The 135,006-nt window shown below is 54.6% G+C and overlaps 4 protein-coding genes across 9 annotated transcripts; 3 read left to right on the forward strand and 1 right to left on the reverse strand.

Annotated features, from left to right (window-relative positions):
• Positions 1-15,798: 15,798 nt before the first annotated feature.
• LOC142497965 (interferon-inducible GTPase 5-like) lies at positions 15,799-24,611 on the reverse strand. 3 transcript variants are annotated; one of them, XM_075606447.1, is made up of 3 exons: positions 24,052-24,601; positions 20,254-20,912; positions 15,799-17,585 (listed from the first exon to the last, which is right to left on the reverse strand). In XM_075606447.1, exons 2-3 carry the CDS (start codon positions 20,907-20,909, stop codon positions 16,460-16,462), a joined length of 1,782 nt encoding a protein of 593 aa, XP_075462562.1. In that variant the 5' UTR covers positions 20,910-20,912; positions 24,052-24,601; the 3' UTR covers positions 15,799-16,459. The 3 variants fall into 3 exon arrangements, 2 of the variants coding, with proteins under 2 accessions (XP_075462562.1, XP_075462561.1); XM_075606446.1 differs by having other exon boundaries at positions 24,039-24,598; XR_012802362.1 differs by having other exon boundaries at positions 17,470-17,585; positions 20,801-20,912; positions 24,039-24,611.
• LOC142497966 (uncharacterized) lies at positions 24,198-28,924 on the forward strand. Its single transcript, XM_075606448.1, has 3 exons — positions 24,198-24,579; positions 24,978-25,684; positions 26,817-28,924. The coding sequence occupies exons 2-3, from the start codon at positions 24,987-24,989 to the stop codon at positions 27,853-27,855; spliced, it is 1,737 nt and encodes a 578-aa protein (XP_075462563.1). The 5' UTR covers positions 24,198-24,579; positions 24,978-24,986; the 3' UTR covers positions 27,856-28,924.
• A 14,427-nt stretch (positions 28,925-43,351) lies between these two features.
• LOC142497967 (uncharacterized) lies at positions 43,352-87,492 on the forward strand. 4 transcript variants are annotated; one of them, XM_075606449.1, is made up of 3 exons: positions 43,352-43,490; positions 81,619-81,727; positions 85,807-87,490. In XM_075606449.1, exons 2-3 carry the CDS (start codon positions 81,652-81,654, stop codon positions 86,784-86,786), a joined length of 1,056 nt encoding a protein of 351 aa, XP_075462564.1. In that variant the 5' UTR covers positions 43,352-43,490; positions 81,619-81,651; the 3' UTR covers positions 86,787-87,490. The 4 variants fall into 4 exon arrangements, with proteins under 4 accessions (XP_075462564.1, XP_075462565.1, XP_075462566.1 ...); XM_075606450.1 differs by lacking the exon at positions 43,352-43,490 and adding an exon at positions 43,498-43,579 and having other exon boundaries at positions 85,807-87,492; XM_075606451.1 differs by lacking the exon at positions 43,352-43,490 and adding an exon at positions 43,618-43,897 and having other exon boundaries at positions 85,807-87,492.
• Positions 87,493-89,644: 2,152 nt separating this feature from the next.
• On the forward strand, positions 89,645-99,347 carry ZNF576 (zinc finger protein 576). Its single transcript, XM_075606453.1, has 4 exons — positions 89,645-89,762; positions 95,440-95,485; positions 97,151-97,197; positions 98,330-99,347. The coding sequence occupies exons 3-4, from the start codon at positions 97,155-97,157 to the stop codon at positions 98,899-98,901; spliced, it is 615 nt and encodes a 204-aa protein (XP_075462568.1). The 5' UTR covers positions 89,645-89,762; positions 95,440-95,485; positions 97,151-97,154; the 3' UTR covers positions 98,902-99,347.
• The last annotated feature ends 35,659 nt before the right edge of the window (positions 99,348-135,006 follow it).

The raw sequence follows: 135,006 nt of genomic DNA on the forward strand, positions 1-135,006 counted from the left end.
TCCGTGTGAGCTCTATAACCTCCGTCCCCTCTCTGTAACATGTCCGTGTGACCTCTATAACCTCCGTCCCCTCTCTGTAACATGTCAGTGTGACCTCTATAACCTCCGCCCCCTCTCTGTAACATGTCAGTGTGACCTCTATAACCTCCGCCCCCTCTCTGTAACATGTCCGTGTGACCTCTATAACCTCCGTCCCTCTCTGTAACATGTCCGTGTGACCTCTATAACCTCCGTCCCCTCTGTAACATGTCCGTGTGACCTCTATAACCTCCGTCCCTCTCTGTAACATGTCCGTGTGACCTCTATAACCTCTGCCCCCTCTCTGTAACATGTCAGTGTGACCTCTATAACCTCCGCCCCCTCTCTGTAACATGTCAGTGTGACCTCTATAACCTCCGCCCCCTCTCTGTAACATGTCCGTGTGACCTCTGTAACCTCCGTCCCTCTCTGTAACACGTCCGTGTGACCTCTATAACCTCCGTCCCCTCTCTGTAACACGTCCGTGTGACCTCTATAACCTCCGTCCCCTCTCTGTAACATGTCCGTGTGACCTCTATAACCTCCGTCCCCTCTCTGTAACATGTGTGTGTGACCTCTATAACCTCCATCCCTCTCTGTAACATGTCCGTGTGACCTCTATAACCTCCGTCCCTCTCTGTAACATGTCCGTGTGACCTCTATAACCTCCGTCCCCTCTCTGTAACATGTCCGTGTGAGCTCTATAACCTCCGTCCCCTCTCTGTAACATGTCCGTGTGACCTCTATAACCTCCGTCCCCTCTCTGTAACATGTCCGTGTGACCTCTATAACCTCCGTCCCTCTCTGTAACATGTCCGTGTGACCTCTGTAACCTCCGCCCCCTCTCTGTAACATGTCCGTGTGACCTCTATAACCTCCGTTCCCTCTGTAACATGTCCGTGTGACCTCTATAACCTCCGCCCCCTCTCTGTAACATGTCCGTGTGACCTCTATAACCTCCGCCCCTCTCTGTAACATGTCCGTGTGACCTCTGTAACCTCCGCCCCCTCTCTGTAACATGTCCGTGTGACCTCTGTAACCTCCGCCCCCTCTCTGTAACATGTCCGTGTGACCTCTATAACCTCCGTCCCCTCTGTAACATGTCCGTGTGACCTCTATAACCTCCGCCCCCTCTCTGTAACATGTCCGTGTGACCTCTATAACCTCCGCCCCCTCTCTGTAACATGTCCGTGTGACCTCTATAACCTCCGTCCCCTCTCTGTAACATGTCCGTGTGACCTCTGTAACCTCCGCCCCCTCTCTGTAACATGTCCGTGTGACCTCTATAACCTCCGTCCCCTCTCTGTAACATGTCCGTGTGACCTCTATAACCTCCGTCCCTCTCTGTAACATGTCCGTGTGACCTCTATAACCTCCGTCCCCTCTGTAACATGTCCGTGTGACCTCTATAACCTCCGTCCCCTCTCTGTAACATGTCCGTGTGACCTCTATAACCTCCGTCCCTCTCTGTAACATGTCCGTGTGACCTCTATAACCTCTGCCCCCTCTCTGTAACATGTCAGTGTGACCTCTATAACCTCCGCCCCCTCTCTGTAACATGTCAGTGTGACCTCTATAACCTCCGCCCCCTCTCTGTAACATGTCCGTGTGACCTCTATAACCTCCGTCCCTCTCTGTAACATGTCCGTGTGACCTCTATAACCTCCGTCCCCTCTGTAACATGTCCGTGTGACCTCTATAACCTCCGTCCCTCTCTGTAACATGTCCGTGTGACCTCTATAACCTCTGCCCCCTCTCTGTAACATGTCAGTGTGACCTCTATAACCTCCGCCCCCTCTCTGTAACATGTCAGTGTGACCTCTATAACCTCCGCCCCCTCTCTGTAACATGTCCGTGTGACCTCTATAACCTCCGTCCCCTCTCTGTAACATGTCCGTGTGACCTCTGTAACCTCCGTCCCCTCTCTGTAACATGTCCGTGTGACCTCTATAACCTCTGTCCCTCTCTGTAACATGTCCGTGTGACCTCTGTAACCTCCGTCCCCTCTCTGTAACATGTCCGTGTGATCTCTATAACCTCCGTCCCCTCTCTGTAACATGTCTGTGTGACCTCTATAACCTCTGTCCCCTCTCTGTAACATGTCCGTGTGACCTCAATAACCTCCGTCCCCTCTCTGTAACATGTCCGTGTGACCTCTATAACCTCCGTCCCTCTCTGTAACATGTCCGTGTGACCTCTATAACCTCCTGCTCCTCTCTGTAACATGTCCGTGTGACCTATAACCTCCGTCCCCTCTCTGTAACATGTCCGTGTGACCTCTATAACCTCCGTCCCCTCTCTGTAACATGTCCGTGTGACCTCTATAACCTCCGCCCCCTCTCTGTAACACGTCCGTGTGACCTCTATAACCTCCGTCCCTCTCTGTAACATGTCCGTGTGACCTCTGTAACCTCCGTCCCCTCTCTGTAACATGTCCGTGTGACCTCTATAACCTCCGTCCCTCTCTGTAACATGTCCGTGTGACCTCTATAACCTCCGTCCCCTCTCTGTAACATGTCCGTGTGATCTCTATAACCTCCGTCCCCTCTCTGTAACATGTCCGTGTGACCTATAACCTCCGTCCCCTCTCTGTAACATGTCCGTGTGACCTCTATAACCTCCATCCCTCTCTGTAACATGTCCGTGTGACCTCTGTAACCTCCGTCCCCTCTCTGTAACATGTCCGTGTGATCTCTATAACCTCCGTCCCCTCTCTGTAATATGTCCGTGTGACCTCTATAACCTCCGTCCCCTCTCTGTAACATGTGCGTGACCTCTATAACCTCCGTCCCCTCTCTGTAACATGTCCGTGTGACCTCTATAACCTCCGTCCCCTCTGTAACATGTCCGTGTGACCTCTATAACCTCCGCCCCTCTCTGTAACATGTCCGTGTGACCTCTATAACCTCCGCCTCCTCTGTAACATGTCCGTGTGACCTCTATAACCTCCGTCCCCTCTCTGTAACATGTCCGTGTGACCTCTATAACCTCCGTCCCCTCTCTGTAACATGTCCGTGTGACCTCTATAACCTCCGTCCCCTCTCTGTAACATGTCCGTGTGACCTCTATGACCTCCGTCCCCTCTCTGTAACATGTCCGTGTGACCTCTATAACCTCCGTCCCCTCTCTGTAACATGTCCGTGTGACCTCTATAACCTCCGTCCCCTCTCTGTAACATGTCCGTGTGACCTCTATAACCTCCGTCCCTCTCTGTAACATGTCCGTGTGACCTCTATAACCTCTCCCCCTCTCTGTAACATGTCCGTGTGACCTCTATAACCTCCGCCCCCTCTCTGTAACATGTCCGTGTGACCTCTATAACCTCCGTCCCTCTCTGTAACATGTCCGTGTGACCTCTATAACCTCCGCCCCCTCTCTGTAACATGTCCGTGTGACCTCTATAACCTCCGTCCCTCTCTGTAACATGTCCGTGTGACCTCTGTAACCTCAGTCTCCTCTGTAACATGTCCGTGTGACCTCTATAACCTCCGCCCCCTCTGTAACATGTCCGTGTGACCTCTATAACCTCCGCCCCCTCTGTAACATGTCCGTGTGACCTCTATAACCTCTGTCCCTCTCTGTAACATGTCCGTGTGACCTCTATAACCTCCATCCCCTCTCTGTAACACGTCCGTGTGACCTCTATAACCTCCGTCCCCTCTCTGTAACATGTCCGTGTGACCTCTATAACCTCCGCCCCCTCTCTGTAACATGTCCGTGTGACCTCTGTAACCTCAGTCTCCTCTGTAACATGTCCGTGTGACCTCTATAACCTCTGTCCCCTCTCTGTAACATGTCCGTGTGACCTCTATAACCTCCGTCCCCTCTCTGTAACATGTCCGTGTGACCTCTATAACCTCCGTCCCCTCTCTGTAACATGTCCGTGTGACCTCTATAACCTCCGTCCCCTCTCTGTAACATGTGCGTGACCTCTATAACCTCTGTCCCCTCTCTGTAACATGTCCGTGTGACCTCTATAACCTCCGTCCCCTCTCTGTAACATGTCCGTGTGACCTCTATAACCTCCGTCCCCTCTCTGTAACACGTCCGTGTGACCTCTGTAACCTCCGTCCCCTCTCTGTAACATGTCCGTGTGACCTCAATAACCTCCGTCCCTCTCTGTAACATGTCCGTGTGACCTCTATAACCTCCGTCCCCTCTCTGTAACATGTCCGTGTGACCTCTGTAACCTCCGTCCCCTCTCTGTAACATGTCCATGTGACCTCTATAACCTCCGTGCCCTCTCTGTAACATGTCCGTGTGACCTCTATAACCTCCGTCCCTCTCTGTAACATGTCCGTGTGACCTCTATAACCTCCGTCCCCTCTCTGTAACATGTCCGTGTGACCTCTATAACCTCCGCCTCCTCTGTAACATGTCCGTGTGACCTCTGTAACCTCCGCCTCCTCTGTAACATGTCCGTGTGACCTCTGTAACCTCCGTACCCTCTCTGTAACATGTCCGTGTGACCTCTGTAACCTCCGTCCCCTCTCTGTAACATGTCCGTGTGACCTCTGTAAACTCCGTCCCCTCTGTAACATGTTCGTGTGACCTCTGTAACCTCCGTCCCTCTCTGTAACATGTCCGTGTGACCTCTGTAACCTCCGTCCCTCTCTGTAACATGTCCGTGTGACCTCTATAACCTCCGTCCCTCTCTGTAACATGTCCGTGTGACCTCTATAACCTCCGCCCCCTCTGTAACATGTCCGTGTGACCTCTATAACCTCCGTCCCCTCTCTGTAACACGTCCGTGTGACCTCTGTAACCTCTGTCCCCTCTCTGTAACATGTCCGTGTGACCTCTGTAACCTCTGTCCCCTCTCTGTAACACGTCCGTGTGACCTCTCTAACCTCTGTCCCCTCTCTGTAACATGTCCGTGTGACCTCTATAACCTCCGTCCCCTCTCTGTAACATGTCCGTGTGACCTCTATAACCTCCGCCCCCTCTGTAACATGTCCGTGTGACCTCTATAACCTCCATCCCCTCTCTGTAACATGTCCGTGTGACCTCTATAACCTCCGCCCCCTCTCTGTAACATGTCCGTGTGACCTCTGTAACCTCAGTCTCCTCTGTAACATGTCCGTGTGACCTCTATAACCTCTGTCCCCTCTCTGTAACATGTCCGTGTGACCTCTATAACCTCCGTCCCCTCTCTGTAACATGTCCGTGTGACCTCTATAACCTCCGTCCCCTCTCTGTAACATGTCCGTGTGACCTCTATAACCTCCGTCCCCTCTGTAACATGTGCGTGACCTCTATAACCTCCGTCCCCTCTCTGTAACATGTCCGTGTGACCTCAATAACCTCCGTCCCCTCTCTGTAACATGTCCGTGTGACCTCAATAACCTCCGTCCCTCTCTGTAACATGTGCGTGACCTCTATAACCTCCGTCCCCTCTCTGTAACATGTGCGTGACCTCTATAACCTCTGTCCCCTCTCTGTAACATGTCCGTGTGACCTCTATAACCTCCGTCCCCTCTCTGTAACATGTCCGTGTGACCTCAATAACCTCCGTCCCCTCTCTGTAACATGTCCGTGTGACCTCTATAACCTCCGTCCCCTCTCTGTAACATGTCCGTGTGACCTCTATAACCTCCGTCCCCTCTCTGTAACATGTCCGTGTGACCTCTTTAACCTCCGTCCCTCTCTGTAACATGTCCGTGTGACCTCAATAACCCCGTCCCCTCTCTGTAACATGTCCATGTGACCTATAACCTCTCCCCCTCTCTGTAACATGTCCGTGTGACCTCTATAACCTCCGTCCCCTCTCTGTAACATGTCCGTGTGACCTCTGTAACCTCCGTCCCCTCTCTGTAACATGTCCGTGTGACCTCTGTAACCTCCGTCCCCTCTCTGTAACATGTCCGTGTGACCTCTGTAACCTCCGTCCCCTCTCTGTAACATGTCCGTGTGACCTCTGTAACCTCCGTCCCCTCTCTGTAACACGTCCGTGTGACCTCTATAACCTCCGCCTCCTCTGTAACATGTCCGTGTGACCTCTGTAACCTCCGCCTCCTCTGTAACATGTCCGTGTGACCTCTGTAACCTCCGTCCCCTCTCTGTAACATGTCCGTGTGACCTCTGTAACCTCCGTCCCCTCTCTGTAACATGTCCGTGTGACCTCTGTAAACTCCGTCCCCTCTGTAACATGTTCGTGTGACCTCTATAACCTCCGTCCCCTCTCTGTAACATGTCCGTGTGACCTCTATAACCTCCGTCCCCTCTCTGTAACACGTCCGTGTGACCTCTGTAACCTCTCTGTAACATGTCCGTGTGACCTCTATAACCTCCTAACCTCCGTCCCCTCTCTGTAACATGTCCGTGTGACCTCTATAACCTCCGTCCCCTCTCTGTAACACGTCCGTGTGACCTCTGTAACCTCTCTGTAACATGTCCGTGTGACCTCTATAACCTCCTAACCTCCGTCCCCTCTCTGTAACATGTCCGTGTGCTCTCACTGTAAGGAAAGGTCTCTACCTGCTGTCAGTGTGCTCTCACTGTAAGAGAAGGAGGCTTGTACTTGCTGTCAGTGTGCTCTCACTGTAAGGAAAGGAGGTGTGTACCTGCTGTCAGTGTGCTCTCACTGTAAGGAAAGGAGGTGTGTACCTGCTGTCAGTGTGCTCTCACTGTAAGGGAAAGGAGGTGTGTACCTGCTGTCAGTGTGCTCTCACTGTAAGGAAAGGAGGTGTGTACCTGCTGTCAGTGTGCTCTCACTGTAAGGAAAGGAGGTGTGTACCTGCTGTCAGTATGCTCTCACTGTATGGGAAAGGTGTGTACCTGCTGTCAGTGTGCTCTCACTGTAAGGGAAAGGTCTGTACCTGCTGTCAGTATGCTCTCACTGTAAGGGAAAGGTGTGTACCTGCTGTCAGTATGCTCTCACTGTAAGGGAAAGGTGTGTACCTGCTGTCAGTGTGTTCTCACTGTAAGGGAAAGGAGGTGTGTACCTGCTGTCAGTGTGCACTCACTGTAAGGAAAGGAGGTGTGTACCTGCTGTCAGTGTGCTCTCACTGTAAGGAAAGGAGGTGTGTACCTGCTGTCAGTGTGCTCTCACTGTAAGGGAAAGGTGGTGTGTACCTGCTGTCAGTGTGCTCTCACTGTAAAGGAAAGGTGGTGTGTACCTGCTGTCAGTGTGCTCTCACTGTAAGGGAAAGGTGTGTACCTGCTGTCAGTGTGCTCTCACTGTAAGGAAAGGAGGTGGGTACCTGCTGTCAGTGTGCTCTCACTGTAAGGGAAAGGAGGTGTGTAACTGCTGTCAGTGTGCTCTCACTGTAAGGGAAAGGTCTGTACCTGCTGTCAGTGTGCTCTCACTGTAAGGAAAGGAGGTGGGTACCTGCTGTCAGTGTGCTCTCACTGTAAGGGAAAGGAGGTGTGTACCTGCTGTCAGTATGCTCTCACTGTAAGGAAAGGAGGTGGGTACCTGCTGTCAGTGTGCTCTCACTGTAAGGGAAAGGAGGTGTGTACCTGCTGTCAGTGTTCTCTCACTGTAAGGAAAGGTGTGTACCTGCTGTCAGTGTGCTCTCACTGTAAGGGAAAGGTGGTGTGCCCTCATTGTAAGGGAAAGGTGGTGTGTACCTGCTGTCAGTGTGCTCTCACTGTAAGGGAAAGGTGGTGTGCCCTCATTGTAAGGGAAAGGTGGTGTGTACCTGCTGTCAGTGTGCTCTCACTGTAAGGGAAAGGTCTGTACCTGCTGTCAGTGTGCTCTCACTGTAAGGAAAGGTGGTGTGTACCTGCTGTCAGTGTGCTCTCACTGTAAGGAAAGGTGTGTACCTGCTTTCAGTGTGCTCTCACTGTAAGGAAAGGAGGTGGGTACCTGCTGTCAGTGTGCTCTCACTGTAAGGGAAAGGTGTGTACCTGCTTTCAGTGTGCTCTCACTGTAAGGAAAGGAGGTGGGTACCTGCTGTCAGTGTGCTCTCACTGTAAGGAAAGGAGGTGGGTACCTGCTGTCAGTGTTCTCTCACTGTAAGGGAAAGGTGTGTACCTGCTTTCAGTGTGCTCTCACTGTAAGGAAAGGAGGTGGGTACCTGCTGTCAGTGTGCTCTCACTGTAAGGAAAGGAGGTGTGTACCTGCTGTCAGTGTGCTCTCACTGTAAGGAAAGGAGGTGTGTACCTGCTGTCAGTGTGCTCTCACTGTAAGGAAAGGAGGTGTGTACCTGCTGTCAGTGTGCTCTCACTGTAAGGGAAAGGAGGTGTGTACCTGCTGTCAGTGTGCTCTCACTGTAAGGAAAGGAGGTGTGTACCTGCTGTCAGTGTGCTCTCACTGTAAGGAAAGGAGGTGTGTACCTGCTGTCAGTGTGCTCTCACTGTAAGGAAAGGAGGTGTGTACCTGCTGTCAGTGTGCTCTCACTGTAAGGAAAGGAGGTGTGTACCTGCTGTCAGTGTGCTCTCACTGTATGGGAAAGGTGTGTACCTGCTGTCAGTATGCTCTCACTGTATGGGAAAGGTGTGTACCTGCTGTCAGTGTGCTCTCACTGTAAGGGAAAGGTCTGTACCTGCTGTCAGTATGCTCTCACTGTAAGGGAAAGGTGTGTACCTGCTGTCAGTGTGCTCTCACTGTAAGGGAAAGGTGTGTACCTGCTGTCAGTGTGCTCTCACTGTAAGGGAAAGGAGGTGTGTACCTGCTGTCAGTGTGCACTCACTGTAAGGAAAGGAGGTGTGTACCTGCTGTCAGTGTGCTCTCACTGTAAGGAAAGGAGGTGTGTACCTGCTGTCAGTGTGCTCTCACTGTAAGGGAAAGGTGGTGTGTACCTGCTGTCAGTGTGCTCTCACTGTAAAGGAAAGGTGGTGTGTTCCTGCTGTCAGTGTGCTCTCACTGTAAGGGAAAGGTGTGTACCTGCTGTCAGTGTGCTCTCACTGTAAGGAAAGGAGGTGGGTACCTGCTGTCAGTGTGCTCTCACTGTAAGGGAAAGGAGGTGTGTAACTGCTGTCAGTGTGCTCTCACTGTAAGGGAAAGGTCTGTACCTGCTGTCAGTGTGCTCTCACTGTAAGGAAAGGAGGTGGGTACCTGCTGTCAGTGTGCTCTCACTGTAAGGGAAAGGAGGTGTGTACCTGCTGTCAGTATGCTCTCACTGTAAGGAAAGGAGGTGGGTACCTGCTGTCAGTGTGCTCTCACTGTAAGGGAAAGGAGGTGTGTACCTGCTGTCAGTGTTCTCTCACTGTAAGGGAAAGGAGACGTGTACCTGCTGTCAGTGTGCTCTCACTGTAAGGAAAGGTGTGTACCTGCTGTCAGTGTGCTCTCACTGTAAGGGAAAGGTGGTGTGCCCTCATTGTAAGGGAAAGGTGGTGTGTACCTGCTGTCAGTGTGCTCTCACTGTAAGGGAAAGGTGGTGTGCCCTCATTGTAAGGGAAAGGTGGTGTGTACCTGCTGTCAGTGTGCTCTCACTGTAAGGGAAAGGTCTGTACCTGCTGTCAGTGTGCTCTCACTGTAAGGAAAGGTGGTGTGTACCTGCTGTCAGTGTGCTCTCACTGTAAGGAAAGGTGTGTACCTGCTTTCAGTGTGCTCTCACTGTAAGGAAAGGAGGTGGGTACCTGCTGTCAGTGTGCTCTCACTGTAAGGGAAAGGTGTGTACCTGCTTTCAGTGTGCTCTCACTGTAAGGAAAGGAGGTGGGTACCTGCTGTCAGTGTGCTCTCACTGTAAGGAAAGGAGGTGGGTACCTGCTGTCAGTGTTCTCTCACTGTAAGGGAAAGGTGTGTACCTGCTTTCAGTGTGCTCTCACTGTAAGGAAAGGAGGTGGGTACCTGCTGTCAGTGTGCTCTCACTGTAAGGAAAGGAGGTGTGTACCTGCTGTCAGTGTGCTCTCACTGTAAGGAAAGGAGGTGTGTACCTGCTGTCAGTGTGCTCTCACTGTAAGGAAAGGAGGTGGGTACCTGCTGTCAGTGTGCTCTCACTGTAAGGAAAGGAGGCGTGTTCCTGCTGTCAGTGTGCTCTCACTGTAAGGAAAAGGTGGTGTGTACCTGCTGTCAGTGTGCTCTCCTTTCCCTTATCACACATTGTTAGTTCCTTCCCGGAGTGAGTCACAGAGACAGCTAACAAGCTCAGATGTGAGAGAGACCGGGGAGGTGCAGAGTAGGGAGGCGCGGAGTAGGGAGGCAACCCCAAAATCTGATACCGAAACTGTTACTCATATAGACCATAACATCCAGAGTGGTGTGTACTGTATGTGTAACACGCCGGGTGTATCAGCAGATAGAGGAGGTGCACTTGTACTGCAGAACTATAGCCAATACAGATTAGATGCTTTGAGGCAATTATCTGATGTGACTTGTTATTCTAAACTAGACTGTGACCCTACACAAGGTTATCAACTAGAGATTAAAGGCATATTACAATTAGGCCTTAACAATCTTTGGTTAAATGAAAAAGAGGTTGATTTTTGTTTTAAGTATGAAAAATCCGAGAAGACCGGTTTTATATTTGTTACCAAAAATTCCCAGATCCCTCCATAACCCCCGTCCAGACCAATCGTTTCTGCTGCGCATTCTGTTAATCAGCCTTTTGCAGTATATGTCCACACGTTCCTCCAATCAGTGGCTTTGAAAGGACAGTCATACATCAAAGATACATTTGACTTTCTCACTAAGGTTAGAGCAACTCCAATTATTGATAAAGATATTCTTCTTGTCACAACGGATGTTACAAACCTTTACACTATTCTCCCCATGAGGAAGGTTTGGATGTAATTAGGAGAAAACTTGAGTTCACACCCTCCTGTGGATTTCATCAAGTTGTTGTTGCAATTTATCCTATATAAAAATTATTTTAAGTTTGATAACGTGTTCTTCATACAGACTGCAGGTACAGCGATGAGGAGCAAGGGTTCTCCATCCTACGCTAATCTTTCTATGACAGAGTTTGACGAGAGATTCATTTTTCCCACACTTTATTATAGAAAGATGTTTTGTTATTCCAGATATATAGATGATGTTTTTTTATGGAGTGGCACACCGGAAGAATTGACACTATCTTTTGAGTACATTGACGGTCTGCCAACAAAGGTACGTTTTACAAAGAGCTGGAGCAGTGAGCAAAACCACTTTTTAGATGTTTTACTTACCAAAAATGAAGGTAAACTGTCCACTGATTTGTATAGAAAAGCTACGGATAGGAATGCTGCGTTGCATGCCAACAGCTTCCACCCGACATCACTTAAGTACAATGTTACCATATTCTCAAAGAATAAGAGCAGCGAGAATAGTGGACAGAAAACAACAATTGGATACAACATTGGAAGAAATAGAGACACGCTTCTTAGAAAGAGGGCACACAAAGGAAGGTATACAAAATGCTTTCAATCAGGCACCTAAGATTCGCACATTGGCTAAAGACAATGACAGAATGACTATTGTCACAAAATTCACAACATCCAGCAATGTTATCAAGAAAAGTATTAATCAACACTGGAAAGGTCTTAAGAATGATGAGATATTGGGGAAATTATGTCAATCTCAGCCTAGGTTTGCTAACCGCAGAGGCCACAATGTAACAAATATGTTGATTAAGGCTGACTCAAAACAGCATTATATCAATTCACATTTCTTAAGCAATCCTAAATGGGGATACTTTAATTGCCATAATTGCAGTGTCTGTAATACTTTTAATCACTGGTGAGCAGTTTTTTCATCCTTGGAGTGGCAACAAATATATAGTTAAAGATAGGGTAACGTGCACTACAAACAATGTAATTTATATGATAAAATGTCCGTGCGGACTCTCTTACAGTATGTGGTAAAACAAACAGAATGCTAAAGACTAGATACATCGAGCACAAGGGCAAGATTACACATTCCACCGAAGGAACTACTCAGCACACACTGTAGGGACTTGAAACATCCCATCTCTTCTCTCCGAGTGAAGGGAATAGAATATGTGTCACAGGCAAACTCAGGGTTGGATAAGGATACTTTTTTGCTCCAAAGAGAATCATATTGGACCTTCACCCTTAATACAGTACTGTACATCCGAGCGGGCTGAATGATTACATCTCATTCAGTTCTTTATTGACCGGAAGATAATGTTTTCCACATTGATCTTAACTTAACTTATTGATAGGTTGCTATGCTAGCCATACAGGAAGAGGACTGACACGTAAGGTTTTCATTTGCTTTATTGATTGGACATGCTTAGGCTAAGGCCCCGCTCCCTCCGTCAGCGCTCCCGCACTGCAGACAGGCGGGGCGCTGACATACACAGACCGCGATATGCGGTCTGTAGGGAGCGGGAGGTGGGCGGGAGTGGGAGGTTTGAGCGGGAGGGGGGGGCGTGGCTTGAGCGGAGGGACCCACTACTCTCCCCCCCCCCCCCCCCCTCCACGGGCTCGGGCAGCTGCTGATTGAAGTAATCACAAGACACACACACACGCAGGCACTCTCTCTCTCTCTCACACACACACACACACACACACACACACACACACACACACACACACACACACACACACACACACAGAGGCAGGCACTCCACACTCCTCCCCGCTCCCCGAAGCCTCTCCTCCTCCCGAAGCCTCCCCTCCTCATTGGCTCACAGCCACACCACGTGACGCATCGAAGCTAGGGATCACAATTCTCTTGTATCCCCTAGCGGCTGACGCGTCACAGCGTGTAGCGAGCTGTGTAGCCAGGGGGGACCGGGACCGGCTCTGGAGGATTCCCCTGCTGGTGGGGAAAGCCCGTGCAGCCGCCCGCGCCGCCGGGCGCAGCGGGTCCCAGCCCTTATGTACGTTCTGCCTCGTAACTACCAAGAGAGGCATGCTTGTCTAAGCACTATACTTCCATTTAAAAAATGTATTGTTTTATAGTCACCACTAGTCACTTGTGCTATGAGCTCTATTGACACTGCTCACATGCTATTTCTCTCTTTCTTACATATATATATGCTGGAAAGTTGTGTTTCTCCTGCTGGACTTCAATGACTCTCCTATCAAATAAAACTGTCTGTAGCTGTCGCATGGGACTGACATCTGCGTATCTTTGGGATGTGAAAATGATTCGAACAAGCTTAATGTTCTGCGCATGCGCCGTATTGGATTTCGTTGAAGATTTCTTCAAGGACATTACCAACATGGCGCCCGTGGTCTCAGCGTTGTTTGCCAGGCAACGCACGGAACGCACTGAAACAAGGACATGGAACAAGACGTAATGACGTCACGCAGATGGCGTCAGGAACGAACCAATAGGAGTGTGAGGTCGCGTCATTACCTAGCAACGCACGAACCACGTCGATGGAGCCCAGGGAAACGGAACTCAGGATTCATGAGGGTACGCAGATGGCGTCTTGAACTTTTTGATGGGATCACAGGACAGTTTCGTCGTCTTGCAAGGTATGGATTATGCCAATGGAACAAATACATTTTTCAATGCAGCCTTCAGTGACGCCATTAAAATGGCGCCAGGCACTATACGCACTTTACCTTGACAACCAAGAAGCCTTATGGGATGACGTGGGACATATTGGGTCACATGCACATAGCAGCAATTCGTATTGGACAATGTGAAAGTTGCAACCCTTTTCCAGCTGCAGTATTGAGAAGTAATGAGTATCTAGCACATCACGTGTCAGTTATTATCATTAACGCGCATTGTGGGGATGTATACAGGTATATAAGACTCTATGAGACACTTTAGTTTGAGCCACCCACCACTTGTAAAAGACCGCTTTGGGCGAAACGTCGCTAAGGTTTTGGCTCATTAAATAGCATTTATAAAACCCGCAGTGCCGTGTGTTATTCTTTCATTTCTGCAGGACTTGGATTTCCAGCGGGACTTCTTGCAAACCACGAGTGCACCGGTGAAGATGTGTCATTCTTTATTATAGGTGTGCCGCAGTAATCCCTTTCCTTACTCATATACACCATAACATCCAGAGCGGTGTGTACAGTATGTGTAACACGCTGTGTGCATCTGTAACACGCTGTGTGCATCTGTAACACGCTGTGTGCATCTGTAACACGCTGTGTGCATCTGTATCTGTAACACGCTGTGTGCATCTGTATCTGTAACACGCTGTGTGCATCTGTATCTGTAACACGCTGTGTGCATCTGTAACACGCAGAGCGGTGTGTCTCATATTACTATTTGTTTTTGTGCTGCGTCCCCGTGATTGACAGCTTACATTAAATCACACGCATGTAAATACCAAGCAGGTTTATTTTCTATAATAAAAACATCAAATAAATACACAGAAAGCATATTTTACCAGCGAGGGGGCGGGCAGAGGTGGGCTCCGTCCTGTTATGTGCGCTGATAGGATTCAGGTCACCAGCCAAACTCAGGAGTTACGTGCTCGGAAAGCAGGCGTCTGCTCAGAGCGTCGTGAGCAGCAAAACGCGTTGGGTTCCACCAAATGTTAAATATTTCTCAATCAATGTGTTTCTTTTGATGCTGAGTTTTATCCAGACACGTGTGGTGTGTTTGCAGGTAAAAGTGTGAGAGCCACGTGCCAAATTCCCTCATAACAAGTCCTGGATCTCCCATCCTCCTATACTCCCGGCGTGCTGTCACAGGGCAGGAGGGTTATTTATCCGCGTCTGCTGCCGGGAAATCGCGCCAGATTTATCCCAGAGAAACACACCACAGGCGGAACTTTCTAATGTCTGTATATTTCCATTTATATAAATGCCAACAATGTGCACAGTGATTTACAGAACAGACAGTACAGAGAATTGTAGCAGATGAGTGGAGACCCTGGAAGGTAAGGAGGGGAACTTGGTGGGAGATCCCAAACTCGATGGGAAGCCAGGAGCGGGGTTAAGGAGGAGAGGGGTTAAGGAGGAGAGGAGCAGAGACTATTCTGGGAGAACGTGAAGCTATTCCAGCAGCAGAATTTTGGATACATTGCAGGGGAGAGAGTTGTGAGGCAGGGAGCCTGCCTGTTAGCAGCATGTTACAGTAATCCAGACGGGAGAGGAGACGGTGTAAGCAGTACAGGCAGTCCTCGTTTTACAACGCTTCGTTTAACAACGAATGGCTTATCCAGGGCGGTGCAATGCATACCTATATTAATTTTTACAATGCCAAAACGGCTTATCCGACGCTTTGCAACGTTGTGTGTGTGTGTGTGTGTGTGTGTGTGTGTGTGTGTGTGTATATATATATATATATATATATATATATATATATATATATATATATATATATACACACACACACATACACACACACACACACACACAATGTTGCAAAGCGTCGTAAGAGTATATATATATATATATATATATAATATATTATATATTATGTTATATTATATATATATATATATATATATAATACAGTATATACACGATATAAATTATGTGTGTGCTGCATATCTTATTGCCTGCATAAAATATTTTGTGTTAAAAATGCCTTCAGGAACGGAACCTTTCATTTAAACAGTGTTCCTATGGGAAAACGCGTTTCGCTTTACAATGTTTCGCTATCCAACGCCACTTTGAGAAACGCGTTGTGTCGGATAACCGAGGACTGCCTGTAGAGTGGCAGAGGAAAGTGTGGGTCTCAGCAATGGTTATGGAGGAAGAAACTACAATTGTGGCCAGAGCATGAATGGAGAAGGTGAAGTCCAATGTCACCCCAAGGCACTGTGCTTTGGTGACAGGATAAAGCAGGGCTGGGCAACTCCAGTCCTCAAGCGCCACCAACAGCTCAGGTTTTCAGGCAATCCCTGTTTCAGCACATGTGGTGCAGTCAAAAACCTGACCTGTTGGTGTCCCTGGAGGACGGACGTTGCTCACCCCTGGGACAGATGGTGATTCTGTTACTGTGATGGAGAAAGGGGATATTAGGCCGGATTAAGGGGGAAATATGAGGAGCTCAGCTTTAGACAGTTGACGTAGAAGGTGGCGGAGATCCATCGACGAGGATATACCCAGGAGTCAACCCGCAACCCAGGCCTGGATTTGAGCTGTGAGGTCACGGGGTTAATACAGATATCTGCGTAGGGGTGATACATAAAGACAACAGAGTTGATTAGGTCACCAAGGGATGGTGGGCAGAGCGAGACGTCCCAGAACAGAGCAGCAGTGCCCGGGTAGGATTAGTAGGGATACATGACTTTGGGCTTGGATGGGCTGTACGAAAGCCAGACTGCAAGGGGTGCAGGAGGGCGTGGGACGTGACAAAGAGGATTGTGTTGGAGAAGATGAGATTTTTCCCAGTCTGGAGGGAGAAAGGGCAGCAGTGAGTAAGAGATACAGGCCAGGATTCAGGGGATCGCACCTCCATGCAACGTCACCCGCCGGTCACTTGAATGGGCGTGAGAGAGAGAGACCACCATAGGAGACTGCAGACTTAACAGCAGTAGTGGTGAGAGAGCCAGGTATGGCTAAGAGCAGGGGTGAGGGGGGTAGAAGATGCGTCAGCGGGGTGGGGGGTAGAGGATGTTGTGGGGGGGTAGTGTTTAGCAGCATTATTTATTGGGGGCTACAGTAATCTTGGATGTATGTCCAGGGCCTAAACAGAAGTCAGTGTCCTCTCCAGCACCCGCTGGGCGTCCTCCGACATCCCCTCTAGGCAGCGGCTCAGAATGGCATAGTTGGCATGAAAAGCGATGCCACCCATGGCCAAAGGGCCCAGGAGAGGCAAGCGGTGCAGGAAAACCCCGGCTATCTCGAGCCCCAGGCCAGTAGCAGACCCCAGCATCTTCCCCACCAGCTTCCGGCTCACCCCCTTCCCCGCAGGGCTATGGACCTCTGACATCAGGGTTGCTATTGGGACGCCTGAACCCTCGGCCAGGTGGGCCAACGAGCTGGCGTCCAGGCCCAGCTCTTGGCGGTAAGTGTCTAGGCGGGCGGTTAGCACGGAAAGGTCGCAGGCCATAGCCACCCCGGGGACAGGCATGGTAGCGGCAAGGCTGGAGAGCAGGGCCACCTTCCAGATCTCTTGGGCCAGCGCCTCTTTCTTCTTCCGAATGACCTCGGCAGAGAGGTTTGGGAGGGAGAGCATGAATGTGCGGGCTTTCTGGCTGGACAGCTCCTTCTCCAGGCTGCCCAACAGCCTGTGGAATTCGGGCCCTGGGAGATGAGAGGGGGATAGAACAAAAACCTCGTTATCTTCATCCTTCTCTTCTTGTGAGACCCCGTCTACCTCACCCTCACTGTCCTGGATGAAGAAGACCTTCCTCCCTTTCTTTCTGAGCTCAAGAGCTAGCAATCTGGCGTTGCTTGTGTCCTCCTGCTTGGGCATCACAAGGAGGAACGTGAGGTCATAGCGGTTGATGTGGATCCTCTCTAGGTAACTCTGCGGCTGGAAGTTTGGGCTCTCCAGCCCAGGCAAGTCCCACAGACTAGCCTTGGGGTATTTAAGGCTTGGGTACTCGGTTGGGGTTTCTTGGTCTTCCCCATGGGCTGCTCCCTCCTCCGTGTCCCTCAGTCCACGCAGAGCATTTAGGAGGGAGTGACGGACACCTGGGTTTCCACCCACCAGGGCGAGGTCGATGCGGGTGTCAAGCAGTGAGTCCAAGCTGCTCTGGATAAAGCTGACCACCTCTGGGATTCCCCCCCTCTCCAGCGCAGACTGCAACTCCGCAATCTCCTGATCCCCAATCACCTCGTACCCCTGCTGTGCAAGAGAGAAGGGCCTGGGGAGAAAGAGGAGAGAGAGAATAAGTGAGGGGGTGAGAGAGAGGAGGGAGAAATGATTGGAGACGGAGGGTGAAGGGGAGGAGAAAACCGGAAGAAAGTATCAGGAAAAGAAGGGGAAGGAGATGGAGGCAGAATGGGGAGGAGAGGAGAATGGAGAGGGGGGAGGTGAGAATGGGGAGGAGAGGAGGATGGAGAAAGAGGAAAGGATAGAGCGAGTGTAACCGGGAGAGAGATTGAAGGACGGAGAAATCTGGAGAATGGAGAGGGGGGGAGGTGGGGGGGGGGGGGGGAGAATGGGGAGGAGAGGAGGATGGAGAAAGAGGAGAGGGTAGAGCGAGTGTAACCGGGAGGGAGATTGAAGGATGGAGAAATCGGGGAGAATGGAGAGGGGGGGGGGGAGGATACTGCCTGGCAGAAAGGTGTGGGGGGAGGGGAGCACATCGCCTGGCAAAGAGGGGAGGGGGGGGAAGGTGGGAATGGAAGATTTTTGCATAGGAATGTTAGAGTAAGAGATCTTGCTGAATCTAGAGGAAGGGTCCGTGAAGGAGTACTTATTCACTGAAAAGGTAGTGGATACGTGGAACAGCCTCCAAGCAGAGGAAGTGATATTTTCTTCCATCCTCCGGATAGACACAAGGGGAAAAAAGGAAGCTGACAAGAGTCTAAGGCGAGGTCCCCAGTGCCCGCGACGGTGTGCGCGGCACACATACTGCAGGGCCCGCTATGGCCTGCGCGTCCCGCCACGATGCGCCACCACGTTTTTGCAAAGACAAGGATTTTGCCTTTTCTTGTGGCGATTCCCGAAACATCTTCCCGGGGCTCACCACAGAAAATGTGTACAGGCCGCTCCCAGGCAGCACAGCGGGGTCCTGAGCCCGTGGGGGGACAGGACCCAAACTGCACCTCGGTCTGAGTTTTATACCGGTCACAGCAGGAGCTTCCAAGGTCACTCCCCACAATGCTTTGCAACCACAGCAGCAAGGCATTGTGGGGCAGTGAGTGACAGATACACCCCCCACGCTGCCTGCACACAGTGAGGTGCAGTTTGGGGGGATTATTAAGTATGTGTCCTCCCCACGGGCTCAGGACCCTTTACTGCCTGGGATCGGTCACACAGGGGTGTTTGCGGTCAGTCCGATGGGTCAGCAATGAGATTTATTCATTACGAGGTTCGCGGAATAAATATTTGTTAGCAGGGGGAGCGCAGTGTAATAACGGACGGGAACCGCTGGCCTAGGGGGATACGTTAGAGGGAATGTGCGAACAAGCTGGGGCACGGGAGTCTGTCCTGGTAACGGTTCCTTCACAATAAGGATAAAGGTCCTAATAAACTTCCATTACAAAAATGATCATGTTCTGTAAAATAGGCAATGCCTGACCCCTGAGTCTCCATCCCTCTGACCTCTGAGTCCACGTCCCTCTGACCCCTGAGTCCCCATCCCTCTGACCACTGAGTCTCCATCCCTCTGCCCCGTCATAATGTTCCTGGCCCCTGAATTCCCATCCCTCTGACCCGAGTCTCCATCCCTGTGACCCCTGAGTCCCCGTCCCTGTGACCCCTGAGTCCCCGTAACCCCGGAGTCCCTGTGACCCGAGTCCCCATCCCTCTGACATCTGAGTCCCCGTCATCTGACCAGAGTCCCTGTCCCTCTGACCCCTGAGTCCCCGTCCCTCTGACCTCTGAGTCCCCGTCCCTCTGACCTCTGAGTCCCCGTCCCTCTGACCTCTGAGTCCCCGTCCCTCTGACCCGAGTCCCCGTCCCTCTGACCCCCGAGTCCCCGTCCCTATGACCTCTGAGTCCCCGTCCCTCTGACCCGAGTCCCGGTCCCTCTGACCCCTGAGTCCCCGTCCCTCTGACCCCTGAGTCCCCGTCCCTCTGACCCCTGAGTCCCCGTCCCTCTGAACTCTGAGTCCCCGTCCCTCTGACCCCTGAGTCCCCGTCCCTCTGACCCCTGAGTTCCTGTCCCTCTGACCCCTGAGTCTCCATCCCTCTGCCCCGTCATAACGTCCCTGGCCCCTAAATTCCCGTCCCTCTGACCCGAGTCTCCATCCCTGAGTCCCCGTGACCCCTGAGTCCCCGTCCCTGTGACCCCTGAGTCCCCGTCCCTGTGACCCGAGTCCCCGTCCCTCTGACCTCTGAGTCCCCATCCCTCTGACCTCTGAGTCCCCGTTCCTCTGACCCCTGAGTCCAAGGCCTTCTGACCCCTGAGTCCCCGTCCCTCTGACCCCTGAGTCCCCGTCCCTCTGACACCTGAGTCCTTGTCCCTGTGACCCCTGAGTCCCCGTCCCTGTGACCCCTGAGTCCCCGTCCCTGTGACCCCTGAGTCCCTGTGACCCCTGAGTCCCCGTCCCTCTGACCCGAATCCCCCTCCCTCTGACCCGAGTCCCCATCCCTGTGAGTCCCCGTCCCTGTGACCCCTGAATCCCTGTCCCTCTGACCCCTGAGTCCCCATCCCTGTGACCCGTCACAACTTCCCTGGCCCCTGAATTCCCATCTTTCTGACCCCTGTGACCACCTCCCATGACACCTGTGACCACCTCCCCTGGACCCAGAGTCTCTGTCCCTCTGACCCCTGTGACCAACTCCTCTTACCCGAGTCACCATCCCTCTGACCCCTTTGATCGCCTCCCCTGACCACACAGATGGTCACACAGACCCCTCACCTCCCGTGCTCTCTGGCCACCTCTTCTACCTCTGCCCTCAGCCCGGGTATGTCCAGCTCAGCGGGCTCATAGCCGGACACCAGGAAGAGCGGCGGAGCCTCCATCTCCCCCAGGTCCCCGACTGGCAGCACGGTAACCCTGCGCAATGACAGCAGCACCTCCTCCCGCCTGTACCCCTCCTTCATCCTCCTCTTCAGGGTGTGAAGGTCACAGTCCACCTTACTGCGCACCAAGCACACCCTCTTCCCCTGGCTGAGCGCACTCCGGGCCAGCGCGGTGTGCGCGGGTGAGAACTGCGCGTCGGTGACCAGCAGCAGGAGGTCGGCCTCGGAGATCCACTTCTCGGGGTATCCGTCTTCCAACGGCAGCTCCCAGAGGGTCAGACCGGGGTGGGAGGGGTGCAAGTAAAGTAAAGGACCCCCAGGCCTGGTGGGATGCAGGGAGGCCGCTCCCGAGAGCCGGTCAGTCTCCGTCAGACCCAGGAGGGCCCGGATCAGGACTGTTTTACCAACACTGGGACCCCCTGCAACCGCGACAGAAAACTCACGGAAGTCCTCAGCAATCGGGAGTGTGGGTTCGTCGCTGCCCGGCCCCACATCTTCCACTTCAACTGGAGGGTCACACGGAGACAGGCTTAATTCACTGAAAGTATCCATAACCTGGGACAGGAGAGAAAAGGAGTGTAAAAACAAGGAATAAAACAGGACGGGTGCAGGGTGTATAAGGAATAAGACAGGATGGGGTGCAGGGTGTATAAGGAATAAGACAGGACGGGGTGCAGGGTGTATAAGGAATAAGACAGGACGGGGTGCAGGGTGTATAAGGAATAAGACAGGACAGGGTGCAGGGTGTATAAGGAATAAGACAGGACGGGGCGCAGGGTGTATAAGGAATAAGACAGGACGGGGTGCAGGGTGTATAAGGAATAAGACAGGACGGGGTGCAGGGTGTATAAGGAATAAAACAGGACGGGTGCAGGGTGTATAAGGAATAAGACAGGACGGGGCGCAGGGTGTATAAGGAATAAGACAGGACGGGGTGCAGGGTGTATAAGGAATGACAGGACGGGGTGCAGGGTGTATAAGGAATAAGACAGGACGGGGTGCAGGGTGTATAAGGAATAAGACAGGACGGGGCGCAGGGTGTATAAGGAATAAGACAGGACGGGGCGCAGGGTGTATAAGGAATAAGACAGGACGGGGCGCAGGGTGTATAAGGAATGAGACAGGACGGGGCGCAGGGTGTATAAGGAATAAGACAGGACGGGGCGCAGGGTGTATAAGGAATAAGACAGGACGGGGTGCAGGGTGTATAAGGAATAAGAGAGGACGGGGTGCAGGGTGTATAAGGAATAAGACAGGACGGGTGCAGGGTGTATAAGGAATAAGACAGGACGGGGTGCAGGGTGTATAAGGAATAAGACAGGACGGGGTGCAGGGTGTATAAGGAATAAGACAGGACGGGGTGCAGGGTGTATAAGGAATAAGACAGGACGGGGTGCGGGTGTATAAGGAATAAGACAGGACGGGGTGCAGGGTGTATAAGGAATAAGACAGGACGGGGTGCAGGGTGTATAAGGAATAAGACAGGACGGGGTGCAGGGTGTATAAGGAATAAGACAGGACGGGGTGCAGGGTGTATAAGGAATAAGACAGGACGGGGTGCAGGGTGTATAAGGAATAAGACAGGACGGGGTGCAGGGCGTATAAGGAATAAGACAGGACGGGGTGCAGGGTGTATAAGGAATAAGACAGGACGGGGTGCAGGGTGTATAAGGAATAAGACAGGACGGGGTGCAGGGTGTATAAGGAATAAGACAGGACGGGGTGCAGGGTGTATAAGGAATAAGACAGGACGGGGTGCAGGGTGTATAAGGAATAAGACAGGACGGGTGCAGGGTGTATAAGGAATAAGACAGGACGGGGTGCAGGGTGTATAAGGAATAAGACGGGACGGGGTGCAGGGCGTATAAGGAATAAGACAGGACGGGGTGCAGGGTTTATAAGGAATAAGACAGGACGGGATGCAGGGTGTATAAGGAATAAGACAGGACGGGGTGCAGGGTGTATAAGGAATAAGACAGGACTGGGTGCAGGGTGTATAAGGAATAAGACAGGACAGGGGTGCAGGGTGTATAAGGAATAAGACAGGACGGGGTGCAGGGTGTATAAGGAATAAGACAGGACGGGGCGCAGGGTGTATAAGGAATAAGACAGGACTGGGTGCAGGGTGTATAAGGAATAAGACAGGACGGGCAGGGTGTATAAGGCATAAGACAGGACGGGGCGCAGGGTGTATAAGGAATAAGGCAGGACGGGGTGCAGGGTGTATAAGGAATAAGACAGGACGGGCAGGGTGTATAAGGAATAAGACAGGACGGGGCGCAGGGTGTATAAGGAATAAGGCAGGACGGGGTGCAGGGTGTATAAGGAATAAGACAGGACGGGGTGCAGGGTGTATAAGGAATAAGACAGGACGGGGTGCAGGGTGTATAAGGAATAAGACAGGACGGGGTGCAGGGTGTATAAGGAATAAGACAGGACGGGGTGCAGGGTGTATAAGGAATAAGACAGGACGGGGTGCAGGGTGTATAAGGAATAAGACAGGACTGGGTGCAGGGTGTATAAGGAATAAGACAGGACGGGGCGCAGGGTGTATAAGGAATAAGACAGGACGGGGTGCAGGGTGTATAAGGAATAAGACAGGACGGGGCGCAGGGTGTATAAGGAATAAGACAGGACGGGTGCAGGATGTATAAGGAATAAGACAGGACGGGGTGCAGGGTGTATAAGGAATAAGACAGGACGGGGCGCAGGGTGTATAAGGAATAAGACAGGACGGGGTGCAGTGTGTATAAGGAATAAGACAGGACGGGGTGCAGGATGTATAAGGAATAAGACAGGACGGGGTGCAGGGTGTATAAGGAATAAGACAGGACGGGGCGCAGGGAGTATAAGGAATAAGACAGGACGGGGTGCAGGGTGTATAAGGAATAAGACAGGACGGGGCGCAGGGAGTATAAGGAATAAGACAGGACGGGGTGCAGGGTGTATAAGGAATAAGACAGGACGGGGCGCAGGGAGTATAAGGAATAAGACAGGACGGGGTGCAGGGTGTATAAGGAATAAGACAGGATGGGGCGCAGGGTGTATAAGGAATAAGACAGGACAGGTGCAGGGTGTATAAGGAATAAGACAGGATGGGGTGCAGGGTGTATAAGGAATAAGACAGGACGGGGTGCGGGGTGTATAAGGAATAAGACAGGATGGGGTGCAGGGTGTATAAGGAATAAGACAGGACGGGGTGCAGGGTGTATAAGGAATAAGACAGGACGGGGTGCAGGGTGTATAAGGAATCAGACAGGACGGGGTGCAGGGTGTATAAGGAATAAGACAGGACAGGTGCAGGGTGTATAAGGAATAAGACAGGACGGGGCGCAGGGTGTATAAGGAATAAGACAGGACGGGGCACAGGGTGTATAAGGAATAAGACAGGACGGGTGCAGGGTGTATAAGGGATAAGACAGGACGGGTGCAGGGTGTATAAGGGATAAGACAGGACGGGTGCGGGGTGTATAAGGGATAAGACAGGACGGGGCGCAGGGTGTATAAGGAATAAGACAGGACGGGGCGCAGGGTGTATAAGGAATAAGACAGGACGGGGTGCAGGGTGTATAAGGAATAAGACAGGACGAGGTGCAGGGTGTATAAGGGATAAGACAGGACGGGTGCGGGGTGTATAAGGGATATAATAGGTCAGTGTCTCCCTGTTATTCCCCCTCTTACCATAGGATCTCACCGCAGTGTTGCAGAAGGTGCTATCTGGATGTGGGGTTACTGTGGGTGTCTCTCTCTCTCTCTGTCTCTCTCTGTCTCTCTCCTAGCTCTTGTTTTGCTGTCTTTTCTCCGCCTCTCGCTGACGTATAATTGTTCCTTTCTCTGCTGTGTCACCGGCTCTCCTCCCCGCAGCTGCTCACACACACGCACACACACACACACACACACGCACACACACACACACAAACCTGACAGTCTGAGACAGGAGGAGTATACACACAGCGTACATATTGCGCACACACTATACACCGTCACACACACACTATACACCGGCACACACAGAGCACACACACTATACACCGTCACACACAGAGCACACACACTATACACCGGCACACACAGAGCACACACACTATACACCGGCACACACAGAGCACACACACTATACACCGGCACACACAGAGCACACACACTATACACCGTCACAGACCCACAGCCCTGTATACACGGTCATTCCTTCTATCTATAACATCTGCACACTGCAGAGAAGGTAAATATCTCTCTATATACACCCTGCTCTCTCTCTCTGTATATATACCCCCTGCTCTCTCTCTCTCTATATATATATATATACCCCCTGCTCTCTCTCTATATATATATATATAAATATATACCTCCTGCTCTCTCTCTCTCTCTCTTTATACCCCCTGCTCTCTCTCTCTGTGTATATATATATATATATATATATATATATATATATATATATATATATATATACCTCCTGCTCTCTCTCTCTCTTTATACCCCCTGCTCTCTCTCTCTGTATATCCCCTGCTCTCTCTCTCTCTCTGTATACCCCCTGCGCGCTCTCTCTGTATACCCCCTGCACGCTCTCTCTCTCTCTCTGTATACCCCCTGCGTTCTGATAACACATATATTGTATCACAGGTTACAGACATGGCAGACACGCAGCCCCCTGCAGGCACGCAGCCCCCTGCAGACACGCAGCCCCCTGCAGGCACGCAGCCCCCTGCAGGCACGCAGCCCCCTGCAGACACGCAGCCCCCTGCAGACGGATCCTCCGGACCCCCAGACTCCCTGAATATCAGCATCGCTATCATTGGCCCCCAGGGCTCCGGGAAGAGCACCCTGATCCAAGCCCTGAGGGGCCACACAGAGCACTCCGGCCCTAGGTCCCTGGACTCATACTTCAGGGGCGAGGAGGGACCCTCTGAGGTCCCCAACCATCCCTACCCCCCTCTGCCCAACGTGACCCTCTGTGAGTACCCTGCGTACAAGCCATGTGACTCCCCCTCTCTCTACCTGGGGGGCATTAAGCAGGACGCCCTGCAGTGCCTGGTGCTGACTGTGGGGGAGTCTGTGTCTGACGCTGATCTGCAGCTTCTGGGGGTCCTCAGACACTCGGGGAAGCCCCACTTTGTGGTGCAGACTCACACTGACCTCACGCTTCACACAGAGAAGCGTCGGCAGGGGAAGGGTTACTGGAGAGGGCGCACCCTGCAGGAGATGAGGGCGAGGCTGGCAGAGCGGCTGCAGGGGGGCACCGCGTTCCTGGTGTCCGGGCTGGAGCCCGCCAAGTTTGACTTTCCCAGGATGGTGGATTATCTGGAGGGAGAGATCCTTCAGTGGAAGAGGTGAGAGCCCGTAACCCACGTCATGTATAATACCACGGATAGACCACGCACTCTGCCCCTCGCCCCACCCAGCACAGTCACCCTACACACGTCACCCTGCGCCCCTTACCCTGCGCCCCTCACCCTGCACCCCACCCAACACAGTCACCCTACACACGTCACCCTGCGCCCCTCACCCTGCACACCTCACCCTGCGCCCATCACCCTACGCCCCTTACCCTGCACACCTTACCCTGCGCCCATCACCCTGCGCTCCTCACCCTGCACTCTGCCCCTCACCCTGCACCCCACCCAACACAGTCACCCTACACACCTTGCCCTGCGCCCCTCTCCCTGCGCCCCTCACCCTGCACTCTGCCCCTCACCCTGCACACCTTACCCTGCACCCTGCACTCTGCCCCTCACCCTGCACCCTCACCCCACCCAGCATAGTCACCCTACACACGTCACCCTGCGACACCTTACCCTGCGCCCCTCACCCTGCACACCTTACCCTGCGCCCATCACCCTCCGCCCCTCACCCTGCACTCTGCCCCTCACCCCACCTCGCATAGTGAGAAAATGACAGAGACATGTACAGATGTCACCGGTTAAGGACTTAAATCAGAGTGAGAACGCCCTCTGTAGAGTGAGACCGTCCTCCATAGAGTGAGACCGCCCTCCATGAAACGAGACCGCTCTCCATAAAGCGAGACCGCCCTCCATAGAGCGAGACCGCCCTCCATAGGGGGCTGGGGTGGAGGATGCAGCCGCTCTACTTCTTGCTGTGTCCCTCAGGCAGTCAGTTTCAGGCGTCCCATCACCAATCTACTCCCCCATACGCCCTCCCCCCACCCCCATGCCCCCCCCACGCTTCCCCTGCCCCTCATGCTGTAAATGGAGAGATCCCCTCACTCAGGCAAAGCCAAGGATGAGATAGCCACTGAACTACTGAGGCACCTGTGCTGAAGCAGGGAGATCCTGATAACCTGACCTGTTGGTGGGACTGGAGTTGCCCACTATCACTTTTTCCCATCCAGTCGGCCCTGCCCACCACAGGGTGACACGGACATTAATACAGAGCAGACCACCGGGGGGGGGGGGGGTTCCCTGTCTCACTGACCCTTGTACTGACCCCTCTCTCTGTTTGCAGGTCGGTCAGTGACCTCCCTGACCCCCAGTGCCAGGAGCTGGTCGCTGTTTTCCAGGCGCCCTGTGATCAGGGGGGGCTGGCAGAGTTGCCCCCTTTCCTCAGCGGTCTCCTGGACTGCCCTCCTCCTGTGCCCGCTGTGGTTGGCGTGACGGGCAGCAATAAAGAAGATGTTCTCCGCGCCCTCTCCGAGCCCATCTCCGGCCTGCTCCTGAGACCCCTCCCCGGGCCGGGGACCTCCCCTCCGGATCAGTACCTGCAGAACCTGCTACTGGAGCCCTGCGACGTGTACCTCATTTTGGGCTACGGGTTGGACCCCAACGCCCGCACGGCACTAGTGGAGGCCTTGGTAGCAGCTGGCAAACACTGCATGCTGATAGGTGGAGCAGGAGAGCAGGGCAACGGGGAGGATGCCAGGGGGCAGATAGAGGCAGGGAAGGGGGCAAACCATGCAGGCATTGACTTGCCGGGGCTAAAGGTGGCATTAGAGAATGGAGCCCCCCAGATGGTGAGAGAGAGGTTGCTGCACTCCCTCCCCTCCATCATCTCACAGCTGGTGAGGAGAGAGCGCCGGAGGCTTATGATGGGGGTGTATGATCTTTGCCACAACGCCTGCACCATGGCGTCGGCAGGGCACGGCCCGCAGGCGCTGTCCTTGCTGCTCTCCTCGCTCTCCTCCTTCCGCGCCCGCTACGGCCTGGACGATGACTCCTTGGAGCGCACGGCTCAGGTGACCGGCTGCCCCGCTGAGGATCTGCGCGCTGAGGTCAGCAGCCCCCTGGCGCGGGGCCCGAGCGTCGAGCAGCTGCAGCAGATGGCGTGCCCGCCTCTCCCCTTCTCGGCGCTGGTCTGGAGCTACGTCCCGCGCTGGGGGGGAGAGGAGACGGCGAGCCCCGGCCTCTGCCCGCAACGCACCCACAGGCTGCTGGTGGAGGGTGTTTGGGGGATGGCAGAGGACGCGGAGAGAGTGCTGCTCCGGGGGTGCGCCAAGCAAAAGGGGGGCAGGGAGGGACCGATGACCTGTCACTGGCCCTGTGTGTGACCCCTCTGCCCCTTGTCGGCACAGGCTGCGGAATACTAGAGCAGGAGTGGTCAACTCCAGTTCTCAAGGGCCACCAACAGGTCAGGGTTTCAGGATATCCGTGCTTCAGCAGTCAAAGACAGAGCCACTGATTGAGCCACCTGTGCTGAAGCAGGGAATATCCTGAAACCCTGACCTGATGGTGGCCCTTGAAGACTGGAGTTGGCCAGTCGACAACTGAGCCACCTGTGCTGAAGCAGGGATATCCTTAAAATCTGACCTGTTGGTGGCCCCTGTGGATTAGAGTTGGCCCCCCCTGTACTAGAGGTCCAAGCTTGAAAGCATTATACTTTGGGCATGGGAGGTGGCACGCTAAGGTGCCACGTATAGTGCACTATGTACCCAGCTCCGGACACCACAACTGCAAACAGAAAACGCGCACTGACGCTAACGCTTCGCAAATAGCTGCGCGCAGGATTTAGACCCTGGAAGTGCTCGGCAGGCTTTCCCGCAGAAATGACGGTTAGAAGGTGTTTCCGCATATGGCTTGTGTTTGAATATAAGGCTCCCCTCCCACTGCGCTCCCGTGCACCTGTGAATATTTCCATGCATATATGTATATACCTGTGCTGAAGCAGGGATATCCATAAAAGCCGGCTTGCTGGTGGCCCCTGAGGACTGAGTTGGAGACCCCTGAGTCTAAGTAGTACGTGGAGACTATTTACAGAGCTCCTGTATATAATAAGCCTACCCCCCTGCTACTAAACTCAACCAGAAGTATAGAAACACAACCGCCCCCCAAAAAAAGGTGGAGTGCCCCCCAATGTGGACATCTCACTGTCCTAACCAGAGTGAAACCAGAGTATGCAGGAAACTGCACGCTTTGCTCAGGACCTTCAGACAAATACCCGCTGAAGCAGCTATACCAGCCGCCAGTGTACGGCCCGGGAAACCCAACACCTGGGAGGTGGAAGGTGTGCGCGGCTGTGCGGTGTCCGGGGTACAGCAGCGCCGGCACGTGGCTGTTTATATGAATAATGTATGTTGCACGTGGCTCACTGCTCAATAAACCAGCTGCTGGTGGACCTGACACGACCGCGTCGTTTGCACTTTGTCCGGCGGTTCCGCCTCGCACGTCTCGTTTGTATCGTTACGGTATCTAACCCTCTCGCGCATGGCGACGCGAGCTGAGCACGCAGCGTACAGGCGCGGGAACACGTGTTATTTACTGTATGCAACGGTCGGGGTTTTTCCCATTAAATCAGGAGTATTTGGGGATTTACAGAAAAGTGGGGGTGAGAAATTGACTATAATTTGCTGATCATTTATTAGCTGATGGAGAAACGCTGAAGTCCTGAATCTGACCGTCCAACTCCGTCCGCAAGCTGAAGACCGTCCTGAATCTGGGTGGCCAACGCCCGTCCTCAAAGGCCACGAACAGATCAGGTTGTTGGGATATCCCTGCTTCAGCACAGGTGCAGTCATTGACTGAGCCACTGATTGCGCTACCATAGCTGAAGCAGGGATATCCTGAAAACCTGTCCTGTTGCATATCCCTGCATCAGCACAGGTGGCTCAATCAGTGGTCAATCTTTGACTGGGCCACTGATTGAGCCACCTGTGCTGAAGCAGGGATATCCTGAAAACCCGTTGATGGCCCTTGAAGAGTTGTCCACCCGTGCTCCAACAGTACCGGCAACCTGGTTTTGTTTTGGCAAGTTATCTCGTTAATTATGTTTCAAAAGCCTCGTAGTCAATGTATTATTTTTAATTTACATATTTATAGTCATATTAATCAAACAAAATAAAAATTGCATTCTGTCCAGCTCACGGAAACATGATTTTCCTGATTAAATGTACCAATCAACGCAAAATAGAGGTGAGCCCCCCCCCCCCCCCCCGGTCATCGTGCACATTTTGACCAATTTAGGGATGTCCATCTTGCTGTTGAATACATCTGCAGTCCTTTGCCACAGTATTTTTAATGTGACACATATGAATCAATTTAGATAATTCTTTAGTATTGCCACAGCAGGAGAGCGGAGGCCACGGATTCGGGCATTGCACTGGAGATAAACGGGACAGGGAAGGGTAGAAAATAATACATCTCTGTACAGAACGGTGCACAACAAATAGAAACATCACTTACTGTATGAGCCCATCCACGTGTTCCAGACAGGCCACGCCTGGTGAGAGACAGTATTGCAGACGTGTCTGGGACGTGTGGCTGTGGTCACACATGATATTTGGATTTGCTGTACACTGTACGGTTTTTGTCACTTTTTTTACCCAACATAAATAATGTACAGAATGGTGAGAAACAGCGCGAAACGACGACAGAATACGAGTATGAAGGTCTCTTCCTCTGCTGAGGGCACGGACTTCATACAAGCTTCATGTAAAGGGGTAAAGCGTGAGCACGGTGCTCGTGATTCCTCCGGTTTCTATGGCGGTGTGAATAACGCGAGAGCACTTCTGCTATGTACTTTGGGAAGATGTGCCTGTCTGTTTGGACAGCTCTTAAAATATCGTAACCACATTTTGAATGAAGGTTCCTGAGATGAAGGAGCAGGTTTTTGTCTGTTTGGATACCGTTCGCAAATGACATCACTGATGACATCACAAATACCATGATCCCATCACACAACACTCAAGCTACCACTTAATCTTGGTCACTGAAAAGTCCATTTGCAACATTAGCAAAAATACCGGAGCAGCCAAAGTTCTTCCAGAGAGGAAATCAGTGTTTGGGACGAGAGGACAATGTCCCCCACACACGCAGCGTAGAGGCTCTCGCTCGAACACTTCGGGGCCTCGGAGGCAATGAAACTATTATGGGTGGAGTTGTTGGTGTTTTAGCCGGGGATTTCTCATCAAGAAACTAAACAATAAAATGATCCATTTCTAAATCTCAGTATTTTTTGGTTTCTCAAGGCGCGTCCATGATGAGTGTGTGCGTGGCGTCACGCGCGCCTGTAGCTGAAGCGATTTGTGGCCATGGGGTAGATGCGACGGGGAGGCGTGTTGGGGGGTGTGGCTGTGATGTCACGAAGCTGGTTCGCCCTCATTGGGTGAACCGCTCACGTGACAAGGCCGTCGCGCGACAGAAACACATGCATTTGTCTGCTCATGGATCGCGTGTGGTCGCGCGCTCTATGGGCCGACCTCGTGGAGGCACAGCATTTTGATCGCGCCGTGCGCCGTCAAACTCGCCATGGATGCAGCCTTAGAATTCCCGAGCTACTTAAAACTAGTACTGTATGGGTACGTCCAAGCACAGGTCAAATGGTGACCTGAACAAGGGTTTAACCCAGGAGTGCCCGTCACGGGAGACCAGGTTATTTACACCTTTTTACCGGGATCATTCATTGAGCAAAACAAGGTAGAGAAATAAATTGTAATTTATTTGGCAGAAATTCGCTTACACAAAATACAGACAAAAAGACACACTTACTTTGGGACTGGGGTCGAAAACTAGACTTTCCTAGGTGCAGGGAACCCTATGGGAGACTTTTACCCTGACCGGGACTTAGCCCAGAATCTCCTGGAACCCAAATCGGCATAAAGTTCCACACGCCACCACTACGTTCTCTTCTGAGAACTTGGTCCCTCCTGACCATGAGTCAGCCCAAATCTCCTGCGACTCAAATCGGCATAAAATCCCCGCCACGTCCGCTACATTAGTTTCTGAGAACTTGGGTGTAAAAGTCGGGACTTAGTCTCTGGCGGGCGGCTTTTCAGCCTTGAAACCGAAGCCGGTTTCTCTGCTATTACAAACAAAGCATCTTTGAAAAGCCGCCCGCGCTCTTTCAGCTCAGACCCAAGGGGAACACACGATCTGATTGGCTCAGGGCTTCTTATAGTATTCTCTGATTAATTCATAAAATAGAAGAGCGGACAGCCAATCAGCGCGTGGGAACTTTCCCAAGCAGCCAATCGGAGCCGAGCCAGCGGGAAATCTGAAACTACTAAGGGGCATGCGCAAGCCTGCTACATACCCCCAAAGCCATCCCAATGCCACCCGCTGAGTAGGCGCCCCTAAGTCTGGCAGAACAAGCGGCATCACAGAGGACTGCCATTGATCTCCGGACCTAGTACTCTGCTTTTCCCGCTAACCAAATGCCGTTCACACCTCTGGACATCCTCTGGCTGCTTTGAACTCCGATGTCCAGCAGACTTACCGGCGCCTATGGGTTTGCACAGGCTGCCTGTTTGGACATCGGTTCCGAATGTTTAAACATATTACAATGCATTAAAGTATATATTTCATACACTTCTGAGTCTCTGGGTACAGGGAACAGAAAAGGAAAAATGTTGTCCTTTTATTTCTATCTGCCTTATTTCCCACACACTTTCCCTGTGACTCAGTTTGGACTCGCAAAGCCCCCTCCCCCCCCCCCCACCTTATATACAGTTGGGGCACCCACAAACCTATACTTTTTGTGGGTCACCTTGGCACTAGCTGGGGTACCCCCCTTAACCTAGGGATTCCCTCAGCTACAGGAATACATGTTTTATCCCTGTGCCTCATTCTCCTTTCTGAGCTGTGCTGAAGCAGGGTGCCCTAGCGGTGAGTCGCGCTTGCGTTTTCACAGGGAGATATTGCCGGGACAATGTGCCTACATGTATCTGAGAATCAGGACCCCAACCTCTTAGGCACATTCTGTCAACAGTTTCTCCGCAAAAAAAACCCTCGAAACTCATACCCTAGCAATCCCTGCTTGATGGCAGGCCCGGAAAGGGAACAACACAAAAAATGGTTTTATTGCAGACAGAATAATGCAGTAATACAATGTTACTGCGCCCAAGAGCTGACTCTCTTGGACCCTTATACACGGAGCAGGGGTAACCAAAACGGGCTTGATCTTTATTATAGAGCCTGGTTACCCCCTCCCGCCACAGTGCCCAACTCCAGTCCTGAAGGACCACCACCATCAGGTCAAATTTTCAGGATATCCCTGCTTCAGCACAGGTGGTGCAGTCGTTGAGTGAGCCACTGATTGAAGCAGGGATATCCTGAAAACCTGACTTGTTGGTGGCCCTTTAGGAGTGGAGTTGGCCACCCCTGGTTTAAGCTCACCAAACTCTGATGAGTATCTGGGCCGACCCACCTAATCCTGTCATTAATGCTGCAGTGAAAGCAGAAGTCCTTTTTAAGGATGTGTCTTGCGGCACAACTTGCCATTCAAAGTTAATTGCAGCTTTAATTAGCTGGTTTCCAGACAGTGAGGTAGCCAAACGACATGAACGTTCACACAAAAAGGCGAGGCGCCTAATTCAGGGTAATGGGGAGAGAAAGTATTAATTAAGCCAGAAAGCAACTGCTGGCAGAATTTAGAGAAGAAACATGGTGGTATCCTGTCCCTGGGCACTGATGGAATTAATGACCATGGTGGTATCCTGTCCCTGGGCACTGATGGAATTAATGACCATGGTGGTATCCTGCCCCTGGGCAATAATGGAAGTTCTGACCATGGTGGTATCCTGTCCCTGGGCAATGATGGAAGTTCTGACCATGGTGGTATCCTGTCCCTGGGCAATGATGGAAGTTCTGACCATGGTGGTATCCTGTCCCAGGGCACTGATGGAAGATCTGACCATGGTGGTATCCTGTCCCTGGGCACTGATGGAAGTTCTGACCATGGTGGTATCCTGTCCCTGGGCAATGATGGAAGTTCTGACCATGGTGGTATCCTGTCCCTGGGCAATGATGGAAGTTCTGACCATGGTGGTATCCTGTCCCTGGGCAATGATGGAAGTTCTGACCATGGTGGTATCCTGTCCCTGGGCACTGATGGAAGATCTGACCATGGTGGTATCCTGCCCCTGGGCACTGATGGAATTAATGACCATGGTGGTATCCTGCCCCCTGGGCACTGATGGAAGTAATGACCATGGTGGTGTCCTGTCCCTGGGCACTGATGGAATTAATGACCATGGTGGTATCCTGTCCCTGGGCACTGATGGAAGTAATGACCATGGTGGTATCCTGTCCCTGGGCACTGATGGAATTAATGACCATGGTGGTATCCTGTCCCTGGGCACTGATGGAAGTTCTGACCATGGTGGTATCCTGTCCCTGGGCACTGATGGAAGTTCTGACCATAGTGGTATCCTGTCCCTGGGCACTGATGAAATTAATGACCATGGTGGTATCCTGTCCCTGGGCACTGATGGAAGTTCTGACCATGGTGGTATCCTGTCCCTGGGCAATGATGGAAGTTCTGACCATGGTGGTATCCTGTCCCTGGGCAATGATGGAAGTTCTGACCATGGTGGTATTCTGTCCCTGGGCAATGATCGAAGTTCTGACCATGGTGGTATCCTGTCCCTGGGCACTGATGGAAGATCTGACCATGGTGGTATCCTGCCCCTGGGCACTGATGGAATTAATGACCATGGTGGTATCCTGCCCCCTGGGCACTGATGGAAGTAATGACCATGGTGGTGTCCTGTCCCTGGGCACTGATGGAATTAATGACCATGGTGGTATCCTGTCCCTGGGCACTGATGGAAGTAATGACCATGGTGGTATCCTGTCCCTGGGCACTGATGGAATTAATGACCATGGTGGTATCCTGTCCCTGGGCACTGATGGAAGTTCTGACCATGGTGGTATCCTGTCCCTGGGCACTGATGGAAGTTCTGACCATAGTGGTATCCTGTCCCTGGGCACTGATGAAATTAATGACCATGGTGGTATCCTGTCCCTGGGCACTGATGGAAGTAATGACCATGGTGGTATCCTGTCCCTGGGCACTGATGGAATTAATGACCATGGTGGTATCCTGTCCCTGGGCACTGATGGAAGTAATGACCATGGTGGTATCCTGTCCCTGGGCACTGATGGAAGTAATGACCATGGTGGTATCCTGTCCCTGGGCACTGATGGAAGTAATGACCATGGTGGTATCCTGTCCCTGGGCACTGATGGAAGATCTGACCATGGTGGTATCCTGCCCCTGGGCACTGATGGAAGTAATGACCATGGTGGTGTCCTGTCCCTGGGCACTGATGGAATTAATGACCATGGTGGTATCCTGCCCCCTGGGCACTGATGGAAGTAATGACCATGGTGGTGTCCTGTCCCTGGGCACTGATGGAATTAATGACCATGGTGGTATCCTGTCCCTGGGCACTGATGGAAGTAATGACCATGGTGGTGTCCTGTCCCTGGGCACTGATGGAAGTAATGGCCATGGTGGTGTCCTGTCCCTGGGCACTGATGGAAGTAATGACCATGGTGGTATCCTGTCCCTGGGCACTGATGGAAGTAATGACCATGGTGGTATCCTGTCCCTGGGCACTGATGGAAGTAATGACCATGGTGGTATCCTGTCCCTGGGCACTGATGGAATTAATGACCATGGTGGTATCCTGTCCCTGGGCACTGATGGAAGTTCTGACCATGGTGGTATCCTGTCCCTGGGCACTGATGGAAGTTCTGACCATGGTGGTATCCTGTCCCTGGGCACTGATGGAAGTAATGACCATGGTGGTATCCTGTCCCTGGGCACTGATGGAATTAATGACCATGGTGGTATCCTGTCCCTGGGCACTGATGGAATTAATGACCATGGTGGTATCCTGTCCCTGGGCACTGATGGAATTAATGACCATGGTGGTATCCTGTCCCTGGGCACTGATGGAAGTAATGACCATGGTGGTATCCTGTCCCTGGGCACTGATGAAATGAATGACCATGGTGGTATCCTGTCCCTGGGCATTGATGAAATGAATGACCATGGTGGTATCCTGTCCCTGGGCACTGATGAAATTAATGACCATGGTGGTATCCTGCCCCTGGGCACTGATGGAAGTTCGGACTATGGTGGTATCCTGTCCCTGGACACTGATGGAAGTTCTGACCATGGTGGTAAATACTTCATAATTCGGGTTACCTCAGAAGATCCAGACAGGTTCATTAGGGCACGATTCCTCAACATGCTCTGTCACGTACATGCACGCATGCTGCGTTCCTCCACTCGCTCCTCTGAATGCCTCTGGAGGAAATCTCATATGCTCGCAGACTTCCTTCACTACAAATATATGCTGTCCTGTTTCAACTCTGCCCTCTCTCAGGCTAAACAAACCTACTTTTCATCACTAATCAACACGCACAGGTCTAACCCACGTCGACTCTTTTCTGTCTTTGACTCTACTCAGAACACCCTCGGCTGCCTCCTCTTCTTCCTCCATCTCACCTCAGGACTTTGCTGACTTTTTTAAGGAAAAGGTGGAATCCATACGTCAGAACATCCCATCTGTTGCCTCCTCCCATCCCACACCACCGCTTCCTAACTCTCCTCCTACCTTTCTTGACTCTTTTTCCGCTATCTCGGAGGAGGATGTGTCACTGCTGATCTCCTCTTCTCCCTCTACCACCTGCCCTCTTGATCCCATTCCTTCCCATCTCCTAAAACCTCTTGCTCCTTCTATAATCCCTACAGTATACTCACACAGATATTTAACTCTTCCCTCTACTCTGATACTTTTCCATCCTCCTTCAAGCATGGAACCGTGATACCATTGCTCAAAAACAGCAAGCTTGACCCTACCTGTCCTAACTATCGACCTGTCTCCCTCCTGCCTTTTGCCTCCAAACTCCTTGAACGTCTTGTATTCTCTCGATTGCTACACTTTCTCAACACCTATTCTCTTCTAGACCCTCTACAATCTGGCTTCCGCACTGCTCACTCTACTGAAACAGCCCTCACTAAAATAACCGACGACCTCCATGCTGCCAAAGACAGAGGTCATTACACTCTGCTCATATTACTCGACCTCTCTGCAGCATTTGACACCGTGGACCACCCTCTTCTCCTCCACATTCTCCATACTCTTGGTATAAATAACAAAGCTCTATCCTAGATCTCCTCTTACCTCTCCCATCGTACTTCCAGTGTCTCTCTTGCTAACACCTCCCCCCCCCCTCTATTGATCTCTCTGTGGGGGTACCCCAGGGCTCTGTCCTGGGACCCCTTCTCTTTTCTCTTTACACACTCTCTCTCTAGGTGACCTAATCACATCTTTTGGGTTTAATTATCACCTCTATGCTGACGACACACAAATTTACCTTTCAACCCCTGACCTTACACCTGCTACACAGACCAAAGTTTCTGAATGTCTCTCTGGAATATCATCCTGGATGGCCATCCGCCGACTGAAACTTAACATGGCAAAAACAGAGCTCCTTATACTTCGTCCCATTCACCCAGTAGCCCAAGCACGCTGCCTAGGGGTCACACTCGATTCCTCTCTCACATTCTCCTCTCACATTCAAAACGTTTCTAAAACTTGTTGCTTTTTCCTCCGCAATATCACAAAGATACGCCCTTTCCTCTGTTACTCATCTGCTAAAACTCTGACTCAGGCCCTCTTTCTCTCCCGTCTCGATTACTGCAACCTCCTGCTGTCCGGCCTTCCTGCCTCTCACTTGTCTCCCTTACAATCTATCCTAAACGCTGCTGCCAGAATCACTCTACTCTTTCCTAAATCTGTCTCCGCGTCTCCCCTCCTGAAATCCCTCTCCTGGCTTCCGATCAAATCCCGCATCTCACACTCAATTCTCCTCCTCACTTTTAAAGCTTTACATTCCTCTGCCCCTCCTTACATCTCAGCTCTAATTTCTCGCTATGCACCATCCCAACTCTTGCGTTCTTCTCAAGGATGTCTTCTTTCTACCCCCTTTGTATCTAAAGCTCTCTCCCGCCTTAAACCTTTCTCACTGACTGCCCCGTACCTCTGGAATGACCTTCCCCTCAATACCCGACTAGCACCCTCTCTATCCACCTTTAAGACCCACCTTAAGACACATTTGCTTAAAGAAGCATATGAATAGCACTGGATAATCCTGGACACATGATACATAAAGCTTGGCCCCCTGTAGACACACTTACTAGAATTCCCTCCTACTGTTCCCCTACCTACCAATTAGATTGTAAGCTCCTCGGAGCAGGGACGCCTCTTCCTTAATGTTACTTTTATGTCTGAAGCACTTATTCCCATGACCTGTTATTTATATTATTTGTTATTTATATGATTACAACATGTATTACTACTGTGAAGCGCTATGTATATTTATGGCGCTATATAAATAAAGACATACAATACAATACAATGTACACCCCACCTTTGAGCACGTGACCTGCATACAGGACAAGGGTCAATATTCTGCTGGCAAGCGATCCCACTTTTCACCTCTGCAAAGGTCCCTCAAATGTTCAAGATCTCCTCTATGGGACAAGGGTTAATTCGCAGCTCGCACCACCCGGGAAATGCAAATAAAATATAACATTAATATTTGCCAGGGCCCCAGATACACGTTTATTATAGAAAAACTATACACTTTAACACACCAAAAATCCATTGTAGCAAAATGTGTCGGAAAATGTAAGTACGCTCTCCAGAGTGTGCAACAGTTCATTCAGAGCCCAAAGTATTACTTATTAAATGTTTTAATATATATAAAAATACAGAGCATACAATTACAATAAATGCAGAACAGTTTCCCAAAACAAAAAGGATAAACCACAAAAGAAAACCTTATACATTACCATATGTCATATGTTTTCTCCCAGAGAGGTCACTGGTATGGAAGTGAAACTCACGTGTTTGGTCCAAACACACATCTGTTGAAATCTGAAAATCTAATACATTGCCCAGACTTAAATATTATTTTTCCCATGGAAACCACAGAAGCCCACCCCGCTGTCGTAAATCATCTGCCAAATTGACGGTTTTACAGAAGGAAAAAAACTCCTTCCAAACAAAGTTTGACTCTGCCTCAGGATATACCCGCACTCATAACTTCTCTTCTGTAATACTTACACACTCGTGAGCTACATTAATACATTCAGGCGCTTGTGGCGGATGCTACAAGACTAAACATGCCGTCTTACCACTAAACATGAGTGACAAATGAATAACTGTCCCCCAGTTCCTGTTAAACATAACATGCCCCTCTGAGACACGATTACAGATGTGTAACTCTTATTATACAGAGGAGAGGACATCACATGATATTTTCATTTTTAATAAAGACACTCTTTGGTTTAATACTTTGTTAGCCACGCCCCCTCAACCATGCAGAACCCTCCAGAGAATGCATTTGAAGCTGGCTCTAAAAGTACCATGTTTAGAAAGTTGTCACATGGGCCATATTTTATTTACACTTCTGGCAGACAACTGCCCTTATCCCTAGACTATCAGCAATATACAACCCATCTGGCACTTTTAAGTGGGCCATACAGGATAAGCCACGAGTTAAGTTCTGTTTGAAACCCAGCACTCACCCATGACAAGCCCGGACCTGTCATAAACCTAATATATGTATATTGTATTTTTAACTTCTAACTGTAGCTCATTAACCCGATGCACCAGGTTCACCAAAATGCATCATATCTCATGAAATTATCATGACATGCTCTCAATAAATTAAGCAGATGCAAACAGCTTTTCCTTGGTTTGTGTGCAGTATTTGTATCAGCCAATGCATCAGTCACGGTGGGCAAGCATAGAGGCGCTCTCAAAACCCATAGAGATCTATGGGATTGGTTGTTTTTGTCATTATGTGCACCTTGCTGCAAAATAGGAAGCTAAAGCTTTGCCATTTATCCACAAGACTTTGTAGTGGATATTTTTTTGACCATTTTAACAAAAGTAAGAAACAGAAGGAATTGCAGAAAGAAGATATGGTTAAGTGTGTCTCGTACACTGGGGAAAGTCCTGGAGATTTGGGATGGGCTATGGTGCTATTTCCTGACCCACTGCGATGAAGACACTAAGGAACCTGTTTCATCTAAACTGCAGCGGACAAACGGAGGACAAGGCCGTGTCTCTGGAGCCGGAGAGAGAAGACTGGTAAAGGTCTTCAAGAAAGCAGTCTACACATTGTTCTTAAAACATTTACTATTTCACTTCAACGTGAAGATCCCATAATTCACAGACTACACCCAGCTGTGCTGGAGCTTTACCGAGAGATACTAGGACGCTTGGTGAAACCTTCTACGGCCATGGAAAGCAGAGATGACCTACGTCTTGTCAATGTCTCTGAAGATGTGTAGAGGTCTGATGCAGCAGATTTGTGCGATTGGGTTTCTGGAGCTGATTAGGAAAGAGATTGCTTTGGCGATTCGCAGTGCTGAGGATCTCATGAGAAGGCTCTGCAGGACCTGAGACTAACGCTCCCTCTGAATGACCCTGAAAGCCGCTGTTGTGTTTGATCTCAAAACTGGAGAGACGTCCAACTCTTCTATGGTCTAAGTATTGCTGGAAATATGTCCGGATGTTTCTCCTCCAAACAAGCCTGACCACCTGCTCATGGAGTTCATGTCTCATCAAAGCTCCACTAACCTACCCAACTTCCCTCCTGAAAGAGACATTCCCCCAGAAAAATTGGGTTTAATATATACAGCCTTTGATTGCATTCATTGAAAACTAATTATCTAAGCTGCCGATCGATTCGTTCTCCCTTGATTGATCAGCAAAGATCCTGCTTCCCAGGGCTCACTAAATGGCCGCTTTTCAGTTTCAATCAATCCAGCATTCAGTGTAACTCAGCAGCTACAATGTATCCCGATATTACTAAGGTAACATTTATCTATTGTTACGGTTTGCCGGGCAAAACTGCTGGCAACAAATTATCTATCACAAACAGGAAAGTGTTACAAAGATCTTGCACTGCTGGGGAGATGGGCTAACCCTGATATAGAAATCAAAGGATGCTCATTATATTAAAGCTCATTAAAAATGGCATTAAGTTGAATAAAAAAAATGCATTAAGTATTATTTAATACTACAGAACGGATTAAAAAACACGCGTGTAGGATTGTAGGATATTGCCGGAAGTGACTGTGGAGGAGGACAGATTGATACATTCTGGAAGGCTGTTTCACAGCTGGCAGAACCAGCCATTGGGCGACCCCAAGTCAGATTGCAATCACAATTGGCTAAATATGTCCTGCTCACTCCACATAGCGATGCTTTCTGTGAAAGTATATTTAGCATGGTCAGATATAAACACAACACTCAGAAACACGCGGGCATTAGGAATAACCCGTGTGCAGCTACGGGCAATGTATTCAAAAACACACCGTGCGTCATCAAGTGATCAGGTAACGCCGGGCAACGTCTGCAATTTACAGGAGGTCAGCATCAACGTAGATTGTAAGCTCTTCGGGGCAGGGACTCCTTTTCCTAATGTTACTGTCCTAGCTGACGCGTTTATTCCCATTATGTGTTATATGATTATGTCAGCTGTGACACGCTATGTGCATAAATGGCGCTATATACATAAAAATATACATAGAAGAACGCAGAATTACCCTCCAGGTGTCTGTGTTCTGTGTGTCCACATGCGGAGCACGCCTCTTTCATACATTATTGTGTACTATTGGTTACCTGAGAATAGAAAAATAGTGTCGCTTTTGCCTTTAGTTTTCATTCCCAGTTACATGGTTTTTTTCCTTACTCGCTTTAAGGTGAATAAAAGTCGGTGGTATTAAGAGTATTGAACATCTCCCCAATTATTGCAGGTAACTGATCTCGTGATCGTCGCTCCGGAATGCAATTGTTTGGAATCTATGATTCACAAAGAATCATTCCTCAAATTGAATAAAATTAGTTGCATGTAATACCGATGATGTTAGTAACAAATGATTCACCCTGGCTTTATTCTTGTTACCTGTGTGTAAAGCGTCCGCCATCTTTTTTTCCTCTGGCAGAAAAATACATTTTTTTTATGCTGCAACAGGAAACTACTAGTAAACATTATAGAAATCAAAAGCACTTGTTAATTGTGTACTCTGGTATTTGAGGGGACTTTTGCTTTAACATCACACACGGAGTAGTAATATGTGTACCTATTTTGTCAGAGGGTATGCTGAAGAAATGTAATGCGTAATTCATTTACAGGGAAACAAAAGAACCCAAGTCTTTGCATTTAGCACCGTTATATTTGATACATGACACCAGTTAAAGTGGTTTAGAAAGTTCCTTTGGGTTGGCGATGTGGGTCCTTTAACGCTGTGTTTGTATGAGGGGCGAGGGATGCACAGCTATGTATTAAATATGAATGGTTGAAACTTGTGGGTTTAGGGCGCAGAATGATATTATTGATAGTGAGAGTGTGACCCTGTGCCATCAAACAACTTGTCCTCTCACTCCAAGGACAAAACCCCACACAGATCAACAGCCTGCCGAAAAAAGAAATCAACTCAATCTCCAGCGAAATGAAGAAGCAGTATGTGACAAGGTGGGAAAATGATATCCAGCGCTCAAAGAAGCTGGAGACCTACCACAGCCTACAGAGAGAATACACTCTGGCACCCTACCTACTGAAGGTAAAAGACCCAAAACAGAGACAGACCCTGGGCCAGTACAGAATGAGCGCCCACAGCCTAGAAATAGAAACAGGCAGGCACAGACAGAACTGGAAGCCCCGGGAGATGAGACTGTGCCAAAGATGTGAGCTAGGAGAGGTGTGTGAGAGACACAGGCAGACACAGACAGAACTGGAAGCCCCGGGAGATGAGACTGTGCCAAAGATGTGAGCTAGGAGAGGTAGAAGATGAAACACACTTCCTGTTGCGTTGCACACAATACTCTGAAGTGAGGAGTGCCCACCTAGAGAAACTCACTGCTGTTATCCAGAACTTTAATAATATAGAGGAGAACCAACAAATAGCGATCCTCCTGGGAGAAGATGAAACATGCGCAGAACTGGCTGCACACTATATCAGCACCTGCCACAGGCTGAGAGACGTCCACTAACCCCCACATCCCTGTGTGAAACTGTTACCCATATACCGGGCAAGCATTATACCCTACCCCCTAGTATTCGTGTAATTATTGTCCCCCACCCCTTACTATTCACGCTTTGGCATACTGAAATGTTCTTTCGTCATGCCAATAAAGCTAATTTGATTTGATTTGTGATTGATTAGTGATATTGATAGCCAACTAAAAATCCGCTCGCGCGCACCCGCCACCATAAAACGGGCCTAAAGGTGACGCGCAACGCCGGTCGCTCGCTTGCACACGCAGCAGCGAGGACTATATAATAAGCCTCGAGCTGGAGGTTCTGCGCTTCATGCAATGGGAGGGGGAGGGGGGGGGAGAGAGGGGGAGGAGAGGGGGGGAGGAGAGGGGGGGAGGAGAGGGGAGGAGAGGGGGGGAAGAGGGGGTGGGGGAGAGGGGGAGGAGAGTGGGAGAGAGGGGGGAGAGGGGGAGAGAGAGGGGGAGAGAGAGGGGGAGAGAGAGGGGGAGAGAGAGGGGGAGAGAGAGGGGGAGAGAGAGGGGGAGAGAGAGGGGGAGAGAGAGGGGGAGAGAGAGGGGGAGAGAGAGGGGGAGGGAGAGGGGGAGGGAGAGGGGGGGGGAGAGGGGGTTACTTCCCGACATTCCCAGAAGACATAGCAATCTGCTCTCGCTTCACCTTCCCCAACCAAGATGGCCGCCGTGTTCTGTCAGTGGGACAGTCACGTGACCCCAATGTGGGGCGGCCGAACGGTCGTTTATGTTACGTCAACACGCCAGCGCGCGACGCGTCCGGGAGGCCCCGCCCACATCTGAGACACCTGGCTGACTCCGTTGTGATGGAAACGGCGCCGAGTCCCTGACCTCTGACCCCTGACCCCGGAGACCCGCGGGAGGACAAGGTGAGAGGACGTCAAGTGACGTCAGCTGGAGGTGTGATGTCAGCAAGAAGCGAAATAGGGAGCCCCCCAATCACGTGATATATGTGGGGGTGAGGAGCCCCCCATAATTATATATATATATGGAGGGAATAGGACCCCCTTATATCACATCTGGGGGTGATGACCCCCCTTATATCACATCTGGGGGTGAGGACACCCCTTATATCACATCTGGGGGTGAGGAGGCCCTCTAAGTCACACGATGTCTGTGGGTGTGGGGGGCGTGAGGGTGAGGAGCCCCCTTAATACATTAAGCCTGGGGATCAGAAGCCCCCTAAATCACAACTGGGGTATGGTATGAGGACCCCACTTTAACACATGATGTCTTGGGGGGGAGGAGTCCCCTAAATCACAGGATATTGGACGAGGTGAGGAGACCCCTAAATAAGTATGGGGGGGGAGGGGTGAGGAGCACCTAAACCACAGGATAATGGGGCTAATGGGCTGGAGGGATGAGGAGCCCCTTAATCACAGGATTTTGGGGGAGGGGTGAGGAGACCCCTAAATCACAGCATATTGGTGTGTGGGGGGGACGACTCCTAAATCGCAGGATATCGGGGAGGTGAGGAGCCCTTGAATCACATGATATTACTCGTGCATTATTAGCGGGTTCGGTGTATACGCGGGGTCGTGATTTCACAATTGATGATAACGGGCGACATTATGATAGATCCGTGTGCTGACTGTCCGCATTTTATATCGATGGGGTATGCGCGTTTCTGGGTTCTGGCTCCAGTAGACGGAGGATTGTTCTTGGTGACGGGTGCGGGTGACGGTTTCTCTGCTCCCCCTAATGTCATGTACAGAGGCTCAGATATCCTGGGGTCAGGAACTCGGACGCTTTACAACTTGGTTATAACATACGTGTTGTTCATCTGTCTTACACGTCCTCCCTTTCTGTCTCTTATCCGCTCCTTTATGGGAATGTCTGATTAATATTATTCTATGTGAAATACAGGCATACCCCGCTTTAAGGACACTCACTTTAAGTACACTCGCGAGTACGGACATATCGCCTATAGGCAAATGGCAGCTTGCGCATGCGTCTGTCAGCACGTCCTGAACAGCAATACCGGCTCCCTACCTGTAGCGAAGCTGTGCGCAAGCGGGGAGACTATAGAGCCTGTTACACATGCGTTATTTACATCAGTTATGCACGTATATGACGTTTGCAGTACAGTACATGCATCTACTGTAAGTGGGGGAAAAGGTAGTGCTTCACTTTAAGTACATTTTCGCTTTACATACATGCTCTGGACCCATTGCGTACGTTAATGCGGGGTATGCCTGTACATCCAATTGTGACATAATATGTCCAAAGAGGATCAGAGCTCTGAATTAGAGACCCATGTTATTACAGCAAAATTCACCTCTTGTCGGTTTACCGATGATCCGCCCTGCTCCCAATCATCCCCCCCCACCCCTCAATCATTCCCCCCCCACCCCTCAATCATCCCCCCCCACCCCTCAATCATTCCCCCCCCACCCCTCAATCATTCCCCCCCCACCCCTCAATCATTCCCCCCCACCCCTCAATCATTCCCCCCCCACCCCTCAATCATTCCCCCCCCCACCCCTCAATCATTCCCCCCCACCCCTCAATCATTCCCCCCCACCCTCAATCATCCCCACCCCTCAATCATTCCCCCCCCACCCCTCAATCATTCCCCCCACCCCTCAATCATCCCCCCCACCCTCAATCATCCCCCCCACCCCTCAATCATTCCGCCCCCACCCCTCAATCATTCCCCCCCACCCCTCAATCATTCCCCCCCACCCCATCAATCCCCCCTCATCATCCCCCACCCCTCAATCATTCCCCCCCACCCCTCAATCATTCCCCCCTCAATCATTCCCCCCCACCCCTCAATCATTCCCACCCACAATCATTCCCACCCCTCAATCATTCCCCCCCCACCCCTCAATCATCCCACCCCCTCAATCATTCCCCCCCACCCCTCAATCATTCCCCCCCACCCCTCAATCATTCCCCCCCACCCCTCAATCATTCCCCCCCCACCCCTCAATCATTCCCCCCCCCACCCCTCAATCATTCCCCCCCCACCCTCAATCATTCCCCCCCCCCCACCCCTCAATCATTCCCCCCCCCCCCACCCCTCAATCATTCCCCCCCCACCCCTCAATCATTCCCCCCCCCACCCTCAATCATTCCCCCCCACCCCTCAATCATTCCCCCCCACCCCTCAATCATTCCCCCCCACCCCTCAATCATTCCCCCCCTCAATCATTCCCCCCCACCCCTCAATCATTCCCCCCACCCCTCAATCATTCCCCCCACCCCTCAATCATTCCCCCCCTCAATCATTCCCCCCCTCAATCATTCCCCCCCCCACCCCTCAATCATTTCCCCCCCACCCCTCAATCATTCCCCCCCCACCCCTCAATCATTCCCCCCCCCCACCCCCCCCTCAATCATTCCCCCCACCCCTCAATCATTCCCCCCCACCCCTCAATCCCCCCCCACCCCTCAATCATTCCCCCCCCCCACCCCTCAATCATTCCCCCCCCACCCCTCAATCATTCCCCCCACCCCTCAATCATTCCCCCCCACCCCTCAATCATTCCCCCCCCACCCCTCAATCATTCCCCCCCACCCCTCAAACATTCCCCCCACCCCTCAATCATTCCCCCCCCCCTCAATCATTCCCCCCCCACCCTCAATCATTCCCCCCCACCCCTCAATCATTCCCCCCCACCCCTCAATCATTCCCCCCCCACCCCTCAATCATTCCCCCCACCCTCAATCCCCCCCCACCCCTCATCATTTCCCCCCCCACCCCCTCAATCATTTCCCCCCCCACCCCTCAATCATTTCCCCCCCCCCACCCCTCAATCATTCCCCCCCCCCACCCCTCAATCATTCCACCCCTCAATCTTTCCCCCCTCAATCATTCCCCCCACCCCTCAATCATTCCCCCCCACCCTCAATCATTCCCCCCCCATCCCTCAATCATTCCCCCCCACCATCCCTCAATCATTCCCCCCCACCATCCCTCAATCATTCCCCTCCACCCCTCGATCATTCCCCCCCCCACCCCTCAATCATTCCCCCCCACCCCTCAATCATTCCCCCCCCACCCCTCAATCATTCCCCCCACCCCTCAATCATTCCCCCCCACCCCTCAATCATTCCCCCCCACCCCTCAATCATTCCCCCCCCACCCTCAATCATTCCCTCCCCACCCCTCAATCATTCCCCCCCACCCCTCAATCATTTCCCCCCCCACCCCTCAATCATTCCACCCCTCAATCATTCCCACCCCTCAATCATTCCCACCCCTCAATCATTCCCACCCCTCAATCTTTCCCCCCCTCAATCATTCCCCCCACCCCTCAATCATTCCCCCCACCCCTCAATCATTCCCCCCCACCCCTCAATCATTCCCCCCCATCCCTCAATCATTCCCCCCCATCCCTCAATCATACCCCCCATCCCTCAATCATCCCCCCCTCCCTCAATCATTCCCCCCCCCCCTCCCTAATGATTTCTGCCTTGCGTAAAACCCACACACATTGGTAGTGTCACGGCACATCACACAGCTGTGTAATAATAGGCCCACGCAGTACCTTCCGTCACATAGCAGGGTACTTATAGTATGCGCCCTGAGATGCATTTACAGAGTACTGTGTGGGTCTGGAGATACAAAGTAATATCAGAATCAGCAATGATATGTATACTTGGATGAGGAACGAATGCAGCCACCTCAGGGGTGGAATCCTTGGTTGCAGGTCGGCAGCCACAGAGACGAGTGGCATTAATTGGACAATTATATTCCTATTACCCAATAAAATCCAGTGTAATTCAGGCACAGGGAGATGAAGGACTTACCCTGAGGACATAGACAGACGAGCTGTCGGCATGAAGATGAGATCTCTGAACATCGGTAACCACACTACCTGTATTACCCCCAACAGGCGGATACGTATCCTATAATTAAGTAATAATCCCCGAAGAACAGGGCATTACTGGCCAATAATGCCCTGGCTGGAAGAGTTGAAGGCCCGTGGCGAAGCCGAGAGACTTTAACCCAGCCAAGGCATTATTGGCCAGTAATGCCCTGTTCTGAGGGGATTATTACTATTACAGGCTAAATGTAGCTTTTTCATAAATAAGACACTTTTGTATAGTTATATAGATTTTTTTTTATTCAAATAAAATGGTGAATACACACACAGCACCTCTACACACACACAGCACCTCTGCACACACAACAGCACACCACACACAACACACAACACATCACCTCTACACACACACACACACACACACACACACACACACACACACACACACACACACAACACACACACACACACACACACACAGCAGCTCTATACACACACACACACACACACACACCACAGCAGCTCTATACACACACACACACACACACACACACACCACAGCAGCTCTATACACACACACACACACACACCACAGCAGCTCTATACACACACACACCACAACAGCTCTACACACACACACACACACACACCACAGCAGCTCTACACACACAAAATCTGCTGCTACACACATGCTGCACCCATAAACACTGCTGCTGACACACACACACAGCAGCTCTATACACACACACAGCAGCTCTATACACACACACATAAGCTCTACACACAAACTACTGCTACACAACACACACTGCTGCTGCTATACGCATAAACACTACTACTGACACACACACACAATAAAAAATGCAGCCACTTACTACACTTTGCAGACTCTCTCACTCTCTCACCCTCTCCCCCTCCCCCAATTCAACTGAATCTGCTTAGAAAATCTGTCAGCTCGGGAGGGGGAGGAGTCAAACCGTTACTTCCTGACCAATCCCCTGCCCTGTCTCAGAGCTGTTACTTAATTCTGACCAATCCCCTGCCCTGTCTCGGCTGTTCTGAAAGCTGATTGGCAGGAAATATGCACATTGACAATTACACATTGCAAGCTGCTTACATTCCGGGCATTACTGATTGGATAATGCCCGGAATGTTAACCAACCAGAGAGCAGGGTTTTCAATAATGCCCGGGATTTTACTGCTTTAGCCTATAATTAAAATTACAGTATATTAATCCGGAGGAAGGCAAACAGATAACCCCAGTAACACATTATCCCATAAGGGGAAAATAAATTCCTTCCTGACTCCAAATATTGGCGATCAGATTACTCCCTGGGTCAGCATCCTTCCCATGTATACTTATTTGCTATATCCCTGTATACCTTTCCCATCTAAAAAGATGTCCAACCTTTTTTTGAACAAATCTATTGTATCTGCCATCACAGTCTCCATGGGTAATGAATCCCACACTGTAACTGCCCTTACTGTAAAGAACCCTTTCCTTTGTTGCTGGTGAAATCTCCTTTCCTCCAACCTTAAGGGATGGCCCGAGTCCTTAGTACTGCCCGTGGGATGAATAGTTCTTTTGAAAGCTCCTTGTATTGTCCCTGAATATATTTGTATATAGTCATCATATCCCCTCTTAGACGCCTCTTTTCTAATTTAAATAAATCTAATTTAGCTAGCCTCTCCTCATAAGTTAGATTGTCCATCCCCTTTTTTCATTTGGTGGTTCTTCTCTGCACTCTAGTCTTTTCTAAGGAGTGGTGCCCAAAATTGTACTCCATATTCAAGGTGTGGTCTTACTAATGCTTTTTAAAGGGGCATAATTATGTTTACTTCCCTTCCATCCATTGCCCGTTTAATGCCAGATAAGATTTTGTTTGCCTTTGCAGCTACTGCATGACATTGGGCACTATTGCTAAGCCTGCTGTCTACAAGCACTTCTAAATCCTTCTCCATCAAGGATTCCCCCAATTTATTATTATTTAATTTGTAAGGGGGCTGTTTATTCTTATTTCACATATGCATAGCCTTACATTTCTCTCCCTGCATCTCATCATGCCCTCCCTGTTTGCTGTTTTCTCACTCCTTTTGTAAACTTTTCTGTTCTCTCCAACTTCCCCACTCCCCGCCTATCCACATTTCTTCCTCTCTCCTCCCCTCCCCTTATGCCGGTGACCACACAATGCACTTCTATTTACACACCTCCTTCCCAACAACTTCTACACGCCTCAATAAAAAGCGCCCCCACAAATCCTCTATTCACCCCCTCTTTCTCTCTGCTCTTCCTCCTTGCTGCTGGGGATCTCTCTCCTAATCCTGCACCCAGCCATATACACACCTGCTCTCTCCCCTCCTCCCTGCCACCTCTTCCCACCCGTGCCTCCCTGTCACCTCTTCCCACCCGCGCCTCCCTGTCACCTCTTCCCACCCGCGCCTCCCTGCCACCTCTTCCCACCCGCGCCTCCCTGCCACCTCTTCCCACCCGCGCCTCCCTGCCACCTCTTCCCACCCGCGCCTCCCTGCCACCTCTTCCCACCCGCGCCTCCCTGCCACCTCTTCCCACCCGCGCCTCCCTGCCACCTCTTCCCACCCGCGCCTCCCTGCCACCTCTTCCCACCCGCGCCTCCCTGCCACCTCTTCCCACCCGCGCCTCCCTGCCACCTCTTCCCACCCGCGCCTCCCTGCCACCTCTTCCCACCCGCGCCTCCCTGCCACCTCTTCCCACCCGCGCCTCCCTGCCACCTCTTCCCACCCGCGCCTCCCTGCCACCTCTTCCCACCCGCGCCTCCCTGCCACCTCTTCCCACCCGCGCCTCCCTGCCACCTCTTCCCACCCGCGCCTCCCTGCCACCTCTTCCCACCCGCGCCTCCCTGCCACCTCTTCCCACCCGCGCCTCCCTTCCACCTCTTCCCACCCGCGCCTCCCTGCCACCTCTTCCCACCCGCACCTCCCTGCCACCTCTTCCCACCCGCGCCTCCCTGCCACCTCTTCCCACCCGCGCCTCCCTGCCACCTCTTCCCTCCCGCGCCTCCCTGCCACCTCTTCCCACCCGCGCCTCCCTGCCACCTCTTCCCACCCGCGCCTCCCTGCCACCTCTTCCCACCCGCGCCTCCCTGCCACCTCTTCCCACCCGCGCCTCCCTGCCACCTCTTCCCACCCGCGCCTCCCTGCCACCTCTTCCCTCCCGCGCCTCCCTGCCACCTCTTCCCTCCCGCGCCTCCCTGCCACCTCTTCCCTCCCGCGCCTCCCTGCCACCTCTTCCCACCCGCGCCTCCCTGCCACCTCTTCCCACCCGCGCCTCCCTGCCACCTCTTCCCACCCGCGCCTCCCTGCCACCTCTTCCCACCCGCGCCTCCCTGCCACCTCTTCCCACCCGCGCCTCCCTGCCACCTCTTCCCACCCGCGCCTCCCTGCCACCTCTTCCCACCCGCGCCTCCCTGCCACCTCTTCCCACCCGCGCCTCCCTGCCACCTCTTCCCACCCGCGCCTCCCTGCCACCTCTTCCCACCCGCACCACCCTGCTACCTCTTCCCACCCGTGCCTCCCTGCCACCTCTTCCCACCCACGCCTCCCTGCCACCTCTTCCCACCCGCGCCTCCCTGCCACCTCTTCCCACCCGCGCCTCCCTGCCACCTCTTCCCACCCGCGCCTCCCTGCCACCTCTTCCCACCCGCGCCTCCCTGCCACCTCTTCACTCCCGCGCCTCCCTGCCACCTCTTCCCACCCGCGCCTCCCTGCCACCTCTTCCCACCCGCGCCTCCCTGCCACCTCTTCCCTCCCGCGCCTCCCTGCCACCTCTTCCCTCCCGCGCCTCCCTGCCACCTCAGACCCACCCGCGCCTCCCTGCCACCTCTTCCCACCCGCGCCTCCCTGCCACCTCTTCCCACCCGCGCTTCCCTGCCACCTCTTCCCACCCGCTCCTCCCTGCCACCTCTTCCCACCCGCGCCTCCCTGCCACCTCTTCCCACCCGCGCCTCCCTGCCACCTCTTCCCACCCGCGCCTCCCTGCCACCTCTTCCCACCCGCGCCTCCCTGCCACCTCTTCCCACCCGCGCCTCCCTGCCACCTCTTCCCTCCCGCGCCTCCCTGCCACCTCTTCCCACCCGCGCCTCCCTGCCACCTCTTCCCACCCGCGCTTCCCTGCCACCTCTTCCCACCCGCTCCTCCCTGCCACCTCTTCCCACCCGCGCCTCCCTGCCACCTCTTCCCACCCGCGCCTCCCTGCCACCTCTTCCCACCCGCGCCTCCCTGCCACCTCTTCCCACCCGCGCCTCCCTGCCACCTCTTCCCACCCGCGCCTCCCTGCCACCTCTTCCCTCCCGCGCCTCCCTGCCACCTCTTCCCACCCGCGCCTCCCTGCCACCTCTTCCCACCCGCGCCTCCCTGCCACCTCTTCGCACGCGCGCTTCCCTGCCAACTCTTCCCACCCGCGCCTCCCTGCCACCTCTTCCCACCCGCGCCTCCCTGCCACCTCTTCCCACCCGCGCCTCCCTGCCACCTCTTCCCACCCGCGCCTCCCTGCCACCTCTTCCCACCCGCGCCTCCCTGCCACCTCTTCCCTCCCGCGCCTCCCTGCCACCTCTTCCCACCCGCGCCTCCCTGCCACCTCTTCCCACCCGCGCCTCCCTGCCACCTCTTCCCTTCCTGCCACCTCTTCCCACCCGCGCCTCCCTGCCACCTCTTCCCACCCGCGCCTCCCTGCCACCTCTTCCCACCCGCGCCTCCCTGCCACCTCTTCCCACCCGCGCCTCCCTGCCACCTCTTCCCACCCGTGCCTCCCTGCCACCTCTTCCCACCCGCGCCTCCCTGCCACCTCTTCCCACCCGCGCCTCCCTGCCACCTCTTCCCACCCGCGCCTCCCTGCCACCTCTTCCCACCCGCGCCTCCCTGCCACCTCTTCCTTCCCGCGCCTCCCTGCCACCTCTTCCCTCCCGCGCCTCCCTGCCACCTCTTCCCACCCACGCCTCCCTGCCACCTCTTCCCACCCGCGCCTCCCTGCCACCTCTTCCCTCCCGCGCCTCCCTGCCACCTCTTCCCACCCGCGCCTCCCTGCCACCTCTTCCCACCCGCGCCTCCCTGCCACCTCTTCCCACCCGCGCCTCCCTGCCACCTCTTCCCTCCCGCGCCTCCCTGCCACCTCTTCCCACCCGCGCCTCCCTGCCACCTCTTCCCACCCGCGCCTCCCTGCCACCTCTTCACTCCCGCGCCTCCCTGCCACCTCTTCCCACCCGCGCCTCCCTGCCACCTCTTCCCACCCGCGCCTCCCTGCCACCTCTTCCCACCCGCGCCTCCCTGCCACCTCTTCCCACCCGCGCCTCCCTGCCACCTCTTCCCTCCCGCGCCTCCCTGCCACCTCTTCCCACCCGCGCCTCCCTGCCACCTCTTCCCACCCGCGCCTCCCTGCCACCTCTTCCCACCCGCGCCTCCCTGCCACCTCTTCCCACCCGCGCCTCCCTGCCACCTCTTCCCACCCGCGCCTCCCTGCCACCTCTTCCCACCCGCGCCTCCCTGCCACCTCTTCCCACCCGCGCCTCCCTGCCACCTCTTCCCACCCGCGCCTCCCTGCCACCTCTTCACTCCCGCGCCTCCCTGCCACCTCTTCCCACCCGCGCCTCCCTGCCACCTCTTCCCACCCGCGCCTCCCTGCCACCTCTTCACTCCCGCGCCTCCCTGCCACCTCTTCCCACCCGCGCCTCCCTGCCACCTCTTCCCACCCGCGCCTCCCTGCCACCTCTTCCCACCCGCGCCTCCCTGCCACATCTTCCCACCCGCGCATCCCTGCCACCTCTTCCCACCCGCGCCTCCCTGCCACCTCTTCCCACCCGCGCCTCCCTGCCACCTCTTCCCACCCGCGCCTCCCTGCCACCTCTTCCCACCCGCGCCTCCCTGCCACCTCTTCCCACCCGCGCCTCCCTGCCACCTCTTCCCACCCGCGCCTCCCTGCCACCTCTTCCCACCCGCGCCTCCCTGCCACCTCTTCCCACCCGCGCCTCCCTGCCACCTCTTCCCACCCGCGCCTCCCTGCCACCTCTTCCCACCCGCGCCTCCCTGCCACCTCTTCCCACCCGCGCCTCCCTGCCACCTCTTCCCACTCGCGCCTCCCTGCCACCTCTTCCCACCCGCGCCTCCCTGCCACCTCTTCCCACCCGCGCCTCCCTGCCACCTCTTCCCACCCGCGCCTCCCTGCCACCTCTTCCCACCCGCGCCTCCCTGCCACCTCTTCCCACCCGCGCCTCCCTGCCACCTCTTCCCACCCGCGCCTCCCTGCCACCTCTTCTCACCCGCGCCTCCCTGCCACCTCTTCCCACCCGCGCCTCCCTGCCACCTCTTCCCACCCGCGCCTCCCTGCCACCTCTTCCCACCCGCGCCTCCCTGCCACCTCTTCCCACCCGCGCCTCCCTGCCACCTCTTCCCACCCGCGCCTCCCTGCCACCTCTTCCCACCCGCGCCTCCCTGCCACCTCTTCCCACCCTGCCACCTCTTCCCACCCGCGCCTCCCTGCCACCTCTTCCCACCCGCGCCTCCCTGCCATCTCTTCCCACCCGCGCCTCCCTGCCACCTCTTCCCACCCGCGCCTCCCTGCCACCTCTTCCCACCCTGCCACCTCTTCCCACCCGCGCTTCCCTGCCACCTCTTCCCACCCGCGCCTCCCTGCCACCTCTTCCCACCCGCGCCTCCCTGCCACCGTTTCCCTCCCGCGCCTCCCTGCCACCTCTTCCCACCCTGCCACCTCTTCCCACCCGCGCCTCCCTGCCACCTCTTCCCTCCCGCGCCTCCCTGCCACCTCTTCCCACCCGCGCCTCCCTGCCACCTCTTCCCACCCGCGCCTCCCTGCCACCTTTTCCCACCCGCGCCTCCCTGCCACCTCAGACCCACCCGCGCCTCCCTGCCACCTCTTCCCACCCGCGCCTCCCTGCCACCTCTTCCCACCCGCGCCTCCCTGCCACCTCTTCCCACCCGCGCCTCCCTGCCACCTCTTCCCACCCGCGCCTCCCTGCCACCTTTTCCCACCCGCGCCTCCCTGCCACCTCAGACCCACCCGCGCCTCCCTGCCACCTCTTCCCACCCGCGCCTCCCTGCCACCTCTTCCCACCCGCGCCTCCCTGCCACCTCTTCCCACCCGCTCCTCCCTGCCACCTCTTCCCACCCGCGCCTCCCTGCCACCTCTTCCCACCCGCGCCTCCCTGCCATCTCTTCCCACCCGTGCCTCCCTGCCATCTCTTCCCACCCGCGCCTCCCTGCCATCTCTTCCCACCCGCGCCTCCCTGCCACCTCTTCCCACCTGCGCCTCCCTGCCACCTCTTCCCACCCGCGCCTCCCTGCCACCTCTTCCCACCCGCGCCTCCCTGCCACCTCTTCCCACCCGCGCCTCCCTGCCACCTCTTCCCACCCACGCCTCCCTGCCACCTCTTCCCACCCGCGCCTCCCTGCCACCTCTTCCCACCCGCTCCTCCCTGCCACCTCTTCCCACCCGCGCCTCCCTGCCACCTCTTCCCACCCGCGCCTCCCTGCCATCTCTTCCCACCCGTGCCTCCCTGCCACCTCTTCCCACCCGCGCCTCCCTGCCATCTCTTCCCACCCGCGCCTCCCTGCCACCTCTTCCCACCTGCGCCTCCCTGCCACCTCTTCCCACCCGCGCCTCCCTGCCACCTCTTCCCACCCGCGCCTCCCTGCCACCTCTTCCCACCCGCGCCTCCCTGCCACCTCTTCCCACCCACGCCTCCCTGCCACCTCTTCCCACCCGCGCCTCCCTGCCACCTCTTCCCACCCGCGCCTCCCTGCCACCTCTTCCCACCCGCGCCTCCCTGCCACCTCTTCCCACCCGCGCCTCCCTGCCACCTCTTCGCACCCGCGCCTCCCTGCCACCTCTTCCCACCCGCGCCTCCCTGCCACCTCTTCCCACCCGCGCCTCCCTGCCACCTCTTCCCACCCGCTCCTCCCTGCCACCTCTTCCCACCCGCGCCTCCCTGCCACCTCTTCCCACCCGCGCCTCCCTGCCACCTCTTCCCACCCGCGCCTCCCTGCCACCTCTTCCCACCCGCGCCTCCCTGCCACCTCTTCCCACCCGCGCCTCCCTGCCACCTCTTCCCACCCGCGCCTCCCTGCCACCTCTTCCCACCCGTGCCTCCCTGCCACCTCTTCCCACCCGCGCCTCCCTGCCACCTCTTCCCACCCGCGCCTCCCTGCCACCTCTTCCCACCCGCGCCTCCCTGCCACCTCTTCCCACCCACGCCTCCCTGCCACCTCTTCCCACCCGCGCCTCCCTGCCACCTCTTCCCACCCGCGCCTCCCTGCCACCTCTTCCCACCCGCGCCTCCCTGCCACCTCTTCCCACCCGCGCCTCCCTGCCACCTCTTCCCACCCGCGCCTCCCTGCCACCTCTTCCCACCCGCGCCTCCCTGCCACCTCTTCCCACCCGCGCCTCCCTGCCACCTCTTCGCACGCGCGCTTCCCTGCCAACTCTTCCCACCCGCGCCTCCCTGCCACCTCTTCGCACGCGCGCTTCCCTGCCACCTCTTCCCACCCGCGCCTCCCTGCCACCTCTTCCCACCCGCGCCTCCCTGCCACCTCTTCCCACCCGCGCCTCCCTGCCACCTCTTCCCACCCGCGCCTCCCTGCCACCTCTTCCCTCCCGCGCCTCCCTGCCACCTCTTCCCACCCGCGCCTCCCTGCCACCTCTTCCCTCCCGCGCCTCCCTGCCACCTCTTCCCACCCGCGCCTCCCTGCCACCTCTTCCCTTCCTGCCACCTCTTCCCACTCGCGCCTCCCTGCCACCTCTTCCCACCCGCGCCTCCCTGCCACCTCTTCCCACCCGCGCCTCCCTGCCACCTCTTCCCACCCGCGCCTCCCTGCCACCTCTTCCCACCCGCGCCTCCCTGCCACCTCTTCCCACCCGCGCCTCCCTGCCACCTCTTCCCACCCGCGCCTCCCTGCCACCTCTTCCCACCCGCGCCTCCCTGCCACCTCTTCCCACCCGCGCCTCCCTGCCACCTCTTCCCACCCGCGCCTCCCTGCCACCTCTTCCCACCCGCGCCTCCCTGCCACCTCTTCCCACCCGCGCCTCCCTGCCACCTCTTCCCACCCGCGCCTCCCTGCCACCTCTTCCCACCCGCGCCTCCCTGCCACCTCTTCCCACCCTGCCACCTCTTCCCACCCGCGCCTCCCTGCCACCTCTTCCCACCCGCGCCTCCCTGCCACCTCTTCCCACCCGCGCCTCCCTGCCACCTCTTCCCACCCGCGCCTCCCTGCCACCTCTTCCCACCCGCGCCTCCCTGCCACCTCTTCCCACCCGCGCCTCCCTGCCACCTCTTCCCACCCGCGCCTCCCTGCCACCTCTTCCCACCCGCGCCTCCCTGCCACCTCTTCCCACCCGCGCCTCCCTGCCACCTCTTCCCACCCGCGCCTCCCTGCCACCTCTTCCCACCCGCGCCTCCCTGCCACCTCTTCCCACCCGCGCCTCCCTGCCACCTCTTCCCACCCGCGCCTCCCTGCCACCTCTTCCCAACCGCGCCTCCCTGCCACCTCTTCCCACCCGCGCCTCCCTGCCACCTCTTCCCACCCGCGCCTCCCTGCCACCTCTTCCCACCCGCGCCTCCCTGCCACCTCTTCCCACCCGCGCCTCCCTGCCACCTCTTCGCACGCGCGCTTCCCTGCCAACTCTTCCCACCCGCGCCTCCCTGCCACCTCTTCCCACCCGCGCCTCCCTGCCACCTCTTCCCACCCGCGCCTCCCTGCCACCTCTTCCCACCCGCGCCTCCCTGCCACCTCTTCCCACCCGCGCCTCCCTGCCACCTCTTCCCACCCGCGCCTCCCTGCCACCTCTTCCCACCCGCGCCTCCCTGCCACCTCTTCCCACCCGCGCCTCCCTGCCACCTCTTCCCACCCGCGCCTCCCTGCCACCTCTTCCCACCCGCGCCTCCCTGCCACCTCTTCCCTCCCGCGCCTCCCTGCCACCTCTTCCCACCCGCGCCTCCCTGCCACCTCTTCCCACCCGCGCCTCCCTGCCACCTCTTCCCACCCGCGCCTCCCTGCCACCTCTTCCCACCCGCGCCTCCCTGCCACCTCTTCCCACCCGCGCCTCCCTGCCACCTCTTCCCACCCGCGCCTCCCTGCCACCTCTTCCCACCCGCGCCTCCCTGCCACCTCTTCCCACCCGCGCCTCCCTGCCACCTCTTCCCTCCCGCGCCTCCCTGCCACCTCTTCCCTCCCGCGCCTCCCTGCCACCTCTTCCCCTGCTAATGGTATTAACCTATCTAATTTAATACCGACCAACCTTAAAGCTCACATCACAAATGCAGCATCCCAACAGCCCGGACTCCTGGCTTCTGTCCCACACCCACAGTTGCTCCTACCCACCAGTGCGGCCAAGCATTGCCATCTACTGCCCTTATTCCCTCGCCCGCTGTCTCTGTAACTCTCCCAACACAACAATTAGATTGTAAGCTCTCTGGGGCAGGGATTTCCTTTCCTATTGTCTCATGGAGACTTTGGTCTTTATACCAACCGCATGGTCATTAATAAACAAGTTTAAAAGCAGGGGTCCTGGTACCGATCCCTGACACACTCCACTTACAACTTTAGCCCAACCTGAAAAACTTCCATTTGTGACAACTCTCTGTCTATCCTTCAACCAGTTTTCAATCCAGGAGCAAATATTTGGACCTTGTCCGAATTTGCTTTATTTCGTACACTAACCTCTTGTGTGGAACCGTACCAGAAGCCTTTTCCACTGTTTGATGAGACAAACACAACTATATTATTTGTCACGGTACAATTTTCCAATGTCCCGTTTTTTGGTAACTTCTGACACATGCTGGGATTAAAGGATATAGAAAGTAATGTGCATTTATTCGCTGTGGTGAGATGGTATACAGTAGGTGCCACGTCGCGGGGTCTGGCACTGCAGGAACACCATGGTATAGGTGCCACGTCGCGGGGTCTGGCACTGCAGGCACACCATGGTATAGGTGCCACGTCGCAGGGTCTGGCACTGCAGGAACACCATGGTATAGGTGCCACGTCGCGGGGTCTGGCACTGCAGGAACACCATGGTATAGGTGCCATGTCGCAGGGTCTGGCACTGCAGGCACACCATGGTATAGGTGCCACGTAGCAGGGTCTGGCACTGCAGGCACACCATGGTATAGGTGCCATGTAGCAGGGTCTGGCACGGCAGGCACACCATGGTATAGGTGCCACGTCGCAGGGTCTGGCACTGCAGGCACACCATGGTATAGGTGCCACGTCGCAGGGTCTGGCACTACAGGCACACAATGGTATAGGTGCCACGTCATGGGGTCTGGCACTGCAGGCACACCATGGTATAGGTGCCACGTCGCAGGATCTGGCACTGCAGGCACACCATGGTATAGGTGCCACGTAGCAGGGTCTGGCACTGCAGGCACACCATGGTATAGGTGCCACGTCGCAGGGTCTGGCACTGCAGGCACACCATGGTATAGGTGCCACGTAGCAGGATCTGGCACTGCAGGCACACAATGGCATAGGTGCCACGTCACTGGCTCTGGCACTGCAGGCACACCATGGCATAGGTGCCACGTTGCAGGGTCTGGCACTGCAGGCACACCATGGTATAGGTGCCACGTCGCGGGGTCTGGCACTGCAGGCACACCATGGTATAGGTGCCACGTCGCGGGGTCTGGCACTGCAGGCACACCATGGTATAGGTGCCACGTCGCGGGGTCTGGCACTGCAGGCACACCATGGTATAGGTGCCACGTCGCGGTGTCTGGCACTGCAGGCACACCATGGTATAGGTGCCACGTCGCGGGGTCTGGCACTGCAGGCACACCATGGTATAGGTGCCACGTCGCGGGGTCTGGCACTGCAGGCACATCATGGTATAGGTGCCACGTCGCGGTGTCTGGCACTGCAGGCACACCATGGTATAGGTGCCACGTCGCGGGGTCTGGCACTGCAGGCACACCATGGTATAGGTGCCACATAGCAGGGTCTGGCACTGCAGGCACACCATGGTATAGGTGCCACGTCGCGGTGTCTGGCATTGCAGTCACACCATGGTATAGGTGCCACGTCGCGGGGTCTGGTACTACAGGCACACCATGGTATAGGGGGCACGTCGCGGGGTCTGGCACTGCAGGCACACCATGGTATAGGTGCCACGTCGCAGGGTCTGGCACTGCAGGCACACCATGGTATAGGTGCCACGTTGCGGGGTCTGGCACTGCAGGCACACCATGGTATAGGTGCCACGTCGCAGGGTCTGGCACTGCAGGCACACTATGGTATAGGTGCCACGTCGCGGGGTCTGCACTGCAGGCACACCATGGTATAGGTGCCACGTCGCGGGGTCTGGCACTGCAGGCACACCATGGTATAGGTGCCACGTCGCAGGGTCTGCACTGCAGGCACACCATGGTATAGGTGCCACGTCGCAGGGTCTGCACTGCAGGCACACCATGGTATAGGTGCCACGTCGCGGGGTCTGCACTGCAGGCACACCATGGTATAGGTGCCACGTCGCGGGGTCTGGCACTGGAGGCACACCATGGTATAGGTGCCATGTCGCGGGGTCTGGCACTGCAGGCACACCATGGTATTGGTGCCACGTCGCGGGGTCTGGCACTGCAGGCACACCATGGTGTAGGTGCCACGTCGCGGGCTCTGGCACTGCAGGCACACCATGGTATAGGTGCCACGTCGCAGGGTCTGGCACTGCAGGCACACCATGGTATAGGTGCCATGTCGCGGGGTCTGGCACTGCAGGCACACCATGGTATAGGTGCCATGTCGCGGGGTCTGGCACTGCAGGCACACCATGGTATAGGTGCCACGTCGCGGGGTCTGGCACTGCAGGCACACCATGGTATAGGTGCCACGTCGCGGGGTCTGGCACTGCAGGCACACCATGGTGTAGGTGCCACGTCGCGGGCTCTGGCACTGCAGGCACACCATGGTATAGGTGCCACGTCGCGGGCTCTGGCACTGCAGGCACACCATGGTATAGGTGCCACGTCGCGGGCTCTGGCACTGCAGGGTGCTGTGATATAGTGGCTCCCTCATACACTATTTGTTCATTTTCTAGGGGAGATTGTGTTCTGCGCTGTGGACGCCTCCTCTGTTCTGTCATCTGAGACGCCACTGTCGCATGACCGCGGAATGCTGAATGGCCGTGGCTCCCCGGTGCTGTGGCCCCTCAGGCACTGAAAGGGATTCATCATCTCACGCCCGAGGTTACCATGAAAACCTTTAATCAGCACGGGGCTCCATTTTTTCCTCCCAGACACGTAATGTTTCTCCTGAACGGGGCGATGTCCTGGGGCACCCAAAGTGTTAGACCCGTGGATTCTGCCCGTGCTCACGTGTGGATGTGACCCGTGGATACTGCCCGTGCTCACGTATGGATGTGACCCGTGGATACTGCCCGTGCTCACGTATGGATGTGACCCGTGGATACTGCCCGTGCTCACGTGTGGATGTGACCTGTGGATACTGCCCGTGCTCACGTGTGGATGTGACCCGTGGATACTGCCCGTGCTCACGTGTGGATGTGACCCGTGGATACTGCCCGTGCTCACGTGTGGATGTGACCCGTGGATACTGCCCGTGCTCACGTGTGGATGTGACCCGTGGATACTGCCCGTGCTCACGTGTGGATGTGACCCGTGGATAATGCCCGTGCTCACGTGTGGATGTGACCCGTGGATACTGCCCGTGATCACGTGTGGATGTGACCCGTGGATACTGCCCGTGCTCACGTGTGGATGTGACCCGTGGATACTGCCCGTGCTCACGTGTGGATGTGACCCGTGGATACTGCCCGTGCTCACGTGTGGATGTGACCCGTGGATACTGCCCGTGCTCACGTGTGGATGTGACCCGTGGATAATGCCCGTGCTCACGTGTGGATGTGACCCGTGGATACTGCCCGTGATCACGTGTGGATGTGACCCGTGGATACTGCCCGTGCTCACGTGTGGATGTGACCCGTGGATACTGGCCGTGCTCACGTGTGGATGTGACCCGTGGATACTGGCCGTGCTCACGTGTGGATGTGACCCGTGGATACTGGCCGTGCTCACGTGTGGATGTGACCCGTGGATACTGCCCGTGCTCACGTGTGGATGTGACCCGTGGATACTGCCCGTGATCACGTGTGGATGTGACCCGTGGATACTGCCCGTGATCACGTGTGGATGTGACCCGTGGATACTGCCCGTGCTCACGTGTGGATGTGACCCGTGGATACTGCCCGTGCTCACGTGTGGATGTGACCCGTGGATACTGCCCGTGCTCACGTGTGGATGTGACCCGTGGATACTGCCCGTGCTCACGTGTGGATGTGACCCGTGGATACTGCCCGTGCTCACGTGTCGATGTGACCCGTGGATACTGCCCGTGCTCACGTGTCGATGTGACCCGTGGATACTGCCCGTGCTCACGTGTGGATGTGACCCGTGGATACTGGCCGTGCTCACGTGTGGATGTGACCCGTGGATTCTGCCCGTGCTCACGTGTGGATGTGACCCGTGGATTCTGCCCGTGCTCACGTGTGGATGTGACCCGTGGATACTGCCCGTGCTCACGTGTGGATGTGACCCGTGGATTCTGCCCGTGCTCACGTGTGGATGTGACCCGTGGATACTGCCCGTGATCACGTGTGGATGTGACCCGTGGATACTGCCCGTGCTCACGTGTGGATGTGACCCGTGGATACTGCCCGTGCTCACGTGTGGATGTGACCCGTGGATACTGGCCGTGCTCACGTGTGGATGTGACCCGTGGATACTGCCCGTGCTCACGTGTGGATGTGACCCGTGGATTCTGCCCGTGCTCACGTGTGGATGTGACCCGTGGATACTGCCCGTGATCACGTGTGGATGTGACCCGTGGATACTGCCCGTGCTCACGTGTGGAAGTTACCCGTGGATACTGGCCGAGCTCACGTGTGGATGTGACCCGTGGATACTGGCCGTGCTCACGTGTGGATGTGACCCGTGGATACTGGCCGTGCTCACGTGTGGATGTGACCCGTGGATACTGGCCGTGCTCATGTGTGGATGTGACCCGTGGATACTGGCCGTGCTAACGTGTGGATGTGACCCGTGGATACTGGCCGTGCTCACGTGTGGATGTGACCCGTGGCTACTGGCCGTGCTCACGTGTGGATGTGACCCGTGGATTCTGCCCGTGATCACGTGTGGATGTGACCCGTGGATACTGCCCGTGCTCACGTGTGGAAGTTACCCGTGGATACTGCCCGTGCTCACGTGTGGATGTGACCCGTGGATACTGCCCGTGCTCACGTGTGGATGTGACCCGTGGATACTGGCCGTGCTCACGTGTGGATGTGACCCGTGGATACTGGCCGTGCTCACGTGTGGATGTGACCCGTGGATACTGCCCGTGATCACGTGTGGATGTGACCCGTGGATACTGCCCGTGCTCACGTGTGGATGTGACCCGTGGACCCTAAACACGAAGATAATGCAGAAGCTTAAGTCAACTCAAAGAAGGATTGAACGATGCATGCTGGGTAAGACCCGAAGAGAGGCAAAAATAATCAATGGGTTAGAAACCAAAGTCTGTGACATCAGCACAGGGGGGGAAGGAATGGAAATGGCAGTGACCCGGACATGTCCCGAGAAGAAACGACCATTGTTGGACTAAAGTTGTAATTGATTCCAGTGGAGATCAGAAGATGGAAAAGGGAATGAGAAAATGTATTGGGGAAGAGGGGCGGCCCCCACCGTGCCTGGGAGATCAGTGGGGAGACCTTCGTCCAGCAGTGGGGAGACCTTCGTCCAGCAGTGGGGAGGCCTTCGTCCAGCAGTGGGGAGGCCTTCGTCCAGCAGTGGGGAGGCCTTCGTCCAGCAGTGGGGAGGCCTTCGTCCAGCAGTGGGGAGGCCTTCGTCCAGCAGTGGGGAGGCCTTCGTCCAGCAGTGGGGAGGCCTTCGTCCAGCAGTGGGGAGGCCTTCGTCCAGCAGTGGGGAGGCCTTCGTCCAGCAGTGGGGAGGCCTTCGTCCAGCAGTGGGGAGGCCTTCGTCCAGCAGTGGGGAGGCCTTCATCCAGCAGTGGGGAGGCCTTCATCCAGCAGTGGGGAGGCCTTCATCCAGCAGTGGGGAGGCCTTCATCCAGCAGTGGGGAGGCCTTCATCCAGCAGTGGGGAGGCCTTCATCCAGCAGTGGGGAGGCCTTCATCCAGCCGTGGGGAGGCCTTCATCCAGCCGTGGGGAGGCCTTCATCCAGCCGTGGGGAGGCAATCATCCAGCCGTGGGGAGGCAATCATCCAGCAGTGGTGAGACTTTCATCCAGCAGTGGGGAGACTTTCATCCAGCAGTGGGGAGACCTTCATCCAGCAGTGGGGAGGCCTTCATCCAGCAGTGGGGAGGCCTTCATCCAGCAGTGGGGAGGCCTTCATCCAGCAGTGGGGAGGCCTTCATCCAGCAGTGGGGAGGCCTTCATCCAGCAGTGGGGAGGCCTTCATCCAGCAGTGGGGAGGCCTTCATCCAGCAGTGGGGAGGCCTTCATCCAGCAGTGGGGAGGCCTTCATCCAGCAGTGGGGAGGCCTTCATCCAGGAGTGGGGAGACCTTCATCCAGGAGTGGGGAGAACTTCATCCAGGAGTGGGGAGACCTTCATCCAGGAGTGGGGAGACCTTCATCCAGGAGTGGGGAGACCTTCATCCAGGAGTGGGGAGACCTTCATCCAGGAGTGGGGAGACCTTCATCCAGCAGTGGGGAGTGGGGAGACCTTCATCCAGGAGTGGGGAGGCCTTCATCCAGGAGTGGGGAGGCCTTCATCCAGGAGTGGGGAGGCCTTCATCCAGCAGCGGGGAGGCCTTCATCCAGCAGCGGGGAGGCCTTCATCCAGCAGCGGGGAGGCCTTCATCCAGCAGCGGGGAGGCCTTCATCCAGCAGCGGGGAAGCCTTCATCCAGCAGTGGGGAGACTTTCATCCAGCAGTGGGGAGACCTTCATCCAGCCGTGGGGAGGCCTTCATCCAGCCGTGGGGAGGCCTTCATCCAGCCGTGGGGAGGCCTTCATCCAGCCGTGGGGAGGCCTTCATCCAGCAGTGGGGAGGCCTTCATCCAGCAGTGGGGAGGCCTTCATCCAGCAGTGGGGAGGCCTTCATCCAGCAGTGGGGAGGCCTTCATCCAGCAGTGGGGAGGCCTTCATCCAGCAGTGGGGAGGCCTTCATCCAGCAGTGGGGAGGCCTTCATCCAGGAGTGGGGAGGCCTTCATCCAGGAGTGGGGAGGCCTTCATCCAGGAGTGGGGAGACCTTCATCCAGGAGTGGGGAGACCTTCATCCAGCAGTGGGAAGGCCTTCATCCGGCAGTGGGGAGGCCTTCATCCAGGAGTGGGGAGACCTTCATCCAGGAGTGGGGAGGCCTTCATCCAGGAGTGGGGAGGCCTTCATCCAGGAGTGGGGAGGCCTTCATCCAGCAGTGGGGAGACCTTCATTCAGCAGTGGGGAGACCTTCATCCAGCAGTGGGGAGGCACGGGGTGAGGAGACTCTGTGCTGTCCCACCCTCCCCCGTCGGTCCCCCCCACACATACACAACCTATACATACACACACACACACACACACTTCCCCATCTACCTTTTGGAGGTGGGGGAAGCTGCCTCTAACTCCAGACCCGGCGCTGATTGGCTCACCAGCGCACCTTGTGACGCGTCACCTCTCGGGATCGCAATTCTCTTGCATCCCCTGGCGGCTGACGCGTCACAGCGCGTAGTGAGCCGTGCAGCGAGGGGGGACTGGGACCGGCTCGGGGGGATACCCCAGCTGGTGAGTAACGCGGACGCAGCGGGACCAAAGCCGTAGGCTGCAGCCAGGGAGCGAGCGCGCTGGCGCTCTTGAGTGGTGATGTCACGCTCCCTGCTCGGCCGGGAGATTTGTGGCCGGCTAGGTGGGCATGCCGGGGGGCGCGGCCATGATGTCACGGAGCTGGTTCGTTCTCATTGGGCGAACCGCTCACGTGATGCGCCATCGAGGAGCAAATTCAATTTTGCTTGCTTCGGCAAGCAGCTATCTCACGCTGGCCACACACATGGCTGCAATGTGTTTCATCGCGGCCAGCGTCAGTGCCCGCTCAGCGCATCCTGGCCGCAGCCTTATTTCTCGTTTCATGAACATGAACCTCCCGCGGTTTATCTGGTGCTTGCTGACATAATACAGGGACATCAATTTAATTAGCATAAATTATCTACATTGTGCTTCTTATATAGTGTTAATCTACACAACAGGCCTCCAATTGTGCAAATGTTCATGGGGATTGAGCGAGAAATATATAACACCATGAAGAAGGAAGATGCGGCACCCCGGTGAGTCTTCACTGCTCACCGCCAGATCCCGGTGTAAATGATTTAAACATCTAAATCCTTAAAGGAACGTTTGAAAGCATCAAGAATGGAAAACATCTAAATGTAAAATGATAATTCTCTTCGACACTAAAACAAGAGGACTTGATGCTGAAATGGGGTTTCCTACACATTATCAGCATTTTTTTGAAATATCTCTCTCTGCCTCTCTGTTAAGTTTAACCACCCCCCCTCCCCCCCTGCTGCGCACACCCTCACACTGCTTATAGATATATGGTCCTGCATACTCTCCCGCATTTCTCACTGTCCTTTCATTCACTTATTGCCCTGTCTATTTAACCTTCTCTCTGCAATTCCCGTCCTACATCTCCTGCCTTGGGTTGTTATCTTGGTGTTATATCTGTGTTAAACTCGTGGAATAATCTGTATATCGGTATCGCTGACCTGAGGGAGAGAGGAACTCTCGAAAGCTCGTGTGTGTGTGTGTGTGTCACGGTAGCTCGTACAGGGTTATAATATACACCAAAATATCTGGGTTGAATTGAATGCGACTATGATATGATAAATATAGTTTATTCCTTTAAAGAAGGTGAACACACAAAATATACAAATAACACACAGAATATGGACACTTACTTATGGGTTGGACAATGAAGCAATCAGGTACAGGATTGGCAATTCATTCAGGATACAAAACGAAGTCACAACGAAGACCAAAAACGCGAAGACAATGGGTATAGGGTTTACACTGGTTTATATGGGATTCCAGCCTTATACCTTAACATTGGGTGCCAGGCATTGGTTCTCATTTACCTCCACCCAATGACCCTTTGCCAGCTAACGTGAGAAGCATTGTTGGACCATGCCCCCAGTTAGTTGGCACATGCGCACATCTGGCCCTTGGGGTCTCATTTCTCTAGCCCCACACTAAACACAGGGCGCCTAAAAGTGTACCAGACGTGGATCTGGTCAGGAAATCCTTTGTCTGTAAGTGTGAATGACAGCACTTACAGACCACTCAAACCCTGCGTTTCTCCGCCCTATTGTATACAATCAGAGTGGTGGAGCCTTTGATCAGGGGGTCTCTTGTAGACAACGGGTCGCCCCCCTGAGCATTAACATGAAGCAGAACCATTAACTTTCGCGGGCTTTTATCCCAGCCTTGAAATACAATACATTTCTTAATATCTACACATTAAAATAATCCGTTCAGCTGGGCCGAGCGGGCTGAAACTTGCCAGACCCTCATGCCGGAGGGGACTCTCCATGGTGGCCAAGTCTCAGCTCACTGCGACCCACCGGACCGGAGTTGCACAAATGCAGTTTTAAAAGCACTTTTGAACACGAGGCTTTTTCCTGCCATGCAAGTCAATGGCAGAAACCCAGACTTTACAATTACCCTGACTCCGTCCTGTTTCCCCGAGAGGGTCGGTATTTCCCATGCAATCCTGCCGGAACTATGACTACATGGTACCCAAATCTCAGCCCTCTAGGTTGAACAGGACCGGAGTTATGGGTTCCATGTTTCTGCACATTCTGACTTAGCCGTTTCCAAGCCACGCGGCTTTCCTCCATTAGAATCAATATGGCCGGCGCTGCCATAGGATTCAATGGGACCTCCGCTACCATTGAAGTCAATGGGAAACACACACTTTTTTACAGTTAACCCTACTCCGTCCGGTTCAGGGGAGAGGGCTGGAAATTGTCATGCTGGAGCAGTGACTACATCCTTGCCAAATCCCAGCCCTCTGGTTCCCACGGAACCGGAGTTATGGGTTTTCAGTTTACAGTGTTTTCCACTTAGTGCTTGAAAGCCACGCGGCTTTCACCGCCATTACGGTCAATGGTGCGACCCTCATGGCCGGCGCCACCCTTTCTCGCCGCCATTGATTGTCGGACCCGGTTGGGGTCGAGTGAGGCGGTTCTTAGGGGCCAGGGGCAAAATGAACTTTATTCCTGGGTGCCCTAGAACAAAAGTTCCCATGCCAATTGGACGTGAACTTGACCGAGACCTGAACAAAGCGTTTTTTAGACATTGTTTCCGCTCTTGCGGTCTGGCTGGCTGCCAGCTCGTCTCCGGAGGTCGGCTTCCAGGAATCCCAGTTGAAATGCATTACTCCGTTCACTTTCAATGGAGAACCGCCGCTCCTCCTCTCGGGCGCCACCTGCAGGTCTTCTACGATATCAGGCCCAAATTGCCGGAATCTCCATAGGGTTACATGGGGCTGTAATGGCGAACTATGGAGAGACTGCAAGATGGAGCCTGCAAAGGCGGGAAAAGGAACAAAGGGCTATAAACACCAAATTAACATTAACCCTTCCCCTCCCACCTGGATCCCAGTGTATGTGGTTGCTGCATACACTGCAAAGGTACAAACACCAATAATTGTACCCTGATACACACCTAGCAAATAAAACCGTTTGCCATGAAGCAGGGGAATAAAAATACATTAATTCCCTCTAAATGTGGGAATAGGATCACCAAGGGACGTACCATTTGGTTGTGAAGCAGGGGAACATATGTATAGTAAGTACATTTCGGGTTAACCCCTCACCTCCCAGACGGTGGAAGGGGGTGCCTAATGGGGATGACCCCTTTTATTACTCGCTTGGCACCCCTCCCCCGTCATTGTGTGTGTGTGTGTGTGTATGTGTATGTATATGTATATATATGTGCAGTGCTCGACAAACCCGGTCGCCAACTCGCCAGCTGCGATCGGATATTGGCTCGTGGCCAGTAACCTTTCCCCTGCTCTGCAAAAAAAAAATCCCCTGTTCGTAAAAAAAAAAAATTCGTAGTTGATTGGCTGTGACGTGGGATGGAGTTGCCAGGACTTCAAACCGCCCTTTCTGCACGGGTAAGTAATGGGGGGGAGGGGGTTGAGTGCGTGTGTGTCTGCTGCTCCTCCTCCTCCTCCTCCTCATATCCTCCTGTATAATTGTGTCAGCTCCTATAATTTACAATTTACTGATCCGGTCATGGAGGAGTTTGGACAGATTCTTCAGGTGGGGGGAATTTAATGCACTTTAAATATTTATATACTATAGACACTGATACTGTACATCCTTCCCCCTCTCTCCGGTGCTCCCACTGCCCGCACGGGTCGGAACATACTGTAAAAGCCGGGGGTTTTCCTTCCCCCCCCCCCTCCGGTCCGCGCGGGTCACATACTGTACTGTCCGGGGTGTTTCTCGCCCCCCCCCCCTCCGGTGTTCCCGCTGCCCGCGCGGGTCACGTAGTGGCCGGGGTGTTTCTCGCCCCCCCCTCCGGTGTTCCCGCTGCCAGCGCGGGTCACGTAGTGGCCGGGGTGTTTCTCGCCCCCCCTCCGGTGTTCCCCCTGCCCGCGCGGGTCACGTAGTGGCCGGGGTGTTTCTTCGCCCCCTCCCTCTCCTGTGTTCCCGCTGCCCGCGCGGGTCTGCAGATGTTGCAGTTGCCGGTGATTCTCTCCCCTCGGTGCTCCCGTTGCTCGCGTGGGACGGGAGGAAGTAGCGGGGTGTTTCTCCCCTCCGGTGCACGTCCCTTCCCGTGTGTGTGTATGGGTATGAGAGAGAGATTGAGAGAGTGTGTGTGTGTGTGTGAATATGTGTGTATGGGAGAGAGAGATTGTGTGTGTGTGTGTGTGTGTGTGTGTGTGTGTGTGTGTGTGTGTGTGTGTGTGTGTGTCGGCGAGAGAGATGGAGTATTTGTGTTTGTGTGTGTGTATGGGTATGAGAGAGAATGTGTGTGTGCAGGACACCAGAGGTAACCCCCCAGTCAGTCAGTCACCCACCCCCCCACTCAGTCAGTCACCCCCCCACTCAGTCAGTCACTCCCCCACCCACTCAGTCAGTCACCCCCCACTCAGTCAGTCACCCCCCCACCCAGTCACCCAGTAAGTCACCTCACCCCCCCCATCCAGTCAGTCACCCCACTCCCCCAGTCAGTCACCCAGTCAGTCAAAAGTCACCCTGTCAGTCATCCCACCCCCCCACCCAGTCACCAAGTCAGTCATCCCACCCCCCCACCCAGTCACCAAGTCAGTCATCCCACCCCCCCCACCCAGTCACCAAGTCAGTCATCCCACCCCCCCACCCAGTCAGTCATAAGTCAGTCATCCCACCCCCCCACCCAGTCAGTCATAAGTCAGTCTTCCCCCCCCACCCGGTCAGTCTTCCCCCCCACCCAGTCAGTCTTCCCCCCCACCCAGTCAGTCTTCCCCCCCACCCAGTCAGTCTTCCCCCCCCACCCAGTCAGTCCACCCCCCACCCAGTCAGTCACCCAGTCAGTCAAAGTCACCCAGTCAGTCATCCCACCCCCCCCCACCCCGTCAGCCATACGGTCAGCCATCCCACCCCCCACCCAGTCAGTCAACCCACCCCGTCAGTCATCCCACCCCCACCCCCCGTCAGTCAAAAGTCAGTCATCCCCCGCCCCCCCCCCACCCAGTCAGTCATCCCACCCCTCCCACCCACCCAGTCAGTCAGTTACCCCCCCCAGTCAGTCAGTTGCCTCCCCCCCGTCAGTCAGTTACCCCCGTCTCTCCCCCCCCTCTCTCTCTCCCCCCTCTCTCTCCCCCCTCTCTGTCTCTCCCCCCCTCTCTCTCTCCACCCCTCTGTCTCTCCACCCCCTCTCTGTCTCTCCACCCCCTCTCTGTCTCTCCCCTCTCTGTCTCTCTCTCTCCCCTCTCTGTCTCTCTCTCTCCCCCTCTGTCTCTCTCTCTCCCCTCTCTGTCTCTCTCTCTCCCCTCTCTGTCTCTCTCTCTCCCCTCTCTCTGTCTCTCTCTCTCCCCTCTCTGTCTCTCTCTCCCCCTCTCTGTCTCTCTCTCCCCCTCTCTGTCTCTCTCTCTCCCCTCTCGGTCTCTCTCTCTCCCCCCTCTGTCTCTCTCTCTCCCCCCTCTCTGTCTCTCTATCCCCCTTCTCTGTCTTTCCCCTCTCTGTCTTTCCCCTCTCTGTCTTTCCCCTCTCTGTCTCTCCCCTCTCTGTCTCTCCCCTCTCTGTCTCTCCCCTCTCTGTCTCTCCCCTCTCTGTCTCTGTCCCCTCTCTGTCTCTGTCCCCTCTCTGTCTCTGTCCCCTCTCTGTCTCTGTCCCCTCTCTGTCTCTGTCCCCTCTCTGTCTCTGTCCCCTCTCTGTCTCTGTCCCCTCTCTGCCCCTGTCCCCTCTCTGCCCCTGTCCCCTCTCTGTCTCTGTCCCCTCTCTGTCTCTGTCCCCTCTCTGTCTCTGTCCCCTCTCTGCCCCTGTCCCCTCTCTGCCCCTGTCCCCTCTCTGTCTCTGTCCCCTCTCTGTCTCTGTCCCCTCTCTGTCTCTGTCCCCTCTCTGTCTCTGTCCCCTCTCTGTCTCTGTCCCCTCTCTGTCTCTCTCCCCTCTCTGTCTCTCTCCCCTCTCTGTCTCTCTCCCCTCTCTGTCTCTCTCCCCTCTCTGTCTCTCTCCCCTCTCTGTCTCTCTCCCCTCTCTGTCTCTCTCCCCTCTCTGTCTCTCTCCCCTCTCTGTCTCTCTGACGCTCTGCCTCACACTCTGGATCTGGATATCTTATTTACCCTGTGTATCTTAACTGCCCTATACTACACCGAAATAACCTATATTCTGCTTTCTTCCAGATCTGACTCAAGCTTCACACGGGAGACATTGGAACCCCCCCTAACCCAGAAGACAGGTAGGAAACACATCCCCTCCAATGTAAAACATTGCGGGAATTAGGGTACCTGGACATTGAGGGACTGCGGATCAGGTAAGATCCCAGGCGGGATTGCTGCTTTAAATATTGTGAAGCGGGGGCATCCAGACACTGGTTAAGGGGTGCAGGAAACTAGTCATTCATTTCTGGCTTTTTTTTCTATATCCGACATTTATACACACATACACTCAATCTCACACACAAATACACACACACACACATACACACACACACACACATACACACACACACGTAACAAGGACTAATTGTAGTATAATGTAATACAATAAATAAACTTATGTCAAAAACGAATGTTCTTATTCGGGAATTTATTCAATTTATTTTATTTATGTATTTTTTTTTAAAGCGGGGCGGGTTGGGGGCGGGACTAGGGGCGGGACTAGGTGGCGAGTAGATTTTTTGGTTCGGCGAGTAGATTTTTGGGTGATTTGTCAAGCACTGTATATGTGTATGTATATATGTATATGTATATATATCTACTATATATTTCTGAGTTCACTGTATGACTGCGTCCCTAGCGGCAATCTCATTGGTCCCTTGGCCTGCCCGCCCCCACACCTCTCATTGGCCTGAGGCAGAGTGACGGGCCAAACAAAAAAATAAATAAAAAAACACACACACACACACACACTCAGCCCCCGTCAGTTGGACCGCAGCTCACCTTCCACACACCCCCCCCCCCTCCTCTCCCGGTGCCCCTCACTCTCTCCCCCCTCCCCACCTCACCCAAATCCCCACGCTCCGCAACATCCCCAGCCGCACCATCACCCTCACCGTGCGCCGCGGAGGAAGCGCGGCCCTCCTGCTCAGCAGCAAACTCCAGGCTCCTCCTCCCTCGCGGCGCGGCCCGGGCCTCCTGCTCTCCCCCTCACGTGCGCCGCTCCCGGAGAGGGGAAGCGCGGCCCGGGCCTCCTGCTCTCCCCCTCACGTGCGCCGCTACCGGAGAGGGGAAGCGCGGCCCGGGCCTCCTGCTCTCCCCCTCACGTGCGCCGCTACCGTGGGAGCGGCCGGACGAGTGAGTGAGCGGCCTTCACCTCCCCTCACCTCCCCTCACCCACCCCTCACCCCCCTTCACCTCCCCTCCACCCCCCTTCACCTCCCCTCCACCCCCCCCGCCCCCCCCCCGGCGCCGCTACAGTCAGCGGGGGAGCGCGCGCCCGGGACACAGCGGGGGAGCGGCCACAACAAGCTGCCTCCCGCCTCAGATCCACGTGGGAGCTGCTGGACGGGTGAGGGAGCTGCTGGACGGGTGAGTGAGCTGCTGGACGGGTGAGTGAGCGGCCGGACAGGTGACTGAGCGGCCTTCACCCCCCCTCACCTCCCCTCACCCACCCCTCACCTCCCCTCACCCACCCCTCACCTCCCCTCACTCCACTTCCCCTCCCTTCCACCTCCACCTCCCTTCACCCCCCCTCCACCTCCCCTTCACCCCCCCTCCACCTCCCCTTCACCCCCCCTTCACCCCCCCTCCACCTCCCCTTCACCCCCCCTCCACCTCCCCTCCACCCCCCCTTCACCTCTCCTCCACCCCCCCTTCACCTCTCCTCCATCCCCGCCCTTCACCTCCCCTCCACCCCCCCTTCACCTCCCCTCCACCCCCACCTTCACCTCCCCTTCCCTCCCCCCTCCTCACCACCTCCCCCCACCTTCACACCACCCCCCACCTTCACCCCTTCGCACCACCTCCCCCCCTTTGCACCACCTCCCCCCCCTTCCCACCACCTCCCCCCCCCACCACCTCCCCCCCCCACCACCACCTCCCCCCCCCCTCCACCACCTCCCCCCCCACCACCTCCCCCCCCCTTCCCACCACCTCCCCCCCTTCCCCCCTCCTCTCCCCCCTTCCCCCCTCCTCTCCCCCTCCCCCTTCTTCCCCCCACCTCCCCCCTTCCCCACCACCTCCCCCCCCCTTCCCCACCACCTCCCCCCCCTTCCCCACCACCTCCCCCTTCCCACCTTCCCCCCTTCTTCCCCCCACCTCCCCCCCCTTCCCCACCACCTCCCCCCAACACACACACGTAGACGTAGACACACACACACGTACACGTAGACACACACACACATGTACACGTAGACACACACACACGTACACGTAGACACACACACACGTACACGTAGACACACACACACACGTACACGTACACGTAGACACACACACACACACACACACGTATACACACACACGTATACACACACACACACGTATACACACACACGTATACACACACACACACGTATACACACACACACACACACGTATACACACACACGTATACACACACACGTATACACACACACACGTATATACACACACACACACACGTATACACACACACACATGTATACACACACACGTATACACACACACGTATACTCACACACACACACACACGTATACACACACACACACACGTATACACACACACACACACACGTATACACACACACACACACACGTATACACACACACGTATACACACACACACACACACACATGTATACACACACACACACATGTATATACACACACACACACACATGTATACACACACACACATGTATACACACACACACATGTATACACACACACACATGTATACACACACACATGTATACACACACACACACACACACATGTATACACACACACACACACATGTATACACACACACACACACACATGTATACACACACACACACACACACACACACACACATACACACACACACAAATGTATACACACACGTACACACACACACACACACACACACACACACACACACACACACACATACAATGTATACACACAAACATGTATACACACACTCAATGTATACACACACACATGTATACACACACATGTATACACACACACACGTACACATACACACACATGTATACACACACACATACAATGTATACACACAAACATGTATACACACACACGTACACATACACACACCTGTATACACACACACACACACATACATACAATGTATACACACACACACGTATACACACACACACACACACACACACACTATCCCCAGCACCACCACATCAGCACACCGGTATCCCATGCCCCCCCAGCACACTGGCATTCTCGGCTCCCCGCCATTCCCAGCCCCCATCAACACCATCAGCACCCACACATCGCCACCTTTGCACCTCCCCCATCGGCACACCCACATCCGCACCCCCACATCAGCACCAAACCCTCCCAAATCAGCACACCGATACAATCACCATAAGTACAGCCACAGCAGCACTACCACCGCACATGGGCCGCGTGGACCACTCCCCACCCAAATGCCACACCCACACCACAAACATCCTGGGCAACGCCGGGGCTCTCAGCTAGTATATATATATATATGTGTGTGTGTGTGCTTTACAATACACGTGGCATAATATATTATAACACAACGGGAATAAGCGCTTCAGACATAACAGGAAAAGGTGTCCCTGCCCCGAAGAGCTTGCAATCGAAGCTTGTTTTATAATATCAATTGTTAGTCCAAATAGAAACGGTATCGCCTAATACTGAAGTACTCGCTGTCCTATCGCACCTGGACTAACGGGGCTCTCGCTCCCCTGATCACTGCAGGTGTATCTGAAGACCCAGCCTGTGTGATGTTGGAGGTGCATGTTTTAAACAGTAACATGTAGCCTGTTGAAGCGTGTCCCACCAAAGACATAGGCTGCACTTGGTGTGAGAAATACATTGAGTATCATGGAACAAGAATCACATTTCTGCCTGACCCCCCCTTCTGCTTGTCAGCTCCTTAAGTTCAGCTGCAGGCATTTGTTCCACATACATATGTTGCCCTTTCTGCCTGTGAGCAGGTAGCCAGTGAGTTGCTACAGCAACCTCTGAGATTCTTCTCAGAATGGGCAATTCTGCTTCCCCTCTTGTTTGTTTCCAGATAGTCTGTCCCAAGACTATTCCTGCTACCCAGAATTCCCTCACACTTCCTTTTACTTCCAACATTGGCTGAGTGAGTACCTTCTGTTACCTCTCTACTGGCAAGGCCTCATCCTTTTCACCTGCCCTTACTAAAAGCACACACACAGATACACTTTTCCAACACAAACATCTCATCCACAAATGCCTGTTTTTATTGCTGCTTTCCTAAATAAAGTGAAGGAAATATACAGGACTTGTTGTGCTTTGGAAAGAGGGCTGAGTTGAAGCTATCTTAGCTATTCATACCACACATGACTCTGGCCTCAGAATATTGAGAGTTACCTCTCGGTTTCAAGTATATCCTGGGCACAGAGTTATGATGACACTACATGGATACATTAAGTGAGGAGGTTATTAGTGAGGAGGATTATACATTATATTTAAAGACATTGCATAAAGAGTTAAAGACAATAGATGTTATGGGCGTGTGTAACAGTTACAGACCAGATTAAAATGTGAGGCTGAAGTCTTGAAAAACTTAATGGTGGCGGCTGTGAGAGTCTCCGGTAGGTTGTTCCAGTTTTGGGTGCACGGTAAGAGAAGGAGGAACGGCCGGATACTTTGCTGAACCTTGGGACCATGAACAGTCTTTTAGAGTCAGATCTCAGATGATAGGTGCTGCATGTGGTAGGGGTGAGGAGCTTGTTCAGATAGGTGGGTAGCTTGCCCAGAAAGTATTTGAAGGGAAGACAGGAAAGGTGAACTTTGCGCCTAGACTCGAGTGATGACCATTCTAGTTCTCTGAGCATTTCGCAGTGATGTGTTGTAGTTACATTGGAGAACAAAACGGCATATTGAGTTGTAGAGGGTGTCTTGTTTGTTAAGGTGGGTTTGGGGTGCCGTACCATATACGATGTCCCCATAGTCTATAATTGGCATTAGCATCTGCTGTGCGATACGTTTTCTGACCAGCAGACTTAGGCTGGGGCCATAGAGGGGTTGTCAGTGCTGGACCGCGCTGACACTCGCCTGCTGAAATCTGCGCGATTTCATGCCCATGCAGGCGAGCCAGCGGGCGCGATCGGAGGCGGGGGGAGACTGAGGGAGGCGGGGCAGTGATATCGCTGGGCCAATTGCCCGCGACGCGCCGACGTCACAGCGCCGTGACGTTGATGCAGCTCCGCGCTGATTGGATGTTTTCAGCCGACAGCGCGCTGAAAAACAGCTTGGCTGTTGGCTGAAAACTCCAGCGCCTCAGCACGCCTGCGGACGCTCGCGTGAGCCCCCTCTCAAGGCATCTTCATTGAGGATGCAGGGGCTCAGCGCGGAGCGTCCGCACGGCTCAGCGCTGCCTGTCCTTCTATGGACTCGGCCTTAGGGAGGATTTGTTCCTGTAAAATACACCTAATTTGGCATAGGTTTTGGATGTCGGGGTATCACTGTGCATCCCAAATGTTAAATGGGGGTCATACCACATTTTCCCATGACTTTGGATAGTATTGGGAGAAGGGAGATTGGCGTGTAGTTGGAGACAGTGTTTTCTTACATGTAACCGGAGAGCCGTGTTCTATACGGTAATGATGGGGCTCACACCGTGTACATGTAACCGGAGAGCCGTGTTCTATACGGTAATGATGGGGCTCACACCGTGTACATGTAACCGGAGAGCCGTGTTCTATACGGTAATGATGGGGCTCACACGTGTACATGTAACCGGAGAGCCGTGTTCTATACGGTAATGATGGGGCTCACACCGTGTACATGTAACCCGAGAGCCGTGTTCAATACGGTAATGATGGGGCTCACACCGTGTACATGTAACCGGAGAGCCGTGTTCTGTACGGTAATGATGGGGCTCACACCGTGTACATGTAACCGGAGAGCCGTATTCTGTACGGTAATGATGGGGCTCACACCGTGTACATGTAACCGGAGAGCCGTATTCTGTACGGTAATGATGGGGCTCACACCGTGTACATGTAACCGGAGAGCCGTGTTCTATACCGTAATGATGGGGCTCACACCGTGTACATGTAACCGGAGAGCCGTGTTCTATACCGTAATGATGGGGCTCACACCGTGTACATGTAACCGGAGAGCCGTGTTCTATACGGTAATGATGGGGCTCACACCGTGTACATGTAACCGGAGAGCCGTGTTCTATACGGTAATGATGGGGCTCACACCGTGTACATGTAACCGGAGAGCCGTGTTCTATACGGTAATGATGTGGCTCACACCGTGTACATGTAACCGGAGAGCCGTGTTCTATACGGTAATGATGGGGCTCACACCGTGTACATGTAACCGGAGAGCCGTGTTCAATACGGTAATGATGGGGCTCACACCGTGTACATGTAACCGGAGAGCCGTGTTCAATACGGTAATGATGGGGCTCACACCGTGTACATGTAACCGGAGAGCCGTGTTCTGTACGGTAATGATGGGGCTCACACCGTGTACATGTAACCGGAGAGCCGTGTTCTGTACGGTAATGATGGGGCTCACACCGTGTACATGTAACCGGAGGGCCGTGTTCTGTACGGTAATGATGGGGCTCACACCGTGTACATGTAACTGGAGAGCCGTGTTCTTTACGGGAATGATGGAACTCACACCGTGTACATGTAACCGGAGAGCCGTGTTCTATACGGTAATGATGGGGCTCACACCGTGTACATGTAACCGGAGAGCTGTGTTCTATACGGTAATGATGGGGCTCACACCGTGTACATGTTACCGGAGAGCCGTGTTCTATACGGTAATGATGGGGCTCACACCGTGTACATGTAACCGGAGAGCCGTGTTCTATACGGGAATGATGGGGCTCACACCGTGTACATGTAACCGGAGAGCCGTGTTCTATACGGGAATGATGGGGCTCACACCGTGTACATGTAACCGGAGAGCCGTGTTCTATACGGTAATGATGGGGCTCACACCGTGTACATGTAACCGGAGAGCCGTGTTCTATACGGTAATGATGGGGCTCACACGTGTACATGTAACCGGAGAGCCGTGTTCTATACGGTAATGATGGGGCTCACACCGTGTACATGTAACCGGAGAGCCGTGTTCTATACGTAATGATGTGGCTCACACCGTGTACATGTAACCGGAGAGCCGTGTTCTGTACGGTAATGATGGGGCTCACACGTGTACATGTAACCGGAGAGCCGTGTTCTATACGGTAATGATGGGGCTCACACTGTGTACATGTAACTGGAGAGCCGTGTTCTATACGGTAATGATGGGGCTCACACCGTGTACATGTAACCGGAGAGCCGTGTTCTATACGTAATGATGTGGCTCACACCGTGTACATATAACCGGAGAGCCGTGTTCTGTACGGTAATGATGGGGCTCACACGTGTACATGTAACCGGAGAGCCGTGTTCTATACGGTAATGATGGGGCTCACACCGTGTACATGTAACCGGAGAGCCGTGTTCTATACGGTAATGATGGGGCTCACACCGTGTACATGTAACCGGAGAGCCGTGTTCTATACGGTAATGATGGGTCTCACACCGTGTACATGTAACCGGAGAGCCGTGTTCTATACGTAATGATGTGGCTCACACCGTGTACATGTAACCGGAGAGCCGTGTTCTATACGGTAATGATGGGGCTCACACGTGTACATGTAACCGGAGAGCCGTGTTCTATACGGTAATGATGGGGCTCACACCGTGTACATGTAACCGGAGAGCCGTGTTCTAGGCGGTAATGATGGGGCTCACACCGTGTACATGTAACCGGAGAGCCGTGTTCTATACGTAATGATGTGGCTCACACCGTGTACATGTAACCGGAGAGCCGTGTTCTATACGGTAATGATGGGGCTCACACGTTTACATGTAACCGGAGAGCCGTGTTCTATACGGTAATGATGGGGCTCACACATGTAACCGGAGAGCCGTGTTCTATACGGTAATGATGGGGCTCACACCGTGTACATGTAACCGAAGAGCCGTGTTCTGTACGGGAATGATGGAACTCACACCGTGTACATGTAACCGGAGAGCCGTGTTCTATACGGTAATGATGGGGCTCACACCGTGTACATGTAACCGGAGAGCCGTGTTCTGTACGGTAATGATGGGGCTCACACCGTGTACATGTAACCGGAGAGCCGTGTTCTGTACGGTAATGATGGGGCTCACACCGTGTACATGTAACCGGAGAGCCGTGTTCTATACGGTAATGATGGGGCTCACACCGTGTACATGTAACCGGAGAGCCGTGTTCTATACGGGAATTATGGGGCTCACACCGTGTACATGTAACCGGAGAGCCGTGTTCTATACGGGAATGATGGGGCTCACACCGTGTACATGTAACCGGAGAGCCGTGTTCTGTATGGTAATGATGGGGCTCACACCGTGTACATGTAACCGGAGAGCCGTGTTCTATACGGGAATTATGGGGCTCACACCGTGTACATGTAACCGGAGAGCCGTGTTCTATACGGGAATGATGGGGCTCACACCGTGTACATGTAACCGGAGAGCCGTGTTCTGTATGGTAATGATGGGGCTCACACCGTGTACATGTAACCGGAGAGCCGTGTTCTATACGGTAATGATGGGGCTCACACCGTGTACATGTAACCGGAGAGCCGTGTTCTATACCGTAATGATGGGTCTCACACCGTGTACATGTAACCGGAGAGCCGTGTTCTATACGTAATGATGTGGCTCACACCGTGTACATGTAACCGGAGAGCCGTGTTCTATACGGTAATGATGGGGCTCACACGTGTACATGTAACCGGAGAGCCGTGTTCTATACGGTAATGATGGGGCTCACACCGTGTACATGTAACCGGAGAGCCGTGTTCTATACGGTAATGATGGGGCTCACACCGTGTACATGTAACCGGAGAGCCGTGTTCTATACGTAATGATGTGGCTCACACCGTGTACATGTAACCGGAGAGCCGTGTTCTATACGGTAATGATGGGGCTCACACGTGTACATGTAACCGGAGAGCTGTGTTCTATACGGTAATGATGGGGCTCACACATGTAACCGGAGAGCCGTGTTCTATACGGTAATGATGGGGCTCACACCGTGTACATGTAACCGAAGAGCCGTGTTCTGTACGGGAATGATGGAACCCACACCGTGCACATGTAACCGGAGAGCCGTGTTCTATACGGTAATGAAGGAGCTCACACCGTGTACATGTAACCGGAGAGCCGTGTTCTATACGGTAATGATGGGGCTCACACCGTGTACATGTAACCGGAGAGCCGTGTTCTGTACGGTAATGATGGGGCTCACACCGTGTACATGTAACCGGAGAGCCGTGTTCTGTACGGTAATGATGGGGCTCACACCGTGTACATGTAACCGGAGAGCCGTGTTCTGTACGGTAATGATGGGGCTCACACCGTGTACATGTAACCGGAGAGCCGTGTTCTATATGGTAATGATGGGGCTCACACCGTGTACATGTAACCGGAGAGCCGTGTTCTATACGGGAATGATGGGGCTCACACCGTGTACATGTAACCGGAGAGCCGTGTTCTGTATGGTAATGATGGGGCTCACACCGTGTACATGTAACCGGAGAGCCGTGTTCTGTATGGTAATGATGGGGCTCACACCGTGTACATGTAACCGGAGAGCCGTGTTCTATACGGTAATGATGGGGCTCACACCGTGTACATGTAACCGGAGAGCCGTGTTCTATACGGTAATGATGGGGCTCACACCGTGTACATGTAACCGGAGAGCCGTGTTCTACACGGTAATGATGGGGCTCACACCGTGTACATGTAACCGGAGAGCCGTGTTCTATACGGTAATGATGGGGCTCACACCGTGTACATGTAACCGGAGAGCCGTGTTCTATACGGGAATGATGGGGCTCACACCGTGTACATGTAACCGGAGAGCCGTGTTCTATACGGTAATGATGGGGCTCACACCGTGTACATGTAACCGGAGAGCCGTGTTCTGTACGGTAATGATGGGGCTCACACCGTGTACATGTAACCGGAGAGCCGTGTTCTGTACGGTAATGATGGGGCTCACACCGTGCACATGTAACCGGAGAGCCGTGTTCTATACGGTAATGATGGGGCTCACACGTGTACATGTAACCGGAGAGCCGTGTTCTATACGGTAATGATGGGGCTCACACCGTGTACATGTAACCGGAGAGCCGTGTTCTATACGGTAATGATGGGGCTCACACCGTGTACATGTAACCGGAGAGCCGTGTTCTATACGGTAATGATGGGGCTCACACCGTGTACATGTAATCAGAGAGCCAGGTAACGTTCCATGTTTTTTAACATGTCCCCCTTTCTTTTCCCAGGGTGCCCCGCTGTCTCTCTGTCACACAGCAGAGATGTCGCTGTCACTGGAGGGTGTCCCAGAAGCAAACTGGGAGGAGAAGTCGGATGAGCATGCAGACACAACCCCAGGTGAATAAGCAGGGTTAGATCCATACATTATTATACATTATTATTATTATTATATAGCGCTGGGCATGCAGACACAACCGCAGGTGAATAAGCAGGGTTAGATCCATACATTATTATACATTATTATATAGCGCTGGGCATGCAGACACAACCCCAGGTGAATAAGCAGGGTTAGATCCATACATTATTATACATTATTATACATTATTATATAGCGCTGGGCATGCAGACACAACCCCAGGTGAATAAGCAGGGTTAGATCCATACATTATTATACATTATTATATAGCGCCGGGCGTGCAGACACAACCCCAGGTGAATAAGCAGGGTTAGATCCATACATTATTATACATTATTATATAGCGCTGGGCATGCAGACACAACCCCAGGTGAATAAGCAGGGTTAGATCCATACATTATTATACATTATTATACAGCGCTGGGCATGCAGACACAACCGCAGGTGAATAAGCAGGGTTAGATCCATACATTATTATACATTATTATATAGCGCTGGGCGTGCAGATACAACCCCAGGTGAATAAGCAGGGTTAGATCCATACATTATTATACATTATTATATAGCGCTGGGCATGCAGATACAACCCCAGGTGAATAAGCAGGGTTAGATCCATACATTATTATACATTATTATACAGCGCTGGGCGTGCAGACACAACCGCAGGTGAATAAGCAGGGTTAGATCCATACATTATTATACATTATTATACAGCGCTGGGCATGCAGACACAACCGCAGGTGAATAAGCAGGGTTAGATCCATACATTATTATACATTATTATATAGCGCTGGGCATGCAGATACAACCCCAGGTGAATAAGCAGGGTTAGATCCATACATTATTATACATTATTATACAGCGCTGGGCGTGCAGACACAACCGCAGGTGAATAAGCAGGGTTAGATCCATACATTATTATACATTATTATATAGCGCTGGGCATGCAGATACAACCCCAGGTGAATAAGCAGGGTTAGACCCATACATTATTATACATTATTATATAGCGCTGGGCGTGCAGACACAACCCCAGGTGAATAAGCAGGGTTAGATCCATACATTATTATACATTATTATATAGCGCTGGGCATGCAGACACAACCCCAGGTGAATAAGCAGGGTTAGATCCATACATTATTATACATTATTATATAGCGCTGGGCATGCAGACACAACCCCAGGTGAATAAGCAGGGTTAGATCCATACATTATTATACATTATTATATAGCGCTGGGCATGCAGACACAACCCCAGGTGAATAAGCAGGGTTAGATCCATACATTATTATACATTATTATATAGCGCTGGGCATGCAGACACAACCCCAGGTGAATAAGCAGGGTTAGATCCATACATTATTATACATTACTATATAGCGCTGGGCATGCAGACACAGGTGAATAAGCAGGGTTAGATCCATACATTATTATACATTATTATATAGCGCTGGGCATGCAGACACAACCCCAGGTGAATAAGCAGGGTTAGACCCATACATTATTATACATTATTATATAGCGCTGGGCATGCAGACACAACCCCACGTGAATAAGCAGGGTTAGACCCATACATTATTATACATTATTATATAGCGCTGGGCATGCAGACACAACCCCAGGTGAATAAGCAGGGTTAGATCCATACATTATTATACATTATTATACATTATTATATAGCGCTGGGCATGCAGACACAACCCCACGTGAATAAGCAGGGTTAGATCCATACATTATTATACATTATTATATAGCGCTGGGCATGCAGACACAACCCCAGGTGAATAAGCAGGGTTAGATCCATACACTATTATACATTATTATATAGCGCTGGACATGCAGACACAACCCCAGGTGAATAAGCAGGGTTAGATCCATACATTATTATACATTATTATTATAATTATATAGCGCTGGGCATGCACGCAGGGTGTTACACCGACACCTGTAATCTGAAGCACCGGCAGGTCCGCTAAGTGCTCAGATACATTCATCCCAGAAGTGAGTTTGCGCTGTAATTGTGCGATGTGAAGTTTACCCAACACAACTAATCACAAGAGTTTGTACACAGATACCTCAGTGCATGACACGCGTGTGGATGGCGTGTGGGAGAGTGGGTTACATTTATTGGTGTTTCCATGCTACTGTAAATGCCTTTCTAAAAAGTCAGCTCTCCAACCGAGCTGTTAGATATTCTCCTAAGGCAGGGGCGGGGCCAAGGGGGGCGGGGCGAAGGGGGGGCGGGGCCAAGGGTGCAGGGGCGGGCATGGCCAAGGGGGGCAGGGCATGGCCACGGTGGGCAGGGGCGGGGCATGGCCAGGGGGGGCGGGGCATGGCCAAGGGGGGCAGGGGCGGGGTATGGCCACGGGGGGTGGGGCATAGCCAAGGTGGGCAGGGGCGGGGCATGGCCAAGGGGGGTGGGGCATAGCCAAGGTGGGCAGGGGCGGGGCATGTCCAAGGTGGGGCAGGGACAGGCCAGGTTAGGCTGGGCAGGGGAGTTGCCAGTGTGGGGCGGGGCACTAATTGTAACCATAATAATAACCATGAGGATCCGTGTGTACTGGTAACGAGGCCGTGCTGCGCCATTAAACCCCTGGCTCTGGAAGACCAGTTAATGGACCGTAATCTATCCTAGACATAGCACCGCTTAGTAAATATGGCCAAACATATTTGACCTAAACCAGCAATCCCCATATCCTCATATCCCGATATCCCCCATATCCCCCATATCCCCTATATCCCCCATATCCCCCATATCCCCTATATCCCCTATATCCCCCATATCCCCCATATCCCTATATCCCCGATATACCCCATATCCCTATGAGCTGAACTGTGCTCTTTATTTAGCTCCAGATCCCCCCCAGGTCCCCATCTCTTTCTGTACCTGTGTATCTTGTCCTTTTTGGGATATCAATATGGCTGCCATCCAAGGCTCACTTCCATGGACCAATAGGAACCTGCAATGTCATCAGAGCACGGCATTGAGGCTTCCTATTGGTCTAACCCGGCCACCATCTTTTACTTTAATTGAACTGGTACAGGATAGCATAAATATCCCTGGAACCAAGGGTGGGGAGGGGGTCCCCCCAACGTAGCGTGGTTTAACGTTGGGGGTCCCTCCTGTGCTGTTTCTGTATGATGCTGCTTTAAACCTTATGGTGCTGACGTGTATCATTCAGGGAACATTGTCCCATTATAGGGTGCGGAGGGAACGGAAGTGGGACCCCCCTCTACTTCCGTTCACATCACTGGGGTCGGTCGCACTCCCTGCGACCCGGGGGTTCTGCCAATGTTCTGACTCACCAGCGCTCTATACTTCATTTCAGTGCACACGTCAAAGTAACGGGGAATGTCACGCGATGTATGTAACGTCTCCATGGCGTTCGCACATCACAGGCGTGATCTGCGCGTGTTCCTGTGCAGCCTCCCGGAGCAGCGATCCCGCCGGGATATTCGTAATGTTGGGTCTAGTTCCAGCCTCGCACATAGCACATCACAGACTGACACGGCACAGGGATCTCTTCATGCAGGGGGGCTCAACTCCCGTCCGCAAGACCCCCCAACAGGTAAGGTTTTAAGGATATCCCAGCTTCAGCACAGGCGGCTCAGTCGAAGACTGAGCCACTGATTGAGCCACCTGTGCTGAAGCAGGGATATCCTTAAAACCTTACCTGTTGGGGGGGTCTTGCGGGCTGGAGTTGAGCCCCCCTGTCTTACTGCATGGAAAGCGCCTGGCCACGTAACACACCTTCTGTGTGACTCTAAACTGTTGTGTTTTTAAAGGACAAATCCCATTAACAAATGTTACCAAATACACAACCCAGACTGGTATTGTTGGGCGATGGCCTCGGTTTCATACATAACTAATGTAAGAATCCTACAGTTAATCCAATGGCGTTATGATCAAGGTTCTAGATGCATCTAAAACACAATATATGGGCTGTGCCCGTGCAGGACATACAGAAGGTAAGTGGGCCTTTCTCAGCTGTGTGTAAGTGCATGTTTTGGTGTCCGTTTCACTGCCATTCTCACACTGTTCTCTGCTTCTCTGACCCAGACCCGCTGTTAGATCACTCCGACGCCCCCTCGGTCCTCGAGGACTCCCCGCCCCCTCCGTGCCCGGATTGCGGCCGGACCTTCCAGACGCTGCGCGCTCACAACCTGCACCGACGCAACCACGCTGCCGACCTCTCCTACACCTGCAAGGACTGCGACGCGGCCCGAGCTGGCGCCACCGGGGGCAGCGGCAAACCCTACACTTGCGCCGACTGCGGGCGCCGCTTCTGCTGGCTGCTGGCCCTGCACAGCCACCATGAACAGCAGCACACGGGCCATCGTGGCTACCAGTGTGCAGAGTGTGGCAAGCAGCTGCTCAGCCAACCGGCCTTCCGCAGGCACCGACAGGGTCACCGGAAGGACAGGGTCTGCGTCTGGTGCGGGAAGGCGTTTAGCTGCTCGGCCAAGCTGTCCCGCCATATGCGCATCCACACTGGGGAGAGGCCCTACAAATGCCCTGAGTGCCCGCAGGCCTTCACACAGCTGGAGACCTTGCGTGTCCACCAGTGGGTGCACGAGGACCCAAAGCCGTACCACTGCGAGGACTGTGGGCGCCGGTTCCGAGCCCAGCACACATTCGAGAAGCACCAGAACCTGCACAGCTCGCGCCAGCCCCACGCCTGCCCCATCTGCGGCAAGACTTTCTTCTTCTCGTCCCGTTACAAGCGCCACCTGCGCGTCCACACGGGCGAGAGGCCCTTCCAGTGCCAGCAGTGCGGCAAGAGCTTCAACCAGCGCTCCAACTACCAGCGCCACCGGCAGATCCATGCAGGAAAGAGGCCCTTCCCCTGCAGCCTGTGCGAGAAAAGCTTCAGCCAGGCTTCCAACTACCGCCGCCACCTGCAGACTCACAGGAAGGAGCGGCAGGGGTGGGCGGAGGAAGAGGAGGGAGACTACACGTGTACGGAGTGTGGGGTGCGCTTCACAAGAGAGGGGGGGCTGCACGAACATTACATTCAGCACGCCAGGGGGGAGCTGTGATTTGCAGCCCAAGAGACAGCCCTGTGTGTCCGGCCCAAGGATAAGAGCGTAAGGGACCGCTGCCCGCACTGACCCTGTCCTGGGTATAAACAGGGTGCTGCCCGCACTGACCCTGTCCTGGGTATAACAGAGGGTGCTGCCCACACTGACCCTGTCCTGGGTATAACAGAGGGTGCTGCCCGCACTGACCCTGTCCTGGGTATAACAGAGGGTGCTGCCCACACTGACCCTGTCCTGGGTATAAACAGAGGGTGCTGCCCGCACTGACCCTGTCCTGGGTATAACAGAGGGTGCTGCCCACACTGACCCTGTCCTGGGTATAACAGAGGGTGCTGCCCGCACTGACCCTGTCCTGGGTATAACAGGGTGCTGCCCACTCTGACCCTGTCCTGGGTATAACAGAGGGTGCTGCCCACACTGACCCTGTCCTGGGTATAACAGAGGGTGCTGCCCGCACAGACCCTGTCCTGGGTATAACAGGGTGCTGCCCACTCTGACCCTGTCCTGGGTATAACAGAGGGTGCTGCCCACACTGACCCTGTCCTGAGTATAACAGAGGGTGCTGCCCGCACTGACCCTGTCCTGGGTATAACAGAGGGTGCTGCCCGCACTGACCCTGTCCTGGGTATAACAGAGGGTGCTGCCCGCACTGACCCTGTCCTGGGTATAACAGAGGGTGCTGCCCGCACTGACCCTGTCCTGGGTATAACAGAGGGTGCTGCCCGCACTGACCCTGTCCTGGGTATAACAGAGGGTGCTGCCCGCACTGACCCTGTCCTGGGTATAACAGAGGGTGCTGCCCGCACTGACCCTGTCCTGGGTATAAACAGAGGGTGCTGCCCGCACTGACCCTGTCCTGGGTATAAACAGAGGGTGCTGCCCGCACTGACCCTGTCCTGGGTATAAACAGAGGGTGCTGCCCGCACTGACCCTGTCCTGGGTATAACAGAGGGTGCTGCCCGCACTGACCCTGTCCTGGGTATAACAGGGTGCTGCCCACTCTGACCCTGTCCTGGGTATAACAGAGGGTGCTGCCCGCACTGACCCTGTCCTGGGTATAAACAGAGGGTGCTGCCCGCACTCACCCTGTCCTGGGTATAAACAGGGTGCTGCCCGCACTGACCCTGTCCTGGGTATAAACAGAGGGTGCTGCCCGCACTCACCCTGTCCTGGGTATAAACAGGGTGCTGCCCGCACTGACCCTGTCCTGGGTATAAACAGAGGGTGCTGCCCGCACTCACCCTGTCCTGGGTATAAACAGGGTGCTGCCCGCACTGACCCTGTCCTGGGTATAACAGAGGGTGCTGCCCGCACTCACCCTGTCCTGGGTATAAACAGGGTGCTGCCCGCACTGACCCTGTCCTGGGTATAACAGAGGGTGCTGCCCGCGCTGACCCTGTCAAGGGTATAAACAGGGTGCTGCCCGCACTGACCCTGTCCTGGGTATAAACAGGGAGCTGCCCGCACTGACCCTGTCCTGGGTATAACGGAGCTGCCCGCACTGACCCTGTCCTGGGTATAACAGAGGGTGCTGCCCACACTGACCCTGTCCTGGGTATAACAGAGGGTGCTGCCCGCACTGACCCTGTCCTGGGTATAACAGAGGGTGCTGCCCACACTGACCCTGTCCGGGGTATAAAGAGAGGGTGCTGCCCGCACTGACCCTGTCCTGGGTATAACAGAGGGTTTGCACACAGTGCGAGGGGGACGATAACACTGCTGGTGCCTGCACTGTATGTAGTATTTGGCAGTAGTTTGCACATCTGCTGCTCACCTTTTCATTACATATATAATGCATTTTCTCTGAGACCACATGGGGAGTTTGCAGTGTGTGTGGGTGAGGGGGCCTTGCTTAGACACTGCCCACCCTGAACTTATAAAGTGTAAGGAAGACATTGCAGCCGTACTGTATAGGAGGAGACACGTGGCCCGAGTGGTGTGCATTAGTGGGAGGCTGGCACGGCCACTGCCCACACTGCCCCTGTTCTGCGTATAAACAGGCCGCACGTTGCCACGTGTAGGGGAGACGTGCACTGCGGCAGCCTGCACTTCAGCCGTTCCGTTGGTATTTCCAGGTCTTTTCATAAGTATTATGTCTGAAAATAAAATCTAAGTCTCCGCATTTTGTTTCATTAGTTTTTTATTACAGACACCTCACAGAATACTAAAGTGCATTTCTGCATCATCTTTAACGCTCCTCCTGCCGGAGCTCAGCAGCACATTGTAATGCGTGGCAGGGAGTTCTCTTTAACCCCTCGCTTTTCATGTTGGCCACGTATCGTGGTCTCAAATCCTACCAAGAGATGTCTTCTTTTTTTGAAGAAGAAGAAGAAGAAATATCGGTGGTATGTTTCTGGGCCTTAAGAAATGGGATCCACCTTTGCGGGTACAATACTATTTAATGCTGCAATCCCTTCTAAGTGTCCCGCTGCATTCCTTTGCTTTTTCCCATATCCGTCACCTCTGGGTGAAGCCCTGCAGCCGTGTTCTGCGGAGCACTGAATGGAAGGTACAGTATGTATTTGGGAGGGGTCACCTATAAATGGCAGATTAGGAGAAGAGCAGCGCTACGTTTGATAAGATCCGCCACAGAAACATTATAAGCATCACATAAATCTCTGGCGTTAGTCTTCGGGTTTACATTAGGAGCATAACACCCCAGAATTGAGATAAGTGTGTAGCAAGGAGAAGATATTAACCCCATGGTGTCCCAGTGCAGTACTGCAGATGACATTGTTACCAGCTCCAAGGACTGGTACTGCCTCTCAATGAGTAATATGGATGGGTTTGCCCACATCAAACATGGCCGCCAGTCCCACTTGCCCTTGTAGTGTCGAGCCCCGCCGTGTGACGTCACTGCCCGCAGTAGCGAGGACCCCGACGCAGCTTTTAGGCATCCTCCGCTGTGCCTGAGTGGAGCGCCGCTCACATGGTCTGCGGGCCAGGAGCCGAGCGACGGAACCGGGGGTCCAGCCGGTGTGTGATGTCATAAAGCGCGACGGCGGGGGGCAGGTGTCTGACCCGGGAGAGGGACACTCACTGCTACTAAGGGACACTGCTACTGAGTGAGTGCTACTGAGGGGCACTCACTGCTACTGAGTGAGACTGTTACTGAGGGACACTCACTGCTACTGAGTGAGACTGTTACTGAGGGACACTCACTGCTACTGAGTGAGACTGTTACTGAGGGACACTGCTACTGAGGGACACTCACTGCTACCGAGTGTGACTGCTACTATGGGGCACTCACTGCTACTGAGTGAGGCTGTTACTGAGGGACACTACTACTGAGGGACACTCACTGCTACTGAGTGAGGCTGTTACTGAGGGACACTACTACTGAGGGACACTCACTGCTACTGAGTGAGGCTGCTACTGAGGGGCACTCACTGCTACAGAGTGAGACTGCCCTGTAATGAGGGACACTCACTCTTACCGAGGGAGACTGCCCTGTAATGAGGGACACTCGCTGTTACTGAGGGAGACTGCCCTGTAATGAGGGACACTCGCTGTTACTGAGGGAGACTGCCCTGTAATGAGGGACACTCGCTGTTACCGAGGGAGACTGCCCTGTAATGAGGGACACTCGCTGTTACCGAGGGAGACTGCCCTGTAATGAGGGACACTCGCTGTTACCGAGGGAGACTGCCCTGTAATGAGGGACACTCGCTGTTACTGAGGGAGACTACCCTGTAATGCGGGACACTCGCTGTTACCGAGGGAAACTGCCCTGTAATGAGGGACACTCGCTGTTACCGAGGGAGACTGCCCTGTAACGAGGGACACTCGCTGTTACCGAGGGAGACTGCCCTGTGAGGAGGGACACTCGCTGTTACCGAGGGAGACTGCCCTGTAATGAGGGACACTCGCTGTTACCGAGGGAGACTGCCCTGTAATGAGGGACACTCGCTGTTACCGAGGGAGACTGCCCTGTAACGAGGGACCCTCGCTGTTACCGAGGGAGACTGCCCTGTAATGAGGGACACTCGCTGTTACTGAGGGAGACTGCCCTGTGAGGAGGGACACTCGCTGTTATCGAGGGAGACTGGCCTGTAATGAGGGACACTCGCTGTTACCGAGGGAGACTGCCCTGTGAGGAGGGACACTCGCTGTTACCGAGGGAGACTGCCCTGTAATGAGGGACACTCGCTGTTACTGAGGGAGACTGCCCTGTAATGAGGGACACTCGCTGTTACCGAGGGAGACTGCCCTGTAATGAGGAACACTCGCTGTTACCGAGGGAGACTGCCCTGTAACGAGGGACACTCGCTGTTACCGAGGGAGACTGCCCTGTGAGGAGGGACACTCGCTGTTACCGAGGGAGACTGCCCTGTAATGAGGGACACTCGCTGTTACTGAGGGAGGCTGCCCTGTGAGGAGGGACACTCGCTGTTACTGAGGGAGACTGCCCTGTGAGGAGGAACTCTCGCTGTTACTGAGGGAGACTGCCCTGTGAGGAGGGACACTCGCTGTTACTGAGGGAGACTGCCCTGTGAGGAGGAACACTCGCTGTTACTGAGGGAGACTGCCCTGTGAGGAGGGACACTCGCTGTTACTGAGGGAGACTGCCCTGTGAGGAGGGACACTCGCTGTTTCACAGGGAGACTGCCCTGTGAGGAGGGACACTCGCTGTTGCTGAGGGAGACTGCCCTGTGAGGAGGGACACTCGCTGTTACTGAGGGAGACTGCCCTGTGAGGAGGAACACTCGCTGTTACTGAGGGAGACTGCCCTGTGAGGAGGGACACTCGCTGTTACTGAGGGAGACTGCCCTGTGAGGAGGAACACTCGCTGTTACTGAGGGAGACTGCCCTGTGAGGAGGGACACTCGCTGTTACTGAGGGAGACTGCCCTGTGAGGAGGGACACTCGCTGTTACTGAGGGAGACTGCCCTGTGAGGAGGGACACTCGCTGTTACTGAGGGAGACTGCCCTGTGAGGAGGGACACTCGCTGTTACTGAGGGAGACTGCCCTGTAATGAGGGACACTCGCTGTTACTGAGGGAGACTGCCCTGTGAGGAGGGACACTCGCTGTTACCGAGGGAGACTGCCCTGTAATGAGGGACACTCGCTGTTACCGAGGGAGACTGCCCTGTGAGGAGGGACACTCGCTGTTACCGAGGGAGACTGCCCTGTAATGAGGGACACTCGCTGTTACTGAGGGAGACTGCCCTGTGAGGAGGGACACTCGCTGTTACCGAGGGAGACTGCCCTGTGAGGAGGGACACTCGCTGTTACTGAGGGAGACTGCCCTGTGAGGAGGGACACTCGCTGTTACTGAGGGAGACTACCCTGTGAGGAGGGACACTCGCTGTTACTGAGGGAGACTGCCCTGTGAGGAGGGACACTCGCTGTTACTGAGGAAGACTGCCCTGTGAGGAGGGACACTCGCTGTTACTGAGGGAGACTGCCCTGTGAGGAGGGACACTCGCTGTTACCGAGGGAGACTGCCCTGTGAGGTGGGACACTCGCTGTTACTGAGGGACACTCGCTGTTACTGAGGGACACTCGCTGTTACTGAGGGAGACTGCCCTGTAATGAGGGACACTCGCTGTTACCGAGGGAGACTGCCCTGTGAGGAGGGACACTTGCTGTTACTGAGGGAGACTGCCCTGTGAGGAGGGACACTCGCTGTTACTGAGGGAGACTGCCCTGTGAGGAGGGACACTCGCTGTTACTGAGGGAGACTGCCCTGTGAGGAGGGACACTCGCTGTTACTGAGGGAGACTGCCCTGTGAGGAGGGACACTCGCTGTTACTGAGGGAGACTGCCCTGTGAGGAGGGACACTCGCTGTTACCGAGGGAGACTGCCCTGTGAGGAGGGACACTCGCTGTTACCGAGGGAGACTGCCCTGTAATGAAGGACACTCGCTGTTACTGAGGGAGACTGCCCTGTGAGGAGGGACACTCGCTGTTACTGAGGGAGACTGCCCTGTGAGGAGGGACACTCGCTGTTACCGAGGGAGACTGCCCTGTAATGAAGGACACTCGCTGTTACTGGGGGAGACTGCCCTGTAACGAGGGATACTCGCTGTTACTGAGGGAGACTGCCCTGTGAGGAGGGACACTCGCTGTTACCGAGGGAGACTGCCCTGTGAGGAGGGACACTCGCTGTTACTGAGGGAGACTGCCCTGTGAGGAGGGACACACGCTGTTACTGAGGGAGACTGACCTGTGAGGAGGGACACTCGCTGTTACTGAGGGAGACTGACCTGTGAGGAGGGACACTCGCTGTTACTGAGGGAGACTGCCCTGTGAGGAGGGACACTCGCTGTTACTGAGGGAGACTGCCCTGTGAGGAGGGACACTCGCTGTTACTGAGGGAGACTGCCCTGTGAGGAGGGACACTCGCTGTTACTGAGGGAGACTGCCCTGTGAGGAGGGACACTCGCTGTTACTGAGGGAGACTGCCCTGTGAGGAGGAACACTCGCTGTTACTGAGGGAGACTGCCCTGTGAGGAGGAACACTCGCTGTTACTGAGGGAGACTGCCCTGTGAGGAGGGACACTCGCTGTTACTGAGGGAGACTGCCCTGTGAGGAGGGACACTCGCTGTTACCGAGGGAGACTGCCCTGTGAGGAGGGACACTCGCTGTTACCGAGGGAGACTGCCCTGTGAGGAGGGACACTCGCTGTTACCGAGGGAGACTGCCCTGTGAGGAGGGACACTCGCTGTTACTGAGGGAGACTGCCCTGTGAGGAGGGACACTCGCTGTTACTGAGGGAGACTGCCCTGTGAGGAGGGACACTCACTGTTACTGAGGGAGACTGCCCTGTGAGGAGGGACACTCGCTGTTACTGAGGGAGACTGCCCTGTGAGGAGGGACACTCGCTGTTACTGAGGGAGACTGCCCTGTGAGGAGGGACACTCGCTGTTACTGAGGGAGACTGCCCTGTGAGGAGGGACACTCGCTGTTACTGAGGGAGACTGCCCTGTGAGGAGGGACACTCGCTGTTACTGAGGGAGACTGCCCTGTGAGGAGGGACACTCGCTGTTACTGAGGGAGACTGCCCTGTGAGGAGGGGCACTCGCTGTTACTGAGGGAGACTGCCCTGTGAGGAGGGACACTCGCTGTTACTGAGGGAGACTGCCCTGTAATGAGGGACACTCGCTGTTACTGAGGGACACTGCCCTGTGAGGAGGGACACTCGCTGTTACTGAGGGAGACTGCCCTGTGAGGAGGGACACTCGCTGTTACTGAGGGAGACTGCCCTGTGAGGAGGGACACTCGCTGTTACCGAGGGAGACTGCCCTGTGAGGAGGGACACTCGCTGTTACCGAGGGAGACTGCCCTGTGAGGAGGGACACTCGCTGTTACCGAGGGAGACTGCCCTGTGAGGAGGGACACTCGCTGTTACTGAGGGAGACTGCCCTGTGAGGAGGGACACTCGCTGTTACCGAGGGAGACTGCCCTGTGAGGAGGGACACTCGCTGTTACCGAGGGACACTGCCCTGTGAGGAGGGACACTCGCTGTTACCGAGGGAGACTGCCCTGTGAGGAGGGACACTCGCTGTTACCGAGGGAGACTGCCCTGTGAGGAGGGACACTCGCTGTTACCGAGGGAGACTGCCCTGTGAGGAGGGACACTCGCTGTTACCGAGGGAGACTGCCCTGTGAGGAGGGACACTCGCTGTTACTGAGGGAGACTGCCCTGTGAGGAGGGACACTCGCTGTTACTGAGGGAGACTGCCCTGTGAGGAGGGACACTCTCTGTTACTGAGGGAGACTGCCCTGTGAGGAGGCACACTCGCTGTTACTGAGGGAGACTGCCCTGTGAGGAGGAACACTCGCTGTTACTGAGGGAGACTGCCCTGTGAGGAGGGACACTCGCTGTTACTGAGGGAGACTGCCCTGTGAGGAGGGACACTCGCTGTTACTGAGGGAGACTGCCCTGTGAGGAGGGACACTCGCTGTTACTGAGGGAGACTGCCCTGTGAGGAGGGACACTCGCTGTTACTGAGGGAGACTGCCCTGTGAGGAGGGACACTCGCTGTTACTGAGGGAGACTGCCCTGTAATGAGGGACACTCGCTGTTACTGAGGGAGACTGCCCTGTGAGGAGGGACACTCGCTGTTACTGAGGGACACTCGCTGTTACTGAGGGACACTCGCTGTTACTGAGGGACACTCGCTGTTACTGAGGAGTGCTCACTTCCCAGACCCTCATGTTCCGTGTTTTGTAGGTTTATATTGCTGGTGGTTTATGTATTTCCCACCCTCCGAGCCTGAGCTGTGTGTGTCTGTCTGTGTGTCTGTCTGTGTGTCTGTCTGTGTGTCTGTCTGTGTGTCTGTCTGTGTGTCTGTCTGTGTGTCTGTCTGTGTGTCTGTCTGTGTGTGTGTCTGTCTGTGTGTGTGTCTGTCTGTGTGTCTGTCTGTCTGTGTGTCTGTCTGTCTGTGTGTCTGTCTGTCTGTCTGTCTGTGTGTCTGTCTGTCTGTCTGTGTGTCTGTCTGTCTGTCTGTGTGTCTGTGTGTCTGTCTGTCTGTCTGTGTGTCTGTCTGTCTGTGTGTCTGTCTGTCTGTGTGTCTGTCTGTCTGTGTGTCTGTCTGTCTGTGTGTCTGTCTGTGTGTCTGTCTGTCTGTGTGTCTGTCTGTCTGTGTGTCTGTCTGTCTGTGTGTCTGTCTGTGGTTTAAATCTTGTATTTATATTCTTTGTAGCTGAAGGGAACTTGGATGAACTCAACAACATACAGGTCAATGACAGGTAACAATGTTTTACTCTACACTTATTTCACAGGATAAATGTAGCATGAGAGGTTATATCACGTCTCCTATATACCTGTGATATAACCTTTCATGGTCGTATACGTCTCTTGTATACCGGTCACATAACCTTTAATGGTCGTATACGTCTCCTATATACCTGTGATATAACCTTTCATGGTCGTATACATCTCCTATATACCTGTATACGACGTGAGGTTATATCATGTCTCCTACATACAGTTGAACCCCATTATAACGCCGGTGCTCGGGGTCCACATAATGAGACAGTGTTATAACCGGGATCGGGGGGGGGGGGGGGAAATGGCCGCCGCTATCAGGGGTTCCGTGTCCGCTGGAGGGGGAGAGCATCCCCACGCAGGACTTACCCGGAGCAGCAGCTCATCTGTGTGCAGAGAAGGTATTCAGCCTGCACAGGGGATGCTTCAGGTATGCTGCTAGTTATGGCTTCAGTGTTGTGTCTGTTTGGGGTGGGGAGAATCTCAACAGTGCGGCAGTGACCTCTCCACATCACGCTCGCTTCTATCTCCCAGTGCGGTGCCTGCCTCTGGGGATCGCTGGGGCGTGGGCACACACTGAGTTTACGCACAAGCAGCTGTAGCATCGCTTGCCGGGCAGGACTAGGAGAGAGAGGAGCGGGTTGCAGGCGGCTTGTGGTCTGGATACTTCATCTCTGATTGCCGGCTGCCTCCCCCCCCTTGGTTTCTCATTCCTTGGCCCATTTCCTTATTGCATTAAAAAAATGAAATCCTCCGTTTATTGAATGCTATGGAGTATTACTAATCTTTGAAAGTGCATTTCACTAATTTGCTTTACAGTGACATCTAGTGGGCAACGAAAAAATGCTGGGACAATCTTGGGAGAAATTGCAGCTAAGATGTACTTATTTATTGTGCGCGTGTGCGCGCGTGTGTGTCCCCCCGTCCCCGTTGGCAATAACGCATTGAATAGATGTTTAAAAAAAAAAAAAATGCTTTTTAAAAACGGGAGCCACCCTCACACCGCGTTATATATGCGGATCTCGCTATAACGGCGTTGAGCTGTATCTGTGTAAGACCATGACGGGTTATATCACGTCTCCTATACACCCGTATAGGACGGTAAGGTTATATCAACTCTTGCATAACTGTACACGACCGTGAGGTTATATCGTGTCTCCTATATACTTGTATACGACCGTGAGGTTATATCGTGTCTCCTATATACTTGTATACGACCGTGAGGTTATATCGCGTCTCCTATATACCTGTATATGACAATGAGGTTACATCAAGTCTCCTATATACCTGTGATATAACCTTTCATGGTTCTATACGTCTCCTATATACCTGTATATGGCCAAGAAAGGTTATCGTGTCTCCTATATACTTGTATACGACTTGAGGTTATATCACATCTCCTATATTCTTGTATATGACCATGTGGTTATATCGTGTCTCCTATATACCTATATACGACGTGAGGTTATATCACGTCTCCTATACACCTGGATACGACAGTGAGGTTATATCACATCTCCTATATACGAAAGTGAGCTTATATCGTGTGCCCTATATACGACTCCTCGTTTGGGGCTTTTGCACAGGTGTTATACGGTGACCTGGTACCGGGCACGGCTGAGGCTTTGTGTTCTCTCTCGTATTAGCAGGATGACGGATGGGACACGAGAAGCACCGCAGGCCGCTGATATTGGTATGAGCCTATAACACTCCTGATGCATAAACTGTGCTAAGCTACAGATTTAAAAGGCTCTGATACCCCGCAGGAGGGGTGAGCACAACCCCTGTCTCCCTCTTATCTCTCCCTCCCATCGTCTCTCCCTGCCTCTCTCCCTCCCATCGTCTCTCCCTGCCTCTCTCCCTCCCATCGTCTCTCCCTGCCTCTCTCCCTCCCATCGTCTCTCCCTGCCTCTCTCCCTCCCTGCCTCTCTCTCTCCCTGCCTCTCTCCCTCCCATCCTCTCTCTCTCTCCCTGCCTCTCTCTCCCTCCCTGCCTCTCTCTCTCTCCCTGCCTCTCTCTCCCTCCCTGCCTCTCTCTCCCTCCCTGCCTCTCTCTCCCTCCCTGCCTCTCTCTCTCTCCCTGCCTCTCTCTCCCTCCCTGCCTCTCTCTCCCTCCCTGCCTCTCTCTCCCTCCCTGCATCTCTTTCTCTCTCCCTGCCTCTTTCTCTCTCTCCCTGCCTCTCTCTCTCTCCCTGCCTCTCTCTCTCTCCCTGCCTCTCTCTCTCTCCCTGCCTCTCTCTCTCCCTGCCTCTCTCTCTCTCTCCCTGCCTCTCTCTCTCCCTGCCTCTCTCTCTCTCTCTCCCTGCCTCTCTCTCTCCCTGCCTCTCTCTCTCCCTGCCTCTCTCTCTCCCTGCCTCTCTCTCTCTCTCTCCCTGCCTCTCTCTCTCTCCCTGCCTCTCTCTCTCTCTCCCTGCCTCTCTCTCTCTCTCCCTGCCTCTCTCTCTCTCTCCCTGCCTCTCTCGTCTCTCCCCCCCTACCTCGCCTCACGACCCCCCCCCACTCGCCTCACGACCCCCCCCACTCACCTCGCCCCCTTTCTCCCCCTCCCTGCCCCCCCCTCTCTCCCTCCCTGCCCCCCCCTCTCTCCCTCCCTGCCCCCCCTCTCTCCCTCCCTGCCCCCCCCTCTCTCCCTCCCTGCCCCCCCACCTCTCTCTCCCTGCCTCTCTCGTCTCTCCCCCCCTACCTCGCCTCACGACCCCCCCCACTCGCCTCACGACCCCCCCCCCCACTCACCTCGCCCCCTTTCTCCCCCTCCCTGCCCCCCCCTCTCTCCCTCCCTGCCCCCCCCTCTCTCCCTCCCTGCCCCCCCTCTCTCTCGCCCTGCAGGATCCCTGGACTCCCGTCAGTGCCCCCCCTGCCACATCACCTTCAAGGACACAAAGTTCAAGGAGCGGCACATGAAGCGGCATCACCCTGAGGATGAGCAGTCGGCTGAGCGGGTGCCCCCCACCCCTGGCGCCCTGCACAACTGCACCGTCTGCATCAAACCCTTCCCTACCTCCCAGGATCTCGCCCACCACTACGAACAGACTCACCGCCGCCGCCGGCGGCTCCCGGACCTGAGCGAGCCACACACGTGTGCCGACTGCGGCCGCGCCTTCCCCAACACGGTCAGCTTGCATAAGCACCGTCTCCTGCACCGCGGGGAGAGGCCGCCGCAGCTCTCCTCCTGGGGCAAAGGGTCGCTCCGGTGCCGTCAGTGCGGAGCCTGCTTCACCAGGGCCTGCCAGCTCCGGCAGCACCACATGAATCACCGGCGTGAACCGCCGCCCCCGCCAACCCCCCCACCACAGCCACCCGATATGGGGTGCAAGGAGTGCTGCCTGAGCTTCGAAACGGAGGCCGAGCTGCACCAGCATTACATCCAGCACGCCCGCGGCGAGGACGCCCGCAAGTAGCGCACTGCGGGAGGGCTGTTACGGAGCGCCGAAATGTTACATGGGGGGGCTCAACTCCAATAATCAAGACGACCCCCCCCCCCCAACAGGTCAGGTTTGAAGGATATCCCAGCTTCAGCACAGGTGGCTCAGGCGTAGATTCTGCCACCTTTGCTGAAGCAGGGACTGGTTGGGCCATCTGTGCTGAAGCAGAGATATCCTGAAAACCTGACCTGTTGAGGGTGTCTGGAGGGCTGTAGTTGAGCCTCCCTGTGTTAAACTGTTGTAATCTAATCTGAAACACTAAGATTACTATAAAGTTTGTGTTCAGAACGTCCCCCCGCGGCTGGAACTCGTGCCCGAAGACGGGAACGTCGGTCCGATTGCGCGATCGCTCCCGCGCTGCTCACTTTCTGCAAGATATGACGGAAAATAAACGGGATCCTTTTTTCCTGGCGTGTATTCTATTCTCTGTGTTTATCTTTATATGGCGCCAGCTCTGTGCCTCGCGCGTCCCCGCAGTGACACCCGGCCATAATAGAGCACACAACGGGAGTAAGCGCTTCAGGGAACATTAGGAAAAGGAGTCCCTGCCCCGAAGAGCTTGCAATCTACGTGGTAAGTAGGAAGCTGACCTGCGCAGGGAGAGCGCGTGGCGAATAGGGGCTCGTGTATCCGTGTGTAACGTGCGGTGTGGGGTCCGCGTGCAGAGGGAACCGCGGGGCCGTCACTTACTCCGAGACTCGCTTTACAAGGGATACATTTCCACCTGTATATAACATGACCAGGCCCTGCGCTACAGGGAAAGCGGCGCGACGGAGGAGCGCGGAAGCCAGCGCGTTCTGCGGCTGCGGCCTTACTGTACATCAGGCAACTTTAAATGGTGAAAATGGCACAGATGTTACTGGAAGCTGTCATTTTATTCCAAGTTCTACACGGAAAATGAAGGGCTGCAGTTGGTCATTAGAAACCCCCGGAGTATGGCACACCCCCGGAGTATGGCACACCCCAGAGGTATGGCACACCCCCGGAGTATGGCAAACCCCCGGAGTATGGCACACCCCCTGGGTATGGCACACTCCCGGAGTATGGCACACTCCCGGAGTATGGCACACCCCCGGGGTATGGCACACCCCCGGAGTATGGCACACCCCCGCGGTATGGCACACCCCCGCGGTATGGCACACCCCCGGAGTATGGCACACCCCCGGAGTATGGCACACCCCCGAGGTATGGCACACCCCCGGAGTATGGCACACCCCCGGGGTACGGCAAACATTCGCCGCCTCTTTCATCTTCATGTTTGTGTCTCCTCCTGTTCTACATTCAGCCACGGATTACCTTTGCTGACCACTGAACCTCTCCACGCCTCGATGTCACTGCGCCCGAGGAGCCCGCAGGGAAAATGAGGTCTCCGGGGCAGCAGGGGGGAATTGATGCAGCATTTCCCATGTGGGAGGCAAATCCCCCCTACCACATTGCAATCCCCCCTGTGTCATTCAGAAGTGGTCTCGGCAAAGTAACGCCATTTCAGGCGCACTGATTTTGCATGGGTGAAACACTGCTGCTCCCGGCACACACTAATAACCAGGAAGGTGGCAGGACGCAGGAGAAGCTGTTTTACTGGGAGAGTGGTGGGGACCAGTGACTTATCATTAGAACTCCTCAGAAATGTTTTTGGGTCTTCTCAGCCTCTGCAGGCAACATTACCAGTGTGGCATTGGCGCCTTCCCACACACTTACTCCAAGGGCAAAATCTACCTTGTCCCCTTCCACTTGTACTCCACGTTATAATATTCTGGTAGCCTTTGCTGCTACTGCCTGACATTGGGCACTATTGCTAAACCTGCTATCTGCAAGCACTCCTAAATCCTTCTCTACCAAAGTATTGGCCTAGTTTTATCCCATTTAGTCTATACTGTAGGTTGCATGCTTATGCTTGCTTCCCAAATACATGAATGTAAGAAGCACTGGAACAGGGCTGATGGAATCACTCTCTCTCCACCCTCGGTATGGCAATCGTCAGCTTTTGGAACTGTGGGATGCACCTCAGGTAGGTGGGTGACCTCTCATAAGATGACACCGTTCGGCCTCCTTGGTGATTAGTCCCCTTGAGTTTGGTTCCTCTCCGTGATGGCAACAGTCTCTTCCCTGAAGAAGTGGCATTGCGCCATGAAACGCGTTGGATTTTCCTGTATTAAAGCTGCAGTTCATGCAATATCCTGCATGTGTGTTTTTTTTTAATAAATCAGTTCTGTAGTAACAAAAAATACTTTTAGCATTTTCTGTTTTAAAAAACAACAACTTTGAAAGACCAATTTTCTTGTATTCTATTTTAACAAGCATGCTTGTTCCTATAGCAACGATTTACATTCCCCATATTTAAAGATGTCGCCAAGCTTTGCCAATCAATAGCCGGAGAACGAATTGACCGGCAGCTATGCAGTTTTTTAGGTAATTAGAGATTGCACAACTGAAACTATTGAAGTAAAAAAAAAAACTAAAAAAAAAAAAACGGGAGCCTGAACTGCAGCTTTAATACTGAATCCTAAAGGCTTGAATCCCATATACTTGGGCGCCACTGAAGCTTTTTTCCAGGATATACTCCAAACCAGCGTAATAACTAGATCTCTTGATACACGGAATGCTTGTTTTTTAATCCTTGATGTACGCAGAATTATTACCCTATAAGTATAGGGGTGTTGAGCCACCCTAATAGCAGCAGCAGCAGCAGCAGCAGACAGCACATGCTCCCATTATATACTGTTTTGTATTTTTATCACTAAAGTGGTGTTTACTTTCACAGTGGGTATTATTCATCCCAAGAATATTATTTGATGGTTATCTAGTTGCGCACAATAGCACTTTATTCTCTATAGTTACATGAATGTAAGGTTATCTATAATACTCATCTGCTATTTACCTGCCCTAGCTTCCAGGTTATCCACTTCCTGCTGGAGAGATACGACTTCCTGCTCTGATTCTATTACCTTACACAACTTCGTGTCCAGCAGAGATGGAGACTTTGCTCGCTGTGCCAACCTCAAGGTCATTAATAAACAAGTTAAAAAGCAGGGGTCCCCGTACTGATCATTAAGGAACCCCACTCACAACTCTTCCCCAATCTGAATATGTTCTATTTATGACAACTCTCCCCCCTGTCCCATGTGGAGGCTGCAATGCAAAAAATGTGCTGCCCAGAGGTGGCCGCACGAGTTTCAGGATTGTACCGAGGAGATGGCCGCACGAGTTTCAGGATTGCACCCAGGAGGTGGCTGCACGAGTTTCAGGATTGCACCCAGGAGATGGCTGCACGAGTTTCAGGATTGCACCCAGAAGGTGGCTGCACGTGTTTCAGGATTGCACCCAGGAGGTGGCTCCGTCGCCCGTACTATAAGCGCTCGCTCCGTCGCCCGTACTATAAGCGCTCGCTCCGTATCCCGTACTATAAGCGCTCGCTCCGTCGCCCGTACTATAAGCGCTCGCTCCGTCGCCCGTACTATAAGCGCTCGTTCCGTATCCCGTACTATAAGCGCTCGCTCCGTCTCCCGTACTATAAGCGCTCGCTCCGTCGCCCGTACTATAAGCGCTCGCTCCGTCTCCCTTACTATAAGCGCTCGCTCCGTCGCCCGTACTATAAGCGCTCGCTCTGTCGCCCGTACTATAAGCGCTCGCTCCGTCGCCCGTACTATAAGCGCTCGCTCCGTCTCCCGTACTATAAGCGCTCGCTCCGTCGCCCGTAATATAAGAGCTCACTCCGTCTCCCGTACTATAAGCGCTCGCTCCGTCTCCCGTACTATAAGCGCTCGCTCCGTCGCCCGTACTATAAGCGCTCGCTCCGTCTCCCGTACTATAAGCGCTCGCTCCGTCGCCCGTACTATAAGCGCTCGCTCCGTCGCCCGTACTATAAGCGCTCGCTCCGTCTCCCGTACTATAAGCGCTCGCTCCGTCGCCCGTACTATAAGCGCTCGCTCCGTCTCCCGTACTATAAGCGCTCGCTCCGTCTCCCGTACTATAAGCGCTCGCTCCGTCGCCCTCACTATAAGCGCTCGCTCCGTCGCCCGTACTATAAGCGCTCGCTCCGTCGCCCGTACTATAAGCGCTCGCTCCGTCTCCCGTACTATAAGCGCTCGCTCCGTCGCCCGTACTATAAGCGCTCGCTCCGTCTCCCGTACTATAAGCGCTCGCTCCGTCTCCCGTACTATAAGCGCTCGCTCCGTCGCCCGTTCTATAAGCGCTCGCTCCGTCGCCCGTACTATAAGCGCTCGCTCCGTCTCCCGTACTATAAGCGCTCGCTCCGTCTCCCGTACTATAAGCGCTCGCTCCGTCGCCCGTACTATAAGCGCTCGCTCCGTCGCCCGTACTATAAGCGCTCGCTCCGTCTCCCGTACTATAAGCGCTCGCTCCGTTTCCCGTACTATAAACGCTCGCTCCGTCTCCCGTACTATAAGCGCTCGCTCCATCGCCCGTACTATAAGCGCTCGCTCCGTCGCCCGTACTATAAGCGCTCGCTCCGTCGCCCGTACTATAAGCGCTCGCTCCGTCCCCCGTACTATAAGCGCTCGCTCCGTCGCCCGTACTATAAGCGCTCGCTCCGTCGCCCGTACTATAAGCGCTCGCTCCGTCGCCCGTACTATAAGCGCTCTCTCCGTCGCCCGTACTATAAGCGCTCGCTCCGTCGCCCGTACTATAAGCGCTCGCTCCGTCGCCCGTACTATAAGCGCTCGCTCCGTCGCCCGTACTATAAGCGCTCGCTCCGTCGCCCGTACTATAAGCGCTCGCTCCGTCGCCCGTACTATAAGCGCTCGCTCCGTCGCCCGTACTATAAGCGCTCGCTCCGTCTCCTGTACTATAAGCGCTCGCTCCGTCTCCCGTACTATAAGCGCTCGCTCCGTCTCCCGTACTATAAGCGCTCGCTCCGTCTCCCGTACTATAAGCGCTCGCTCCGTCTCCCGTACTATAAGCGCTCGCTCCGTCGCCCGTGCTATAAGCGCTCGCTCCGTCGCCCGTGCTATAAGCGCTCGCTCCGTCGCCCGTGCTATAAGCGCTCGCTCCGTCGCCCGTGCTATAAGCGCTCGCTCCGTCTCACGTACTATAAGCGCTCGCTCCGTCTCACGTACTATAAGCGCTCGCTCCATCGCCCATAGTATAATATGTTCTGGCGCACCGCCGCGGGCGCTATAAGCGCAGCCTGAGGGTTACCCTGCAGAGCTAGGATCCCTCCCAGGTGGAGGCGCGGTACCGAGGAGAACGATAACTCACCCCAGGCTCCCAGCGGCGGAGGCTCAGGCCTTCTGTGAGCCACAGGTAACGGCAGCACACATCGTTCCCATTGTCATAGGGGAAGGGGGCTACACTTTTCTACTCCCCCCTATAAGGGGGGTGCATGTGGGTACACTCCCCCCCCCCCCTTAATCTGACCTGCTACACCATACTGGCTTCTTCTATTTTGTGTTCCCCAAGCTCTTCTGGGGAAACATTGAATATTTATCTTGCATTTAATGCCTTGCAGGCCCCCCTACCAGCCAGTAACCACCCCCCCCCACCAGCCAGTAACCATCCCCCCCACCAGCCAGTAACCATCCCCCCCACCAGCCAGTAACCATCCCCCCCACCAGCCAGTAACCATCCCCCCCACCAGCCAATAACCATCCCCCCACCAGTCAGTAACCATCCCCCCACCAGCCAGTAACCATCCCCCCCACCAGCCAGTAACCATCTCCCCCCCCTACCAGCCAGTAACCATCCCCCCTACCAGCCAGTAACCATCTCCCCCCCCCTACCAGCCAGTAACCATCCCCCTACCAGCCAGTAACCATCTCCCCCCCACCAGCCAGTAACCACCACCCCACCAGCCAGTAACCATCTCCCCCCCTACCAGCCAGTAACCATCCCCCCACCAGCCAGTAACCATCCCCCCCACCAGCCAGTAACCACCCCCCCCCCCCCTCCCCCCACCAGCCAGTAACCATCCTCCCCCCCACCAGCCAGTAACCATCCCCCCCACCAGCCAGTAACCATCTCCCCCCCCACCAGCCAGTAACCATCCCCCCCCACCAGCCAGTAACCATCCCCCCCACCAGCCAGTAACCATCCCCCCTACCAGCCAGTAACCATCTCCCCCACCAGCCAGTAACCATCTCCCCCACCAGCCAGTAACCATCTCCCCCACCAGCCAGTAACCATCTCCCCCACCAGCCAGTAACCATCTCCCCCACCAGCCAGTAACCATCCCCCCCACCAGCCAGTAACCATCCCCCCCACCAGCCAGTAACCATCCCCCCCACCAGCCAGTAACCACCACCCCCACCAGCCAGTAACCACCTCCCCCACCAGCCAGTAACCACCTCTCCCACCAGCCAGTAACCATCCCCCCACCTGCCAGTAACCATCCCCCTACCAGCCAGTAACCATCTCCCCCACCAGCCAGTAACTATCCCCCCCACCAGCCAGTAACCATCTCCCCCACCAGCCAGTAACCATCTCCCTCACCAGCCAGTAACCATCCCCCCCACCAGCCAGTAACCATCTCCCCCACCAGCCAGTAACCATCCCCCCACCAGCCAGTAACCATCTCCCCCACCAGCCAGTAACCATCCCCCCACCAGCCAGTAACCATCTCCCCCACCAGCCAGTAACCATCTCCCCCACCAGCCAGTAACCATCTCCCCCACAAGCCAGTAACCATCCCCCCCACCAGCCAGTAACCATCCCCCCCACCAGCACTACAGGGGTAACTATCTCCCCCCCACCAGCACCACAGGGGTAACTATCTCCCCCCCACCAGCACCACAGGGGTAACTATCTCCCCCCCCCACCAGCACCACAGGGGTAACTATCTCCCCCCCACCAGCACCACAGGGGTAACTATCTCCCCCCACCAGCACCACAGGGGTAACTATCTCCCCCCCACCAGCACCACAGGGGTAACTATCTCCCCCCCACCAGCACCACAAGGGTAACTATCTCCCCCCCACCAGCACCACAGGGGTAACTATCTCCCCCCCACCAGCACCACAGGGGTAACTATCTCCCCCCCACCAGCACCACAGGGGTAACTATCTCCCCCCCAACCCCTCCCACAACCAGCACCACAGGGGTAACTATCTCCCCCTCACCAGCACCACAGGGGTAACTATCTCCCCCCCACCAGCACCACAGGGGTAACTATCTCCCCCCCAACCCCTCCCACAACCAGCACCACAGGGGTAACTATCTCCCCCTCACCAGCACCACAGGGGTAACTATCTCCCCCCCACCAGCACCACAGGGGTAACAATCTCCCCCCCACCAGCACCACAGGGGTAACTATCTCCCCCCCACCAGCACCACAGGGGTAACTATCTCCCCCCCACCAGCACCACAGGGGTAACTATCTCCCCCCCACCAGCACCACAGGGGTAACTATCTCCCCCCCACCAGCACCACAGGGGTAACAATCTCCCCCCCCCCCACCAGCACCACAGGGGTAACTATCTCCCCCCAACCCCTCCCCCCACCAGCACCACAGGGGTAACTATCTCCCCCTCACCAGCACCACAGGGGTAACTATCTCCCCCCCACCAGCACCACAGGGGTAACAATCTCCCCCCCCCCCCCACCAGCACCACAGGGGTAACTATCTCCCCCCCAACCCCTCCCCCACCAGCACCACAGGGGTAACTATCTCCCCCCCACCAGCCAGTAACCACCTCCCCCACCAGCCAGTAACCACCTCTCCCACCAGCCAGTAACCATCCCCCCACCAGCCAGTAACCACCTCTCCCACCAGCCAGTAACCATCCCCCCACCAGCCAGTAACCATCTCCCCCACCAGCCAGTAACCATCCCCCCCACCAGCCAGTAACCATCTCCCCCACCAGCCAGTAACCATCTCCCCCACCAGCCAGTAACCATCTCCCCCACCAGCCAGTAACCATCCCCCCACCAGCCAGTAACCATCTCCCCCACCAGCCAGTAACCATCCCCCCACCAGCCAGTAACCATTTCCCCCACCAGCCAGTAACCATCTCCCCCACAAGCCAGTAACCGTCCCCCCCACCAGCCAGTAACCATCCCCCCCACCAGCCAGTAACCATCCCCCCCACCAGCACTACAGGGGTAACTATCCCCCCCCCCCACCAGCACCACAGGGGTAACTATCTCCCCCCACCAGCACCACAGGGGTAACTATCTCCCCCCACCAGCACCACAGGGGTAACTATCTCCCCCCCACCAGCACCACAGGGGTAACTATCTCCCCCCCCACCAGCACCACAGGGGTAACTATCTCCCCCCCACCAGCACCACAGGGGTAACTATCTCCCCCCCACCAGCACCACAGGGGTAACTATCTCCCCCCCAACCCCTCCCACCACCAGCACCACAGGGGTAACTATCTCCCCCCCACCAGCACCACAGGGGTAACTATCTCCCCCCCACCAGCACCACAGGGGTAACTATCTCCCCCCCAACCCCTCCCCCCACCAGCACCACAGGGGTAACTATCTCCCCCCCACCAGCAGCACAGGGGTAACTATCTCCCCGCCCCAACCCCCCCCCCCTCCAGCACCACAGGGGTAACTATCTCCCCGCCCCCCCCCCCCCAACAGCACCACAACCACAGGGGTAACGATCTCCCCCCCCCCCCCCAGCACCACAGGAGTTACTATCTCCCTCCCCCAGCACCACAGGAGTAACTATCTCCCCCCCCCCAGCACCACAGGAGTTACTATCTCCCCCCCCCCAGCACCACAGGAGTTACTATCTCCCCCCCCCCCAGCACCACAGAAGTTACTATCTCCCCCCCCCCCCAGCACCACAGGAGTTACTATCTTCCCCCCCCCCCCCCAGCACCACAGGAGTTACTATCTTCCCCCCCCCCCCAGCACCACAGGAGTTACTATCTCCCCCCCAGCACCACAGGAGTTACTATCTCCCCCCCCCCCCCCAGCACCACAGGAGTTACTATCTCCCCCCACACACACACACACCAGCACCACAGGGGTAACTATCTCCCCCCCCACACACACACACACACCAGCACCACAGGGGTAACTATCTCCCCCCCACCAGCACCACAAGGGTAACTATCTCCCCCCCACCAGCACCACAGGGGTAACTATCTCCCCCCCAACCCCTCCCACCACCAGCACCACAGGGGTAACTATCTCCCCCTCACCAGCACCACAGGGGTAACTATCTCCCCCCCACCAGCACCACAGGGGTAACAATCTCCCCCCCACCAGCACCACAGGGGTAACTATCTCCCCCCCACCAGCACCACAGGGGTAACTATCTCCCCCCCCACCAGCACCACAGGGGTAACTATCTCCCCCCCACCAGCACCACAGGGGTAACTATCTCCCCCCCACCAGCACCACAGGGGTAACAATCTCCCCCCCCCCCCACCAGCACCACAGGGGTAACTATCTCCCCCCCAACCCCTCCCCCCACCAGCACCACAGGGGTAACTATCTCCCCCTCACCAGCACCACAGGGGTAACTATCTCCCCCCCACCAGCACCACAGGGGTAACAATCTCCCCCCACCCCCACCAGCACCACAGGGGTAACTATCTCCCCCCCAACCCCTCCCCCCACCAGCACCACAGGTGTAACTATCTCCCCCCCACCAGCCAGTAACCACCTCCCCCACCAGCCAGTAACCACCTCTCCCACCAGCCAGTAACCATCCCCCCACCAGCCAGTAACCACCTCTCCCACCAGCCAGTAACCATCCCCCCACCAGCCAGTAACCATCTCCCCCACCAGCCAGTAACCATCCCCCCCACCAGCCAGTAACCATCTCCCCCACCAGCCAGTAACCATCTCCCCCACCAGCCAGTAACCATCTCCCCCACCAGCCAGTAACCATCCCCCCACCAGCCAGTAACCATCTCCCCCACCAGCCAGTAACCATCCCCCCACCAGCCAGTAACCATTTCCCCCACCAGCCAGTAACCATCTCCCCCACAAGCCAGTAACCATCCCCCCCACCAGCCAGTAACCATCCCCCCCACCAGCCAGTAACCATCCCCCCCACCAGCACTACAGGGGTAACTATCTCCCCCCCCCCCACCAGCACCACAGGGGTAACTATCTCCCCCCACCAGCACCACAGGGGTAACTATCTCCCCCCACCAGCACCACAGGGGTAACTATCTCCCCCCCACCAGCACCACAGGGGTAACTATCTCCCCCCACCAGCACCACAGGGGTAACTATCTCCCCGCCACCAGCACCACAGGGGTAACTATCTCCCCCCCCACCAGCACCACAGGGGTAACTATCTCCCCCCCAACCCCTCCCACCACCAGCACCACAAGGGTAACTATCTCCTCCCCACCAGCACCACAGGGGTAACTATCTCCCCCCCACCAGCACCACAGGGGTAACTATCTCCCCCCCAACCCCTCCCCCCACCAGCACCACAGGGGTAACTATCTCCCCCCCACCAGCAGCACAGGGGTAACTATCTCCCCGCCCCAACCCCCCCCCCCCCCTCCAGCACCACAGGGGTAACTATCTCCCCGCCCCACCCCCCCCCCCCCCAACAGCACCACAACCACAGGGGTAACTATATCCCCCCCCCAGCACCACAGGAGTTACTATCTCCCTCCCCCAGCACCACAGGAGTAACTATCTCCCCCCCCCCCCAGCACCACAGGAGTTACTATCTCCCCCCCAGCACCACAGGAGTTACTATCTCCCCCCCCCCCAGCACCACAGAAGTTACTATCTCCCCCCCCCCCCCAGCACCACAGGAGTTACTATCTTCCCCCCCCCCCCCCCAGCACCACAGGAGTTACTATCTCCCCCCCCCCCCCCCAGCACCACAGGAGTTACTATCTCCCCCCCAGCACCACAGGAGTTACTATCTCCCCCCCCCCCCCAGCACCACAGGAGTTACTATCTCCCCCCACACACACACACACCAGCACCACAGGGGTAACTATCTCCCCCCCCCCCCCACACACACCAGCACCACAGGGGTAACTATCTCTCCCCCATCCCACCAGCACCACAGGGGTAACTATCTTCCCCCCTCCCCCAGCACCACAGGAGTTACTATCTCTCTCCCCCCCCCCCCCCCCACCAGCACCACAGGGGTAACAATCTCCCCCCCACCAGCACCACAGGGGTAATTATCTCCACACCAGCACTACAAGCGCTCGCTCCGTCTCACGTACTATAAGCGCTCGCTCCATCGCCCATAGTATAATATGTTCTGGCGCACCGCCGCGGGCGCTATAAGCGCAGCCTGAGGGTTACCCTGCAGAGCTAGGATCCCTCCCAGGTGGAGGCGCGGTACCGAGGAGAACGATAACTCACCCCAGGCTCCCAGCGGCGGAGGCTCAGGCCTTCTGTGAGCCACAGGTAACGGCAGCACACATCGTTCCCATTGTCATAGGGGAAGGGGGCTACACTTTTCTACTCCCCCCTATAAGGGGGGTGCATGTGGGTACACTCCCCCCCCCCCCTTAATCTGACCTGCTACACCATACTGGCTTCTTCTATTTTGTGTTCCCCAAGCTCTTCTGGGGAAACATTGAATATTTATCTTGCATTTAATGCCTTGCAGGCCCCCCTACCAGCCAGTAACCACCCCCCCCCACCAGCCAGTAACCATCCCCCCCACCAGCCAGTAACCATCCCCCCCACCAGCCAGTAACCATCCCCCCCACCAGCCAGTAACCATCCCCCCCACCAGCCAATAACCATCCCCCCACCAGTCAGTAACCATCCCCCCACCAGCCAGTAACCATCCCCCCCACCAGCCAGTAACCATCTCCCCCCCCTACCAGCCAGTAACCATCCCCCCTACCAGCCAGTAACCATCTCCCCCCCCCTACCAGCCAGTAACCATCCCCCTACCAGCCAGTAACCATCTCCCCCCCACCAGCCAGTAACCACCACCCCACCAGCCAGTAACCATCTCCCCCCCTACCAGCCAGTAACCATCCCCCCACCAGCCAGTAACCATCCCCCCCACCAGCCAGTAACCACCCCCCCCCCCCTCCCCCCACCAGCCAGTAACCATCCTCCCCCCCACCAGCCAGTAACCATCCCCCCCACCAGCCAGTAACCATCTCCCCCCCCACCAGCCAGTAACCATCCCCCCCCCACCAGCCAGTAACCATCCCCCCCACCAGCCAGTAACCATCCCCCCTACCAGCCAGTAACCATCTCCCCCACCAGCCAGTAACCATCTCCCCCACCAGCCAGTAACCATCTCCCCCACCAGCCAGTAACCATCTCCCCCACCAGCCAGTAACCATCTCCCCCACCAGCCAGTAACCATCCCCCCCACCAGCCAGTAACCATCCCCCCCACCAGCCAGTAACCATCCCCCCCACCAGCCAGTAACCACCACCCCCACCAGCCAGTAACCACCTCCCCCACCAGCCAGTAACCACCTCTCCCACCAGCCAGTAACCATCCCCCCACCTGCCAGTAACCATCCCCCTACCAGCCAGTAACCATCTCCCCCACCAGCCAGTAACTATCCCCCCCACCAGCCAGTAACCATCTCCCCCACCAGCCAGTAACCATCTCCCTCACCAGCCAGTAACCATCCCCCCCACCAGCCAGTAACCATCTCCCCCACCAGCCAGTAACCATCCCCCCACCAGCCAGTAACCATCTCCCCCACCAGCCAGTAACCATCCCCCCACCAGCCAGTAACCATCTCCCCCACCAGCCAGTAACCATCTCCCCCACCAGCCAGTAACCATCTCCCCCACAAGCCAGTAACCATCCCCCCCACCAGCCAGTAACCATCCCCCCCACCAGCACTACAGGGGTAACTATCTCCCCCCCACCAGCACCACAGGGGTAACTATCTCCCCCCCACCAGCACCACAGGGGTAACTATCTCCCCCCCCCACCAGCACCACAGGGGTAACTATCTCCCCCCCACCAGCACCACAGGGGTAACTATCTCCCCCCACCAGCACCACAGGGGTAACTATCTCCCCCCCACCAGCACCACAGGGGTAACTATCTCCCCCCCACCAGCACCACAAGGGTAACTATCTCCCCCCCACCAGCACCACAAGGGTAACTATCTCCCCCCCACCAGCACCACAGGGGTAACTATCTCCCCCCCACCAGCACCACAGGGGTAACTATCTCCCCCCCAACCCCTCCCACAACCAGCACCACAGGGGTAACTATCTCCCCCTCACCAGCACCACAGGGGTAACTATCTCCCCCCCACCAGCACCACAGGGGTAACAATCTCCCCCCCACCAGCACCACAGGGGTAACTATCTCCCCCCCACCAGCACCACAGGGGTAACTATCTCCCCCCCACCAGCACCACAGGGGTAACTATCTCCCCCCCACCAGCACCACAGGGGTAACTATCTCCCCCCCACCAGCACCACAGGGGTAACAATCTCCCCCCCCCCCACCAGCACCACAGGGGTAACTATCTCCCCCCAACCCCTCCCCCCACCAGCACCACAGGGGTAACTATCTCCCCCTCACCAGCACCACAGGGGTAACTATCTCCCCCCCACCAGCACCACAGGGGTAACAATCTCCCCCCCCCCCCACCAGCACCACAGGGGTAACTATCTCCCCCCCAACCCCTCCCCCACCAGCACCACAGGGGTAACTATCTCCCCCCCACCAGCCAGTAACCACCTCCCCCACCAGCCAGTAACCACCTCTCCCACCAGCCAGTAACCATCCCCCCACCAGCCAGTAACCACCTCTCCCACCAGCCAGTAACCATCCCCCCACCAGCCAGTAACCATCTCCCCCACCAGCCAGTAACCATCCCCCCCACCAGCCAGTAACCATCTCCCCCACCAGCCAGTAACCATCTCCCCCACCAGCCAGTAACCATCTCCCCCACCAGCCAGTAACCATCCCCCCACCAGCCAGTAACCATCTCCCCCACCAGCCAGTAACCATCCCCCCACCAGCCAGTAACCATTTCCCCCACCAGCCAGTAACCATCTCCCCCACAAGCCAGTAACCGTCCCCCCCACCAGCCAGTAACCATCCCCCCCACCAGCCAGTAACCATCCCCCCCACCAGCACTACAGGGGTAACTATCCCCCCCCCCCACCAGCACCACAGGGGTAACTATCTCCCCCCACCAGCACCACAGGGGTAACTATCTCCCCCCACCAGCACCACAGGGGTAACTATCTCCCCCCCACCAGCACCACAGGGGTAACTATCTCCCCCCCCACCAGCACCACAGGGGTAACTATCTCCCCCCCACCAGCACCACAGGGGTAACTATCTCCCCCCCACCAGCACCACAGGGGTAACTATCTCCCCCCCAACCCCTCCCACCACCAGCACCACAGGGGTAACTATCTCCCCCCCACCAGCACCACAGGGGTAACTATCTCCCCCCCACCAGCACCACAGGGGTAACTATCTCCCCCCCAACCCCTCCCCCCACCAGCACCACAGGGGTAACTATCTCCCCCCCACCAGCAGCACAGGGGTAACTATCTCCCCGCCCCAACCCCCCCCCCCTCCAGCACCACAGGGGTAACTATCTCCCCGCCCCCCCCCCCCCAACAGCACCACAACCACAGGGGTAACGATCTCCCCCCCCCCCCCCAGCACCACAGGAGTTACTATCTCCCTCCCCCAGCACCACAGGAGTAACTATCTCCCCCCCCCCAGCACCACAGGAGTTACTATCTCCCCCCCCCCAGCACCACAGGAGTTACTATCTCCCCCCCCCCCAGCACCACAGAAGTTACTATCTCCCCCCCCCCCCAGCACCACAGGAGTTACTATCTTCCCCCCCCCCCCCCCAGCACCACAGGAGTTACTATCTTCCCCCCCCCCCCAGCACCACAGGAGTTACTATCTCCCCCCCAGCACCACAGGAGTTACTATCTCCCCCCCCCCCCCAGCACCACAGGAGTTACTATCTCCCCCCACACACACACACACCAGCACCACAGGGGTAACTATCTCCCCCCCCACACACACACACACACCAGCACCACAGGGGTAACTATCTCCCCCCCACCAGCACCACAAGGGTAACTATCTCCCCCCCACCAGCACCACAGGGGTAACTATCTCCCCCCCAACCCCTCCCACCACCAGCACCACAGGGGTAACTATCTCCCCCTCACCAGCACCACAGGGGTAACTATCTCCCCCCCACCAGCACCACAGGGGTAACAATCTCCCCCCCACCAGCACCACAGGGGTAACTATCTCCCCCCCACCAGCACCACAGGGGTAACTATCTCCCCCCCCACCAGCACCACAGGGGTAACTATCTCCCCCCCACCAGCACCACAGGGGTAACTATCTCCCCCCCACCAGCACCACAGGGGTAACAATCTCCCCCCCCCCCCCACCAGCACCACAGGGGTAACTATCTCCCCCCCAACCCCTCCCCCCACCAGCACCACAGGGGTAACTATCTCCCCCTCACCAGCACCACAGGGGTAACTATCTCCCCCCCACCAGCACCACAGGGGTAACAATCTCCCCCCACCCCCACCAGCACCACAGGGGTAACTATCTCCCCCCCAACCCCTCCCCCCACCAGCACCACAGGTGTAACTATCTCCCCCCCACCAGCCAGTAACCACCTCCCCCACCAGCCAGTAACCACCTCTCCCACCAGCCAGTAACCATCCCCCCACCAGCCAGTAACCACCTCTCCCACCAGCCAGTAACCATCCCCCCACCAGCCAGTAACCATCTCCCCCACCAGCCAGTAACCATCCCCCCCACCAGCCAGTAACCATCTCCCCCACCAGCCAGTAACCATCTCCCCCACCAGCCAGTAACCATCTCCCCCACCAGCCAGTAACCATCCCCCCACCAGCCAGTAACCATCTCCCCCACCAGCCAGTAACCATCCCCCCACCAGCCAGTAACCATTTCCCCCACCAGCCAGTAACCATCTCCCCCACAAGCCAGTAACCATCCCCCCCACCAGCCAGTAACCATCCCCCCCACCAGCCAGTAACCATCCCCCCCACCAGCACTACAGGGGTAACTATCTCCCCCCCCCCCACCAGCACCACAGGGGTAACTATCTCCCCCCACCAGCACCACAGGGGTAACTATCTCCCCCCACCAGCACCACAGGGGTAACTATCTCCCCCCCACCAGCACCACAGGGGTAACTATCTCCCCCCACCAGCACCACAGGGGTAACTATCTCCCCGCCACCAGCACCACAGGGGTAACTATCTCCCCCCCCACCAGCACCACAGGGGTAACTATCTCCCCCCCAACCCCTCCCACCACCAGCACCACAAGGGTAACTATCTCCTCCCCACCAGCACCACAGGGGTAACTATCTCCCCCCCACCAGCACCACAGGGGTAACTATCTCCCCCCCAACCCCTCCCCCCACCAGCACCACAGGGGTAACTATCTCCCCCCCACCAGCAGCACAGGGGTAACTATCTCCCCGCCCCAACCCCCCCCCCCCCCTCCAGCACCACAGGGGTAACTATCTCCCCGCCCCACCCCCCCCCCCCCCAACAGCACCACAACCACAGGGGTAACTATATCCCCCCCCCAGCACCACAGGAGTTACTATCTCCCTCCCCCAGCACCACAGGAGTAACTATCTCCCCCCCCCCCCAGCACCACAGGAGTTACTATCTCCCCCCCAGCACCACAGGAGTTACTATCTCCCCCCCCCCCAGCACCACAGAAGTTACTATCTCCCCCCCCCCCCCAGCACCACAGGAGTTACTATCTTCCCCCCCCCCCCCCAGCACCACAGGAGTTACTATCTCCCCCCCCCCCCCCCCAGCACCACAGGAGTTACTATCTCCCCCCCAGCACCACAGGAGTTACTATCTCCCCCCCCCCCCCAGCACCACAGGAGTTACTATCTCCCCCCACACACACACACACCAGCACCACAGGGGTAACTATCTCCCCCCCCCCCCCACACACACCAGCACCACAGGGGTAACTATCTCTCCCCCATCCCACCAGCACCACAGGGGTAACTATCTTCCCCCCTCCCCCAGCACCACAGGAGTTACTATCTCTCTCCCCCCCCCCCCCCCACCAGCACCACAGGGGTAACAATCTCCCCCCCACCAGCACCACAGGGGTAATTATCTCCCCACCAGCACTACAAGGGTAAATATCTCCCCCCCCCCCCCCCTTGCTTGCTTTGTCAGTGAGGAGAAGCCAGGCAGGAGGAGTGAAGTGAAACGTGACATGTTTGCAGCGTTGGGAAGCGCGCGGGTCCTGTGACATCAGCGAGTCCCGCGTTATGGCTGACTACCGGCAGAGATTGGGCGTGTAATGAGTGTGAGACTGGCGCGCGGCCTGGCAGAGATTGGGCGTATAATGAGTGTGAGACTGGTGTGCGGCCTGGCAGAGATTGGGCGTGTAATGAGTGTGAGACTGACGCGTGGCCTGGCAGTGATTGGGCGTGTAATGAGTGTGAGACTGGCGCGCGGCCTGGCAGAGATTGGGCGTGTAATGATTGTGAGATTGGTGCGCGGCCTGGCAGAGATTGGGCGTATAATGAGTGTGAGATTGGCGCGCAGCCTGGCAGTGATTGGGCGTTTAATGAGTGTGAGATTGGTGCGCGGCCTGGCAGAGATTGGGCGTATAATGAGTGTGAGATTGGCACGCGGCCTGGCAGTGATTGGGCGTGTAATGAATGTGAGACTGGCGTGCGGCCTGGCAGAGATTGGGCATGTAATGAGTGTGAGACTGGTGCGCGGCCTGGCAGAGATTGGGCGTGTAATGAGTGTGAGACTGGCGCGCGGCCTGGCAGAGATTGGGCGTGTAATGAGTGTGAGACTGACGCGTGGCCTGGCAGTGATTGGGCGTGTAATGAGTGTGAGACTGGTGCGCGGCCTGGCAGAGATTGGGCGTATAATGAGTGTGAGACTGGCGCGCGGCCTGGCAGAGATTGGGTGTTTAATGAGTGTGAGACTGGCGCGCGGCCTGGCAGTGATTTGGCGTGTAATGATTGTGAGATTGGTGCGCGGCCTGGCAGAGATTGGGCGTGTAATGATTGTGAGATTGGTGCGCGGCCTGGCAGAGATTGGGCGTATAATGAGTGTGAGATTGGCGCGCAGCCTGGCAGTGATTGGGCGTTTAATGAGTGTGAGATTGGTGCGCGGCCTGGCAGAGATTGGGCGTATAATGAGTGTGAGATTGGCACGCGGCCTGGCAGTGATTGGGCGTGTAATGAATGTGAGACTGGCGTGCGGCCTGGCAGAGATTGGGCATGTAATGAGTGTGAGATTGGCGCACGGCCTGGCAGAGATTGGGCGTGTAATGAGTGTGAGATTGGCGCGCGGCCTGGCAGAGATTGGGCGTGTAATGAGTGTGAGATTGACGCGCAGCCTGGCAGTGATCGGGCGTGTAATGAGTGTGAGACTGGCATGTGGCCTGGCTGTGATTGGGCGTGTAATGAGTGTGAGACTGGCGCACCGCCTGGCAGAGATTGGGCGTGTAATGAGTGTGAGACAAGCGCGCGGCCTGGCAGAGATTGGGCGTGTAATGAGTGTGAGACAGGCGAGCGGCCTGGCAGAGATTGGGCGTGTAATGAGTGTGAGACTGGCGCGTGGTCTGGCAGTGATTGGGTGTGTAATGAGTGTGAGATTGACACGCGGCCTGGCAGTGATTGGGCGTGTAATGAGTGTGAGACTGGCGCGCGGCCTGGCAGAGATTGGGCGTGTAATGAGTGTGAGATTGACACGCGGCCTGGCAGTGATTGGGCGTGTAATGAGTGTGAGACTGGCGCGTGGCCTGGCAGAGATTGGGTGTGTAATGAGTGTGAGATTGGCGCGTGGCCTGGCAGAGATTGGGTGTGTAATGAGTGTGAGACTGGAGCACGGCCTGGCAGTGATTGGGCGTGTAATGAGTGTGCGACTGGCGCACGGCCTGGCAGTGATTTGGCGTGTAATGAATGTGAGATTGACGCGCGGCCTGGCAGAGATTGGGCGTGTAATGAGTGTGAGACTGGCGCGCGGCCTGGCAGAGATTGGGCGTGTAATGAGTGTGAGATTGGCGCGCGGCCTGGCAGAGATTGGGTGTTTAATGAGTGTGAGACTGGCGCACGGCCTGGCAGTGATTGGGCGTGTAATGAGTGTGAGATTGGTGCACGGCCTGGCAGAGATTGGGCGTATAATGAGTGTGAGATTGGCGCGCGGCCTGGCAGTGATTGGGCGTTTAATGAGTGTGAGATTGGTGCGCGGCCTGGCAGAGATTGGGCGTATAATGAGTGTGAGATTGGCACGCGGCCTGGCAGTGATTGGGCGTGTAATGAGTGTGAGACTGGCGTGCGGCCTGGCGAGATTGGGCATGTAATGAGTGTGAGATTGGCGCACGGCCTGGCAGAGATTGGGCGTGTAATGAATGTGAGATTGGCGCGCGGCCTGGCAGAGATTGGGCGTGTAATGAGTGTGAGATTGACGCGCAGCCTGGCAGTGATCGGGCGTGTAATGAGTGTGAGACTGGCATGTGGCCTGGCTGTGATTGGGCGTGTAATGAGTGTGAGACTGGCGCACCGCCTGGCAGAGATTGGGCGTGTAATGAGTGTGAGACAGGCGCGCGGCCTGGCAGAGATTGGGCGTGTAATGAGTGTGAGACAGGCGAGCGGCCTGGCAGAGATTGGGCGTGAAATGAGTGTGAGACTGGCGCGTGGCCTGGCAGTGATTGGGTGTGTAATGAGTGTGAGATTGACACGCGGCCTGGCAGTGATTGGGCGTGTAATGAGTGTGAGACTGGCGCGCGGCCTGGCAGAGATTGGGTGTGTAATGAGTGTGAGATTGACACGCGGCCTGGCAGTGATTGGGTGTGTAATGAGTGTGAGACTGGCGCGTGGCCTGGCAGAGATTGGGTGTGTAATGAGTGTGAGATTGGCGCGTGGCCTGGCAGAGATTGGGTGTGTAATGAGTGTGAGACTGGAGCACGGCCTGGCAGTGATTGGGCGTGTAATGAATGTGAGATTGACGCGCGGCCTGGCAGAGATTGGGCGTGTAATGAGTGTGAGACTGGCGCGCGGCCTGGCAGTGATTGGGCGTGTAATGAGTGTGAGATTGGCGCGCGGCCTGGCAGAGATTGGGTGTGTAATGAGTGTGAGATTGGCGCGCGGCCTTGCAGAGATTGGGCGTTTAATGAGTGTGAGACTGGCGCGCGGCCTGGCAGTGATTGGGCGTGTAATGAGTGTGAGATTGGCGCGCGGCCTGGCAGAGATTGGGTGTGTAATGAGTGTGAGATTGGCGCGCGGCCTGGCAGAGATTGGGCGTTTAATGAGTGTGAGACTGGCGCGCAGCCTGGCAGAGATTGGGCGTTTAATGAGTGTGAGACTGGCGCTCGGCCTGGCAGAGATTGGACGTGTAATGAGTGTGAGATTGGCGCGCGTCCTGGCAGAGATTGGGCGTGTAATGAGTGTGAGATTGACACGCAGCCTGGCAGAGATTGGGCGTGTAATGAGTGTGAGACTGGTGCGCGGCCTGGCAGAGATCGGGCGTGTAATGAGTGTGAGACTGGCAAAGCGGCCTGGCAGAGATTGGGCGTGTAATGAGTGTGAGATTGAGGCGCGGCCTGGCAGAGATTGGGCATGTAATGAGTGTGAGATTGGTGCGCGTCCTGGCAGAGATTGGGAGTGTAATGAGTGAGAAAGGCGTGTGGCCTGGCAGAGATTGGGCGTGTAATGAGTGTGAGACTGGCATGCGGCCTGGCAGAGATTGGGTGTGTAATGAGTGTGAGACTGGCATGTGGCCTGGCAGTGATTGGGCGTGTAATGAGTGTGAGACTGGCGTACGGCCTGGCGGAGATTGGGCGTGTAATGAGTGAGACAGGTGCGCGGCCTGGCAGAGATTGGGTGTGTAATGAGTGTGAGAATGGCGCGCGGCCTGGCAGAGATTGGGCGTGTAATGAGTGTGAGACTGGCACGCGGCCTGGCAGAGATTGGGCGTGTAATGAGTGTGAGATTGGCGCGCGGCCTGGCAGTGATTGGGCGTGTAATGAGTGTGAGACAGGCGCGCGGCCTGGCAGAGATTGGGCGTTTAATGAGTGTGAGACTGGCGCGCGGCCTGGCAGAGATTGGACGTGTAATGAGTGTGAGATTGGCGCGCGTCCTGGCAGAGATTGGGTGTGTAATGAGTGTGAGATTGACACGCGGCCTGGCAGAGATTGGGCGTGTAATGAGTGTGAGACTGGCGCGCGGCCTGGCAGAGATCGGGCGTGTAATGAGTGTGAGACTGGCACGCGGCCTGGCAGAGACTGGGTGTGTAATGAGTGTGAGATTGACGCGCGGCCTGGCAGAGATCGGGCGTGTAATGAGTGTGATATTGACGCGCGGCCTGGCAGAGATTGGGCGTGTAATGAGTGTGAGACTGCCGCGCGACCTGGCAGAGATTGGGCGTGTAATGAGTGTGAGATTGGCGCGCGTCCTGGCAGAGATTGGGAGTGTAATGAGTGTGAGACTGGCACGCGGCCTGGCAGAGATTGGGCGTGTAATGAGTGTGAGACTGGCACGCGGCCTGGCAGAGATTGGGCGTGTAATGAGTGTGAGACTGGCACGTGGCCTGGTAGTGATTGGGCGTGTAATGAGTGTGAGATTGGCGCACGTCCTGGCAGAGATTGGGCGTGTAATGAGTGTGAGATTGGCGCGCGTCCTGGCAGTGATTGGGCGTGTAATGAGTGTGAGATTGGCGAGCGTCCTGGCAGAGATTGGGCGTGTAATGAGTGTGAGATTGGCGCGTGTCCTGGCAGAGATTGGGCGTGTAATGAGTGTGAGATTGGCGTGCGGCCTGGCAGTGATTGGGCGTGTAATGAGTGTGAGATTGGCGCGCGTCCTGGCAGAGATTGGGCGTGTAATGAGTGTGAGATTGGCGCGTGTCCTGGCACAGAGCTGCGGCATTCTGTAGCTGATGAGCTGTTACAGTGCAACACAAGATAATTACCCGCTGGTTAAGTTACACGCTGGCTCCTGTCACACGCACTTATGTGGAACTATTCATCAACGCACACGCACACGCACACCTTGTTACGTACTACGTCATTATATACCGATGGAGATCATTTGTTGCAATCTCATCAAGTCCCTCATCTGCAACTAGTTAGTTACAAGCAAGTCACTTTCATGGGACTAGTTAGTTACAAGCAGGTCACACACGTGGAACTAGTTAGTTACAAGCAAGTCACACACGTGGAACTAGTTAGTTACAATCAAATCACACACGTGGAACTTGTTAGTTACAAGCAATCACACACGTGGAACTAGTTAGTTACAAGCAAGTCACACACGTGGAACTAGTTAATTACAAGCAAGTCACACACGTGGAACTAGTTAGTTACAAACAAGTCACACACGTGGAACTAGTTAGTTACAAGCAAGTCACACACGTGGAACTAGTTAGTTACAAGCAAGTCACACACGTGGAACTAGTTAGTTACAAGCAAGTCACACACGTGGAACTAGTTAGTTACAAGCAAGTCACACACGTGGAACTAGTTAGTTACAAGCAAGTCACACATGTGGAACTAGTTAGTTACAAGCAAGTCACACATGTGGAACTAGTTAGTTACAAGCAAGTCACACATGTGGAACTAGTTAGTTACAAGCAAGTCACACACGTGGAACTAGTTAGTTACAAGCAAGTCACACACGTGGAACTAGTTAGTTACAAGCAAGTCACACACGTGGAACTAGTTGGCTTCCATCTTAAGGCAGCAGTGCACATGGCTTGTTTCCGCTGGGCTGGAGGATCCCCTGATTAAGTTGCATACACTATAATAATACAAATAATAAGAATTGTTTGTTCTTATATAGGGCTGACAGTGTACGCTTCAAACTCAGTGTCACTGTTTATAAACTCACTTAGCCCTTACTCATTGAGCTTTGTCACAGCTTTTACTCACTGAGCTTTGTCACAGCTTTTACTCACTGAGCCCTTACTCACTGAGCTTTGTCACAGCTTTTACTCACTGAGCCCTTACTCACTGAGCCCTTGCTCACTGAGCTTTTACTCACTGAGCCCTTACTGATCTTTTACTCACTGAGCCCTTACTCTCTGAGCCCTTACTCTCTGAGCTTTTACTCACTGAGCCCTTACTCACTGAGCCTTCTACTCACTGAGCCTTCTACTCACTGAGCTTTTACACACTGAGCTTTTACACACTGAGCCCTTACTCACTGAGCCCTTACTCACTGAGCCCTTGCTCACTGAGCTTTTATTCACTGAGCCCTTACTCACTGAGCTTTTACTCACTAAGCCCTTACTCACTGAGCTTTTACTCACTGAGCCCTTACTGAGCTTTTAGTCACAGCTTTTACTCACTGAGCCCTTACTCACTGAGCTTTTACTCACTGAGCCCTTACTCACTGAGCCCTTGCTCACTGAGATTTTACTCACTGAGCCCTTACTCACTGAGCCCTTACTGATCTTTTACTCACTGAGCCCTTACTCTCTGAGCCCTTACTCTCTGAGCTTTTACTAATTGAGCCCTTACTCACTGAGCCTTCTACTCACTGAGCCTTCTACTCACTGAGCTTTTACTCACTGAGCCCTTACTTTCTGAGCTTTTACTTACTGAGCACTCTACTATTTTCCCCCCATTGAAACAACATAACCCCCCCCCCCCTCGTACATGGGATGCCAGATTAACAGTTTTATTACAGAGAAATAAATCTGCCACAAACGTCATTGAAATGATGCCTCAGTATATAACTATATAACCTCACTCATATCTTCCCTTCTCTAACACGCAGGCACACGCGAGTCACAGCAATAGATTCAGGCGGTCATGGTGGACACAACGAGATTAATCACGACCGTCTTAATCTTAAAAGTGAGTTGCAAATTAATCTGTCCTGGACACCTCTAACCCATGCAGTCTGTGGTCTCAGTACATGCCACGGTGCCACGAACACACACATGTAACTCTTAGTATGTGCAGTAGATGACATCACATGATATTCTCATTTGTAATAAAGTCCTTCAATGAAAGCATACCCCGTGTGTCACCTCCCTCTGTAATTATTCACAAACGTTTAGATTTCTTTGAGGTTTGCAGCGTCATCTCTGGTTACCGTTTATGACCTTCTACACAACACATATGTCACCTTGAGTGGGCTATCCGTGGCAGGCCCACCCAATTATGTACTCTTTGACGCCCAGCACAGACCCAGGAAATCTGTGATCTGTTATAAACACAATGCATTGTATTTTCAAACCCAACCCGTACCTTCATTAACCCCTGAAACACCAGATGGATTAAAATACATAATATCTCATGATATTATCATGACACCATCCTTTAGGTGGCAGGAACAAAATATCAGGGTTTATGGTGTGATTCGCATATCGAAGGTATCTGAATAGCAGTAACTGGCAACAAAATGCAAGTTTCTGCCTTTTGTTAGCTATTGCACGGCAAGAGTGCTACCGCTTGTTAAAAAGCCGTTTTCAAGCAATTTTCACATGAAATCGAAGCTTTCTGAATAGCTGCACTTGCACAACCGCTTTTAAAGTGCGCTTAACAATTGTTAAGTCATTTATCGAAGTTTAGTAAATAGGCAAAAAAAAAAAAACTAGCTTGCAAAAGAATTATATATATATATATATACCGATGGAGATCATTTGTTGCAGTCTCATCAAGTCCCTCATCTGCAACTAGTTAGTTACAAGCAAGTCACTTTCATGGGACTAGTTAGTTACAAGCAGGTCACACACGTGGAACTAGTTAGTTACAAGCAAGTCACACACGTGGAACTAGTTAGTTACAATCAAATCACACACGTGGAACTTGTTAGTTACAAGCAATCACACACGTGGAACTAGTTAGTTACAAGCAAGTCACACACGTGGAACTAGTTAATTACAAGCAAGTCACACACGTGGAACTAGTTAGTTACAAGCAAGTCACACACGTGGAACTAGTTAATTACAAGCAAGTCACACACGTGGAACTAGTTAGTTACAAACAAGTCACACACGTGGAACTAGTTAGTTACAAGCAAGTCACACACGTGGAACTAGTTAGTTACAAGCAAGTCACACACGTGGAACTAGTTAGTTACAAGCAAGTCACACACGTGGAACTAGTTAGTTACAAGCAAGTCACACACGTGGAACTAGTTAGTTACAAGCAAGTCACACATGTGGAACTAGTTAGTTACAAGCAAGTCACACATGTGGAACTAGTTAGTTACAAGCAAGTCACACATGTGGAACTAGTTAGTTACAAGCAAGTCACACACGTGGAACTAGTTAGTTACAAGCAAGTCACACACGTGGAACTAGTTAGTTACAAGCAAGTCACACACGTGGAACTAGTTGGCTTCCATCTTAAGGCAGCAGTGCACATGGCTTGTTTCCGCTGGGCTGGAGGATCCCCTGATTAAGTTGCATACACTATAATAATACAAATAATAAGAATTGTTTGTTCTTATATAGGGCTGACAGTGTACGCTTCAAACTCAGTGTCACTGTTTATAAACTCACTTAGCCCTTACTCATTGAGCTTTGTCACAGCTTTTACTCACTGAGCTTTGTCACAGCTTTTACTCACTGAGCCCTTACTCACTGAGCTTTGTCACAGCTTTTACTCACTGAGCCCTTACTCACTGAGCCCTTGCTCACTGAGCTTTTACTCACTGAGCCCTTACTGATCTTTTACTCACTGAGCCCTTACTCTCTGAGCCCTTACTCTCTGAGCTTTTACTCACTGAGCCCTTACTCACTGAGCCTTCTACTCACTGAGCCTTCTACTCACTGAGCCTTCTACTCACTGAGCTTTTACACACTGAGCCCTTACTCACTGAGCCCTTACTCACTGAGCCCTTGCTCACTGAGCTTTTATTCACTGAGCCCTTACTCACTGAGCTTTTACTCACTAAGCCCTTACTCACTGAGCTTTTACTCACTGAGCCCTTACTGAGCTTTTAGTCACAGCTTTTACTCACTGAGCCCTTACTCACTGAGCTTTTACTCACTGAGCCCTTACTCACTGAGCCCTTGCTCACTGAGCTTTTACTCACTGAGCCCTTACTCACTGAGCCCTTACTGATCTTTTACTCACTGAGCCCTTACTCTCTGAGCCCTTACTCTCTGAGCTTTTACTCATTGAGCCCTTACTCACTGAGCCTTCTACTCACTGAGCCTTCTACTCACTGAGCTTTTACTCACTGAGCCCTTACTTTCTGAGCTTTTACTTACTGAGCACTCTACTATTTTCCCCCCATTGAAACAACATAACCCCCCCCCCCCCCTCGTACATGGGATGCCAGATTAACAGTTTTATTACAGAGAAATAAATCTGCCACAAACGTCATTGAAATGATGCCTCAGTATATAACTATATAACCTCACTCATATCTTCCCTTCTCTAACACGCAGGCACACGCGAGTCACAGCAATAGATTCAGGCGGTCATGGTGGACACAACGAGATTAATCACGACCGTCTTAATCTTAAAAGTGAGTTGCAAATTAATCTGTCCTGGACACCTCTAACCCATGCAGTCTGTGGTCTCAGTACATGCCACGGTGCCACGAACACACACATGTAACTCTTAGTATGTGCAGTAGATGACATCACATGATATTCTCATTTGTAATAAAGTCCTTCAATGAAAGCATACCCCGTGTGTCACCTCCCTCTGTAATTATTCACAAACGTTTAGATTTCTTTGAGGTTTGCAGCGTCATCTCTGGTTACCGTTTATGACCTTCTACACAACACATATGTCACCTTGAGTGGGCTATCCGTGGCAGGCCCAGCCAATTATGTACTCTTTGACGCCCAGCACAGACCCAGGAAATCTGTGATCTGTTATAAACACAATGCATTGTATTTTCAAACCCAACCCGTACCTTCATTAACCCCTGAAACACCAGATGGATTAAAATACATAATATCTCATGATATTATCATGACACCATCCTTTAGGTGGCAGGAACAAAATATCAGGGTTTATGGTGTGATTCGCATATCGAAGGTATCTGAATAGCAGTAACTGGCAACAAAATGCAAGTTTCTGCCTTTTGTTAGCTATTGCACGGCAAGAGTGCTACCGCTTGTTAAAAAGCCGTTTTCAAGCAATTTTCACATGAAATCGAAGCTTTCTGAATAGCTGCACTTGCACAACCGCTTTTAAAGTGCTCTTAACAATTGTTAAGTCATTTATCGAAGTTTAGTAAATAGGCAAAAAAAAAAAACTAGCTTGCAAAAGAAAAAAAAGAATGCCCAGGAAATAATCTGTCACTGTATCCATGTCAGACGGAAGGAATGTATATATCCCAAAGGCAGATCAATGATTATCCAACCCCAGCTTGCCGGAGCATTGAAGCAGTATCACTGCTCTCAAATAGAACAACAAAGGCCTTATAATAATGTAGGTATCCGGTCTATCACAAAATGTATTGAAAAGATGCTACACATCTGCTGTATATACAATATTGCATATATAGTGTGTGTGTGTGTGTGTGTGTGTGTGTGTGTGTGTGTGTGTGTGTGTGTGTGTGTGTGTGTGTGTGTGTGTGTGTGTGTGTGTGTGTGTGTGTGTGTGTGTGTGTGTGTGTGTTATATCATCATCTCCAGCCCATGTCTCCCCACTGCTGGGTGACGCCTCCCACGGATCTCCCAGGTCCTGCGGTTACAGCCGCTCTTCTCCACGCGATTCCAATACATTTCTCATTTCAATATATATCTATATCTATAAAACAAGAAGCTGTAACCGCAGTACCTGGGAGATCCACGGGGAGGCGTCACCCAGCCGGGGGGAGGCGTCACCCAGCCGCGGGGAGGCGTCACCCAGCCGCGGGGAGGCGTCACCCAGCCGCGGGGAGGCGTCACCCAGCCGCGGGGAGGCGTCACCCAGCCGCGGGGAGGCGTCACCCAGCCGGGGGGAGGCGTCACCCAGCCGCGGGGAGGCGTCACCCAGCCACGGGGAGGCGTCACCCAGCCGCGGGGAGGCGTCACCCAGCCGGGGGGAGGCGTCACCCAGCCGCGGGGAGGCGTCACCCAGCCGCGGGGAGGCGTCACCCAGCCGCGGGGAGGCGTCACCCAGCCGCGGGGAGGCGTCACCCAGCCGCGGGGAGGCGTCACCCAGCCGCGGGGAGGCGTCATATGTGTGTGTGTATATATGTATATATATGTATTCTTATATTCTTATGTAGTGTCAACAGTGTGGGTCGCAGTGACCAGGAGTCGGCTGTGCTGGGAGTCCCCCTGTGGCGGACGCGCCCCTGTATTATCCACGTCTGCGCCACTTCCTCAGCGGGGAAGGGAGAGTGCAAATTACAGGCACCAGCTGGGGATTTCCAGAGCCCGGCGCACGAGGGGTTACTGAAAGTCTCCTGGCTGCAAAGCTGCGGTATTTTTGCACTGGTTTTGCCGCCAGGAGACTTTAGTGTCTGTGTGTGTGTGTGTGTGTGTGTGTGTGTGTGTGTGTGTGTGTGTGTGTGTGTGTGTGTGTGTGTGTGTGTGTGTGTGTGTGTGTGTGTGTGTGTGTGTGTGTATATATATATACAGTATATAACAGGACAGGCACTCCAAGATCCAGAGGTGAAATCTATTCCTCAACATTTCGGAGCCTTTATCAAGAGCACTGTTCTGACCCGAAACGTTGAGGAATAAATGTCACCTCTGGTTCTTGGAGTGCCTGTCCTGTTTTCTCAATTCAGATGTGCTGCCTTGCTGACACCGGGGCGGTCTGCACCCTATACAGCACCTTTATCTGCACCCTGCACCCTATACACCACCTTTATCTGCACCCTATACACCACCTTTATCTGCACCCTATATACCCCTTTATCTGCACCCTATACACCACCTTTATCTGCACCCTATACACCCCCTTTATCTGCACCCTGCACCCTATACACCACCTTTATCTGCACCCTATACACCCCCTTTATCTGCACCCTGCACCCTATAAACCACCTTTATCTGCACCCTGCACCCTATACACCACCTTTATCTGCACCCTATACACCCCTTTATCTGCACCCTATACACCCCATTTATCTGCACCCTATACACCCCATTTATCTGCACCCTATACACCACCGTTATCTGCACCCTATACACCCCCTTTATCTGCACCCTATACACCACCTTTATCTGCACCCTATACACCACCTTTATCTGCACCCTATACACCACCTTTATCTGCACCCTATACACCACCTTTATCTGCAACCTATACACCCCCTTTATCTGCACCCTATACACCACCTTTATCTGCACCCTATACACCCCCTTTATCTGCACCCTATACACCCCCTTTTTCTGCATCCTATACACCACCTTTATCTGCACCCTATACACCACCTTTATCTGCACCCTATACACCCCCTTTATCTGCACCCTATACACCCCCTTTATCTGCACCCTATACACCACCTTTATCTGCACCCTATACACCACCTTTATCTGCACCCTATACACCCCTTTATCTGCACCCTTTACACCACCTTTATCTGCACCCTATACACCACCTTTATCTGCACCCTATACACCACCTTTATCTGCATCCTATACACCACCTTTATCTGCACCCTATACACCACCTTTATCTGCACCCTATACACCACCTTTATCTGCATCCTATACACCCCTTTATCTGCACCCTATACACCACCTTTATCTGCACCCTATTCACCCACTGTATCTGCACCCTATACACCCGTTTATCTGCACCCTATACACCACCTTTATCTGCACCCTATACACCACCTTTATCTGCACCCTATACACCCCTTTATCTGCACCCTTTACACCACCTTTATCTGCACCCTATACACCACCTTTATCTGCATCCTATACACCACCTTTATCTGCACCCTATACACCACCTTTATCTGCACCCTATACACCACCTTTATCTGCATCCTATACACCCCTTTATCTGCCCCCTATACACCACCTTTATCTGCACCCTATACACCCCCTGTATCTGCACCCTATACACCCCTTTATCTGCACCCTATACACCACCTTTATCTGCACCTTATACACCCCCTTTATCTGCACCCTATACACCACCTTTATCTGCACCCTATACACCACCTTTATCTGCACCCTATACACCCCTTTATCTGCACCATATATACCCCTTTATCTGCACCCTATACACCCCTTTATCTGCACCCTATACACCACCTTTATCTGCACCCTATACACCCCTTTATCTGCACCCTATACACCCCTTTATCTGCACCCTATACACCACCTTTATCTGCACCCTATACACCACCTTTATCTGCACCCTATACACCACCTTTATCTGCACCCTATACACCACCTTTATCTGCACCCTATACACCCCTTTATCTGCACCCTATACACCCCTTTATCTGCACCCTATACACCCCTTTATCTGCACCCTATACACCAACTTTATCTGCACCCTATACACCCCCTTTATCTGCACCCTATACACCACCTTTATCTGCACCCTATACACCACCTTTATCTGCACCCTATACACCACCTTTATCTGCACCCTATACACCACCTTTATCTGCACCCTATACACCCCTTTATCTGCACCCTATACACCCCTTTATCTGCACCCTATACACCACCTTTATCTGCACCCTATACACCACCTTTATCTGCACCCTATACACCCCTTTATCTGCACCCTATACACCACCTTTATCTGCACCCTATACACCACCTTTATCTGCACCCTATACACCCCTTTATCTGCACCCTATACACCCCTTTATCTGCATCCTATACACCACCTTTATCTGCACCCTATACACCACCTTTATCTGCACCCTATACACCACCTTTATCTGCATCCTATACACCCCTTTATCTGCCCCCTATACACCACCTTTATCTGCACCCTATACACCCCCTGTATCTGCACCCTATACACCCCTTTATCTGCACCCTATACACCACCTTTATCTGCACCTTATACACCCCCTTTATCTGCACCCTATACACCACCTTTATCTGCACCCTATACACCACCTTTATCTGCACCCTATACACCCCTTTATCTGCACCATATATACCCCTTTATCTGCACCCTATACACCCCTTTATCTGCACCCTATACACCACCTTTATCTGCACCCTATACACCCCTTTATCTGCACCCTATACACCCCTTTATCTGCACCCTATACACCACCTTTATCTGCACCCTATACACCACCTTTATCTGCACCCTATACACCACCTTTATCTGCACCCTATACACCACCTTTATCTGCACCCTATACACCCCTTTATCTGCACCCTATACACCCCTTTATCTGCACCCTATACACCCCTTTATCTGCACCCTATACACCAACTTTATCTGCACCCTATACACCCCCTTTATCTGCACCCTATACACCACCTTTATCTGCACCCTATACACCACCTTTATCTGCACCCTATACACCACCTTTATCTGCACCCTATACACCACCTTTATCTGCACCCTATACACCCCTTTATCTGCACCCTATACACCCCTTTATCTGCACCCTATACACCACCTTTATCTGCACCCTATACACCACCTTTATCTGCACCCTATACACCCCTTTATCTGCACCCTATACACCACCTTTATCTGCACCCTATACACCACCTTTATCTGCACCCTATACACCCCTTTATCTGCACCCTATACACCCCTTTATCTGCATCCTATACACCACCTTTATCTGCACCCTATACACCACCTTTATCTGCACCCTATACACCACCTTTATCTGCATCCTATACACCCCTTTATCTGCCCCCTATACACCACCTTTATCTGCACCCTATACACCCCCTGTATCTGCACCCTATACACCCCTTTATCTGCACCCTATACACCACCTTTATCTGCACCTTATACACCCCCTTTATCTGCACCCTATACACCACCTTTATCTGCACCCTATACACCACCTTTATCTGCACCCTATACACCCCTTTATCTGCACCATATATACCCCTTTATCTGCACCCTATACACCCCTTTATCTGCACCCTATACACCACCTTTATCTGCACCCTATACACCCCTTTATCTGCACCCTATACACCCCTTTATCTGCACCCTATACACCACCTTTATCTGCACCCTATACACCACCTTTATCTGCACCCTATACACCACCTTTATCTGCACCCTATACACCACCTTTATCTGCACCCTATACACCCCTTTATCTGCACCCTATACACCCCTTTATCTGCACCCTATACACCCCTTTATCTGCACCCTATACACCAACTTTATCTGCACCCTATACACCCCCTTTATCTGCACCCTATACACCACCTTTATCTGCACCCTATACACCACCTTTATCTGCACCCTATACACCACCTTTATCTGCACCCTATACACCACCTTTATCTGCACCCTATACACCACCTTTATCTGCACCCTATACACCCCTTTATCTGCACCCTATACACCCCTTTATCTGCACCCTATACACCACCTTTATCTGCACCCTATACACCACCTTTATCTGCACCCTATACACCCCTTTATCTGCACCCTATACACCACCTTTATCTGCACCCTATACACCACCTTTATCTGCACCCTATACACCCCTTTATCTGCACCCTATACACCCCTTTATCTGCATCCTATACACCACCTTTATCTGCACCCTATACACCACCTTTATCTGCACCCTATACACCACCTTTATCTGCATCCTATACACCCCTTTATCTGCCCCCTATACACCACCTTTATCTGCACCCTATACACCCCCTGTATCTGCACCCTATACACCCCTTTATCTGCACCCTATACACCACCTTTATCTGCACCTTATACACCCCCTTTATCTGCACCCTATACACCACCTTTATCTGCACCCTATACACCACCTTTATCTGCACCCTATACACCCCTTTATCTGCACCATATATACCCCTTTATCTGCACCCTATACACCCCTTTATCTGCACCCTATACACCACCTTTATCTGCACCCTATACACCCCTTTATCTGCACCCTATACACCCCTTTATCTGCACCCTATACACCACCTTTATCTGCACCCTATACACCACCTTTATCTGCACCCTATACACCACCTTTATCTGCACCCTATACACCACCTTTATCTGCACCCTATACACCCCTTTATCTGCACCCTATACACCCCTTTATCTGCACCCTATACACCCCTTTATCTGCACCCTATACACCAACTTTATCTGCACCCTATACACCCCCTTTATCTGCACCCTATACACCACCTTTATCTGCACCCTATACACCACCTTTATCTGCACCCTATACACCACCTTTATCTGCACCCTATACACCACCTTTATCTGCACCCTATACACCCCTTTATCTGCACCCTATACACCCCTTTATCTGCACCCTATACACCACCTTTATCTGCACCCTATACACCACCTTTATCTGCACCCTATACACCCCTTTATCTGCACCCTATACACCACCTTTATCTGCACCCTATACACCACCTTTATCTGCACCCTATACACCCCTTTATCTGCACCCTATACACCCCTTTATCTGCATCCTATACACCACCTTTATCTGCACCCTATACACCACCTTTATCTGCACCCTATACACCACCTTTATCTGCATCCTATACACCCCTTTATCTGCCCCCTATACACCACCTTTATCTGCACCCTATACACCCCCTGTATCTGCACCCTATACACCCCTTTATCTGCACCCTATACACCACCTTCATCTGCACCTTATACACCCCCTTTATCTGCACCCTATACACCACCTTTATCTGCACCCTATACACCACCTTTATCTGCACCCTATACACCCCTTTATCTGCACCATATATACCCCTTTATCTGCACCCTATACACCCCTTTATCTGCACCCTATACACCACCTTTATCTGCACCCTATACACCCCTTTATCTGCACCCTATACACCCCTTTATCTGCACCCTATACACCACCTTTATCTGCACCCTATACACCACCTTTATCTGCACCCTATACACCACCTTTATCTGCACCCTATACACCACCTTTATCTGCACCCTATACACCCCTTTATCTGCACCCTATACACCCCTTTATCTGCACCCTATACACCCCTTTATCTGCACCCTATACACCAACTTTATCTGCACCCTATACACCCCCTTTATCTGCACCCTATACACCACCTTTATCTGCACCCTATACACCACCTTTATCTGCACCCTATACACCACCTTTATCTGCACCCTATACACCACCTTTATCTGCACCCTATACACCCCTTTATCTGCACCCTATACACCCCTTTATCTGCACCCTATACACCACCTTTATCTGCACCCTATACACCACCTTTATCTGCACCCTATACACCCCTTTATCTGCACCCTATACACCACCTTTATCTGCACCCTATACACCACCTTTATCTGCACCCTATACACCCCTTTATCTGCACCCTATACACCCCTTTATCTGCACCCTATACACCCCTTTATCTGCACCTATGCGCGTGCCTTGTTTTCTGGACTGATATATATTGTTCTTTACTTGTGGAGCGCTGACAGGGGACGCAGGCCACATTCCTGCCCCACAGAGCTTACAATCGAATGTGCGGTCCCTACAGCCGGTTATCACAAGGAGCGGGCGCCTCCAGCCCACGCTGTGTGTCCCGTGGCTGGAAGTGGCTCAGTGAAGTCTCGGTCCCTACAGTCCGTTATCACAAGGAGCGGGCGCCTCCAGCCCACGCTGTGTGTCCCGTGGCTGGAAGTGGCTCAGTGTGGTCTCGGTGCCTGCAGCCCGTTATCACAAGGAGAGGGCGCCTCCAGCCCACGCTGTGTGTCCCATGGCTGGAAGTGGCTCAGTGTGGTCTCGGTGCCTGCAGCCCGTTATCACAAGGAGCGGGCGCCTCCAGCCCACGCTGTGTGTCCCGTGGCTGGAAGTGGCTGAGTGAAGTCTCGGTCCCTACAGCCCGTTATCACAAGGAGCGGGCGCCTCCAGCCCACGCTGTGTGTCCCGTGGCTGGAAGTGGCTCAGTGAAGTCTCGGTGCCTGCAGTCCGTTATCACAAGGAGCGGGCGCCTCCAGCCCACGCTGTGTGTCCCGTGGCTGGAAGTGGCTCAGTGAAGTCTCGGTCCCTACCGTCCGTTATCACAAGGAGCGGGCGCCTCCAGCCCACGCTGTGTGTCCCGTGGCTGGAAGTGGCTCAGTGAAGTCTCGGTGCCTGCAGTCCGTTATCACAAGGAGCGGGCGCCTCCAGCCCACGCTGTGTCCCGTGGCTGGAAGTGGCTCAGTGAAGTCTCGGTCCCTACAGCCCGTTATCACAAGGAGCGGGCGCCTCCAGCCCACGCTGTGTCCCGTGGCTGGAAGTGGCTCAGTGAAGTCTCGGTGCCTGCAGCCCGTTATCACAAGGAGCGGGCGCCTCCAGCCCACGCTGTGTGTCCCGTGGCTGGAAGTGGCTCAGTGAAGTCTCGGTGCCTGCAGCCCGTTATCACAAGGAGCGGGCGCCTCCAGCCCACGCTGTGTGTCCCGTGGCTGGAAGTGGCTCAGTGTGGTCTCGGTGCCTGCAGCCCGTTATCACAAGGAGCGGGCGCCTCCAGCCCACGCTGTGTGTCCCGTGGCTGGAAGTGGCTCAGTGTGGTCTCAGTGCCTGCAGCCCGTTATCACAAGGAGCGGGCGCCTCCAGCCCACGCTGTGTGTCCCGTGGCTGGAAGTGGCTCAGTGTGGTCTCGGTGCCTGCAGCCCGTTATCACAAGGAGCGGGCGCCTCCAGCCCACGCTGTGTGTCCCGTGGCTGGAAGTGGCTCAGTGTGGTCTCGGTGCCTGCAGCCCGTTATCACAAGGAGCGGGCGCCTCCAGCCCACGCTGTGTGTCCCGTGGCTGGAAGTGGCTCAGTGAAGTCTCGGTCCCTACAGTCTGTTATCACAAGGAGCGGGCGCCTCCAGCCCACGCTGTGTGTCCCGTGGCTGGAAGTGGCTCAGTGAAGTCTCGGTGCCTGCAGTCCGTTATCACAAGGAGCGGGCGCCTCCAGCCCACGCTGTGTCCCGTGGCTGGAAGTGGCTCAGTGAAGTCTCGGTCCCTACAGCCCGTTATCACAAGGAGCGGGCGCCTCCAGCCCACGCTGTGTGTCCCGTGGCTGGAAGTGGCTCAGTGAAGTCTCGGTGCCTGCAGCCCGTTATCACAAGGAGCGGGCGCCTCCAGCCCACGCTGTGTCCCGTGGCTGGAAGTGGCTC

The sequence above is a fragment of the Ascaphus truei genome, chromosome 6 (assembly GCF_040206685.1).
Source record: "Ascaphus truei isolate aAscTru1 chromosome 6, aAscTru1.hap1, whole genome shotgun sequence".
NCBI lineage: Eukaryota > Metazoa > Chordata > Amphibia > Anura > Ascaphidae > Ascaphus > Ascaphus truei.

Coding starts and splice junctions, on each gene's coding strand:
- LOC142497965 (XM_075606446.1), bottom strand. Junction 17,586..20,253: donor GTGGCCAGAGAGCACGGGAG/GTGAGGGGTCTG, acceptor CTTTCTCCCCAG/GCCCTTCTCTCTTGCACAGC.
- LOC142497966 (XM_075606448.1), top strand. CDS start 24,987: ATGGCAGACACGCAGCCCCCTGCAGGCACGCAGCCCCCTGCAGACACG. Junction 25,685..26,816: donor GAGATCCTTCAGTGGAAGAG/GTGAGAGCCCGT, acceptor CTCTGTTTGCAG/GTCGGTCAGTGACCTCCCTG.
- LOC142497967 (XM_075606449.1), top strand. CDS start 81,652: ATGTCGCTGTCACTGGAGGGTGTCCCAGAAGCAAACTGGGAGGAGAAG. Junction 81,728..85,806: donor GCATGCAGACACAACCCCAG/GTGAATAAGCAG, acceptor TCTCTGACCCAG/ACCCGCTGTTAGATCACTCC.
- ZNF576 (XM_075606453.1), top strand. CDS start 97,155: ATGACGGATGGGACACGAGAAGCACCGCAGGCCGCTGATATTG. Junction 97,198..98,329: donor ACCGCAGGCCGCTGATATTG/GTATGAGCCTAT, acceptor CTCGCCCTGCAG/GATCCCTGGACTCCCGTCAG.